Source organism: Callospermophilus lateralis, chromosome 17 (assembly GCF_048772815.1).
Source record: "Callospermophilus lateralis isolate mCalLat2 chromosome 17, mCalLat2.hap1, whole genome shotgun sequence".
NCBI classification, from domain to species: Eukaryota; Metazoa; Chordata; class Mammalia; order Rodentia; family Sciuridae; genus Callospermophilus; species Callospermophilus lateralis.
The window spans coordinates 19,855,507-19,989,953 of NC_135321.1; the positions used below are offsets into that span (position 1 = coordinate 19,855,507).

Genomic DNA, 134,447 nt, shown 5'->3' on the forward strand with positions numbered 1-134,447 from the left:
ATAATAACCATTAAGTCAAAAGCATTTATTGGTACTGTGAGCAACAATTCAGAGAGAGTTGTGCCATTAAAGAGCTAGAGAATATGTGAGTCAAGTTTATGAGAGAGAAGGTAGAGCAGGAAATATTCAGAGCAGATGTTTCGCCTTCAAGAGGGTCTCTTAGAAGACCTGGGTAAAGCTCTTTCCTGAGCTCTGCGTAAGGGTCTGGGGGGAACCTAACCTCAGGATATAAATCTCCATCTTACCATTCTGGAGATGGTATTGATCTTCCCCATAGACAAGTCATTCTGTGCTCCTTCTTCATGCACTTCAAATGCTGGGTTGTCCATTAGTAAAAAGTATAAAGAAGTTCACTGGAAAAAAAAAAAAAGATAAAGGGAGGAGAGGATAGCTTTAGCAAACTAGGAAATTCCAGGAGAAGAATGAGCATTCCCACGTATGGGACTACATATATATAGCTGACAGTTAAGGAAATGAAATAAGGAAACAATCTCTCAAATTATAATCGGTTAGGAAAAAAACCCTAGAAAGAATTGCCAAACAAGAGACCAATAAAATACTTCTCAATCCTTTGCCCACTGATGACACATACACAGGTATCATACATGTATGATAATAACATCAGCCTAGGCTTCAACAAGGCTTCAGGTAAATCTACACTTAAGTGATGGAGAAGTAATCTCAGGGCTTCCTACTAAATTTAAAATGCACAATTTCCCAATTTTGACATCTGAAAATGAGATGGGTTTCAAAATGAATGGTCTTTTAAAGTCACTGAAACATAGTGTGACCTCTTTTGTTTGTTTTATCAGACAACAGTACTATAGCAATCTTCGAAGCAAATTTTAAACAATATTTTTTGTTTTACTATGTTTTTAAAATATTTTTAGTTGTAAATGGACACAATACCTCTATTTTACTTATTTATATGTGGTACTGAGGGTCGAACCCAGTGCTCACGTGTGCTGGGCAAGCGTTCTACCACTGAGTTACAGCCCCAGCCCTTGTACTCTTTCTTGGAAATGTGAAAATACCACCAGTATTATTTGGAGATTATACTTAGTGTTTATTTAAACGACAGGACCAGCTAATCATCAACCAAACTACATTAAAACTCCCAGATGGACTAAATCAAACACTGCAGCTGGATAAGTTCCCTTTTGATCTTCACAGATAAGAAAAGAAAGCCCAAAGAGGCTCAGTATTTTTCCCAAGGTAGCAGAATAAGTCACTGACAGAACCAAAACAAAGGCCAGCTCTCCCACTGTCAGCCAGAGGTTTCCCTACAACTTCTATTTGCAGCAGGAGGACTTCATGCCTTTGTTACACATGTAAATAGTTCAAGGTGAATTCAAGCAGGACCGGGAATGCAGGAATATTATAAAAATGACATTAGGGTAAATGAATGTCATTCCATGGTGTAGCTCAGAGACCCCCAACTCCAATAGTGGATATGTCAGCCATTCACATCACCCAGAAATGGGTTTGGCCCTGCTAAACCAGAAATGCATAAAAGACTGGGAAGAAAAGAGATAGAATTTTAAACTAAACCAGATTATACAAACAGAAGTCAAGCAAGTGCCAGACATACAGAAAGAGTAGAAAACTGGTGACTCCATTTAGATTTCTTTGTATAATACCTAGACACAAATCTAATAATCACTTTTTTTTTGGCATCTAGGGATTAAATCTAGGGGCATTAACCACTGGGCTACATCCCTTTTTTATTTTTTTTAACCACATGAATAATATTTCCTGATTTTCTAACATTGAACTTAATCTGCCACTGTATACATGTTTTACCTGGAAAACTCCAGGCTCCCCAACTAGACTGTAGATTTGACAATGGTTTCTGCTTTCTTCATTTACTCCAAAGCCATTTGTACAGAGTAGACCATCCACACACAGCATGGACAGACGAGAAGAGGGGTGCATAGTCCTCCCCCTGACAAGCATGCCCTGGGAGCTTAGGCTCTCTGTGTTTAATCCTTATCCAGTTCCTCATTCTCCAAGATCCAGAGAGGGGCTCATATCCCATTAGTACAGAATCCATAACCGGTTCTCAGTCTTGGCTTTCTGTGGTGGTCTATCTCTGTTGGCAATGTCGTCATCTTCCTGGATGTGGTCACACCTCTCAAAGTTGCTTCACGTAGCCATGAAAAATTGATCACTTCAAGTGTTCAGGGGACCCCTCGGTTCAGATCCACTGTGCCTTTGCAGTTATCTGGAAAGCCTATTTCATACTTTTACCTGCACAACACACACAGCTAAGCCCAGGCTGCCCTAGGGATATTATGGGGTATCACTTTCTTTGGGGTTCCCCCATATCCACAAAGATTGGATACGGGCAAAGTTTCAGGTACAACAGAGACTGCAGGGAAAGGCCAGGTAAATCTAATAATCCCGGCAGCTTCTCTGTGACCAATTTTATTTATAATTGTCTTCTAGAAATAATACCTCCATTCCACTTGGCTCTTAAGTCCTTAATTCCATAAATGATCAGCCAGTGGGATGGAGCACACATTAGAGGATGTTTGTGGTCCTTTTTGCTGGCTTGCACATAGCCTCATCACCCTAAAAAGGGCATACCAGAGGCTACACCATCCCTCTTTCCCTCTGTAGTGACCACAGGGGCACATCCTAACCCTTTTTTATATTTTATTTAGAGATAGGTTCTGAGTTGCCTAGGACCTCTGCAAGTTGCCGAGGCTGGCTTTGAATTTGTGATTCTCCTGACTCAGCCTCCCAAGTCACTGGGATTATAGGTGTGAGCCACTGCACCCAGCTCTAAGAATCACTTCTAAACAAGAATCATACTACTTTATACTGTGGCCAAAGATAGGCATGCACTAATATCTCGTAGCTGGAAAGAACAATTGCTAAATACATGTCCAATACTGCCGCAGTCTGGCTGGGCACAAGATCACGAGCCACTCAAACAGGAACAAACTTTATTTGAAATAACCGCCAATACCACGTTCGTGCCGGGGAAGATTCCCGATCCACCCACGCGGCGTTCCGCCGGTCCCTTCCCGGAACCCCAGCGCAAGCTCCTCCCCCGGAATTCCCTCCTACTGCACTTTCCCAACCAATGGGAACTCTCCAGGAGTCCCGCAGCAGGCCGAGGTAAACAGCAGGAGTCCGGTATCCATATGAATGTAATTTTTAACATAATCATATCATCTCAATGGCTAGCTGGCATCACCTTTCAATCAAAAATGCCATGCATCATATTAATTGGCTGTGGCTCCCAGCACAATACTTCTATTTTCACTTTACTGTACACCACCATCAAATATTTCTTGAAGTTTATTTATGCTGTCAAGTTAAGCATAATTAGGAAATACAAACATTTTTAGTTACCAGAGGCCAAGCTTACCCCCTAAATATTTAACAACCTATGGAGCACAGGCACTGATGAATCAGAACAGAAGTAGTTGGTTGGTGTGGTCACATCAGTGGGGATTAGATAGATATGAGTTCTGCCAATAGCTACCAAGCTGCATAGGTTTATAGTGAAGTGGCTAAGAGCCAGACCACCATGGTTCAAATCTTGATTCCACTACTTACCTGCTAAATGAGCTGGGGCAAGTTGTTTAACCTTCCTGTGCCTCAAATTCTTCATTTATACAATGGTACAATAATACTGGTTTGAGAGGAATGAATTCATTAGTATTTGTAACTCTTAATGCAAGGCCTGTACAATAGTAGATGTCCAATAAATACCAGCCTTGCTCTACAAGCCGACTTGATATTTTAATAATACATCTATTTTAATATGGCATAAGAACACCTTAAATTCATAAAATGAATAACTCCTAATAATTCAAAGTACTACAACCTCACTTATTATACTGAAGGATTGATAGTATTATCCTTACACTACAAATCAGAAAATTAGAGCAAAAATATCTCTTTATGTTAATCCAAAAGTGAATTATACCTAAATCTCAGCTTTTCTCACTGTAATCTCAGGGTACTTCTTATCACTACAAAGCTGTGGTGGGATACCCTTTATCATTTAACTCATTCACCTTTTCTAAACCATTCAGCATCATTGAAATCCATGGCCACTTTAATTTCTAAAATGGAAGGTGTAGGGAAGAGAAAAAGAATTATTGATAGTCATGTATTATCCAATATATACAAAAATATATATATATTTTTAATGAAAGAAATAAAATTATCATTAGAACATCACAGTAACAATTGCTGCAGGCAAAATTCCCTGATGGGTGCTAAGAACATTGGTTGAAAACTTAAGCTGAAAGCAGAATATCTGCTTATCCTTAAAGTATCTCTCTCAAATGTTTATAATTACAAAGGGAAAATAATAATTGTATAACAGAGTCTTGGAAGACGTCAGCTTTCCAAGTGATCTATATTAATATTAACCTTATTGTACCTAGATATTACACATCCTTGATAACATGCACCGAGAAGGGTAGATCACCTCCAGTCTGCGGTAGCATTCCCAGTGAGGCATAACTTCAACCTAACCTTGAAAAAAAAACAGTAAAACATACAAATCAAGAAACAGTTTACAAAATTAATGATTCTTCAAAGTAGCAGCAGCAAAAGAAGCAATCAACAGAGTGAATAAACAACCTACAGAAAGGGAGAAAATATTTGTAGACTATTCATCCAATAAGAAATTAAAGGCTGGGGTTGTGGCTCAGCGGTAAAGCACTTGCCTAGCACGTGAGGGGCCCTGGGTTCAATCCTCAGCCCCACATAAAAATAAATAAATAAAATAAAGGTGTTGTGTACAACTACAACTAAAAAGTAAATATTAAAAAAAGGAAATTAATAACCAGAATACATAAGGAACTCAAAAGAACCTGGCAGCCAAAAATAAATTAATAACCTAGTGAAAGAATGGGGAAATAACCTAAATAAATATTTCTCAAAAGGTTATGCATAAAGGGACAACAAATAAATGAAAAAAAAATGTTCAGCATCATTTATCATCAGAGGAATGCAAAACAAAACCACACAATGACATATCATTTTAGCTCAGTTACAATGGCTGTTATCAAAAAGAAAATAATAATCATACATGCTGGCAATGATGAAGAGCAAGAGGAATTCTTACCTACTCTTGTTGGGAATGTAAATTAGCACAGTCATTATGGAAAATAGCATGGTACTTCCTTGAAAAACTAAAATAAAACTGTTTTATAATCCATCAATCTCACTTCTGGTTACATAGTCAAAGGAAATGAAATCTGAAAAAATATCCACACTCCCATGTTTATTGAAACACTATTTACAATAGCCTAGATAAGGATCAACAGACCAATGGATAAATAAAAGGTAGTATATATATATATATAGATAGATAGATAGATAGATAGATACACACACACACACACACACACACACACACATACACACACAATGGATATTATTTGGCTATAAAAAAAGAATGAAAATATATAATTTGCAGCAACATGACCAGAACTAGAAGATATTATGTTAAATGAAGTTATAGGCATAGAAATACAATTTCGCATATGCTCACATAGGGAGGCTAAGAAATGGATCTCATAAAGCAGAGGACAGCATAGTAGTTACCAAAGCCTAATGTGAATTGGGACACAGCTATATAAGAAGAGCTTCTGGAGCTCCATAGCACAGTAGGATAACAATGGTTGACAGTAACAAATTGAATATTTTAAAATAACTAGTAGAGAGGATCTTGAAGGTTCCCAGCAAAGAAATGATTAATGTCTGAAGTGACAGTTAAAACAATTGCCCCAACCTAATCATTACACATTGCATAGATGTAGAGAAATATCACCCTGTAGCCCATAAATTTGTGACACAATTGTCATGTGTCAAATAAAAAATAAAAATATATTTAAAGAAAGGCAACTAGGTCATAAAGGCAGAAAAAGACATTGTTACAGATTGAGGTCACTAAATAAATGTGACAATTAAATGGATTGGATCCTACAACAGAAAAAAAATGACATGACAGGAAAAACTAGTGAAATCTGAGTAAAGTCAATAGTTAACAGTTTTTGTGCCAGGATAATTGCAAACCATACTGTAGTTATGTGGGAGCTAACATAAGGAAGAGCTGAGAGAAAAGCACTCAGGGAATATCTTTGCCACCCTAAAATCTAAAATTACCTCAAAAATGAAAAGTAAAATTGGGCGTGGTGGCCCGTGCCTGTAATCTCAGCAGCTCAGGAGGCTGAGGCAGGAGGATGGTTTAAAGACAGCCTCAGCAAAAGCAAGGCACTAAGCAATTCAGTGAGACCCTGTCTCCAAATAAAATACAAAATATGGCTGGGGATGTGGCTCAGCGGTTGAATGCCCCTGAGTTCAATCCCCAGGACCCAAAAAAATAAAAACTAGAAATAAAAAAGAAAAAAAAAAGTAAAGAAGCATTCAAGAGGAACACAAATTCAAGGCAAGCCTCAGCCACTTGGTGAAGCCCTGTCTCAAAGATAAAAAGATCTGGGGATGTAGCTCAGTGGTAGAGTGCTCCTGGGTTCACTTACAAGTATTGAAAAACAAAACAAAGTAAAAAGAAAGGGAGAGGGAAAGAAGGAAGAAAAATAATTTTTAAAAATCTATTCTTTTTTCCTAGGTACACAACTGATGAATATTTCCCAACATCCTTTAAAGTTACGTGTTGTCATGAAATTGAGCTTTATTCAATAGACTACGAGCAGAAGTTCCATGTGCCATTTTTAAGTTAAGATTTTGTTTAAAAGGGGGGTGGGGCAAGCCCCCTTACACTCTCACCATCTGGGTTCTGTGACACCCTGGGGAGGATGAGGGGAAAGTGGCAGAGCCACTGGTGAGAGAAGCCTGGGTCTCCCACTTGCTGTGCCAAGGAAACCCATCTGCCAATGAAGATCATCCATTTCAAACTCCTGTATATACAAGTGCTAAAGTTTTGACACACTGTACCAGTACCATTATACTTCTGGGCAACCTATTTTTTTTACCCTATCTAAAATCAAAACATATTTATAATATTTCTAGCCCTTATTTCACACTGGAATATGCTGTAAACTTTATTCCTTGAAATGTTTATCTCTATCATAAGGACTAAGAGCATACAGATAATAAATTTGGCAAATACAAGGGATGTTAACTACAGTATCTACCAAAGGGATAAACCAAATATATAACTCTTCACTTCATGACTTGAGTTTATTTTGCCAGAACACATACAATCACAAAAGGATAATGTTTTCCTCCAAAAAACTGAGCCAAGTAGATCCTTCCATACGTCATGCTGTTAGAGGAGAAAAAGCAGTGGTAGAAAATTACCTCTAGCTAGGGAATAGGGGGGGTAGGGAAAGGGAGGGAGAAGGGGGATAGCAAGGATAGTGGAAGGAGACGGTCATCATTATACAAAAATCATGTATGAAGATGTGAATTTGGTGTCAACATACCATATATACAAAGAGAGATTTGATAAATTGTGATATAAAGGTGTATTAAGAATTAAAATGCAAAAATAAATAAATAAATTTTAAAAAAGAATTGTAATGCAAAAAAAATATGAATGTAATGCACTCCACTATTGTCATGTATGTAAGAAATAATTAAAAAAAGAAAAAAAAAGAAAACTCCTCCCAAGGCTGGGGCTGGGGTTCAGCGGTAGTGTACTTGCCTGGCATGTGTGAGGCACTGGGTTTGATTCTCAGCACCACATATAAAGAAATAAATAAATGTCTCTCAACAACTTTTAAAAATGTGTATTAAAAAATAAAAAGAAAATTTCACCCAAAGGACTTAAAATCAGCATACTACAGTGATGCAGCCACATCAGTGTTTATAGGATCTCAATTCACAATAGCTAAACTATGGAAACAACCTGGATGCCCTTCAACAGAAGAAAGAATAAAGAAAATGTGGTACATATGCACAATGGAATATTACTAAGCCTTAAAGAAGAATGAAATTATGGCATTTGCAAGTAAATGGATGGAACCAGAGAATATCATGCTAAGTGAAATAAGCTAATCCCCAAAAAACAAAAGACAGAATGTTTTCCCTGATAAATGGATGCTGATCCACAGTGGGGGTGCTAGAAGAGTAGGGAAGAATGAAGGAACTCTGGATTATGCAGAGGGAGTAAGGGAAGGGGTGGGGCAGTAGGGATGGGAAGACAGAATGAGACAGACATTATTACCCTATATACATATATGATTACACTACTGATATGACTCAGTGGCATGTGCAGCCAGAGGAATGAGAAGTTATGCTCCATCTGTATACAATGTGTCAAAATGCATTCTACTGTCATGTATAACTAATTAGAACAAATTTTTAAAAAAGAAATAAATTGCTCCTGTCTCTCAATTATCTAACTGCTAAATTTAACATATTTAGGAAATACAAACATTTCATCTGCCAGTGGCCAGGCTTATACCCCAGATATTTAACAACTAATAGGACACAGGCACTGACCAATCAGAACAGAAGTAATTAGTTCAGTTGGCTACACCAGTGTGTACTAGATGAACATCAGATCTGTCTGTGGCTACAACCAGAGCACAAGTTTATAGTGAAGTGATTAGAGTACAAACTCTGGAACAACCTTTTAGGGAAACAGAACTGTTGGGCAATCATTCCGTGGAAAGGCTGATGAGACAATGTTGTGCTATTCTTTCTGCTTAATTCCTTTGAAGCCTCTACCAGTAACAGGACTTATCAATGTTCTCATTATGCAAATGTTTCTTATCTATTGCTCAACTTCCAGATGAGCACTAGCTATCAGGAACTGATGACAATGGTGAGTATTACTAAGTCCTAAGAGACATAGCCCCTTACCGCAAAGATTTTACAATGCAATGATTCATTTCAGCTCACACATACAAGGAAAATTGAACATAAAAAATTGTGTTTTATGGTACCCTGATAACAAATGGGGAAATCACCTCACTAACCCCCATCCATTTAATTTCTAGATCTTTGTGGGTAAAGGTCAACACATATCCCGAATACTCCCACACCCACCGTTACCCTAGTACCACCCTTGTTTTTAGGAAAAACTTGAACTGTACTGGCATTGGATGGAAATCAATCTCCAGGAAGTGTCAGAAAATTCTGCCAAGGTACCTTGACCTGTGAAAGTAGGGCAATGAAACTATTCTATTCATTCAGCTCTATGTCACGTAGCAATACAATTTTGGACAAATTTCTTAACCATGCTAAAGTGTTTCTTTATGTGTATGAAATGAAAGCGACAATCAATGACCCTTCTATGGTTTGGATATGGGTTGTTCCCTGAGGTTCATGTGCTGGAAGCTTGGTTCCCAGTGTGGCAGTGCTGAGATGGTACAGCCTTTATGAAGTATGGCCTGGGAGCTGGGAATACAGCTCAGAGGTACAGCACTTGCCTAGCATGTACAAGCCCTGGGTTCAATCCCTGGCATCACATACACACACACGCACACACACACACACACACACACACACAAGGAGCCTAATGGAAAGTAATTAGATCACTGGGGATCAATCCTCACAAATGGTTGAATGCTGTCTCAGGGAAGCTCAAGTCTGCTACGACTGGATTAGCCCCTTTGAGAATGGGATGTTGTAAAGCAAATTCAACTGTCTTGGCTTGCTTTCTTGAACGTGTGCCCCTTCTGTATATAGCCGGTTCCTTTCCAATTCTTTATCATGTTTTGAAAACCCAGAGGGGTTCTTGCCAGGACACTGGCACCATACTGTCTGAAACTTCCACTCGCCAAAATCATAACTTTCCATATAAAGTTCCCAGTCACCAGTATTCTGTTATGGCAAAACAAAATGAGACTAAGACAGACCCTTGACTGTCTAGCTCTATCACTTGAGTTGGTGATATAATTATTTTGAGAAATTGCATCAAACTCCTAGCTTCCCAACACTGCCATTCTTTTAAGATTCCATTAGATACAACAATAAAAACATAATAACAAATATATTTACCATTTCAACTATTTGCCCCCCCCCCACAAATAAACGCTTCATGTGTAATCTAAAATGCCAATCTAACAATATATTGGAAGTGAAGCAAGACATAAGGAACAACAAAATCCAGCTAAATCCAAAGTCAGGAAACTTTTATCATAACTTATGTGCATTTGCTCAACAAATACTGATTGAATGCCTACTATGTTGTAGGTGCTTGGGTTTTATTAGTAGACATAATAGACAAAAATTCTCTGCCCACATGAAGCTTAGAGTAGAAGAGTCGGATAGACGGATGGATGGGTAGCTAGATGAAATAAAGTGATAACCCTCACACTGTGTTTGAAATGGTAAGTGCTTTGAGAGAGAAAAAAATCAAGGTGAGGGCATTAGTGCATGATGTCACAGGAAGCTACTGTAATCAGGTGGTCAGATTTGTCTTGTCAGCGGTTTAGTAAAATTACAAAGAGAGTTCTGTGCTTGTCTCAGCTTTATTGGTGGTAAGCTGTGTGCCTTTAGGCAAAGAATACATACTCTGGTGTCTGTCTTTCTTACTCTTCAGGTAAACAGGTAAATTCATAAGCATGAGCCCTTGCCAACAACTTCTGAAAGCTGTGGTAAAAATTCAAAGAATACAAGAGACAGTGTTTTAGAAAAAACTTGAACTCATCATAAAATGGAAGGGAATAGTAGTTGTCTAGTCTTCTTCCCTTTGGAGGAAAAATAAATATCCACATCTAGATTTTTCACGCTCCTGACAATTTTTCATATTCAAAAGCAAAACCTCTGACTTGAGAATTAAATAACAAAGTAAATACTACACACAGTTCTAAGAAAGAAGCAACCAAATAAATCACTAAATACAAGGATAGGTCCATGGAAATCTTTCACTGAATACCATTATAGCAAACAAATTGATCAACTGATATATATAAAGTTCTTGTTCAGTCAAACAGTGTGTTAAGAGGTGGAGAAGAAAATCAGAAAACAAAACATGATCTCTTCCTCAAGAACAAAATTTTCCTTTCATAGCAGCTGACCAAGGGAATAAATATGCCCCCCAAAACCTCTATACCTTTCCAAGGCCTTGCTCACTAATGACCCAAGCACATAATGTAAGCCTGTGGGTAAGGAATGCAGCATCCCTGATGCAGTCATACAAGTTTGAGGGAACTTGTTTTGAACAATGTCAGTGCACATTTGCTGGCAAACCCTGACGTTATGTTGCCAGTCACCACAGAAATAGATTCTCACCTCGATGAATACAGTCTATCAATGTTTTTTTTATTTTCGTTTTGGTTTTGCTTTTTGTAAATTAACGAATCTTTGGAAGAAAAAGAAATTATTCTTAAAATTAATGGGTAAATGAACTGAATACTTTCCCAAAGAAAAAATGGTCAAAAGTTATATATAAAAAAAAAAAGTTAAACATCTTTAGCCACCAGAGAAATACAAATCAAATCTACACTGAGATTCCATCTCACACCAGTTAGAATGGTAATCATCAAGAATACAAATAACAGGGCTGGGATTGTAGCTCAGCGGTAGAGCACTTGCCTAGCATATGTGAAGCACTGAGTTAGATCCTCAGCACCACATAAAAATAAATAAATAAAATAAAGATATTGTGTCCATCTACAACTAAAAAACTTTAAAAAAAATACAAATAACAAAAATGCTAATGAAGTTGGATGAGGGCTTTTATACCCTGATGGTGGTAATGTAAATTAGTATTGCCACTGTGGAAATCAGGATGGAGGTTCATCAAAAAGCTAAAAATAGAACTACCATATGACCCAGATATACCACTCCTTGGTATTTATCCAGAAGAATTAAAGTCAGAATATATTAAAGATACACATATACCCATATTTATCATAGCACAATTCACAATAGCTAAGTTATGGAATCAGACTAGGTGTCCATCTACAGATGGATAACGAAAATGTGGAATACACACAATAGACTTTTATTCAGTCACAAAGAATGACATCGTCATTTTCAGGAAAATAAGACAACTAGAAACATAATTATAAGCAAAATAAATCAGACTCAGAGAAAAGTATCGTGTGTTTTCTCTCATATGTTAAAGCTATATGGAAAAAATGGGGAAATAAAAAAAGAACTCTATGAAATTAGAAGGGAGACCAGTAGGATACAGGAAGGGGAAAGAAGAAGAGAGGGCAGGTATTGGGGAATTGATCAAATTATATTTTTATTTATGCAAAAGTATGCCACAATTAAACATACCATTTTGTATCATCCATATGTACCAATTTTTTAAAAAACCTAACTATAAGATAGTTGGTGAACAATGTCTTTGGAGAAGAATCTTGATCCAAATAGGAATATGAAAGTTGTCAGAAGGAAAATGGAGACACTGAATCAAACCTCAACAAAATAAAGTCAGGAGGTTATGAAGGAGAGAATCTCATGCACATATGGCTGATACAAAGACTACCACAAAAGATCCTACCAGGACCGGGACCTTGCACAAAGATTACCAAAACCTTACACACACACACACACACACACACACACACACACACAAATACTTCTGCAAGGTAGTTGCTCCAGATTAAGTTCTCAGAACACCCTATTATCTTACTTTTGAAGTGCTTAACTATTTGTAAAATTATCTATTGTTAATGCTGCCGATTCCCAATTACAGACTGCACAGAATGGAGACATCATCATTAAAGCTTAGTATCAGGCCTGGCACTTAGTAGGTTTAAATGAATGATTCATTCTTACATGATTTTTACAATACAGTACATCTGCATATCTTCCCCCAAGCTACTACCAACTAGTGAACAATGCAGTCAGCACTCGTTAGTCTCCCCTTATCCTACACTTCTAGAGCACTGTTAACAAAGGAGAAAATTTTAAAAATTTTTTAAATGTATATGTTATAGGAATATAAGATGTGCTATATAAAAATATCAACATGAATTCATTTCAACATTTTCCAGTGGTTACCACTCAACAATCCAACTGTAGTAGCTATACTTCTACCTTCCTAGAAGATGGTGTCTATGTCATAGACCAATAAAATATCAGGAGAGTCTACAGCATCTTATTATTCCTCCTGTTGCCAGAGAGCAATGATGTTTTTAAGAATATCAACACAGGATCAGGAGGGTGGCTTGATGGTAGAGTAATTGCCTGGCATGCATGAAGCCCTGGGTTCAATTCCCAGAATTAAGGGAAAAAGGAAAAAGAATGTCAACCAAAGGAGAATTTCAAGAGCTCCCACAAACCAGACTGTGATAATTTGAGCTTCAAATAATAGTTATGTTGTGGTTAATTGGGATATATTGAATCTATAAAAGGTCTTAAGTTCATAGTGATACTCTAAGGATAAAAAGTATTATAGAATGTTGATAAAGGCATTTTATTGTACTATGAAAATGTACATAGAATACATGCTATAATTCAATAAGCAGAACATTAATATGTAATAAAATTTTCTATTCATGATAAATGATTAATAAATTATACTTAATTTTGTGTAGGCACAACACTAAATATGGGGAAGGGAATGGGGAGTGTTCTGAGTAATCCTGGGAAAAGCAGATACTGAACCCAAACAGGAAGGACTGAGGATCACCAATGGCCATTTATAACTGGAGGAAAAAAAGGGATCCAACAGTTTATCAGCATCCAAGCACACAGTGTCAATTTGTAAGCATAGCACTGCAATCTGTAGTATGCCGAGCAGCAATGCAAAGTCAAGAAAGCACCAAAAATGGTCTCTGCTGAAACTACTCAGGGCTGCCAATGTAGTATAGATTCATCCATAGAAAATCTATAATTACTTTAAGTTCCAATAAAATTTGTGGACACTGAAGCTTGAATTTCATATAATTTTGGTGTCACAAAGTATTCTTAATTTTATTCAACCATTTAAAAATCACTTATTTGATAGGCTGTACAAAAAATATCAGTGGGCTGGATTTAGCCTTTGAGCTATAGTTTGCCTACACCTGCTATACAGTACCTATCTGTCTTCTCCCTGTTCCTCAAATCAGGAACTTGTCATTTAGAAAGGTGTGTGATCAGAATTCATTAATCATCATTTATTGGCTTCTCTTTCAAGCAGGTTGCTAATGATCTAGTTCCAGAATAACCAGTAGTTGTCTACTTCTAAGTCAATAACTTTTGGAAAATCTCTTATTATTGACGTTTAATTTGACCTTTACTTCAATATTGTCAACAACAAATGCCCGGTTTCTGTTCTCGCAACTTGAAGGCTCAGGGGTCACTCCAGGTAAACTGGGCTAAGTGAGCTGCGCAAAATAACCACACAAGAGACACAAATACCTTTTTCTTTGGGGTCACTGTGACGGCTCCTCTGACCTTAAGTGTCCCCAGGAAGAGAGAGCCAGAGCATGCGCTGACCCCTTTTATTGAGAAGCTATTCAAATGAGGCAAGGGGCCAGGTTTCAGGGGGCTGAGTCCATCTTCATGATGTCCACTGTCAGCAGGTTGACTGACACCTGGTAGTCCACACCCAAGGACACAGTAGGAGAAGGGGACATACACAAGGCACCTCCATGGAAAATTCTATCCTAAATAGGGCAAGGGGTTATATTACAAAGGAACAGGTGAGCATAGTTTCACCCGTGGGGCTGTAGCAAGACACAGTCACTCGAACCCTAGAAGAGCGGAGCAGTCTAGCAGCAGCATGGGTGCCTGAGGCCACATTGCCCAGCAGGGGAGGGAATTAACTCAATTTACATGCGAGGTTGGTCTCCCACAATCAAAAGTATTCCTACTTTGTCCCCTTTCTATGTACCTCCCAGATACAGAAAACTGTAGAAAGTATTAGCTCACTCTTTTTTAAAAATTTTTATTGTTGGTTGTTCAAAACATTACATAGTTCTTGAAATATCATATTTCACACTTTGATTCAAGTGGGTTATGAACTCCCATTTTTACCCCATATACAGATTGCAGAATCACATCGGTTACACATCCATTGATTTACATATTGCCATACTAGTGTCTGTTGTATTCTGCTGCCTTTCCTATCCTCTACTATCCCCCCTCCCCCCTCTACTGTAATTCATTTCTCCCCCTTGTATTTTTTTCCCTTTCCCCTCAATTCCTCTTGTATGTAATTTTGTATAACAATGAGGGTCTCCTTCCATTTCCATGCAATTTCCCTTCTCTCTCCCTTTCCCTCCCACCTCTCATCCCTGTTTAATGTTATTCTTCTTCTCATGCTCTTCGTCCCTACTCTGTTCATAGTTACTCTCCTTATGTCAAAGAAGACATTTGGCATTTGTTTTTAAGGCATTGGCTAGCTTCACTTAGCATAATCTGCTCCAATGCAAATTCTATGATTTTGTCATTTTTTAATGCAGAGTAATACTCCATTGTGTATAAATGCCACATTTTTTTATCCATTCGTCTATTGAAGGGCATCTAGGTTGGTTCCACAGTCTTGCTATTGTGAATTGTGCTGCTATGAACATCGATGTAGCAGTGTCCCTGTAGCATGCTCTTTTTAGGTCTTTAGGGAATAGACCGAGAAGGGGAATAGCTGGGTCAAATGGTGGTTCCATTCCCAGCTTTCCGAGAAATCTCCATACTGTTTTCCAAATTGGCCGTACCAATTTGCAGTCCCACCATCAATGTACAAATGTACCCTTATCACCACATCCTCGCCAGCACTTGTTGTTGACTTCCTAGTGGCTGCCAATCTTACTGGAGTGAGATGGTATCTTAGGGTGGTTTTGATTTGCATTTCTCTGACTGCTAGAGATGGTGAACATTTTTTCATGTACTTGTAGATTGATTGTATGTCCTCCTCTGAGAAGTGTCTGTTCAGGTCCTTGGCCCATTTGTTGATTGGGTTATTTGTTATCTTATTGTCTAATTTTTTGAGTTCTTTGTATACTCTGGATATTAGGGCTCTGTCTGAAGTGTGAGGAGTAAAGATTTGTTCCCAGGATGTAGGCTCCCTATTTACCTCTCTTATTGTTTCTTTTGCTGAGAAAAAAACTTTTTAGTTTGAGTAAGTCCCATTTGTTGATTCTAGTTATTAACTCTTGTGCTATGGGTGTCCTATTGAGGAATTTGGAGCCCGACCCCACAGTATGTAGATCGTAGCCAACTTTTTCTTCTATCAGACACCGTGTCTCTGATTTGATATCAAGCTCCTTGATCCATTTTGAGTTAACTTTTGTGCATGGCGAGAGAAAGGGATTCAGTTTCATTTTGTTGCATATGGATTTCCAGTTCTCCCAGCACCATTTGTTGAAGATGCTATCCTTCCTCCATTGCATGCTTTTAGCCCCTTTATCAAATATAAGATAGTTGTAAACTGCTTTGTGGATTGGTTTCTGTGTCCTCTATTCTGTACCATTGGTCCACCCGCCTGTTTTGGTACCAGTACCATGCTGTTTTTGTTACTATTGCTCTGTAGTATAGTTTGAAGTCTGGTATCGCTATACCGCTTGATTCACACTTCCTGCTTAGCATTGTTTTTGCTATTCTGGGTCTTTTATTTTTCCATATGAATTTCATGATTGCTTTCTCTATTTCTACAAGAAATGCCGTTGGAATTTTGATTGGCATTGCATTAAACCTATAGAGAACTTTTAGTAATATCGCCATTTTGATGATGTTAGTTCTGCCTATCCATGAACAGGGTATATTTTTCCATCTTTTAAGATCTTCTTCTATTTCTCTCTTTAGGGTTCTGTAGTTTTCATTGTATAAGTCTTTCACCTCTTTTGTTAGGTTGATTCCCAAGTATTTTTTTTTTTTTTGAGGATATTGTGAATGGAGTGGTTGTCCTCATTTCCATTTCAGAGGATTTGTCGCTGATATACAGGAATGCCTTTGATTTATGCATGTTGATTTTATATCCTGCCACTTTGCTGAATTCATTTATTAGCTCTAATAGTTTCTTTGTAGACCCTTTTGGATCTGCTAGGTATAGAATCATGTCATCTGCAAATAGTGATAATTTAAGTTCTTCTTTTCCTATTTTTATGCCTTTAATTTCTTTCATCTAATTGCTCTGGCCAGTGTTTCGAGAACTATATTGAACAGAAGTGGTGAGAGAGGGCATCCCTGTCTTGTTCCAGATTTTAGAGGGAATGCCTTCAATTTTTCCCCGTTCAGAATGATGCTAGCCTGAGGCTTAGCATAGATTGCTTTTACAATATTGAGGTATGTTCCTGTTATCCCTAGTTTTTCTAGAGTTTTGAACATAAAGGGATGCTGTACTTTGTTGAATGCTTTTTCTGCATCTATCGAAATGATCATATGGTTCTTATTTTTAAGCTTATTGATGTGGTTAATAACATTTATTGATTTCCGTATATTGAACCAGCCTTGATTCCCAGGGATGAATCCTACCTGATCAGGGTGCACAATTTTTTTGATACGCTTTTGTATCCAATTCGCCAGAATTTTATTGAGGATTTTTGCATCTGGGTTCATTAGAGATATTGGTCTGTAGTTTTCTTTCTCTGAAGTGTCTTTGTCTGGTTTAGGAATCAGGGTGATGTTGGCCTCGTAGAATGAATTTGGAAGTTCTCCCTCTTTTTCTATTTCCTGAAATAGCTTGAAAGGTATTGGTATTAGTTCCTCTTTAAAGGTTTTGTAAAACTCTGCTGTATACCCATCCGGTCCTGGGCTTTTCTTAATTGGTAGTCTTTTGATGGTTTCTTCTATTTCCTCAATTGATATTGGTCTGTTTAGGTTGTCTATATCCTCCCGACTCAATCTGGGCAGATCATATGACTTAAGGAATTTACCGATGCCTTCACTATCTTCTATTTTATTGGAGTATAAGGATTCAAAATAATTTCTGATTATCTTCTGTATTTCTGAAGTGTCTGTTGTGATATTGCCTTTTTCATCCTGTATGCTAGTAATTTGAGTTCTCTCTCTTCTCTTCGTTAGCATGGCTAAGGGTCTGTCGATTTTGTTTATTTTTTCAAAGAACCAACTTTTAGTTTTGTCAATTTTTTCAATTGTTCTTTTGTTTCAATTTCATTAATTTCAGCTCTGATTTTAATTATTTCTTGCCTTCTACTTCTTTTGCTGTTGTTTTGCTCTTCTTTTTCTAGGATTTTGAGTTGAAGTATTAGATCATTTATTTGTTGGTTTTTTCTTTAAGGAATGAACTCCAAGCAATAAATTTTCCTCTTAGAACTGCTTTCAATGTGTCCCATAGATTCCGATATGTTGTGTCTGTGTTTTCATTTATCTCTAAGAATTTTTTAATTTCCTCCTTGATGTCTTCTATAACCCATTGATCATTCAGTAACCTATTGTTCATTCTCCAAGTGATGCATGATTTTTCCTTACTTCTTTTATCGTTGATTTTCAGTTTCATTCCATTATGATCAGATAAGATGCATGGTATTATCTCTACTCCTTTATATTGTCTCAAGAGTTGCCCTGTGACATAATATATGATCTATCTTTGAGAAGGATCCATGTGCTGCTGAGAAAAAAGTGTAACTGCTTGATGTTGGGTGGTATATTCTATATATGTCAATTAAGTCTAGGTTATTAATTGTGTTATTGAGTTCTATAGTTTCCTTATTCAACTTTTGTTTGGAAGATCTGTCCAGTGGTGAGAGAGGTGTGTTGAAGTCCTCCATGATTATTGTATGGTGGTCTATTAGACTCTTTTACTTGAGAAGAGTTTGTTTGATGAATATAGCTGCACCATTGTTTGGGGCATATATATTTATGATTGTTATGTCTTGTTGGTGTATGGTTCCCTTGAGCAGTATGTAGTGTCCCTCTTTATCCCTTTTGATTAACTTTGGCTTGAAATCTATTTTATTTGATATGAGTATGGACACTCCTGCTTGTTTGCAAAGTCCATATGAGTGATATGATTTTTCCCAACCTTTCACCTTCAGTCTATGTATGTCTTTTCCTATCAAATGCATCTCCTGAAGGCAGCATATTGTTGGGTCTTGTTTTGTGATCCATTCTACTAGCCTGTGTCTCTTAATTGGTGAGTTTAAACCATTAACATTTAGGGTTATTATTGAGATATGGGTTGTTCTTCCAGCCATATTTGTTTATTTATGTTACTAAACATGCTTTGTTTTCCTCTTTGATTATTTTCCCCCCTTTACTGTACTACCTCCCGCTGTTGGTTTTCATTGATATTTTCCATTTCCTCTTCCTGTAATATTTTGCCAAGGATGTTTTGAAGAGATGGTTTTCTAGCTGCAAATTCTTTTAACTTTTGTTTATCATGGAAGGTTTTAATTTCATCTTCCATCCTGAAGCTTAATTTCGCTGGATACACAATTCTTGGTTGGAACCCATTTTCTTTCAGTGTTTGAAATGTTATTCCAGGATCTTCTAGCTTTCAGAGTCTGTGTTGAAAGATCAGCTGTTATCCTGATTGGTTTACCCCTAAATGTAATCTGCTTCCTTTCTCTTGTAGCTTTTAAAATTCTCTCCTTATTCTGTATATAGGGCATCTTCATTATAATGTGTCTAGGTGTGGGTCTCATGATTTTGCACATTCGGTGTCCTGTAGGCTTCTAGGATTTGGGATTCTGTCTCATTCTTCAAGTCTGGGAAGTTTTCTCTTATTATTTCATTGAATAGATTGCTCATTCCTTTAGTTTGGACCTCTATACCTTCCTGTATCCCAATGACTCTTAAGTTTGGTCTCTTTATGTTATCCCATATTTCTTGGATGTTCTGCTCATGGTTTCTTAACAGTCTTGCTGAGCTGTCTATGTTCTTTTCAAGTTGAAATACTTTGTCTTCATTGTCCGATGTTCTATCTTCTAAGTGTTCTACTCTGCTGGTAGTATTCTCAATTGAGTTTTTAAGTTGGTTTATTGCTTCCTGCATTTCTAGGATTTCTGTTTGTTTTTTATAACCTCTATCTCCCTGTATAGTTGATCTTTTGCTTCTTGGATTTGTTTATGTAATTCATTGTCGAAGTGATCTTTCATTGTCTGATTTTGCTGTCTAATGTCTTCCTTGAGACTCCAGATCATCTGAAGCATGTATATCCTGGATTCTTTATCTGACATTCCATCTGCTGCAGCTATTACTTCTAAAGTTGAGTTGACCTGCATTGCTTGTGGCCATTTCTTTCCTTGACTTTTCATATTGCTCGCATTTCTTTCTGCTTGGTGAAACTGTTGTGTTATTGAATTTTCCCCCTATATATTTATATTGCTCTTGTATAGTTGAAAGGTCTCCCTTGCAGGGGCGGGCGGCGGCTGTGCTCCTCCTCCAATTGGGGTGATCTGTCTACCACGCTGACGGGCCTCTGGGCCTGTTCTGCCGGTCGGTCGCAGGTCTGCCTACCTTGTAGGCGTGGGCGGCAGCTCTGCTCTGCCCTTACTCCAATTGGGGTGACGTGTCTACCACGCCAGCGGGTCGCTGGGCCTGTTCCAGTGCGGGAGCCGGCTCTGCTCTGCCCCTACTCCAATTGGGGTGACGTGTCTACCATGCTGGCAGGCCGCTGGGCCTGTTCCGCTGGTCGTCGCAGGTCTGCCTACCTTGCGGGCGTGGGTGGCGGCTCTGCTCTGCCCCTACTCCAATTGGGGTGACATGATTACATTAGCTCACTCTTGACAAGCAAGATACTCTTAATATTCAGGAAAGTCCCAAGAACACAGTCAGAACTGAGTTTGAACTTTCTCATTCAAACCTGAAATAACAGATCCTAGGGAATGCTACTTTCCACAAATATAAATGAGTTACAGGGCTCTGGCTCCCAGCTTTACAATTCAGTTTATGTTAGTTCAAAATAGTGATATAGTCAAACTTCATATTCTACCTATTTTATGTTGACTCTGTCATTGCCTTTGCCTACCCCACAGCTTCTATAGATGGCTTAGAAATGGTGTTGGAAAGACTGTCATTAGTTCAGTCTTCCAACTAAACTTGTTTTAATCATATGGATGGGGCTGTTGGCTGTCTAGGACAAGCCAATGTCTGATACACACTTATTCTTTTCTACTTTCTCCAAGGCCACCCCTTTACACTGGCAAAAGCATATGCCAAGGCACAAACAAAACCTTGAGCATGTGATGATATTTGGGTAGAGACTGGCACAACGTAAGTTCATGGTGGTCTAGTAGGTATCCAGGGGCTGATGCATACTAGAGGGAAGGGAAGGAAACTGGAGCCCAAGAGTCATAGTGCCTTAAGTCTAAAAATAAATCTGGCTTACAGAATGGTGAAATGCACTCTGGGGGAGTGGGAGTAACAGCTCTAACAGGCCTATGCCTTATTCCTACAAAACAGACTGAGTAGTAACAAGAAATTATAATCAGCTGAAATTCTGACACAAGATGACATGACTCTAATTACAGACAACAGCTACTGAAGAACACTTACCATATGCCAGGAACTGTACTAAGCAAGCCCTTTACAGGCATCTCCTCCTTTAGTTTACAACTGAGTTAGGAACCATACTAGAAATTTAGGGTCAAAGCTTCAATTTGCCCTAAGTATCCCACCAAATAAGAGAAACAGAGATAACAGTTAAATTTTAAGTCTTCCTAAAAAAAATCTCATAAAACTATACATGTGCATGCATGTGCACGTGTGTACACACACAAGAGAAATAACTACAGAAACTTGGAGAACATTTGTTATACTTCGCTCATGTTTTTCTTCCAACAGCTTTTTTTTTTTTTTAACCTAAGAGTAGCTCTACATCTGAACAAAAATAATAGGTCTACATTCTAATTTCCAGTACTATCTAAAGAAATTAACAGAGTATTGATGCCATGGTATTCAGGCTTTAAAGAACTGGTTACTGGAAAGAAGTTAAATGGTTGGTTTTAGATTTTGAGGAAAAGTTCTACTTACTGCAAACAAATCAATGATGGGACTATGAAAAATTCATACTAGGCTGCATAAAAAATGGTCTCCTTCCTTTTAGCCTACATAGAGGATAAAATCCAAGATTCTTATGTGATTATACCAAGTGCTTCAGATGGGCCCAAGCCACCATCTCAGATTCATTTACTCAGCAAACATTTGTGAAGCACCATTACTGCTAGGCACTATTCTATTGGGAACATAGCACTGAATGAAACCCAGTCCCTACCTTCAATATTGTGAAGAAAAGGAGAAATGGGGCAAAAAACAATAGCATCAAGGGAGTTGGTGATCAGGGCTGGCCTCTGCTAAAACTATCCTTGGGTTGACACCTGAAGGCAGTGAACACACAAGTCATGGAGTATTAGAGGATAGACTGTCCAGGTGGAGGACAGTGCAAAGTTCTGGAGGCCAAGGCATGTTTGTACATACTTGAGAAACAGACCATGTGGCAGAATCACAGAGCAAACGAAATGGCAGGAAAAGTTTGGGTTTGGGAGACAAAGGGAGGAGGTGGCATGCCACATAGGCCTTTTTAGATCTGGTAGGAATTTCAAATTTTACTCTGCGATAGGAAGGCACCAAAAACTTAGAAGAGCTGCATTACATCTGATGTGTCTGCGAAGGCAATATTCTTGCTGGTATACAGATCAAGGAAACAGCCTCCTATCTTATTCCTAGTGCCTCCCTCAACTAAATGTATGACTGCATTAGCAACTAGTGAGATATGGGCCACACACACCTTTTCTCAACTAATCCTAAAAATGAATCTTAAAGATACAAAAATGAAAGTGGGGTGGGAGTACAGCTCAGTAGTAGGATAATTTCCTAGCATGTGTGAGTCCCTAAATTGGATCCCCATTGGAAGAAAAAAAAGTGGGGAGGTGAACAGGCCCAGGCAAGGTCACATCACTTGTCCACAATATTAAAGAGCAGAATAATAAAGATCAGGATGATAAAAACAAATCTGATTCCAAAGTCCATACTTCTTCCACAACACACAACATATTCTTCTGATTCAATACATTCTGCATCAGAATGTTTTAGCACTCAGGTCTTTGTATTACCTTCTGGATGTTATAAATATACCTTGACCCAATTCCTCTGATGAAAACTTGTTCATTTATCTTGATCGACTTAAGTATCCTATACAGAGTGAAATCTTTCCTGATTCTTCTCAGGCCACTGAGTAGTTCCGTCTTCGGTGCTTCATTATCAGTTGTTCCATCCTCATTTCTCTGAAGCAGTACTTACCTGGTTGTAATGTATCTTTACCTACTTAAATATTTCCACCATTAGTTCATGACAATCATGCCTTCCTGCTCATCTTCATCCATCCCACCCATTACCTTCCCCTCCCCCAACACCATCCAGCACAGTAATAAGGAAATCCGAGTTCTCCCAATCAATCCTATGCATCTTAGATAAGGGTGCCACATTTAAAATAAAAAACACTGAAAGGTAGAAAATATCCAGAAACATGAAAATGAAGAAACAAAATTTTGTCCAAAGAAATATTTTAGAAACTGGAAACACTCAGCCTGAGGATAAAACATTGCTTTTGTTGTTTTTAATATTAGGAAGACTGAAATATGTATATGAGATGGTTTTGAAAGACAAAATGAAGAGCAGTATATGAAAAACAGAAAGGCACATCATGACTTAATTGAAACAAGAAAATAACAAAGCATTCCAATTGCAGGGGATTTTCCACTTCCAGATACATTTATATAAAAGCTTATAGCCACCTTGAGGAAAAGCAATGAATGCTCTATAGCCCTAATATTTTGAGGGTAACATTCATAAAACTCCAGAATACTTATAATAGTGCCTGATTTTTTAGTTCATGAACTGTTTTTAGAAAGTTATATTCATTGGGTTTTGGAAATAATGGCTGAAACCTTTTCACTGTTCTTCAGTTTTTTTAAAGTTTACATTTCCTATATGTCTGAATTTCTTGGACAGGCTCTGCAGTATGTTGCAAAACACAGGACAGAGGTGGTCAGCTGAGACATCTTTTTTGATGTGCCCTCCCACCAAAACCTTTCTAAAACCTGATTAACTTGAGTTGCCAATTTATAGACCCTCAGCTCCAAAGTCACCCTGAAGGGGCTTTCCTGTTGCTCTCTGGCCGCTGCAGCATCACTAAGAGGAATGTGAAAACATCTGATAGCACTCTCTTCGGCCACAGTCCAAGATCCTGCCATTCTCCCTAGTGACTCCACAGCCTGGCCCAGGCTGATCACGGTCCACACCCTCCCAACACAGACATCTACCCCTCCAAGGTTCCTGACAACTCCAGCACCCCTTCAGCTGTGGTGTGGGCAAACCAGTAACCTCTACCATCCCACAGGCTAAGCTATTCTTCCTACAGTAAACTCTAAACCCAGAAGCTGGCCATTCTCTTCCAAGTTTGTCCTTCCTTGGGTTCTCTTCCTGAGTTCTAGAGTATCACAAAGTTCCCTTAGTTTAAAATATTTTAATATTAAATCTCCCTTGTGGACTAAGAATGCAGCTCCGTGGTAACACTTGTCTACCATGTGGGAAGTTCTGGGTCCAATCCCAGTACCACTAAACAAACTTCCCTCATTTAAAACCACAGTGTAGCTGGTGTCTAGATTGGACTTAAACTGGCAGTTACCACCAAGCCAGGGTCAGAGAAGCAACACAATGCAAAGCCAGTGCTAGGGTCTGAACGTGTACTCCCAAATCCAGGTTTTTGAAAACTCAATCCCCAATGCAACAGTTTTGGACGGGTGTTTAGTATTAATGTCCTTATATAAGGGCTTGACTTAAGGAATTTGGTTCCTTTCAACTTACATCCCTTCTACCACCAAGACAGAAATCCTCCCCAGCTTCCCAGGATGCATCATCAAGGCACCAACTTGGAAGCACAAAGCAGCCCTCAACAGAGAGACAGCAGAACCTGCCAGCATCTTGATATTGAACTTCCAAGTCCACCTGAACTGTAAGAAATTTCTGTTCTTCATGATTTACCCAGTTTTGAGTACTTTATTACAGCAACAAAGATGGACTAAAAGAGTCACTAAAATTTTTCTAGATTTAGCTCTGGGCATATAAAATGGATGGATGGCAGATTTCATAAAATGTGACTTACTGAACACTTTTAAAATCTTAAAGTTTGAGGGCTCAAGAAGTCAGAAACTTATAACATTCATAATACTTACACAACTGCTGATCCTATTTAATGATCCTCTTCAATGAATAGCAGCAGCAACATCAAAAAAGGAAATAATTTACTTCATTTTAAAATGTGTTTGCATAGCATCGATAGAGGGAGGGATGATTAATCAGAGTATGATGATTTTTAGGGCAATGAAATACTACTCTGTATGTCATTTGTATCTTTGCCAAATCCACAGAATGTGCACCAAGAGTGAACCCTAATGTAGAGTAACTTTGGGTGAGGATATGACAAGCCAGTAACAATGGCAACAACTCTATGACTCTGGCAGTAAATGATGAAAAGAGGGAAAGCTATGAGTGTGTGAGAGCAGGGAGCTGGTGGAAAATCTGTTACTCTTAACTTGCTAAAATTGTTTTTAATAATAATAAGAGAAATATTGTCAAAATTTGTTTTGTTTTGTTTGTTTTGGCATCAGGGATTGAACTCAAGGGCACTCAAGCACTGAGCCACATCCCCAGCCCTTTTTTGTATTTTATTTAGAGACAGGGTCTCACTAAGTTGCTTAGCGCCTTGCCATTGCTGAGGGTAGCTTTGAAATCGCAATCTACCTGTTCAGCCCTCTGAGCCGCTGGGATTACAGGCATGTGCCACCACGCCTGACAAAATGTTTTCAAATAAAAGGATTTGCAGAATATCATATAAGTAAAGGATGTGATCTCTTTTATCTTAAATTCATAATTTATACGGAAAGCTACATTTAGAATCATCAATGAATACCTAAGACTACTGTATACACAACAGAGTTTACTTTTTACTGATTATATAAAGAAATAGAAGCTGTACTAACATCAAAGAAATAAAACACAATCAATCAGCTAACATTTTTGGAGATTTATCCTCTCCTGAAGAAGTATAAGGAGAACTATCCAAACATCAAAGCAAGGAAAAAAGCTAAATGAGAGGCAACCTACCCAAGTTTGGAAGATGGTTAGAATGTCTAAAAAAGGAAAGGTAAACCTCGGTGACAGCTTTAAAAAACAAATGTAAAAGTAAGCTCCAGATAAACAAAAAAAGAATGAAAACTGGATGAATACCTTTAATCTGAAAATCCTAACACTGACATAATGCTCAAAATTTTTTAGATTTGGTAGCATTTCATATTTTGGAATTTTGGATTAGGAATGCTCCAACCTAAAGTCTATGCAAACATTCTGAAAATCTGAAAAATGCCAAATCTGAAACACTCCTGGCCCCACACATTTTGGAAAAGGGATATCCATCCTGTATTTCAAGTATGAGAAATAATATGCACAAAGACGGGGAGACATGTAGAAAGTTTGCAAGATTCTGAGTAAAGCAACAGTGTTAAGGCAAATTGTTGAAATAAATCAGCAAAATTAGAGTAGTGGTATACAATGTTACACAAAGTCCACTCAGTCTAGTTTCCCTATAAAAGTCAGCAGGGAGAAATGTTTAAGGTAGGAATAGGCATTAGAAAACAAATGAGGGCTGGGGATGTGGCTCAAGTGGTAGCGCGCTCGCCTGGCATGCGTGCGGCCCGGGTTCGATCCTCAGCACCACGTACAAATAAAGATGTTGTGTCCGCCAAGTACTAAAAAAAATAAATGTTAAAAAATTCTCTCTCTCTCACTCTTTCTTTAAAAAAAAAAAAAAAAGAAAAGAAAACAAATGAAGGGCTGGGGATGTGGCTCAAGTGGTAGCGCGCTCGCCTGGCATGCGTGAGGCCCGGGTTCGATCCTCAGCACCACATACAAAGCAAAGATGTTGTGTCCGCCAATAACTAAAAAATAAATATTAAAATTCTCTCTCTCTCCCTCTCTCTCTCTTTAAAAAAAAAAAAAAAGAAGAAGAAAACAAATGAACCAGTCCCAATGAATGTAATAAATGACTGATAAAGTTGTTTCAATCTGAGAAAAAGTGTTACTGTCTGTCTAGAATAAGGGCAATGTAGAATAAACAGGAAGAATAAAAAGCCAAGATTTTTTGCCCACAAGAGACATGGGATTATGAAAAAAAACAAAAATGAAAGGAATAATATGAAATAACACAGGAAAAAATATCTAACAATATAACTTGTACAACTAGTCAAGGTTGAGGCCTAGATTTACCCAGTCTTACATAACAGACAATGCAATCCAACACATCATATAACCAAGTATAAAACATCTATACATGGAATAGCATATACAGTTTTGCACATTTCAAGAACTCTCACTTGCTCAAAAACTATCAACTTTATTGGCCTTTGCTTCTTTTTTCTCTTTTCATGCTACTTTCCTTTTGACAAGTTCACTTCCTGACAGTACTTCAACTAAACAGGTTTTCAAATACAGGAGTAAAGAGTGAAACAGAAACAAAACAAAACAAATAAAAATTCACATCTGTAAGAGCAATCCCGTGTATTCAAACTACAGGAAAAAACAAGGAATCTTGTCATGATTTATCTTTGGGTGACATTCTTTTGTAACTACATATAATTTAACAAGGCATTATAAACCATTAAATACAAAATTCCAAAACATTGCACATTTATAAATTTCAAAAAGAAATAACATAATTATAGTGATATATGACCAAAAAATAAACCTTATTTTTGTCAGAAATCTCTAGGAAGGAGAAAAGAATTGTCACAGAAAAGACTGAAAGTAGAATTCACACTGATAATAAAGACAACATATGTTTCAGTCTTAACTCTTCCTATATTGATTATATCTTTATCCCTTGATCTCAAAAATTTTGGGGGATTAGGCTTTTCTAAAATACATTTTTCATATTCAATTAAAATTTTTGAAATATCTTACTAAATTTGTTAATTTTTTTCTATTTAACAATTTCTCAATATACCTAAAACAGTGAAAGGATTGATAAAATTTTATATTCACAATATAATTTTTTAAATATAATTGTTCTCATCTGTCTTAATTCTCTACTTAGCAGTCTCCATACTACTGGTCCCTCTTTCCTCCCAAAATTTCAAAAACAAACAAAAAACCTTGAAATATTAACTAAGCATGTTACTAAATCATTTCTGTACAGAATTTCCTGAACATTTATTAGATTTTTTTTTTTTTAGTTGAGTCACTTACATGTTTCTTTTGAGAAGAATGGATTTTGATAAATTCCTTTTTTTGGGGGTGTGGCGGTGGTACCAGGGATTGAACCCAGGGGTTCTTTTAACCACTGAGCCACTTCCGCAGCCTATTAATTTTTTGTTTTGAGACAGGATAGCAATAAGTTGCTCAGGGCCTCGCTAAATTGCTGAGGCTGGCTTTGAACTTGCAATCCTCTTGCTTCAGCCTCCCAAAGCCACTGGGATTATAGACATGTGGCACCATGCCTAGCCTATAAATTCCTTTTTGTAGGTAAAAGAATAAAACTTTTCCATATTTAACACAAAAGTGAAAATACTGCTCCACTGCTATTATAAAGTTTCTTAAAATATTAGTTATAACATACAATTTTAGAATAGGCTTATCTTGTTCATTATTGGAACTACATTCTTGCAAATAGGAGCACAATCCAAACTGGCACTATTCGAAGTTATTATAGCACAATCTCCAAAGAGATTATGGGTATGGTATATATTATGTTGGTCTACATATAGCTAACATGCAATTGGAAATCATTGCCTGATGTCTTTATCATCTCTATCTTCTTTAGAATTTGTCTAAAGGTGGGTATCACAAGGCCTGGAACTTGATCCACTCAGATCCACCAGAAGTTTACCCACTGAAAATCTGCGTTTTTAATAGCCAAATATAGGGCTGGGGATGTGGCTCAAGCGGTAGACCAAAAAGACAATAAAGGATTAGATGGTAAGTGGTTATCAAATGAAACATTAGATTTGCACATGATTATTGCCCAAGTATTTAACTCATTAGCTAACTCATCAATTTGATTCATAGTATATGGAGTAATAATTTTATTGGGAGAAATTCCAAACACTCCAATTCAAACACTCCCTTTGCTGCTTTTATTCCTTTGAGTATTAATTGTCCTACAGCCTCAGGATACCTAGTAAGAATAGTGTTAGGAGAATAAGATAAATGTAAACAAAATAACTTTATTGGTAAGTGCCTCTTGAACCAGTCAAAGCAATAAAGTTAAAAAAAAAAAAAAATAGCTGAGCACAGGGGCACAAGCCTATAATCCCAGCAGCTCCGGAGGCTGAGGCAGGAAGATTGTGAGTTCAAAGCCAGCCTCAGCAATTTAGCAAAGTGCTAAGCAACTCAGTGAGACCCTGTCTCTAAATAAAATACAAAAAAAAAAAAAAAAAAATGGCTGGGGATGTGACTCAGTGGTTGAGTGCCCCTCAAAATTTATGAACATTTTCAAGGTTAGTTTTTTTAAAAAATATACTTGAATCAATCATACAATAGTACACGGCTTGTATTTACTTTGTCAGCTTAAGCAACAGGAAAAAAAATACATATTTGTGCTGTGGTGACTATTTATTGTGGTGACAGTTTTATTTTCCTCTTCACATTTTTCGGTGACTGTTTCAATCCCCAGTACCAAAATTAAACAAAACAAAAAACCCTCAAGGGCAGAGAGGAACTCACAGGATTCGGTCTTTAGTGTTTGACACTTCAGTTCTGTAACAAAGGTACTAAAAACAATATTTTGGGGAAAAAATTCTTTGATACTATGTGCTTAGAAATACCTGACAGTAAATCTACTTAGCAAAAATGCTGCCATTTGGGTAAAGTGTTAGTTTGTAGTACTTGAAAATATATACAGATATTCTTTAATTTCATTAGGCTGTTCAATATGTTATAATAGTCATGCTTTATGACAATTTTTTAATTGTTGATAAAAATGCTTCCTGTTTATTATAGTTATAACACCTGCTTGTAAGAAATTACAAAAATCAAAGAGCTATGTTCAGTTCTAGCTAGAGTCAAACTCTGAAGACTATAAAGGCTTTAAAGAAAACCCAACTCTTAAAAAATATCTTTAAAATACACAAGTTGATTTCCACACTTTTAAAGTTTAGTTTCAAATTTCATAAAACAACTGGAAACTAAGTCAAGTTTTTAATACCTAACCTCAAGACTAAAATCTGGAAAATAATCTAATAATAAAGTTCAAATGTCTCCAGCAAAGTGATTTGTAAACTGTCAAGTATTATAAAGATTATCTCACATAGAATCAAAGCATTAACTGAATGAGTTGTTAGATGTCACAATAAAAAATTCCTTTTAGCTCTATATAACCCACTGTTAAACTGATACCATAAAGAAATACAACATATCTTAGAGAGATTTGATTTCTGAAATTTTAAAAGTAACAGACTTTCAAATAAACTATAACAATTTTGGTATTCCTTTAAGCTGCTTAAAAGTGAATGCTATATTTAAAAAAAAAAAATAGGGAATACTGAAGAAGGTTAAGCATAGATAAAAACATCAAGAATTAAAATCATCCATGTTTAAATATTACACATTTCCTGGTCTAAAGACCAAGTAACACTTTAACATAAATTGTGGGTCCTTCAGTTCACATTCTACTATTTAGGCACAAAATGAAGATAGGTCACAAATTTATGAACATTTTCAAGGTCAGCCTTCAAGAAATATACTTGAATCAATGACAGAATACTGCATGGCTTGTATTTACTTTGTCAGCTTAAGTAATAGGAAAAAAAATACATATTTGTTCTGTGGTGACTATTTATTGTGGTGACAATTTTATTTTCTTCTTCACATTTTCGGTGACTGTTTCCCACTGGTATCATCAACCAGGTCTCTCAGGCGAGATAAGTGGTGCAAGGCCCTTCATTAAAAAGTATAGAATAGGTTATAAACCAACATTAAGGACTGAATAGCCAATGAAGACAGCAAGAAAGGGTGATTTACATTGTTTATTAACTTCAAAATTAGTAGAAAAAATGAACTCAAGAGAATATAAATATCAAACTACTGAAAACTATTCCTTATAAAACTTTTGAGATCTGAATATTTGAGGGTTAAAATAATTTCCTAATCTTCAATAAACATTTATTTAGAAATTGTATTTTTGACATTCAATTTTTAAGTTAATCTGCCAAGTAACCTAAGAAGAAAGAATAACATATCATTTGTATCATACTTAACAAGTGACAGAACTTCTAAGGTCAGTTTCAGTTGTGAATAAAACACATTTTTATTGAGTAGGAGGAAAATCAATGACTTCTCCAATATGAGTAAATAGTGTAGTATTATCCTAACCATAAAACATGGAAAAGATGACCATATACCTAAACCAGAATACTTTGCAACCTAGAAAGAATAATTCTGGAATTGAATTAATTTTTAATTACCCTTAAAAAGTCAATTTATAGACTAAAAACAATAAAAAATATACTGACACACTTTTGAACATCTGAATTTACTTCCTAACAGTTCAAATTCTTTACTGACAAAACTTTTCAAATTTAAGATTGCTCCTGTTAACCCAACAAAATCAACCATTAAATGCAATCTAACAAAACATGAATTTTGGTCTCCTTAAAAGTAGAATTTTGTAGGTAGCACACTATAAAAGCACAGATGGATCAGTATCAGTTTTTATGGTGACTTACAGCCCAGTGTTTATTTTTAACCAAGAAAAAGATCTCTTAAGATAGGTACTTTATCTCAGAAAACACACTTGGGTCTGCAACACAAGTACAATATCAATGTTTTTAACAGCAATGAAAAGCTCGAAATCATTCACTTCAAAATTTAAAGCAGAATGATGTCTTCATCCTAGATGATCAGCTAAGGTCCTATTCTCCATGAACAATTTACGCTATCATTAGTGTTATAAATAGGTTTTCAATCCAGACTGCCTACTCTGAGTCCCAATGCTACTTCTTACTAGCTTTGCAACCTTGAGCAAGTTTGTTTATTAATACTCTATAACAATTACGTGATCTATATTATGAAGACAAAAATAGTACTTTCCTCATAGGGTCTTAAGGACTGAATGAATTATACTCAATAGCACTTAGAACATTCAAATATTCAATAAATGTAACCTATCATTATACACTGATTTCTACTAAGTATAAAACACCATATTCAAGTACAATGACAAGCTACAAAGAAAGAAGCATTATTTCTACCAAACATGTATATAATTAAATTAGAGTCCTAAGTTCACATCTTATGTTTATACTTTTCCACTACTTATTTACTTAACAGAATCCTAAGCAAATTTTGAAAATAAAAAAGGTAGGAAACATTTAGTTAGCTTCACTTATAGTCAAGTTTTGAAATAAGTTACAAGAGAAAAATTTTTAATCTTATTATTTCTTAAACTTAAACTCAGTAATTCTATCTTCTGAGGACACTTCATGGTCACACAACCAAATTTATAAAGAACTTTCTCTTTTGTCAATATCATAACCATAGAAAAGATTTATATTCTTCACTTTTATATTAGAGAATTTAACTAAGAAATTTAGATGTATCTTTATATTCAAATATTATACTTTATATATACTTTATTTTAGATGTCAAATAATGATACATTTGTTGCTATTACATGTATTCTAAACAAACTATATAAAAATTCATTTCACAAGTTATTATTATAGGATATCCATACATACTATCTCAAATTATTGCTATTACTCAGAAATTAAAAGAGAAAGTGAGCTGTTCATCTGTTATATTTTAAGTGTCTAAGATATCTCATTAGGTCCTTAGAACATTTTAAACAGGAAATAACAGATTTAACAGAAAATGTTTTTCTAAGAAGCTTAAATATGCCTACTATGCATCTATTTTTGAAACTACTTAATTCCATCCTAATTTTGGTCAAAGGACTGTTGATTAAGTTGAATTTGTATCCATATTAGTAAAGAATACTTACTTTTGAAGAGACCTAGTAATAGGAATCATACTTTCCTTCAATTGTAATTTAGAGAAATCATCCTCTGAAATCTATTATTAAACACCAAAAAGCAAAAAAAAAAAAATATTTTTTTTAAATTTCAAAATTAAATGCTATTAAAATGATTAAAAACATTATAAATGTATTTTCTCCATTTTCAAGAATTAATTTTACCATCAAGTTAAGAGAGCATTAAATGTTTTATTTTTCCTTTGTTTTAAAAATACAACTACCACTTAGATTCAGCTTTCAATTATACATTAAAAATTATACATCTAGGAGCTAGGGTTGTTGTTCAGTGGTAAAGCACTTACCTAGCATGTGTGAGGCACTGGGTTCAATTCTCAGTATTGCATACAAATAAATGAACAAAATAAAGGCCCACCAATATCTAAGCAAATATTAAAGAAGAAAAAATTCTACATCCATTAAAAATTAAATCTTTGCCTCAAATTACAACTTCACTGAATAAGGTGGTATCTCAATGATGCTTAAAAGGGGAAGGGAAAGAAGCATGGTTACATTCTGTATGTTAATATTATGATTTTAGAATGCTGGGAGAAAATTTTTAAAACATAATTCAAATGAATAGGCTGTAGTAGTTCTCAAGAGCTGATCACTCATTAAAAACTGAATTTTAGGGCTGGGGTTGTAACGCAGTGGTAAAGACATGGGATTTGATCCTCTGCACCACACAAAAATAAACAAATAAAATAAAGGTATTGGGGTTGGGGTTGTGGCTCAATGGTAGTGAGTCTGCCCAGCATGTGTGACACCCTGGGTTAGATTCTCAGCGCCACATACAAATAAATAAAATAAAGATCTATCAACAACTAAAAAATAAATATTAAAAAAATAAAATAAAGGTATTGTGTCCATCTACAATTAAAAAAATTAAAAACTGAATTTCATAAAACTCTATTGTCTAATAACAACAAAACAATGACAATTAAAACAAAGCTAACGTTTATTGAGTATTTACCAGTTGCAAAGCACTATATTAAGTACTTTATATCATTTGTTTCAACTTATCTTCTCAACAACCTCAGATCCAAAAGGATAAATGCTACATGATCTCACTTATATGTGGAATCCAAAAAGTCCAACTAACAGAAGTAGTGTAAAATGGTGGTTACCAATGGCTGGTAGTTGGTAGATAGGAAGATGTTGGTCAAAGAATACAAAATTTAATTAGGAGAAATACATTCAAGGGAGCTGCTGTACAACATGGTGACTATAGTTAATAATAATGCACTGCACACTTAAAATTATTGGCAGTATATGTTAAGTGTTGGTAATATATGTCAATTAACTCAATTTAACCATTCCACAGTGTATACATATTTTAAAGCATCATGTTGTACACCAAAAATATACACAATGTTTATTTGTCAATTAAAAAAAATAAATTAAAACTGAAACTAAGGAGGTGAAATGATATGTACAAATGTTCTACTTGCTAGTAAGTGGCAGAATTAGAATTCAGACTTTAAAAACTATACCTTTATGAAGAAAATTCATCCCCTATAGAATAGCAGCCCAGATCTCAATTTATAAGCCAAGTTTTTGCTTACTTTTACCTCTTCTTTTGGATCTGTAGTTCTATTCTGATTAAAACTTTCTTGTACTGCTTGAAGATTAAATAACATTTGTTTCAAAGCTTCAACAGGACCATGATGTTTGCCTCCAGAAAGGGTAGAGCTCTACAGTTAAAACAGATAATAGTAGACCATTCAAATGTGAGAGAATAATAAGAGTTTTATTTTGTGTTATTTTCCCCTAAAATAAAGTTAATACAAAAATCTAAATAATGTACATTAAAGTGTTTTAAAAAATCAAAATTGTAACTTACCACTTCCTCATACCCAGTCCCCAGATGAAGCTATTTAGAGACAATATGATTAAGTTTGGCATATCCTTTCTAATCTCTACTCTTTCAAATTTTAATAGTAAATGTTTACATTTAAACAAATTAATTTCATAGGCTTAAAATTACAGTTTTTTTATGATGGAAAAGATCTTCAGAGAGCAGGGAAACCAGCATGCTCTTTTCAGATATGTAAATGATACTAGTAATCAGCTGAGTTAGGACTAAAATTTCAAATATAGCTTTCTCTGCAAACTTACATGTATGTTTTCATAAAGAGAATATCACATCTCATTTATCATTGACCTTAACTGTGTCCAAAAAAGGCAACAGCACTTAGCTAAATAAGGTGGACAGGATTCTCTTAAGATAATTTGTAAGGGATATTTTAAAACTTCTTTTAAAAAGCCTTAACAGTCTATGTTTTTTCATACTTTAAATGAGTTGCTATGTCCTAAAGGCTATACCCAAAGTAGCAAATAAACTTCTGAAGATGTCTGTAATTTAACATATTTCAGCATTGGCTATGCAAGTATACATAATATTTAAACTTCACTTAAATAGGAAGTGTTTGACTTATATAAGACATTCAAGGAAAGCAGAATGACTAAAAAGATTTTAAAGATCCTCCCACAGGATATAAAAAACAGAATATGGGAATATAAATGGTACATCCACCATGAAAAACAGCATAATAATTCCTCAAAATACTAAACACAGAATTACCCTATGATCCTGCAATTTGCCTTCTAGGTATATATCCAAAAGAAAGCAAAGGCAAAAACTTAAGCAAATATCTGCATACTCATATTCATAGCAGCATCCCTAATAGCAAAAAGCTGAAGAACCCCAGTGTCCATATGTGGATGAATAGATAAATGTGGCACATGCACAGAATGGAATATTATTCAGTCTAAGGCACAAAGGAAATTTTTGTCATATGCTCCAACATGAATGAATCTTAAAGGCATTAAGTCAAATGAAATAAGCCAGTCATGATAGGAAAAATATTATATGATACTTCATATATGTGGTTCTGAGGGTAATATTCAGTGACAGAAAGTAGAATGTTGCTTTTACCAGAGGGTGGGGGGAGAGAAAATTAAGAGTTAGTGTTTAATGGGTGCAGAGTTCCCATGTGGGACGATGAAAAAAGTTCTGGAATTGAATGATGGTGATGGCTATACTATGTACAAATACTAAATGCCTTAGTAGTACACTTAAAAAGGGCTAAACTAGGTTAGCACAGTGGTACAGCTGTGCCTATAATCCTTGATACTAGTAAGGCTGAGGCAGGAGAATCACAAATTCAAGGACAGGCCCGGCAATTTAACAAGATTCTGTCTCCAAATGAAATTTAAAAAGCAGGTGGGGATTTGGCTCAGGGGCAGAGTATTTGCCAAACATGTGCAAGGATCTGGCACCAGACACACAAAAAAAATTTTGGTTAAACTGGCAAATTTATATATATTTTTTGCTATAAATATAAATAAATTTAAAATTTTAAGAAGAAAAAGAAGCAGAATATAATGATTCAGTTGGGCTTAATAAATGTTGGTATTGTGAGATATATATATATATATATATACACACACATACACACACACACACACACACACACACACATACATATATGAGATTTGTCATTAAAACCTGGTAGTGGTGAATGCTGGTAATTACAGAGGCTCAAGAGGTCGAGGCAGGTGGATCACAAACCAGCCTTAGCAACTTAGAGAGGCCCTAAGCAACTCAGCAAGACCCTGCCTCTAAATCAAATATAAAAAAGGACTAAGGATGTGGCTCAGTGGTCAAGCACCTCTGAGATCAATCCCCAGTAACAAAAAAAACAAACAAGACTCTAGTAATCAATGTCTCTGGCACATTTTTTGTTTCTCTCTCTCAGAACCATAGTATGTTTCACACATTCAAAAAACAGACAATTTAAATTAAACGGAACATGAGAGCAGCCCAATATGTAATAGTAAACTACCAACAGTATAATAAATAAATACAACCACACTAAAGGGAGTTAGTTGGGAAGAAAATAATTAGAAATAAGAAAAAAGGCATGGGTGATGTATACCCATAATCCCGTGACTTAGGAAGTATAGGCAAGAGGATTGTAGGTTCAAAACTAGCCTCAGCAACTTAGTAAGTAACCTAGTGAGACTCTATCTCAAAATAAAAAATTAAAAAAGGGCTGGGGATATGGCTCGGTAGCTGAGTGCCCTTGAGTCCAATCCCTGGTACCAAAAATAAATAAATAAATAAATGATAAAAATAAGGAAAAGCTAAACCAAACCTTGTAGAATTAAACTGAAAATCTTAAGTATCAGTATGAACTCCTGGTTTTTTATATATATATATATATATATATATATACACACATACACACACACACACACACACACACATACACATACATATACATACACATACATACATACATATACAGGTATAGAAACATAGATGTGTAATAACATATGGTTTGGTATAAACATGCTTCCTACCTAAATCAGCCTGCTGAGTCTAGAATGAATAACAACCCAACAGCAATAAGCACATCCAGTGCCTAGCTCTTTGTTTCTAAATACCATTTTCTAATAAAAAGAACCACAGCTCCTCAGAGAAGAGCTCGAAAAAGAATGGGGGCATGTCAAAAGGACACAGGAACTAACCGCAAGGAACTCTTATGGTCCTAAACTGTAACAATTTGAACAATATAAATAATTTTGTATTATAAAACTAGAATAAAAAAAAATCTATGAGTCCCTACTGATGTCAACAATTTCATAAACAAATAGGGGAGAAGGCATAATATTATTACACAAGAATTTCAATTAATACACGTTGAAGACAAGATTCACCAATGATGTTAAAATTAGTCGATATAACTTTGCAATCTCCAAGTACCTTCCCTAAGATACTTACTAATTATAATGGGAAATGGTAGCTTTACTAAAGCTAATAAATACCACCTTAATCAAGCACTCAAGTTTAACACCATCAATATGAACAGAATATTATACTGTTATATTACTATTATTTTACTGCATTAACATGTCAATATTATTATCAATGGCATACATACTATCAACCATCTAAAATAATGCACTGAGAACGCACAACATTAATTCATTGGTATTCTTGCCAAAAATGCACAACCCCATCCTTATCATGAGAAAACTTCTACAAACTCAAACTATCTACAAAAACACTGAAAAGACTAAAGAGCTGCAACAGAATAAAGTCAATTGAGGAAACACTACAACTAAATGTAATGTTGGATCCCAAAGTGGAACCTGGAATAGGTCATTGAGTAAAACTTGTGAAAGCTACACACTGAAGTTCTGTAACTAAGACAATGACCTGCTAATTATTGTACTATGGTTATATGAGATGTTAATATTATGGGACTCTGAAAAAAGAAAACACAGAAATTTTTATATTATTTTTGCAACTTTCTATACATTAAAAATTTCAAACAAAGCAAACCTCAAAAAACAAAAATGATCCTGGTAGTGAGGTTGTGTATGTGTGGGCAAGGGGGCTAGGGTATCATTGATTAGTATTAATGCTCATCTATCTTAATCTGAAAAAAAAAAAACAAAACAAAAAAAACCTCCCAAACTTATTCTTCTACCAGTACTCCTTTAAATAAACGCCACCACCAATCCCCTAAATTGCTTGGCTCAATCATATTGTATTCATCCTATCAGGACTATCTTCAAAATATATCTCAAGTCTAACAATTTGTGACCACCTCCAACCAGCCCACTCTAATCAAAGTCATTACTCTTCCAATTCCAAAAGACTGCAATAGCCTCCCAATTAGGTTCCCGGCTCCTTCTCTAGATAGTTTCAAGATATGCTTCACACAACAGCTAGTTTATACTTCAAAATTTAGATCTGTCATTTTCTATTTTAAAATATTTATAAATGTATATTAGAAACAGAAACCTCAATATTCTACTGTCCTGAGAAAATAAAATTTCCTGTATAATGGTCTATTTACATGTTTTCCAGAAACAAACAAACATTATAATAATAATTTAGCCTATCTGTAGAATTCAACCCCAGGTCCTTCTACTTTAGAATATTAAAATAAAATTACTAATAATTCTGAAAGGAGTTATGGTTTTATGGATGTGTGTTGAGAATCTGGGCTATTCTTGTTGTAAAACACCTAAGAACTTAGAAATTAATAACTATATAATATTCATAACCCTTCTTTTAATAAGTTAACAAGACTTAATTTCATTCACCTGATTATCATTATTTAAAAAGTCTTCAAGAACCTCTTTAGCATACTTTTCACTTGAAGTTTGTCGAGGACTATCATTAGAATTAACAGGAACAGGAGATTTGCTAAACAGGATTGAAAAAGATATAAAACAGCAATTAAGTTCCCAAATTCCAAAAATTATACAATATATTATTTTAAGGATTTTCATTTAAATGCAAGTGGTCACCAAGAAATAACCATCATGAATATGACACTCACATCAATGTTGGATGGTAATTCCTCTATCTTCTCCCTAAATTGATACTAGAATCCAATCCAGTCCCCCCCTGTCCTCCTGATTCACCTTTCAAGCTTTGAAGAAAAACTTTAAAAAGAAATTGAAGATACAATTCCTCGACTAAATGAATAAGCCCTTAACCACAGAACAGTTATAAAAATTCACTGTTTAAAATGAGCAGTACAGCCGGGTGCTAATGGTGCACACCTGTAATCCTAGCGGCTTGGGAGGCTGAGACAGGAAGATCATAAATTCAAAGCCAGCCTCAGCAACTGCAAGGTGCTAAACAACTCAGTGAGACCCTGTCTCTAAATAAAAAATACACAATAGGGCTGGGGATGTGACTCAGGAGTGCCCCTGAATTCAATCCCTGGTTCCCCCACCCTTGCCAAAAAAATTGAGCAGTACATTTTTCCAATTAAACATTGTTAGGACTGAGGGTCAGTGTACTCAGTAGGAGAGCACTATCAAGGCCCTGAGTTCAATCCACAGCACCACAAACAAATAAAAAGATTTTTAAAGCTATTTACCCAATGATAATAAAAAATCCTACAACTCCATAAATTTCTACTGAAATGGCAGTTAGATGTTCTCGCACTTCAAGGTGATAGACCACCCCTCCAGAACTGGTTTTTACATATGGATAGATTATAATTATACTGGGAAAAGGATTACTTCCAAAATTAAATTTCCTGAGCACAATCCCAATTCCCATTTCATAATATGATCTTAGGTAATTTGTCTGAACTTCAATTTCTACATTTGTTGCTACTTAAAGGTAATGCAAAAATCACTGTGTTAACTCTCTATGAAGCTGGTACATTTACTATAAATACTCATTTCTTTCTTAATGATTAAGTAATAGAGGAAAGAGCACTCTCAGCGCTCTATTCATTCCATTTGTTACTCATATCCACTAAAAAGGATGTAACTCTCAAGAACTCAGAGATCTAAGAATCTTTTTATATAATTTAAATGTCACGTGCTAATATTATTTCTTTATAAAAAGCACTTCTTTATTGGCATATTCAATTGCTAATTTACCATGAGCTTTTTCTCACTTTAAGTAGTCTTTTCCCTTATTGTTTACCAATAAAGTTTATATATCCATCACCCAACTGTTGTAAAAAGACATTTTCACACCCAATCACTGAAGATGATGTGATTATTAATGCAGAATTAATTATGCTATTCCTCTACCTTTGTATTTGTTTGAAATTTTTCATTATAAAAAGTTGTTTAAAAAACAATTAACTGTTATGATTATATTCTTCCTTTTAGAATGCTACCTTTAGTTGCTTCATGTTCTATTTCGTTTCAGCCTAATTTTCAAGTTGATAATAATTTGTCAATCTGAAACAGATTTTTTTATCTACAAATATAAGCATCAAAATGTTAACTGATCCTTCAAAACTGAACTACTGTGTATGCAAGTTGGTAAGCCAAATCAAATTCAAGAAATTAAGCTAAAAGAAGAAAATGAAATATTCTGGATGATCACCATCACTACTACGATTTATAAAAATGTTCATCCTTAGTCACAAATTGTACTAAAAGTAATTTAACACTCAAACCAATTTACTCTTCATAACAATTTCAGAGCAGTTATTTTTTCTCCAACTCTAAAAGGCAAAGATGGGAATCCAAATTGGAATTACAATCAGTGTCAACATTCAAAAAATAGGTATTTAATTTAGAAGTAATCAAAAATAAACCCAGGAATTAATAGACTCTAACAAAATGAAAGCCCAGACAACTAAAGAGGCTGAGCACAGGGGCACACGCCTGTAATCCCAGCAGCTCAGGAGGCTGAGGCAGGAGGATTGCCATTTCAAAGCCAGCCTCAGCAACTTATCGAGGTCATAAGCAACTTATCAAGACTCTGTTCTCTAAATAAAATACAAAAAGAGCAAGGGATAAAACTCAGTGATTAAGTGCCACTGGCTTCAATTCCTGATACAGAAACTAATAATAACAACAACAATAATAATAATTTATAAGAGCCTAAGGCATGATATGTCACCAATAATGCATTTCTGGTAAGTCCAAATGTAATACCATCACTAACAATAAAAACTTTCCTACTTTCCAAATTCTAACTCCACATTCACACTCTCAGGTGGCTAGGTAAACATTTTTAGAATTATTCTGAGAAATTATATGATAGAAAATTTAAAAACAACAAATGAAAACAATTTTAGAAACTACAAAAACCTAAACGATAGACCATATCGTTTATGCTCATCATTTAAGGAAAATGGTAATTAAGAGAGAATGTAAAATATAAATGAAAAGGAATGAATAACTAAATATAAGGATACATATTTAGTGAACATGGGGGAGGGGTGGAGCTTAAAATTGAAAAAAGGAACAAGAATTGCCTAAGAATTCTCCATTTGCAAATTAACCGTTTTTGGTTCTAATCCCTCATATTGACATATACCAATATTTAACAGTGAAACAAAATGAATATGTAACAAAGATAGAAATTACATAATGTACCTATGGGCATGAAACATTACACCATCTTGTGGTAACAATGAACACTGCAATTTAAAGTAACCAACACTGAAGGATGCATTCTACAGAATTACAATGTTATTATTAATTACCATTAAGTTATTTAAAAAATAAATCTGATGTTCACACAGCATTTTTCATTTGGGAAACTCAACAGCTTTTCCACTGTCACTTACAAAGTAACAGGAATATTTTCCCATGATCTTTCAGCTTCAAGTTTATCTAATGAACAAGGACTGTCATCCTTTTCCACAGACTTTGGTAATTCTTCAGTACACTGATCCAGATTTTTCTTGGCCTTCAGGATAAGCAGTTCAATTTTGTCACCTAATTTAAAAATATTATATTAATTCTTCAAAAACAAATGGAAAGCACTCAAAATCTCACAAAGGCAACAAGATTGAAGATAATTAAGACATTAACAGCAAATTATACCAAATGTAACACTTCAAGCAAAGAAAAAAGGGGAGAAAAAAATAAACCTAAAGAATCTACATTAAATTAAGGTTATAAGCATTCTAAAAACATATATCATTACAGCAAAAATAAAACATAAAAGATCCTAGATATTAGTCCAAATTTTCAGTACTTCCTTTTGTTTAAAAAATCAAAAACAAAAAACTAAAAACAAAATATTACCACTGAATGGCTTTTTGGATTGTCCTGAGAGAAGTGGATTCTCATACTGACATTGGCTATGTTCAGAATCACATCTGTATTCATTAACTAATCCTTTATCATCACTCAAGTAATTTGAAATATTTGAGGGCTCAAAAGAATATTCACAACAATCTAACTTATTCGTAAGCCGAGAAGTTCTTTGTGCCTGATAACTATGTCTAGGGGAAGAATGGTCTTCTTTAAATACTTTATAAACCTTTTGACTACTTGCATCAGGTAGCAAGTCTTGATTGTGGAGCCAGACTGGGTATTTGAAATCAGGTAAACTACTTATCCCTGAAACATTGAGGTCAGATTTCTGGCTAGTGAGCCATCTTGGATAATTCTTTTCAAGATTGTGTTGTGAACTCTCTTTCAATGATGATTTCTTGGGAAAAGATAAAGATGATTCAAAAATACATTTATTGTTCCTATTCATAAGTTTTGGGCTTTTTAGTTTACTACATTGCTTTCCATTTATATTTGTGTCTACAACACATGTAACTAAGTTATCCTTGCCCATGGAAGTGCAGGAATCTTGAAAATTCAGATGCTTTTTAATGGCCGAGGAACCCAGTCTTCCAGTGCATTTCTTGTTTTTCTTGCATAGTTTTACTGGTCCAACATCAGTGAAAGAAAATAATCCATCTGCTGGAAGTCTTAACAGATCATCAGTTGTTAGGCTAATGGAATCTATGTCATTAACAATCTCTCTTCTATATGATAAGGAGTTTGAGTGCTTTTTGTGATCAAGATTTTCAAAAGCTGAAAAATAAAACATAGTTCAATTTATCTTCCTTTATCATCTATACTTAGTAACATTCAACAGTAAACGAGAATTAAGGAACTGAGAATTGTTTTTGTCACCTCATTATCCTCACTAAAGTTTTAATTGAATGTATAAAAGATACAGGTTAAAAAAATAGAACATGCTTGCTTTCTCACATCTCTTCAATGTTTAATTTCTACACATTTCTCTCCAATCACCTAAATTTCCCCATGTTTTTTACTTTAGGATTTTTTCAATTTTTTTCATCTAGACATACCCAATGAATTAATACAATCAAATCAACATGGTTCATTCAATATTGGCTGTTACATAGAAAAATATGCGGTTCAACTAGGTGGAAAAATTAATTTTTGTTCTCTCTTACCCTGCAAAGGTTACAACCTTTGTGGTTACAACACAGAAGACAGGTGTTCTAATTCTATTCTTCTGAAAAATATTGTTCATAACTAAGAATTTAATGCAACCTTTTTCTATTCTAGGCCTATTCTGTAAGCGCTCAATAAGGTGCTAACTGGTTTATCAGCAACTGCATTATCTGAACTGGTCTTAGTGGAAGTTTTATCAAGAAAACTCTTTTATCTTTTGAACATTATTGTTCCACAAGATATAGATCAGAAAGACTAATACAGATCTATCTTATCAATTGAAATTGAGCAAGTATAAACTTAGAAAGGGTGCACTTTAAGGTCATTAAGCTAGTTAATGAAAGCCAAAAAGCACATTAGTACTCTACCCATTACATGATAGTAAAATGACTTAAGTTAGGAGCTACCTGCTCTTCTTAGACTCATTAACTTCCCTTGCAAGGTCAAAGAGGAATTTTTAAGCTGAAAATTTCTGAGAACCAGAGAATTATGCAAGCATTTCACGAAAATATTCAGATTTTTTTTACTATAGGTTATTTTTACTCTGACATAACAAAAAAAAAGTTTAACTTTATAAAACTACAGTCAATCTCTGAAATGCTTCAAATTATTAGACAAAGAAAACAAATAAAAGCATACCATTGTTTGGTTTATAAATATATTTGGAGAATTGAGGCACATTCGCAGAACTCTTATCACTGCTAATTTTTCCAGTGCTTGTATCAGAGTATATTTGGCTTAAATCAAAATCATCAATGTAGGCCTGCAGAGCCTGAGAAGCAGAACTGTACAGTTTATCCTTATAGTGAAAAGGGCCATCAGAGTTGGAAGAATTACCACCGTTCAGATTGCAGCTTGCCAGAAGGGAAGAGACTGAAGATTCCTGAGAACAAACTCTGTGCTTTGTGTTTGATTTTGCCATGGCTTCCTCAACATGGGTTACTTTTATCCATTTTCCTTAAAGATAACTGTAACATGAAAACAAACAGTTAAGGCACCAATTAAAAGGAATGATGATGATATACAGAGAAAATTACTAAATACACTAACTTAAAATTTTTCTTTAAGAAATAAAATCAGTTATTTATAATAGAAACTCCTTTTCAGGCATTGTGGGTTTCCCAGTATTTTACAAATTCTTTCATCAATGACATAGAAAACACTTATTAAGCAGCTACTATGTGCCTGGAAGTATGTACAAAAAAGTTGTCTGAGAATATACATGAGAAGTATCAATGAAAGAATACTCACATTTAAAGTCCTAAAAACCACTGATGAAAGTCTGTTTGCTAATGGTGACATATTCTATGACATCACAAACCTAACATTCCCTTATATACAATAAATCATAAGCTTACAACCATTAACTGCAAATAGTAGGTGCTCAATGAAAAGGAAAAAAGAAATTTGTTGCCCAGACTGGCCTTGAATTCTTGAGCCCAAGAGGTTTTCCTGTCTCGGTCTTCTGAATAGAGGAGACTACAGACACATACAACTGTACCTACCAACTTCCAATACATTTTTAAAGTCATTAACCATTGGAAGCAAAAAGAAAAACATCCACTTTCAATATTGTAAATGCCAAGATGAAACTTTAGTCATTCTCCCAAAAAAAGACTAACGAACACAAAATATAAACTATAAGTCTCACTTCAGAATGAGCTAACAATCAACTTTTCCTAAAATAATCTTTTTTTTGACAGAACTGGGGATCAAACTCATGCACACTTGCACACTAGACAAGCACACTACCATTGAACCACACCATTCAGCCTTTTTTTGGGGGGGGGTTCTCCCTAATTTACCCAGGATGCCTTCAAGCTTGCAATACTGTCTTACCTCAGCTTCCACAGTAGCTGGGATTAGAGGTGTGCACCACCACGCCCAGCTAAAATAACATTATTTTTTTAATACCATCCTATTTTCAATTTTTATGTTGACCAGATTCAGCTCATCTTTCAAAATAAGTTTAGATCATGAGAAATTAATGTATTCATCTTGATGGTTTTTTTTTATTACTAAAACTAAAACAACTTATTACAGGAATAATAGGAACTATATTTAAAAACACAAGAAAAAAAACAGAATGAACAGGCACTAACTCAGAACATGATATGACATTTGTTGAGAAGTAAAGAATTTTCTATAATAAAAAAGAAGAATTAATGTCTAACACTTAACATGCTATGATGTTGTAGTCAGTATGTTTGATTTTTGGCTATAATTTTGGAAATATTTAAGTCACAATAGCTTTTTAATGTAACCTTAGCAACTGTCAAATTTGCCTTTAAATTATAGGAAGTTTTAATTAAAGAGATGATGATAACACCTCCTGTCACAGCCTCAGAGCATGCCTTTTCAGAATTCTGACAGTGTTCGGACAACAGAACATAGGAAAACGACTATTTAGCCTCTTCCATATCCTTGAAATGTCATGATATAGGGAGACCTCCACAGAATGGCTTAAATGCACTCAAGAAAATTTACTTCCCTAAGTTTAACTGACAGTCCCCCCGCCTTATCTGAACATGTAACAGGTTACGATTTTATTTTACAAAACCTTAACTAATTGGGTTACGGTTCTTCATAAGTGGGTGATGACATTCACCATGTCATTTTAATTCACAAGCGTGACGACAAGAGAATCCACAATTTAATTTCTATTTTATGGAAAGTTTTCAGACCTATGCAAAAGTAGGGTCTTTGAATAAATTCCTCTGCCTCCGCCAGCCACGCTGCTTCCACCAACGAGCGACAAACCTCAACTATCCAGATCCCCACCCGCTTCTCCCCACGTCAACCGCGGGATCATTTGGAATCTCACGCACTTTGAGCAAAGCCCGAGCGTCTTACCATTTCTTCCATCATCACTTCAGTTCGAATATCCCAAAGCAAATCCATCATGCTCGAGGGAACGTCAAGACTTAAGAGCTTAAGAGCAAAAAAAAAAAAAAAAAAAAAAAAAAAAAACCTGATGCAAAACAGAAGCGGCTCCCAGTTCCTAAGCTACGGGGGCGAACGCTGCTCCACTCTGCAGCAGGAAGACGGGACGGGCAAAGCCCAGGCAGCCGGCGCCACCTCGGGGGCCCGCATCCGCGCATTCGGCGCGCGACGGGTCTCAACTCTCCGCCCGATTTCTCCAACACCCTCGCTCCGGGGGTCCTCGGCCCCGGGCTTCAGTGGCTTTTCACTCGGAAACCATTAAGGCAGGGCGCCGCGGCGGACATTCCGGGGCGACCACCCAGAAAGCGCAAGCCCCGGCCCCGCGCCCACTCCGCGGCGCCCGGGACCCTCTCCCGCCGGCCACGCCCGCTAGCGTTCTCCAAGTCCCCACGCGCGCCCGCCCTCCCGGGGCCTCTTCCCCTTCCCTGCGGGCGCCCGTCCGTTGGCCTTTCCCTCGGGCTGTCCGGGGATGGGGCGCCGCTCGAAAAGACGCCCTTCTTTCCCGCCTAACTCACCCACGGAGGACCCAAATGAGGTTCAAAAAACGCACGTTTCCACCAGTCTCCGCGGAAAGCCCAGACCTGCTACGGAATGCAGGAGACGCGACAAAGCCCCACCTCGGGCGCCCCGGCCCGCAGCCTCCGCCGCCGTCACAGCGCCGGCCACGCCCGCGCTCGCCTTCAAACCGACCCAACATGGCGCGGGCCTGCGGTGCGCGTGCGCGGCGCTCGGGCGCGGGCGGGAGCCCTGGGCGGGGGTGCTCGGGGCGTTAGGTCGCGGAACGCGGAGTTCTGCCGGGTCTGCTCCCTGGGTTGGGAGGGGGCGGTTCTGGACTCGGTCCCCGTCGCAGTGCCCCACGCCCCCGTCCTCGCCTCAGTCGCCGCCGTTTTTCAGCCACCCAGCGCAGCCCCTAGGCCGACCCGGGCGCGGGGCTGTAGGAGGAGAACGGAGGGGAGGGGACTGGGGGGCGTTAGCAGCCTGGGTTCCTGTCGCTGAGAGGCAGGCCCCTTCGTCCTGGTCCTGGCACGTGAGCTCGGCCTCCCGGCTTCCCGAGAAGGCCCTCCCAGGCTGAGGCGTCCCGAGCCGGCAGCTTCCCCGCCCCCTGTTTCCCGCCCTCCTTAGTCGCCGGTCCCACGGCGCAGCCGGCCCTCCTGGGCTCGCAGCCAGCCCCCGGTACCCAGAGCAGATGCAGGATTGCAGAAGGCAGCGGGGCCTGGGATGGGATTTAACAAACCCCTTGGGGACCTTGATTCCCAGGGAAGGATGGCAGTGACCACCACGGATTGGGGGCCCAGTCAGGCAGCCCAGAAACAGGGAGCTCATACAAACAGATGTAAAGACCCCAAACCAGCATGTGTGAACCTACCTCCACGGCTGGGACAGGATGTGAGGCGCCAGGAATCCAGTTCATCCAACTGGTGTGTCAGAAAAAGATGCCATCTCAATGTTGGTTTATGTTTGTTTTCCACTGGCCCTCTGGGTGAAGACATCCTTGTCTAATACTCCATCTGAACGCTTTCCAGCTCATCCAGTATGTCACCAGGTAACACCACTGAAGTCCTGTTGGCTGTTTCTGCTTTCCCCAGGCTAAGGCGTCCCGAGGCCTTCGCCCCTCTCCCCTGCTAATCTTTGCCTTCCCATTTCTTTTAGCAAATAAAAGTCCAGAAGCTATAAAATTCAGTTTAGTGGTTCAATTAAACTGAATTTAATTGAAATTAAATTGTTATTGATAAGAAAACAATAAGACAGTCTCTGCAGGAGTTTATAGCTAGTGATAATCTGAAATTTTTAGATCAATCAATGTCAAGTAAGTCGCTGTTAGAAAATAATTATATGTTAGGAAAAGCCCAGGTCAGGGATCAGCCAAGGACAATTAATGGCATGAGCTTAAAAAATTAGGACTTTTTAAAATTAGAACAAATGACCAAACTGGGCTTAAAGAGGAGATTTCATTGGTGATGAGTTAGGGGAGAAAAAAAGTTTATGCCACAGTTACTTTCATAATTTTAATTAAAATCTATTCAGAAAAAAAATCTACATTCTACTAAATATTTTATAATCTGTTTTTTTTGTTTTGTTTTGTTTTGTTTTTTAGTTTCTAAAGGCTCTTCATAAACACTATCTTTAAAGTGTCTTGTACTAACTTTTTCTACTATCTTGGGTCATATAGAGCAAAATTTCCTAACAAACACACAAAGTATAAATTAAGGACACTGAGAATATTTAAAGGAAATTATCAAATATATTGAACTAATTCATGGATGAAAGTAATTCTCTTTCACTTTGTTTTCTTCCAGGTTAACAGATATGGAGGTTTCTATGAGGATTTGGAGAAGAGTCCCAATGACTGCTAAAATTCTGGACTAGATTTGTTAGGAAAGGTAAAGAAACAAGGATCTACTAGAAGTAAAGAGGAGCTTATAATGATTTAGTAAAGCTTTTCTAATATAAAAAAAAAAAAGGTATCTACCTGTTGTGCCTTGCTGGAGAACTAAACAAGAAAAGAAATTTATGATCCAACATAAGGAGTTTTAGAAGAGGTTTAACATGATAATTAAACTCTTAAGATGGTTTATTAATGTGCTCAAGGAGGCAGCGTTTTGGAAAAAAATTAATGATGATGTTAAGTGTGTCCATTTTAAGAAAAGACACTAACCTTTTTGGTCAATTATCACAAGGCCCTCATTGTTTCAGGCACTTCTACGTACGTTAATGCACTTTAATCCTTGTAGACTCCATGGGATAAGTATTATTATCCCAACTTATAAATGTGGAAATTTAAGTTAAAATTAAGCAACTTATTCAAAAATACAGCTGCTGATAAGTTAGCATTTGAGTCCAGCTGTTTTTGATTCTTTGCACCATACCTGTCAGCTTTCCCTAACTGAAAACTGGTTTGATGGGCGGAAGGGCCAGTGAGTCTACAGCTTCCTGAACACAATTCACAGGAACAACATTATGTTACTCAACTTCTTGGCTATTCCTACCGCTGTCCCTTTAAGTTGCCTCAAGATTACTATAAACTGAGTGGCTCATAAACAGTAAATGAATTTGTTCCTCACAGTTTTGGAAGCTGGAAGCCTGAGATCAGGCTGCCATCATGATTGGTTTCTTGTGAAAGCCCTCTTCCATGTTGCATATTGCCACCTTTCGGCTGTCACTTTCTGTCTTTGTCCTCACATGGCAGAAAAGGCAAATGAACTCTTCGATTTCTTATTTGGACACTATAGTCTCATTCATGAGGTCTCTGTCCTCATGACTAATAATTACCTTCCAAAAGTCCCATCTCCTAATAACATCATATTGGAGGTTGGGATTTTGACATGTGAATTTCTAGGGAGACAAAAGCATTCAGTCCATTGCCGTACCTAAGTTCAAGTAGCAGTTCAGTAAATGTGTTTAAAGTGAGTAGATTTAAATCTGATCCTTTCTGAGGAAGTGGCATTTAAAGAAAGACACCAATCAAACCACATCAGTCATGTAAACACATTGGAGAAGAGTTTTCCAAGCAGAGGGAATAGCAAGTACAAAGACCCTGAGGTACAAAGTTGCTTGGTTATATTTAAGGAACAGCCAGGAGGTCAGTATGTTTGTCACTAAGTGAACAGGAAACAAAGGATCAGATCATGTAGTGTCACTGCCACTCATTTTTAAAAAGTCAATTCCCAAGAGCACATGAACAACAGTGTTAGAAATAATAATGATTTATTGAGTGACTCTTATATAACAGACACTGAAATACAATCTCATCTAATCCTTATGCTAATTCTACAGAATAGGTATTATCTCAGTTTTACACCAAGAGGAAAATTTAAAAAAACAAATATTAAGTAACATGCTTTACAAAATAAGTGACAGAAACAAGATTTAATTCAGGTGTGTGTGTTTGCAAAAGTTTGGCTTTTCCTACTATTACCACAGTTTCTCATTTGAAAGATTATAAAAGAGAAAGGGATTCATCAACAAGTAATTATGTTGCATTGCTAGGTGACAGGTATTATAGAAATTATATTAAAATGGAATGTAGCATTTTAAATATTTTTTTTATTTAGGCAGAAGTGGACACATATCTTTATTTTTATGTGGTACTGAGGATTGAACCTAGTTCCTCACGCCTGCTAGGCAAGCGCTCTACCTCTGAGCCACAACCCCAGCCCCCAGAATGTAGCATTTTAAAAGTTTGTATGTGAGCTAGGTATACACACCTGTAGTTCCGCTACTTGGGAGGTAAGGAAGGAGGATCTCTTGAGCCCATGAGTTGAAGACCAATCTGAGCAACTTGGTGAGATCCTGTCTTAACAAGAGAAAACAAAGTTTTCATATGATTATATTCTTATCAATCATTTGTTTCTAAAACTTTACAGATAGATGGACTATAAGGCAATTGCCCAACAAACTGCTCAAGAAGTTTTAAGTTACAATCAAGATACATCCGGCTGGAAAGTGGTTAAAATTTCAGTAAGAAAAGTTAAATATATTTCAAGAATTTGTTTTTTGAGAATTTACTATAAAAATATTTTTTATATATTTTTCTTTTATGAAGCAGAAAAATATATTTTTTCTATAATTGACAATTTATTTCTGGATTTTTATTCCCCTTTGAGAAAAAGATAACTGTTTCCAGTAAGGCATCTAGAAAATTCCTCGGAAATCTGTGAGTACATGTTCCTATTTGCATTCATTTTTTTAAATTCAATGGCATTATTTTATCTGGACTTAATTCTGCTTCATTAACTACAACATTATATGATAATAATCAAGAAACATTATTTAGTCTATAGGCTGAAATGTAGTATTAATATAATAAACCAATTACATACCATCTCATCCTTTATCTTTACACCTGAAGATAATCACACAAAAACATAAATAAATACTTTTGAACTGGGTGTGTAGCTCAGCAGTCAAACACTTGCCTGGCGTGTACAAGACCTTGTGTTCAGTTCCTAGTACCACCAAAAAAAAAAATCCCTTCTAGTGAATAATTGATGAATATAGGAAATTTGCACTTCAAGAAATAATTACTATAAAAGCACATTGGTATTTTTTAGCTTGCAGCAGTATTTTATGGTCTTCTAAACTCTTCACCTTTCCTTTTAAATGAACCATAAAAAGTAGTTTTCTTCCTCATTTTATTTCTCTTGCCGATACATGCAATTTTTTCTAGAGGTTGCTTTTAAGGAAATAATTGAGGATCCTACTACTTCATATGCAAGCACATTAAGGGAAATTGTGCTGACATTTTCTAACTTCTTTAGAGTTATTCACTTATTGCTTATGATATCACATCAGTTTCTTCAGATCATCATGTATTGTTGAGAAGACCAAATTTTATTCAATTCCTTTTCATTTAGAATCCACTCCTTTGAACTGCTTATTAAAATGTATCTTGTACATCTAATTTCCTACTATTGGACAAAGCTGGTATGATTTTTCCCATTCATTTTTAACAGTTATGAGAAAAATACTGCCTTCCTGTTATCTAAATAATTAGTGACTAAAGTGGCACTTTTAGAAACAATGATGCAAGGAATGAGTACAGTCAAGTCTAGGCCCTCAAAGGAAATAAATTTTTGGATCATGTGACTTTTTATTACCTTTCAGACAAAACCAATGTAGGCAGAAACCTATGCATCAAAGAAACCTTGAAAATTGTTCATTTAGTGCACAAATATGTCTGGAGTATTTATTTAAGCAAGGTCCTATATATAATGCCTAGATCCTGTCAAATAACCTCCCTTAGACTGTTTCAAAGCTTTATTGAAACTTTTTATCAGAGATATTTTACTGTTGCAAAACTAACAATTAGAACTTTTTGTACTCACATTTTGAATGGAATTTATGTGCATTGTGTACCAGTTATATATTGATGCACAAATTACACTATAATTTAGTATCTTAGATATTTTTCCAGGCACAGCTTAGCCTGATTCCTCTATATCAGAGAGTTTCTCAAAAGTGTCCCTAAGATGTCAGCTGGGGCCTAGGGCTCACTTGAAGGTTCAGTTAAGGGAAGCTCTATTTTCAAGCTCATTCACATAGTATCACAAATTCAATTCCTTATGGGCTTGTTAGACTGAGGGCCTCAGTTCCTTGATGGTTCTTGGCTAGAACCTTCTTTGTTATTTGATCTCTGGGCCTCTCCATAGAACTATTAAGACATGACAGGTTGGGCAGTGGCTGAGGCTCAGTGGTAGAGCACTTGCCTAGCATGTGTGAGACACTGGGTTTGATTCTCAGTACCACATATAAATAAATAAATATCCATCAACAACTTAAAAAAAAAAAAGACATGACAGGTTACTTACCTCAGAGTGAGGGATCTAGGAGAGAGCAAGAAATAGAAAGAGCAAACAAGATAAAAGCCAACTTAATCCACAACCTAATCTTAGAAGTTACATCCCATCACATTTGCAATATTAAGTGAATTACCACATACAGTCCTGACTCAAAATGGAGGGGATTACTCAGGGTGTCAATATCAGGAGGGGGTTTATTGGGGGGGGGCGGTTAGAGGCTGCTTACTGCACAGTAGATTTGTCAAACTCTTCTTTAATTATATTTCAAAACTAAAATTAATGAAAAGTACATGAAACTTAATTTTGCATGCATGTTTTTCCATCACAGCCCACTGATTCTTCTAAATTTTCTATGGTTGTGTCCAGAAAGAGTATGATTGGTGCAGTTTATACTTGTCATATATATATATATATATATATATATATATATATATATATATATATATTTATTTATTTATTTATTTATTAGTTATGGCATATATTTAGGTGCTAACTAAGAAAATCAAGTTGGGCATGTGGGCCAGGTTGTATGCCTCATTTGAAAGTTTACATTACCCAGAGGAGAGCAAGAAAGTGAGACTACCACCAATCAAGGGGAGCTTACATTTTTCCATTGCTTCACATCTTCACAGTTTAAAAGAACTGCAAATAATCAAAGTAAGAAACATGTACATTTGAATTTAGAATGAGTAACCAGACATAAACATTATATACCTATGAGATATATACTGTTGTCCAATATGGTTTGCCAAACTAGAGTCTGGGAGAAATGTAAACTGTCAAAATGCACTGCAGGGGAAAAATTATTTGCAGGGTCAAATAAATTTTCAAAACACTCCATACAGTCTCTTCTTGGAGATTCACTCTTAAGATTTAAAGAAGTCCTAAAGTAAGACACTACTTAACATTAATTCATACTTTTTCAAAAATAAAAAAAAAACTTTGTTGACCTGAAGGAAGGAACATTTACATGAAGGAATTTGAGAATAGCTCAAAGAAAAAATTTGAAACCAACAATTTTAAATTAAAATTTTATTTATTTTATTTTATGGGGATTGAACCTAGGGGAACTCTACCAGTGAACTTCATCCCCAGCCTTTTTATTTATTTTTTTATTTTTTGGTACCAGGGATTAAACCCAGGGGCACTTAACCACTGTGTTGTCCCATCCCCAGCACTTTTTTTATTTTTATTTTAAGACATGGTCTTATTAAATTGCTTACACTCTTGCCAAATTGCTGAGGATGGCTTTGAACTTGTGGTCTTCCTGCCTTACCATCCCCAACCACTGGGATTACAGGCATATGCTACCATGCCTGGCTTGTTTCTTTTCTTTTTCTTTTTCTTTTTTTTTTTTAAGACACTAAATTGCCCAGGCTGGCCTCAAACTTGCAATCCTTCTGCCTCAGCATCTAATTCTCTGGGATTTCAGGCCTATGCCACCAAGCCTGGCTTCAACTAAAATTTTAGAGAAAAATTCACATACAGAGAAGTAGTCTAATGAATTCCTTGCTTACTAAAGTATAAAAGCAAAGGCTCAGAGTAATAATGTTTTACAAATATAGCAACTATTTTCTATAGTAATAGTATTAGTTTTTACCTCACTTCCTGAAGAAATTTAAATTTTTAAAAGTTTAGAAGTTTGATTTTTCTTAAACTTATTCCCTTGCTTTGAAAAGAAAGACAAAGGGAGAAAGAGTGACCCTCACTGTTCTGACTTTATTTTCATCTGTCAATCTTCTGTTAATATTGAGCTTGAATTCAGTTTTCTCACACTGTCTTAATTTCATTGGTATACAGCCAAACATGCATGAAGGTTTATTTTCCCATGCTGTTGATGGTAAGCTGGAATTTACTCTCAGAACAGTATTAGTTCCTTTAGGCCAGTGGTTGACAAACAACTGCAAGTAGAATACATCTGGACTGCTGCCTATTTCTGCACAGCCTTAAAACTAAGAATGGCTTTTATATTTTTCACATGGATGAAACAAAATCAAAACAAGAATATTTCCTTACATGTGAAAATTAATGAAATTCAAAACTCAAAATCTATGAAGCTTAATTAGAGCACAGCCAAATCCATTCATTATGTTATCTATGGATGCTTTACCTCTACACTAGCAGAGTTGAATGTGACCTGCAAAGCTCATTATTTACCATCCAGACCTCTACTGAAGAGCCTACTGACCCTGCTCTAGACCATATTACATTCTTAAATGTCAGCACTCCAGATGCAGTGGCGCCTGCCTGTGATCCCAGTGGCTTGTGACGCAGAAGCAGGAGGATCCTGAGTTCAAAGCCAGCTTCAGCAACTCACCAAGGCCCTGTCTCTAAATAAAATATTTAAAAAGGGCTGGGGATGTGTGGCTCAGTGATTCAGTGGGCCCCTGGGTTCAATCCCCAGTAACAAAATTAATAAATAAATAATAAAAATCAGAGCCATGAGTTACAAACCACACAAATTTCTCATCAATGATCATTGGCTTATGATAAAAACAGCAGGTAAATGTTAGTGGAAAGACTTCAGAAAACCATAAATAAAAGCAACCCTTTAAAAAAGATAATCATTAAAATATTGCAAACAAAATTAGTAGAAAAATTAAGTTGGAAATACAATTATTGCAGTACACATTTAAATAAGCATTGCTACTTCCAGTTGGATATTAGTGTACTAAATTGCTGACACAAGTTGAAAATTTGTAATTCAAGGCTGAAACCTGAAATACTCCAAATGTAAAACTTCATGAGCACAAAACATGATACCATGAGTGGGTAACTTCATACCATGAAGCTTTGTTCATTCACAAAATTATTTAAAATATTGTGTTACATTATATTCAGCACCTGTGATCCTGGTGACTTGGAAGACTGAGGCAGGAGGCTCTAAGTTCAAAGCCAGCCTAGGCAACTTAGTGAGGCCTTATGTCAAAATAAAATAAAAAGGGCGGGGGATGCAGCTTTGTGGTGGGGCACTTACCAGCATGTGTGAGGCCTTAGGTTTAATCCCCAGTAACATAGACACACATACAAATCACCTTCAGGAGTATGTGTATAAGGTATATATGAAATGTAAATGAATTCTGTGTTTCAACTAGGTTTCCCCCAAGATATCTTATTATGTATATGCAGGTACTCCAAAATCTGAAAAAAATCCAAAATCTTAGTTGAAAGTATTTCAGATAAGGTAATACTCAATGTGTATTACCTTCAGGTTTTTTATTCGTTAAATTTGCCTGTCTTCAAATTTGATAGCAGCTTATTTTCAGCTTAAACTTAAGTATTGAATTTTCTTTATCTTGTTAACTATAGATATCGTGTTGAAGGGATAATTCCAGAATCAACATTTAAACTATCTGATTTCCTCTACCAACCTGGAAACAGGGTTGCATGGGATAAAGCATTGAAAGTATACAATATGATACACAGGATTGATTCGGTAATTTATTTTTTTAATACTAGACTTTTCTGTGTCAATGCATCTTTAATTTTATATCTTACTCATTTGTTTATTGAAACAATGTATGTAGACATTTAGTATTTATAGATTCAAATGAGTGAATTTTTTTATAAAATTCTTAAAACTTTTCTCCTTATTAATCAAGAGTTTAATTACAATTAACATCATTCTGTTTGTAAATACATATCACATTTTGAATCTGGCAAAGTCTCTTGTACCTTTTCTTATTAGGTATCTGAACTCTCAGGGATTTACCTCCATGACATAGAAAACAAAAATTAAGCATTCCTGCATGGAAATCAAGACATATTTTAGTAATATTGCATTACAAAACAGGAACAATGCAGATACCTGCTATTAGGACTTCCAAACAAACAGCATGTGGCACTGAGGACTAAAGATAAAATATAAAGCAAAGAAGTATCATTACATAAAAGGCTGTAGTTTAGAAATACTTTCAAATACATTATCTTAGTTAAATAGATATGAAGAGGGATAATAAAAAGAACAGAAAAACATAGGTGATCAAAGTAGAAAGTTGACAGGTGAGAGGAAGAGTGATCGTGAGAGGTGAGTAGTTTAAAAGGGGATGGAAGAAAAGATCAGGAAGGTGAAAATAGAGTGAAAAAGATCAGGAGGGGATGACATAGAGAAAGAATGATACATGGTAAACAGGTAGAAACAAGGGGAGACAAGCAACGCATTCATGCAGCACACGACAGATCTCTCACTCATTAAAACTGCTATAAAAGTAAGCACCCAAAATGAAAAACAATTCTCTCTTACTGTGATATATTAAAATTTATTCTCCATTTATGTTACTGTTTGTTTTTTTCCCTCTTAAGAATCTGTTTGGGGGCTTAGGATATACTCAGTTGGTAGAGTGCTTGCCTCAAATGCACAAGGCCCTGGTTCAATCCCCAGCAACGTAAAATAATAATAATAATAATAATAATAGAAGAGAAAAGGGCTGAGGATGTGACTCAATGGCTTAGTGACCCTGGGTTCAATCCCTGGTACCAAAAAAAAAAAAAAAGCTTGAAAACATTCATATTATTATTTAATAATAATATTTAATAATAGTAATAGTAATAATAATGAAAAAAGAATATTTTGTAAAAGGATCCTGATTTATTCCAGTCCCTTCCTCCCCAGACAGATTTTTATGTTCTTTTAACAAATGAATTAATTCCACAAATACACTGGAGCACCCACTATTCAGGCATTGGGAATACAAGACAGAAAGTGTCCCTGCTTTCACAGAGCTTACATTACCTCAGAAGAGACATAATAAGCAAGTAAGCAATTAAAAAGATAATATCAGATGATATTAAGCATTATGATGGCTAGGACTTGACAAGAATAGTATGACGATTAATAGTTCTGGCAATGAATAGGAGAATGGGTTATAAAGGGCAAGAATAAAATTGGTAAGAACCGCTAGTTACATCTCATAGTAATCCAGATGAGATGTCCTGGTGGCTTGTGCCAAGGTGGTAGCAGTGAAAAGGGAAATAAATCAGAGGGTCCAAGATATGATAGAGGTAGTCAGTAGAACTTGCTGATGGAGGAAAGGAAGAATCAAAAATGAGTTTTAAAAGAATTGTGATGAAGGTTGCATAGCTAAACAAGTTTAATTTACAAACTTTGTTAGTTGTACACTTAAAATGGGTGAATTTATGATATGTAAATTATACTTTGGTAATTTCTTTTTAAAAATGAGTCCCAGGCCTGGGCACCTTGTTGCATGTATGTAATCCCAGCAATTTGGGAGGCTGAGGCAAGAGCATTGCCCATTCAAGACCAGACTCAGCAACTTAGCAAGGCCCTAAACAACTTAGCAAGACCCTGTCTCAATATAAAAAAGGCTAGGGATGTGGTTCAGTGGTTAAGCACCTCTGGGTTCAACCCCCAGTCCCAAAAAAGAAAAAAAAAAGGGATTGGGGATGACGCACAGTGGTTAAGTGTCTCTGGGTTCGATTCCCTGTGCAAAAAAACAAAGTCCTAGGGCTGGTGGGTGCCCAGTGGTACAGTGGATGCCCACCTTGCACAAGGCTCTGGGTTCAATGCCCATTAGACAAACAAACATAGTCCAAGGGTTTTAGCTAATAATAATTTTATTAGAAAGAGGTAGTAAATGAGAATGAGGAAATAAAAGCAAAAGTTTTTATAATTTTTATAAATAATCATATTTGTAAAATTTTAGACTGCTGTGTCTTTGGTCTTTAGTCATCAACCCACATTCTACTCATCAAAACAAGCAAAAATAAGTACCCCACATATCTGCCCATCACCTTATTATTTATTTAGAACTCTGTAAGTCTACCCACTTTCATTAAACTGATCTTAAAGTCTAGAAGGAGAGAGAGATTGTAAGAAGGTCCAGGAAGATAAATCAATTTCATCTTGTAGAGAGGTCCTGAAGTTCCTATTCAAAAAAAAAAAGAAAAGAAAAGAAATCCATGTCCTTTTTGATATTTGAATATTTATTTGAGAAACTTATCCATCACAAAAGAAAATCTGGGCATTGGACTGTTTCACATTCATCACCTCATGAAATTAACAATACAGTTTCATTAACTCTTCAGACATTTCTGCTATTGCTGCAGATCAGCTGTTATAATGGAAAGAATACTATACTTGGCATCAAAAAGCTTGAAACCAGCCAGGTGCAGTGGCACACACCTGTAATCCTAGCGACTTGGGAGGCTGAGGCAGGAGGATCATAAATTTGAGGCCAGCCTTGGTAATTTAGAAAGGCCCTGAAAAACTTAGTGATACCCCATCTCAAAATAAAATATAAAAAATGGCTGAGGATGTGACTCAGTGGCTTAGTGACCATGGGTTCAATCCCTGGTACAAAAAAAAAAAAAGCTTGAAAACAGAAAGATTGATTATGTGATTTGCCCAAGGCTACTGGATTTGCAACTGGTTTCCTAATTCCAAATTCCATGCCCACTCTGGTCAGTATTCCATAGTGTCATAAATAATATCACACCACAAACAAAATTAATTTACCTTCCTATAAGTAATTCTAGTTATCCTTTCCACGAGTGTTTTAATAGTCTGCTAGTCACTTCCTGGGTAAGGGAGGAATTCTACCTCTAGGGCTATGGGGATGGCCATACATATATATTTCCTGACACTGAACAAATGATATAGATAGTGGTTTATTAATCATTAATCACAGACCAAGAAGAGGACACACAATGCCACTCAGAGCAACATGGGAACAGATTTAAATAGAGGCTGTGAGAGGCAGGCTTTGTAGTGTGAGGAGGATGAGATGAAGTTCCTGCAGGTAGCTATGATTGAATAATTGAATAATTCTGTGGGCCAGCAGGGAAGTTAAATGCTCTAAACAGGAATAAGTGGTAACTGCTGGTCCTTTAAGGAGGGGCATTTGGCTGGGGTGCTTACCTGCAGGAACAGAGTAAGGGAGGAACTTGCAGTGATGCCATTCAGGACCTTCCCAGTTTCCCCAGGTGTCAAGGTAGTTCATGATATTGGTCTCTAATTTTAGACTTTATAGCATGGGTTGCTAAATATAAATTGCTATATTACCTATCCAATATAGAGTAGTAAAAATAATACCAAACTAGGAATCAGAAAACCTAGATTCTAATTCTACAATTGTCTCTTATCCTGTATATGGTTTAATCTGCTAGGCTACAATTTCTGCATCTAAAAATTGAAAGAGCAGACAATCTTAAGTACTCCCTGAATCTTCTACCTCATAATTGTAGATCTCATGCCCCTTCAACACTGAAAATGCAAGCTGATTTGATGATAATGATCTGAAAACTGCAAATCCTTTCTTTTTCCAAATAGAGATGCAATGTGTGCAATACAGTTCCTTGGGGAACAATACAAATGGTAAATATTAAATAATGTTTGCAATCTTTGTGATTTGATTTGTTGCAGGACACATTTATATGTCATACCATAACACAAAGTTTTGCCATGGGCTCCATTTCCCCCCGAGACTTTATCGACTTAGTATACATCAAGCGCTGCGAAGGGAACATGAACATTATCAGTTGTAAGTTGAAATGTTTTGCTCACATCTTGGAATTACAATGAGTCATTAATAAAACTTTTCCCTTTAATTTGCAGTTAGGAAGAAACTCTTATTTTCAGCTATTTCCTTTAACTTTTTATTTACTCAGTAGGACAAATACATACATGTATCAAGTAGATAAATCATATATTTCACCCAGCTTAGGAGGTGTCATGTATATAATAGTCAATGATTATGTCATCTCCTGGACTTTTACAGCATAAACCCTGTAGGATTCATAGATAGAGGTGCCTATAGACTAAAACTTCAATCATAGAAGCAAAATTAATTTTTGGATATATAATTTTATACTTCAATTTCTTAGAATGGCCATATATAGTAACTGATTGAAATAACTATTGAAGAAATTTCCACTAGGTGGATCATTATATAAATGTGCTTTAATTTCTTTTAAAAACTGAAGACCTTGATATATGCTTAGCATCTCCTTTGCAAATATGTCATTCTGTAAAATGTGAATGTGTAACCATTTCTTTGCTTGCATTATTGACTCAAAACATACCAAGTTGTGGTAGACATTAATAACTTATGGTGGAGAGACTTTGGGAGAATAGTGGCAACCCTGGTTTTCTTTGTAATTGATTTAATTTTACCATTTTTTTCTGAATAGTTTCCTCTACTGTGGGGATAGAGACAATTACGTTTAATTAGCATTTCCCAACAAAGTTTCAGTTACTCTGCCCAGTCTGATTGCTGTCACTCAAACCCATTTTGTTCTGTTTTGCAGCAGGCCACTAAGAGCTGATGTTCATCATCTTTACATATTTTTGTCTCATTTTTTAAATGACAGAACATAAAATGTATCAATTACCTACAATACAAAATGCTGTCTTGTCTGAATCTGTTATTTTCTATATTTAGATATCAGACCATTTCTATCTGTTAGTGATCAGATAGAAATTTTTAAAAGCACAGAGGGTAAAATCAACAACTAAAGGTAATCAGTCATTTAGTGCAGAAATCACTTCTGAATTTACTATAAGAAGTTTCTATTGAATGAATTTTTGATGAATACTTGTGGGTTATTTTCTTAGTGTTTATTTATCATACTCTGAACCTTGCTGTGAGCTAAATATTTTGCATGCATTTTCATTATTGACAAAACTGAAGTTCACAGAAGTTAAGCAGTTAGGAAATTAAGTTGCATACTAAAAAGCAGCTGAACCAGAAATAAAAACCTCTGGTCTGATTTTCCAAAATAAGTGCTGAATTCCATACTGTGTACCTCATAAAAAACACATACATGCCTGTTTGTAGACTTATTTCTTTGAAAACAAAATACAAGTATAATCTTCATATTTTAAATAGAGAAAAATATTTTACTGTTACTTCTGTAAGTACCATTAGGCCAATGTAATAGTCTCTGTTAAGATAATTATACAAAAATGGAAAATTCATTCAACCATATAGGCTTTTAAACCTGTTTCAGATTATATTCCCATATAACAGATTGCTTATGTTCAAATCACATAATAAAATTAACCACCTCTGACAAGAACAGGATTTAGTTATGTAGAATAAACATATATTTTAAAATTTTTTTTTAGTTGTAGTTGGACACAATGCCTTTATTTTATTTATTTTTATGTGGTGCTGAAGATCGAACCCAGCATCTGACACGTGCTAGACAAGCGCTCTACCGCTGACCCAAAACCCCAGCCCCCAAATAAACATATTTTTTAAAAAAGATTTTAGAAAGAGTATATATAGCCATAAATTAAATCATAATTAAATCACCTCTGTCTGCATTTACATACAATTTAGATACTTTTCTGTATAATTACTAAAACAAATTCTACTGATCTTTATACTCTGCAGTTAGCTATAGGGAATTAGAAAAAGAGAGCATTTTTAAACTAGTCACTTTAAACATTTTATTTTTTTTTTAATTAGCAAAAAATAATTCAAACCATGACATTAATGGTCTTTTTGCTATTTCTTCTTTTGCTTCAAATCTCAGAAAGTAATTTTTATACAAGAAAAACTGTTAAAAGTAATAAAGATAATAGCAGGGATCTGGGGTTGTGGCTCAGTGGGGAGAGCACTTTCCTCCCACATGTAAGGCGCTGGGTTCAATCCTTAGCACCACATAAAAATAAAAACAAAATAAAGATATTTTGTTCATCTATAATTTAAAAAATTAAAAATTAAAAACAAAAAGATAACAGCATGTTTAGAAATACTATTGCAAATGTATATACCTATAAAATTAATGCTAATGTTGATAATTGATAACTAAATTAAAATAAGTGTTATATATTTCTAAAATATGCTTCTGGCAATAGTTTTTATCTTTGTGAATTAGGTTTCATTTTAATATTTTTTTAATCTCTCAGCTAAAAGTGTGGATTTCCCAGAATATCCTCCATCTTCAAATTATGTCCGAGGTTATAACCATCCTTGTGGCTATGTATGTTCACCTCTGAAAGAGTAAGTGTTACTTGCATTTACGTATTTTAGCAGTTTTTTTTTTAGTTCAACTTGTGATTTAGTTCAGTATTCCTGTTCATCAGTAGAAACGTGTGCCAGCATATTCTGTTGGGGGTGGGGGATTGTTGGGGCTGGGGTTGTAGCTCAGTGGTAGAGCGCTCACCTAGCTAGTGTGAGGTACTGGGTTTGATCCTCAGCACCGCATAAAAATAATAAAATGAAGGTATTGTGTTCACCTACAACTAAAAAAAAAATATTTGTTTAAAAAAACTATCCCTAAGTGCCATTTTTAAAATAACTTTTTTTCTACAATTTACAATTTTAATGACAATTATAATGGTTCTGAAATTGCTTACTTCTGGGTGGGAACCTGGATCTAACATCAGTGAGGATTAATCTGAAGTCTAAGTATCTGCTTCCTCTACAGTCCTATGCTCCTATTGCAGTCACATACACAAATTTGAAAAAAAAAAAAATTCCAACAGCCTAAAACAACTTTTCTAAACCTTATTTTCATCTGAAGTATGATCAGAATGGGCAATTTCCTGTAAAATATAAGTTGAGGTTTCTGGGATTAGTCAAATACATACAAACATTCCCCTGTGGTTAAACTTTCCCTGATGTTCTCCATTACTCACTTCTATAAATTATTAGGGAGTCTTGTGAATTAGAAATAAATTCCCCTGAAATTTACCAGCAATGATTGCTTTATCTTAAAGGAATTTTTTCAAATGGACTGTCTTGCTCCTCCAGTAGACAACCTTTACAATGAGACATCCAAATAGGTACCTTCAGATAAGGGAAAAGCTGGAGAAATCAGAGATAGGTTACTGCTGACCGATGGCCAGCCTAGGGATAAAGAGGTAATATAAAACATGAACTCTATTTCAACATATATCATTTAACAAATTCCTTAAGCTTTAATTTATGCCTAGTGATTTCTTATTAAGTAGAATGTATTGCCACATAAAAATAAGTGTAAAACTTTGTATTCATACAATAAAAGCTAAAATAAAACGAATTGTTAGACCTATGATCCTCAGTGTTTCCTGTACTGAATTGGAGAACTAAAAAACTATTTTTTAACAATAATTGACAAGATCATTGGTATAAATGACAATAAAAATCATGTGTGCTCTTTCCACTCATTTGTTTTAAATGTATGGCCCATATTTTATTCACCATAGCAGGAGAGAACAAAACAAAGAAGTATTACTATAAATCAGTGAGTTAATCTGTTATCAGCAGGGATTTCATTTGGGAAATTATGCATTCTAAAGTGTGCTTCACAGGCAAGCACCCTTCTTGCACCTTGTCACTCTTAACTTTCCGCTGCAGAAACCATGGGCCCAAAGCTCTGGGTGGGAACTTTGCCTCCCATCCAGCTGGAGTAGGATATATACAGTTTCATTCACAGATTCAGGGAAAGATACTGATTTTTAAAAAAAAATTAAGATTTTTTTAAAAGATTCTTTTTTTACTTTCTCTTTCTATGAAGCCCAGTATTTTGGTCAGCCTACATTTGTGAACAAGGCATGCAGGTCACTTGTAAAACATCTCATCAGCAGTAAATTACTTGCTAGTAAATACTGGAAATGCTTCCTTATGCGTATCAATCCATAGTAAATTCAGATAGAGATTTGAGCGCCATACAAACTGCTAGTAAGTACTTGGCAATCGAGCCATTTCAGGCATTGTAAAAAATAGTCTAAGCTCTGAATAGAGAAGAGTTTGAGAAAATGGACACTCACACATTGGTTAGCGCAGCAGTCTTCATATTGCCCAAAAGAATTTTATAAAACTGTATTCCCCCTTGCATGTTTTAAAGTTCACATTCAATTTCTTCATAGGACTAAATTTATGAAAAGGGTATAACTCCCTTAAAAATGTATCTTATAGATTCTAAATACCATAACAACTTGAAACCTACCATTCCCTTATCTATCATAAATGCAACCTATAGCAGTCAGAAATTTTATGTCCTCCTTAACCTCAATTTAAATTAAATTCTTCCCCTCACATAATCACATCTTAATGGAATAGATTTTAGGCTTTGAATTCTTTTTTAATCACCCTATCATAATTTTCTACAAAAATACATGGATTTAAGTTTTTTAATTTGTTTTTATTTCTGTGAACATAGTATACGTAAGTTTTTTTAAAAATGCCTTCTTTTTAAGTTGTTATTATTACACATTAATCAAAATTCTAAATTATAACTTTTGTCATACACTTACTAAGCATAAAGTAAACTTCTGTGGAAATAGTTTTTTTATTAGAAAAACTTTGCACTATTTCCAGGCATTGTTATAAACAATTTGCATACATTGACACTTTTTTTTATATTTGTCTTTTAGTTGTAGGTGAACACAATACTTTTATTTTATTTTTATGTGGTGCTGAGGATTGAACCCAGTGTTTTACACATGCTAGGTGAACGCTGTACCTCTGAGCCACAAACCCAGCCCCACATTGACTCTTTTCTATCCTCAAAGTGTCCACAGAAATAGGTCATATTCCTATGCCCAGTTCATAGAAAATAAAGTGGAAACCCAGAGATTAACTTTCTCAAGGTTACACATGGATAATAGTAAAGCTCAGTTTCAAACTAAGACAGACTTCTGCTACCTCATTTTGTTTAACTGTGAATGGATATTACTAATAAGTGAGGCAACTTTCAATACCAAGTCTATTCTTACTTTCATTTTATAAATAAAAAACTGAGAATTAAGAAACTCCTTTCCCCTACCCCTTGCCCTGTACTGGAGATTGATGCCAGGGGCACTTTACCACAGAGCTACTTTCCCAGTCCTTTTTTTATTTTTTTGAGACAGGGCTTTGCAGGTCCAGGATGGTCTCCAACTTGTGATTCTTCTGTCTGAGCCTCCCAGGTAACTGGAATTACAGTCTGCCCCACTGTGCCTGGTTTAGAAATGAGAAACTTTATTTACATAAATAAATAGGTTAAGATGAAAAGAATATAAATGACATTCTATGTCTTGGAATCCTTCTGGATCCTATATCATGAATCATATACCTATCAAAAATATTTTTAATGAGGATATTAGAAAAAGATTTATTATCCAATCATTAGTCATTCACTTTCTCAACTCACTTCCAATAAATTAATTTTTCATTAGCACCTTGAAGACGTTCACATGCCACAATAAAGTACTAGAGGACTATCCAGGACTTTTCAATGTGGATGACAAACAAGCCTTTGTTCTGTAAAGCAAGGAAAGAGCTATTTTAAACAGGTCATGGGAAACAACAAGCCCACATCTCCATCAAAGACATATTCTGAGATCAAATTAAGTTAAAAATTTGAAATTTTATTCCCTTAAACGTATTCAAGCTGGATGTGGTGGCACATGCCTATAATCACAGCAACTCAGGAGACTGAAGCAGGAGGATCACAAGTTTGAGTCCAGCCTCAGCAATTTAGTGAGGCCTTAAACAACTTAGCAAGACCCTGTCTTAAACTAAAAACTAAAAATCAAAATTCTAAATTTGATGTGACTCAGGAGTTAAGCACCCTTCGGTTCAATCTCAAGTGCAAAAAAAAAAAAAAAAGTATTCAAATTTTCCTACCCCAGTTTGAAGATCTCAGGGTTGAATATAAAATACTAGTGCTCTGCCTAACATGGTGACTCATGCCTGTAACCCATGCTCCTCAGGACCCTGAGAATGGGAGGTTGCAAGTTCAAGGTCAACTTGAGCAATTTAGGGAGACCTTATCTCAAAATAAAAATGAAAAAGGCTGGGGTGTAAACTCAGTGATCATTCACTTGCTTGATATGTATAAGGCCCTGGGTTCAACGTCCAGCACCACAAACAAAACAAACAATTATAAATACTAGTCTTCTTAGAGGGCAATTTGAAAATAGCACATCCAAATGTTAAATGGTCAACCCAGATATTCTAAGTACTAATAAAATTGTGACTGGATACATCACAAAGATGTTTTGTAACACTTTTATTTATAGTAGAAAAAGTAAGAAAAAACCTAAATGTTAGTCTATAAAAGGAGTACTGAGTATAAAATATTATAGATGGCCATAGGAAAAAATTAAACAGATCTATAAGTAAAAATGCAGATGAAAATGCTCTATATTCTTTTAAGAAGAAAATAAAACTAGTTGCAGAAAAATAAATATGTCTCATTTTTTAAAAAAAACTGTAGATATATATATATGTGGGTACATTTGACAAATGCATATAATTTTTAAATTATATGCATATTATTTTTAAAAGTCAATAAAATGAAAAAAGGAAAAGATGCCTAAAGCTAAAGATTTTAATATATATTCTGTTGAAGATTTTAATATATTTTCTAAGTACTTAATATTTTTAAGTAAAATTTTTATTTATAAGAATGTAACTATAGGGGCTGGGGTTATGGCTCAGTGGTAGAGTGCACGCCTTGCACGTGTAAGGCACTGGGTTTGATTCTCAGCACCACATAAAATAAAGGTATTGTGTCCATCTACAACTAAAATAATATTTAAAAAAAAAGAATGTGACTACAAATCACTCTATCATCCCCCTCCACCCCACCCCCCACTCCCGCCACTTCCTTCAGTAACTAGCCTATCATAAGCTCTATGAAAGGAATCCATGGTGAATAAGACAAGAATCCTACTTTCCATAAACTGGCAGATTCAATAGATAAATCTATAAATTATTTATGTTAACTTTTCCTTTGCTTACAGAAACCCAGCATATTCCAAACTAGTGATGTTTGTCCAAACCGAAATGAGAGGAAAACTGTCCCCATCAATAATTGAAAAGACCATGCCTTCTAACTTGGTAAGCTTCGTCCTCAATGCAAAAGATGGAATAAAGTCGCACAAAGCCCCATCAGGACGTGGACATCATAATGGTCATGCATCATTCCAAAAGAAGAAATAAGGCCTTTCTGCTATTAAATCAGAGATTTAAGACCATACAAACTGTTAGTAAGTATGGTGAAGGAAAGAACATTGGAATAGGTAAAAATACACTATCCTCCTAAGTGTATTAAATCGTATTTGATGTTGACAAAAGATCAAAGGCAATTCAATGGAGTACAGGTAGCCTTTCAGCAAATGGCATTAGAGCACCTCATATCCTTCGGCTTTGACATGTCCTTACACCATACATAATAATTAACTCAAAACAGAATGTAAATGCAAAGCATAACACCATAAAACCTTTAGGAAAAAATCTTCATAACCTACATCTAAGCAGAGTTCTTTAACATGAACCAAAAAAAGCAGGATTCATAAAAGGAAAATTTTATCATAAAATTTAAAATGTATACTATGTGAAAGATGCTGTAAACAGAGGATGAAAAGACAAGTGTAGACTGAAAGTATCTGCAAGGATGTGTATCCAAAACATGATGTATTTAGATAACGAGAGAGAGCTTTAAAACTCAACATTTTAATTAACAATCCAACTAGAAAACAGACCCAACGCTATGGACATTTCACTGAGCAGGATATGTAGATGGAAAATGAGCTCATGAAAAGATGTTCAACATCATTGACCACTGGTTAATACAAATAACAGTCAAAACGAGATGTCAAAACAATTATCAGAATGGCTAAGACTTTCAAAAATAGTGATAACAAGTGTTGACAAGGATGTGAAAAACTGGATCAGTCATATATTGCAGGTAGGAATGAGAAAAGACACTGCCACTCTGGAAAAGTTTAGCAGTGTCTCATGTAACTAAACATGTGCCTACTTATTGCACTCTTTCCCACAGAAGTGAAAATGTTCACACAAAAACCTGAGCACAGATGTTCATGGTAGCTTTATTCTAAACAACCCTAATCTGGAACCAACCCACAATTCGTTTAATAGGTGAATAAACTATAGTAATCTATACATGAAATACTAATGAACAAAAAGAACAAACTATTGATACAACTCTAATGGTCTCAAGGGAATTATACTGAATAAAAAAATGCCAATCTCAGAAGGTTAAATAATATATTCTTCCATGAATACAACATTCCCAAAATGACAAAATGATAACTAAAATGAAGAACCAAATTAGTAGTCATTAGGGGTTGGAAGGGGACCAGAAAGAAAGTAGTTATGGCTTTGAAAGGGCAGCAGGAAGGATCTTTGTGATAAACCTGGTCCGTGCCTTGACTGTGGTGGTGATCACATGAATCTCCACATGCAATAAAATTATACACACAGAGATTCATGCATGTAAAACTGACGCAATCTGAATAAAAGTGGTATCGTTATCAGTTTCCTAGTTGTGATGTTATACTATAGTTATCCAAAATTTTATCATTGGAGGAAACTGGGCAAAGGTAATATTATTTTTTCAACTTCATATAAATCTATAATTATCTCAAAATAATTTTTTTTAAAAAATAGCAGCCAGGCATGATGGTTCACACCTGTAGTCCCAGCTCCTTGGGAGGCTGAAGCAAGAAAATCACTCAAGCCCACAAATTCAAAACCAGCCGTAGAGAACCTAATGAGACCCCATCTCAAAAATGTAAGTAAATAAAAAGAAAAACCTATCTAAGCTAAAAAGTAATGTGAGTCATACAACTGTAAAGACATATCATAGTTGATAGCACTGGTTTTTAAATTTTCTATTTTAATTATCTGATATAACTCTTCTTATTTACATAGTTGATATGTTTGCGTCATTACTACTTTTTTGATTTTACAAGCAATTTCTCTAGGGAAGATTTTTTTTTATCTTATTCTGTGGATTGCAGTGATTGTTAAGGAAATACTTAGTTTCAGGATAAAGTCTGCATTATTTGTAAATATTAAATTTCAAATCATAAATCTAAAGAAGCACACATATTTTTGGAATTATGGCTTGAATAGGTTTGATGTTTCACAGAAAATAATTTCAAAATTCAAGTGTAGGAAGATAACATCATTCCCATGAAGAATAATTAGATCTGTCCATGGTAAAGTCACATCTAACACGCCAATAATTGCCTTTTAGGCTCAGATGTGTGTCTCTTCCTGCCAACTTTATGTGAGAAGGATGCACAGAAACCTGGGAAGGGAGAGAAGACATAGTTGGGGAGATGCCTGGAGCTGGGAAATATAAAGAAAGCTCCTATGGTTTAGAACTAAAGGAAATCTCTACTTTCTGTTCCCAACTCTGAATGTTCTTCTCTCTTCCCTGAGTATTATTTTCCTTTTCTAATAAATTTTTAGAAGACATAATTAAAGGTATAATTATATTGATTTAGAATATGTCTTATTTTGTTGAGATGCCACTTTAACTATCTTCCAATTTATACTCTTAGAAGAAAGTGAGCCTTTTTAACCACTAACTCCATAAACACACACATCACTGAACTACACATTTTAATATAATATATAGTCATCCCTTGGTATCCTCTGTAGTTTCAGGATAACCTCCCTCTAATCCATAGATGTATTCAAGTTCCTTATATGAAATGGCATAGTATTTGCATATAGCTTATACACATCCTCCAATATACTTTAAATCATCTCTAGTTTGTGATAACTAATACAATATAAAACTAAGTAAATAGTTGTTATACTGCATTACTTAGGGGATAATGGCAAGAAAAGAATCCTGTTCTGTCTAGTACTAACACTTTTTTTCCAGTATTCTTAATCCAAGTTTGGTTTAATCTTTGGATACATGTGGTTATGAACTGCCAGCTGCATATTCCTTTGAAATAAGAAATTACATCTATTATCAATGAAAATGAAGTTCACCTGAAACGTCTTTCACATTTTGACAAATGTTCCAATTACAGTGGTACAAATTTATAATTTTAAAGTAGTAAAAGCAATCACATTGAATCAAATGCACATTTTTGCCAAAAAACTAAGTATTTAAAATCAGTATTTGACCTGGCTAAAGCCAGCTCCTATTATCATCATCATAGAATTAACTACAATACAAGGGTAAATCTAGGGTTTCATCCAAAACTATTTATTATTTTTTTTAATGTAATAGCCAAGCATGGTGGAGCATGCCTGTTATCCCAGTGACTCAGGAGGCTGAGGTAGGAGGACCACAAATTCAAAGCCAGTCTCAGCAACTTAGTGAGACCCTGTCTCCAAAAATAAATAAATAAATAAAAGGAGTGGGGGGCTGGGATGTGCCCCTGGTTTAATCCCCAGTGCAAAAACAAAAAAATGAAAAAAGTAATAGGCAACATTTTAATTTGTTGTTGTTTTAGATTTGGGTTTTTTTGTTTGTTTGTTTGTTTGTTTTTTGGTACCAGGGGTTGAACTCATCCACTGAGCCTATTTTGCATTTTATTTATAGACAGGGTTTCACTGAGTTGCTTAGTTCCTCCTTTGCTGAGGCTTGCTTTGAACTCTTGATCCTCTTGCCTCAACCTCCTGAGTAGCTGGGATTACAGGCATGTGCCACTGCGCCCAGCTACATTTTAAATTTTGACATTAAGGCTGGGGTGGTGGCTCAGTGGTAGAGTGCTTTCCTAGCATGTGTGAGGCACTGAGTTCCATTCTCAGCACTACATATAAATAAATAAATAATTGTGCATATCAAATTTTTTTTTAATTTTGACATTAAAATGAAAAGGAAAATAATTTCTCAGAACTTTCAGATACTAGACTATATCTGTAGATGCTATATTGTACATCTTCAGTACTACAAAATACTTAGGTTCAAGAGATGCAATTATCTTATTTGTACAAATAAAATCTTAAGTTTTTTTCAGTCATATGATTTTTTTAGAAATAGCTTTGATTTAAGATTCATAGATTTGCCAAATCAGAAACTTCTTGATCTGCAACATCTGAAACTGGCAGTTTGCAATAAATCATTATGATAATATAATAAATTAAATTCTTAAAATTTTATCCTTGCTTTGAAAGAGGTGCTTTGGGATTTAACTGGTCAGAACAAAACAATGTTTTTCACTAACACTTTCTTCATATGCTCTTTTCCATATGATGAAGATAATTTATGATTATATGACTACCAATGGCCATAATAATGATGTATAACAATCACAAAATATTAGGCTCAGAATAATAACCTTATTTACCTCTTAAATCTTTGGGTCAGTGATTTATGTGGGACCAGCTGAGCTCCCTCACATGCCTGGCAACTGCTCCTGGATTGCCTGAGAAAGGGTGGTGTGTACTACAACCATTGGGGTGACTTATCTCTGCTTCAAGATTCTCATTCCACAGTAGCATAGCCTGGTGTGTTCTCACGAAGTAGCTAGGGAGGAAAGGATGAGTGCTGTTTCAAGTCTGAAGTCCTATGGCAAAGTCATTCCAATAAGCAAAGAAATAGAATTTACTCTTTTAGTAAAATTATAAAGTCATATGTTTGTAAAAGGGTACAAATACAAAGAAAAGTGAAGAATTGAGAGCATCAATGCAATTCATCTACCATATTTCACTCTCTGGCCAATTCCTTCAACATATAAAACACACTCAATCCTAAGACCCTAGAATATCAATCTTCAAGTCTAGGCTTTCACAGTCCATGTCAGGTTCAGATGCAGTTCCTCTTGATCTATAGACAGTGAAGCCCCCGCCCCCTCCCCTGCCTCAGTGCGCTCGCACGCGCGCGCGCGCACACACACACACACACACACACACAATCTACAATGATAAGGAACCAGTATACTTTGGAAATGGGGAAGAATGGGAACCTTATAGTCACTGGTTCCTAACAGTTCTGATAACCCAGCACTGAGAGCTGCTTTGATTCAATTCTTCATAGCTTTTGGTTATACTGAAATGGTCTCCTTTTCCCATCACCCTCATCTGTTTTTTATGAAGAAGTGATTGTTATCTTAGTAACTTTCTCATGCTGCTTCTTAAGCCAAAGAAAACCTGGGCCCAGAGACATTTTTATAGCTTGAACTATCTTTTAGTACAGGCACATGGTGTTTTGAACTATGCTGCTGCCTTTAAAACTGTTGAGCTTTCTCCACCACACAGCAAAGCCACATCTGCAGTGGGTATCAACATGCTTTCCTGGACTTTTGCTGTTACCTTTGGTTAAGGCTTCTGTAGGACCACACCCTTAAGCTTTGTCCACCTCAGACCTATGCAGAACTGTAACTCCTGAAAGCTTAACAAAATATCTGATAATCACAGTCTTGATTTGATGTTTGACTTGTCATGTCTCTAAGACTTTTGCTAATTTGAGAATGTGGAGAAAAGATGACAATTTTACTTTCCTGGCTATTTAATTTGAACTGGTATGCTTAAAAAAAATAAAATAAATAAATTCTCCAATTCTATGCAGCTAAATTCCACCAGGTGGCACTCTGTACATTTTGCCTGGAGAGAGCCTAGGCCTAAGTCAAATGTTATTAGGTACGTTTTGTTTTCCAGGGAACCACAAGGCAGCTGTTCTGCCAAATGTTTCATAACTTCTTAGAGAAGTTTCCTCATCACTATTCCAACCTTTATTGACAGTATTCTCAACTCCCTGGTGCCCTAAAGCCTAAATACCACATATTTTCTGTCCTTGTTGTGCAGCCCCGCACTTCCATGTGCCAAACTTTGTAGCAGTAAATCTATTACTGAAATAATGCTACAAAATCATACTTTTTTTGGTTACTCATAGATATTTGCTTCATTACAACTGATCTAGTACACTTTATTGGTATTTATATTAACTGTTAATCTTTCCCTGTTCAATAATTTGAAAACTGTTAATAAATGTAAATAAAATTAAGATTTTACAATTGTTAGTTCAACATTTTTTCTTTGGAAAAATAATCACAACTTTATACTTTTAATTTCATTTTTTTTTTTGGTACTGGAGATTGAACCCAGGGGTGCTTAACCATTAAACCCCATCCCCAGTCCTTTTTATTTTTTGAGACAGAGTCCCACTAAGTTGCTTAGGGCCTCATTAAATTATTGAGGCTGCTCTCCAACTTTTGATCCTCCTATCTCAGCCTCCCAATCGCTGGGATTATGTGTGTACCATTGCACCTGATTCATATGAGATTTTTATAAGATAATATCTAGAATGCTTAGCTATCATTTGGAAATGGATATTCAGATATTAATAAATCTAAACGTGAAGTTTGTTAATACTGAAATCATTAACAGCAGTTATGATGGCAACTTACATGATCACATAATTTCATGTACAGTTTCATGGAATATCACACATGATGCTAAAATACGTACTTGATTATTTGGCCATCTAAAACCAAACAACTGAATTTGGTTGAACACCAAGATTAGAGCTGAACACCTCAGTAAACACGTACAGATCCCAGGAGTACATGCTTCCTTTTCACTGCCAGGGTATTACATCAAAAAACAGCTATAGTATGGCTATTTGATATGTATCCAAATAAGTGGTTTAGATAAATCAACTGCAAAATCAATTTTATTACGAATTTGTGATTTCAAACAAAAATTACTATTATGAAACAACCACTTTTAAAAATGCAGTAACTTCATATTGGGGTTGTACTCAGTGCTAGCACATGCAAGGCCCTAGGTTTGAACCTCAGCACCACATAAAAATAAAGGTATTGTGTCCACCTACAACTAAAAAAATACTTTTTAAATGCAGTAATTTCTTTATACATATACACACATACTATAAATATACACAAACACATGCTTGATAGATTCTGTGTACCGGTTACTCACCTCCATTCTATGCTGCTTCTAATTGAAAGGTTCAAAAAATGCTGGACTTTCTTACTACTTGATTGTGGAAGGCCAACCTTGCACAAGACTGAGTCACTCCCCAGCTGGGTGATTGAGGCCTCAGGCAGCAGCCATGCAGCTAGATGCCCCACTCTTCTTGGGTTTGAGGGATGGTGTCTTCCTGCCAGGCATGTCTTCCTACAAGGGGTAATAGTGCCCATGGGTGGAGCTATGCTTGCCTGTTTCTTTGTACTATTACCCCTTGCCCTGTTTGTGATAGAATGTTCCATGGAAACACCTTTTGTGTGTCCCTTTATCTTACTGTGCCCTTGGGTGTGGCCTAACTAGATGTCAATCTGCTGAGAGTGAACAAGTGAAGCTAGATTCAGCCCCCTGAAACCTGACCCCTTGCCTCATTTGAATAGCTTCTCCTCAATAAAAGGAGTCAGCACCTGAGGGCTCTCTTTCTCTTCCCCTGACCCTTAAGGTCAGAGAAGCCATCACAGCAACCAAAAAGAAAAAGGTATTTCCCTCTTGTGTAGTTATTTCGCTCAGCCCAGTTAGCCCAGTTCACCTGGAGTGACCCCTGAGTGTTTTAGTCGCAAACAAAACCCGGCACTTGATGTTTTATGTCTTGGCTTGGGTAGTTACATAGTTGTTGCTTAACTTATTAACACATCCATTTATGTTTATGCACTTTTCGTTATACAGATTTTATAAGCTTTTTAACACTAAAAAAATCTACATTTGATGAAAGACCAAGACCTAATTCTAATCATGATAAAAAATCTAAACCAAGACATATAAATATATATAATATTATACACACACATACACAGAGCTCCAAAGATAAAAGAGAATATGTTAGATCAGTTCTAAATTCATGATTATAAAGACTATTTTAGAAAGTGAAAAGAACTGTACTTAGTATGTCTGAGATGTCACCAAAAAAAAAGATAAGCCCTCTCAAGATAAATATTTGAGCAAACATTGATTATATAAAACACTAACAATATTCTAATCTGGAGATTAAAGAACTAGAGGAATTTGATTAAAGTACTTCAACATCTTTATATCGTTTGAAATCACCACAGAAACTTACGATTTGTTATATGTTCAAGCAAGGTATATTTTTAAGGGTGATCAAAAAGGACTTGTAATAGAATGTTCACATTTCAAATAAATAGAAAATATATAGTAAATGGAAAACTCAACCAATCAAAAATGAAGACAAGAGGTGGGGAAAAGCATAGCACAGAAAAAGATTGTGTGGATCCATCATAGGTGGTGTAGGGCATGAGTAGAATGGAGGAACTCTGGATAGGGAGTGTGGGGAGGGGAGAGGGCATGGAGGTAGGAAAGCTGGTGGAATGAGATGAGCATCATTACCCTAGACACAGGCATGACTGCATGAATGGTGTGACTCTACATCACATACAACCAGAGAAATAAAAAGGTGTGCTCCATCTGTGTAAAATGAATCAAAATACATTCTACTGTTACGTGTAATTAGAACAAATTTTAAAAAAGAAAAAGCATGAAATAAGACAGCAAAAGTAAATCCAAACTTTGTCACTCTGGTGGAACAGACACTATGAAGAGCTCTCAATACAAAACACTAGATTCTGGGGAAAGCTTAAACTTAAGCTTAAGCTTAAGCTTAAACTCATTGCTTGTTTGTCTTATATAGGAAATTCTCCAGGCCTAACCCCTCTTCAGTCAACACAGGAAAACAAAACAAAAATGGAGCTGAAACAAAAGCAGGAAAGGAGCAGGAAGCACCAAGCACCAGGCAAGGAGGAGGTTTCAAAGGTAGAATTTGCCCTGAAGATAAATGCTGATGGCAGCCTGGCCTTAACTTCTAGAGAACAGTAGCTAAGTCTAGGGAGCTGACAAGAGACAGCAGCATTCTGACAGGACCCCTGAGGGGGCTGAAGTGGTGCCAAGGGGCCGAGGTTCTTACCACATGACAACAAATGGAAATCACTAGCTGAAAGAAAGCATCCACCATGTAGGTTTTCTGACTTTCCATAGATTAAACTAAGCCACATACTCAAGCTTTATAAAGCCTTCAAATAATCAGAAATGGAACACAACATATTTGAGTTTTTATAAACATCAGAAAAGAATTTGTTACTGAATTCATAGACCTGAATCTGGGGTACCAACTAATTGGATTGGGTTGCCCACCTGCATCAAGATAAAGAAAACAATAACAAAAAGGAAAAAATAAATTGCAGTTTAGCCCAAACTGGGAAGACGGCTAATCTGTCTTCATTGTTCCTCCAACCCACAAAAACATCACATTTTAAAGGAGGTACCATGTGTGGAGAACAAATGCCAAGAAAAAGATTTATGTAGATTCAGCCAGGCTCTGCTAGCAGACAGGATGCGCTGCTTTAAGGGCCAGGACTTTGGGGAGGCTTTGGGCAGTTTCAGTTTCCATTCTCAGCATGAAATGATTGCCCATAGGAAGCTGGGATGGAGAAAATAAAAGAACAGATTAGCAAGACAATGGATGGGCTGAGGAAAACAAAACATAAAAACCAATCTGAGGCTTATTTTAAATTTGCTAATTTTAAATGGTCCCCATTAACAGATTTACAAGAAACTATAAATGAATAAACAAGATTAAAAAAGAAAAGAAAAATATTAATGAAATTAAAGTCGTCACTAATGTTTTAAATAGTGAGATGCTACTGAAAACCAAATTAGTGAAGAGGAAGACAACTGATGAAATCATTCAAAATGCAGCAAAGAGGAACAAGAAAATGAAAAATAGGAGAAATTATGTAACATGAAGGACTGTAAGAAAATCCATAGTTTTTGCAATCAGAGTCCTAGAATAGAGGAGAATCAGTATTTGAAGAGCTAGTGGCTGAGAATACTACAGAATATGAATTGAAAAATACAGGAAGCCAGAATTTACCAAAAATAAAAAGAAATTAAAGTTCCAAACCTAGTAAGTCTATAACGTAGGGGTGGGGGTGGGGGATAATTTTAAAAGCAGAGAGAGAAAAGGTAACCCAACAACCTGATTTTGAGACCCAAAGACATTGAAAGACTAAGTTAAGGCTATAAAATAAGTAGCAGAACTGATTACAACTCCTTAAAATTTTACTCCAGAAATTGTACTTTCGATACTTGATTTGATTTACCTATCTATACTGCCTGCCTAATTCTGGCTTCACTTTTAACAACTATTTCATCTTCAGTTTTAAACTGGCCCAAGGACATCATTATCCAAAGTACATGTATGAAGACTCAAATTGGGTGTCAACATACTTTATATATAAACAGATATGAAAAATTGTGGTATATATGTGTAATAAGAAGTGTAATGCAAAAAAAAAACAAAGTACATGTATAAAGGCATGAACTGGCGTGAACATACTCTATATAAAGATATGAAAAATTGTACTCTATATGTATAATAAGAACTGTAAAGCATTATTCTGCTGTCGTGTATTTAAAAAAAAAATAAAGTCAATCAAAAAAAAAAAAAAAAAACCTGGTAAAAGGTTAGTGAATTTTTCAAATCATAAGAAATCTGAAACTTACCTAAAATTTCCGATCTGGAGAAAAGTATCTTTCAGGCATTCCTCATTCATTTTTGTGCTTTACTTTAATATCTTTTTAAAATATTTTTTTAGTTGTTGGTAGACGTTTATTTTATTTATTTATAATTCAGTGTTGAGAATTGAACCCAGTGCCTCACACATGCTAGGCAAGCGTTCTACCACTGAGCCACAACCCCAGACCTTAATATCTTCTATTTAGATTATATCTGTAAAAATTATGAACTTGAGACCAGGACTCCTCAACTCAGTGCTGAGAGTTCCTCTTATATATTTTAGAAACATCCTCTATTCTTCTGAATTATAAAATGTCCTCAGTTTTATATGCAATTTTTAATCTGGCAAGCAAAGGGAGGCAATAATAATGCGTGAAAGAGGGCCCCCACCAAATTAGTAAAGGTCTATTTGTTTTTGCTAAGATATTCATACAATCATGTCCCAATGCAGAAAAGATTTTAAAAAATAAAATCCATTGCTCTTAGACCCTACAAACTAACTAGAAAGAAATGGATTCCTTCCATTACTCGTTTTCCACCACCTTGCCTTTTTTTTCTTTTTTTTTTTTTTAAAGTCAGGGTGTTGCTTAATTGCCCAGGCTGTACTTGAATTCAAGATCTAGAGATCCTGCCTCAGCGGAATTACAGGTGTATGCCATACATCTGGCTACTACCTTGCATTTCTGATATCCATCTTTCCCTTAATACACTTGCATGGAGAATTCCTCTACCACTGTCCTCTAAAATAAATGCATACTCCTCCCACACCCAAAACCCACCCTGGTGTTGGCCACACAATTTATTTATTCAAAATTTAATGAATGCCCTGTATGTACTGGGTATTGGGGTAGGTTCTAAGTATATAAAAAAGTATTGAGTATATATTGCTATGCTATTTTACAAGTAAACTTATTAAATAGTACACAATACTTTAAACAAAGATATTTACATTTTTCAATAGGTTAGTTGGCAGGAGTTCTTATTTGACTATTTCTTAATAGGTTAAATTTCTAGACATTCCATTTTTCACAGGGACAAAAATAAATAAAAACCCTGTTCTTTATTCTAGCATGACAATGATCTGATGAGCCTATATTTTATATGCAAGCACATATGTCTTCTCCCGAATTTATGGAAAATGTACTAGTGCTGACCATGATATTCCTTTTATTGAAAAGCAACATAAAATAGCTGTGGAAATAAGAGAAAGATAATATTTTTACATTATTGCTTCTGTTAAGAGGATTTTTATGTTTTGTGCTGGAATTTACTTCCAGTAACCACTCTTGCTTTACCTGAACATTTTACATTGGACTTCTACATTATTATTAGTGTTTAATTTAGAAGAGCTTAATAAACTGCTAATCTGAGGACAATGATACTTTCTTTGCTTTTGTAGTCCTTTCTCTGAACATGCTTACTTATGTACAACGTGGAAATCTGATCCAGGTCTCCTCCACTCAGCCAACAGTTCTTTTTGTACCTCTTCTGGAAGTTCATAGAATACTTGAGGATCAATGACAGATGGAAAAATAATCTTCTCATCAGCAGAATCTTGCTCTCTATTTTCTGTGGATCCTTGACAAGAGGCTGTTGCTGTTGTTTGCTTATCACTACCAGTAGCACAGCGTTTGGGAAAAAGTTGATCACTCTGCAAATTTGGAAATGAATGGAAAGCAGAAACAGCAGGCTTTGTATTTGAGAAGTGGAATCCTTCAGATTCTTTAGGTCCTTGACTCATTTGTTCATCTTTTAATTGATTATCTATATAATATGAATAATCCTTTGGGCTAGACAGGTAAGAGGAACGACTGCTACTTAAGCCTGATGTTCCTGGTTCACAAGGAGACACAGACTGTACCTGATTGTTACTGGATAGATTATCTCTAGAATTTAAGGATCTATCTTGCATTTGTTTTGTAGAAAAGAAAGATAATACTCCTCTGGAGGCATGTAATGGACAACTTAAACTTCCTTTCCCTTGAAATTTTTCTCTAAATTTTCCAGAAAGGATTTCTTCCTGAATATCTACTGGAAGCTGCTTGAAGACTTCTTGGTCAACACCCTCAGGAAGTGAAAAGAGTGGGAATTCATTCATATCTTTTTCTTTAGAAAAATCTGTAGTATCTATTGGAGACTCGCCAGTTCTTATACTTTCAATTCTTCCACTTGGTAGAAAATCCCAGTTTGTTTCTTTGTCTTTGGAAATATCTTCCATATGACTGTCTTTTATTTTCTAGAACACAAAAATAATAAAATAATTTGGATACCTGATACCTTTTTAAATAACCCTGCTGCTAGAAAATTCAATAAAAATTAAGTGTTCCATGAAGTTCTGGTATAGGCCTGAACAACAAAGGTGAGCAGTCAAACCATTATGGAGTGGAAGAAGCCAGACACAAAAGAACACATTGTACTATTCACTTGGAATCATCCCTACATATCTGGGGGACTGGTTCAAGGTCTTTACCAGATGGTTCACAAGGAGACACAGACTGTACCTGCTGCAAAATAAACTAAAATAGTTGAACTGTGTATTTAAATTAAGTGAGTTTCATGGTTTGTAAATAAAGTTGTTGATTTAATAAATAAATAAATAAACATCCCTGCTGCTGAAGTATGCCTGTAGTATTATCTACAGCAACCATTATGTTTCAAACCCATTCAGTACTTTGAATCCTTCGTGGCCAGTTTCAACAACTAGAATGTTTAATCTATCACAATTAGTCACACTATTGTGTAGATCTTTACTCATTATTCCAGAAAGAGGTCTCCTTCCTACATAGCACTGAGCCAGGTATATATGCCTTTAAAGATCTGGAAAGGACCTCATGGGTTTAAAGGTCCAATTCTGTAAATAAAAGAATGGTGGACTAGAAAGAGTGACTCACTTAAAGGTATTTAAAAGAAAAAAAATACAGGCATGGAGATTCAACTACTGGTTTTGCAAAAATTATTGTTCTGAAAGATAATATTTAGCAGAGTGTGGTGGTGCACACCTGTAATCTCAGTGACTCCTGGGAGCTGGGACAAGAGGATCCTTAGTTCAAGGCCAGTCTTTGCAACTTAGTGAGTCACTGTCTCAAAATAAAAAGGGTTGGGGATAGGGCTCAGTGGTAAAATGCCCCTCAGTTTAATCCCCACTACCAAAACCCAAACAACAATAACAACATTTAACAGAAAGAAAAAGATGCTTTTATGGTAAAAATCCAATATTATTTTTAAGATAAACGTTTTATATAAAATTTAAAAATACTTTCAATTCTAATATGTATAATTTTTCTATAAAGTTTTTCACTTGAGTTTCCCTTCTAGTTTTAAGTAAAATAAAAATATATACAGTCAGGGGGTAGAAAAGATGGTGGAATGAGATGAACATCATTATCCTAGGTACATGTATGACTGCACATGTGGAGTGACTCTACATCATGTATAACCATGTGTTGTGCTCCATTTGTGCACAATGAATTGAAATGCTCTGCTATCATTATAACTAATTAGAATAAAAAACAAAAATTAGGGGCTGGGGTTGTGGCTCAGTGGTAGAGCACCATGTGTGAGGGACTGGGTTTGATCCTCAGCACCACATATAATTAAAAAAAATAAAGGTGTATCAACAACTAAAAAATATTTAAAAAATTTTTTTTTTTAAAATAAATTAAAATTTTTAAAAAATGTATACAAATATAATAGCTTAGTAAACTTCAAGAATGTAAAGGGAGAAGAAGAAATTCAGACCAGTATGTTTATTGAGTATCTAGTGTATGCCAGATATATACAAGCTACTTTCACTTCTATTGACTTCACTAATGCCACTATAAATTAGAGACCTTTAATTTCCATCCTACAGATTAATTAAAATGTAATAATTAAGTACCTTTTTAATTTCTAGTTAATAATAGAATGGAAAAATGATCACAGAATAAAGTAATCTAAAGAAGGCATTAGGTTCACTATTTTCACAATACTATTCTATTCTCATTTAAAACTAAAAGTGGAAATAAAAATATTACTAAAATTATACTGATTAAAAATTTTAAAATAATATTTTAAATTAAGAGTTAATTATAGAGATTAACCACTTAGAAAAAGGTTATTTAAATTTTAAAGCATCCCATATTTATTAAAATAGAGGTTTGCTTCTTTGGGACTGTGTTCTAGTCATTTGAAAATGTGACTGACTTCTGCCTCTGCTACCACACTATTAACTTTTAACAAATGTAAAATTAGTACCAAATTCTTTCTTTTTTTAATATTTACTTATTTATTTTAGTTGTAGATGGACACAATGCCTTTATTTTATTTATTCATTCATTTTTATGTGGTGCTAAGAATTGAACCAGGGGCCTCGCACGTGCTAGGCAAGTGCTCTACCATTGAGCCACAACCCCTACCCCCAAATCAGTAGCAAATTCTAATGTTGCTATCAGAATTCAATTTAATTTCAAAACTAAGAAAATTTAAATACTTATAATAGTGTGCAAAACAAAGCTTGTAGCATATGTAAAAACTGACCACAAAAAGATCTGATTTCTAATTTCTGGAAATGTACTTCACATTTAGGAGCTAATCCATCACATTCCTGAATGCTATTAGAAAATGCATCCACACTTCCAAAGCAGAGAAGTTCCATAGTTTCTTCTCTAATCCAGTATATTTCTACTTAGATCACAATATATTTAAAGCCGGCAACCATTATATGATAGGCACCATTAACAACTAAATCATCTAAGCAATATCAGCCAAAAGGAATCTAACACAAACTTAGATTTTTCATTTATCCACACAAGTCCAGTAAGAGTATACTTACAGTATACTGTAAGAGTGTACTCACAGAACTGCGCTTGCCAGAACATGACGTGGTTGACAATGAGGATGTTAAATAATAATCCATGGGCCCTTTCTTCGTGGTATTTAGTGCTTTAAGGTTGCAGAGGCACACACTTAAAAGGGTAAGGTGAAAGGGCATTTTCACATTCACCATATTTCTAAAAAGTTTCATAAGTATATCCACCATTGGTGTCATCACATCATAATTTCCTGAAAAAGAATGTTTAAGACAGTACCTAAATAGTTTATATCATAATTAATTAATTAATACTAAGAGATTAATGTAACTTATATTGCTTAGATTAAAAAATAAAAATCCTAATTGGCATTTTGACATTATATAATTATCACTTATTCCCTTTGAATTTAAGGGACTCTTTTTTTTTTTTTTGGTGGTGGTACTGAGGATTGAACCCAGGGCTACCACTGAGCTACATCCCCAACTCTTTTTCTTTTAAATCTGAGAGAGTGTCAGACTGACAACAAAATTGCAATCCTCCTGCCTCAGCCTCCCTGGTGGCAGGGAGTACAGGTTTTGGGAAAAATTACTATTTTTATCTATCTATTTAAAAACATTTTCTAGTAAGAATTCCTGATAGAATTAAAGCATATAATTGCATGCTACACTGCACAAAGACCCACTCTCCTTTTGGGGAGCATATTTCTAATTCAAAAAGTTTATTTTTAAAAGTCCAATGTTGGACTGGGGTTGTGGTTCAGTGATAGAGCGCTTGCCTCACACGCATGAGGCACTGGGTTCAATCCTCAGCACCACATAAAAATAAATAAATAAAATAAATAAAAATATTGTGTCCATCTATAGCTAAAAAAAATTTTTTTTTTAAAGTTTAATGTCAATTAAATTCTTAGAAAATAAGTCCATACCTGCCCCTAACTTCTGAATTACATGGGATGGAATAGGGCACTGACGACTCTCACGACAACAGTACTTCTCTGATGAATACCGACGGATTACTAATCTTATTGTATGGGGTTTCCTTCCATCTCGGGATACTCTAAAATGCAAATAAAGAAGAAAAAGTACTGAATAATACTTCATTTATTGAAAGGTATAATACTGAGTAACTATCAAATTATACATTCAGTAGGTAAATAGTAAACAATAAATCTTCCAGAATACCCAAATAAATATCTCAGTTTATGCACTAAAACTATGAAATTGTAAATGACAGACTCATAGGCCTTACTCAGAATTGAGTACTGTCAGAAATAGGACAGAAATACTATATAATCATAACAAGCTGTTTTATAATCCAAATCAAAGCAGAATATTAACAGCTGCAGGAAATCTGACACAAGCAAATAACTGGAAAATTAAAAGAGGAAAAAAAATGTTACAAAAAACAAGATTACTTCTGTTAAAGTAAAGGGCTTTCTGCAAATAGATCCAAGAGAGCCAGTAATATCGCCATAATATGATGAAATTTTAAAGCAATAATTTGAAAGATCAGTTACATATTATATTTAGGAAGATTAATCATGTGCAAACGGTCTTGGTTTTGGTGTTAAAACAAAAATTTTATTGGTAAGGAAAATTCACTTAAAAAGTAAAAAATTTAATTATTGAAAATAGATGTCACTCAAGGATAACATTTTCCTTTTTATTTGCATAGCAACATACAAAGATAATGGAATCACAAACATTAAATGCAAATATTACACCTTGTTAAACATGCTCAAAATGACAATTCTAAAGTGGAAAAATTAGTTTTGTAGCAAATAACTTTTTTCTTTCTCTTACTGCTTTTCAGAAAATTTTTTGATGGATGCATAACTAGAATAATAAAATGTCATAAGTGATGTTACTCCTTAAATATCTTTTAGTTAAATTTTTTCTTTTAAGTAATTACACAATTCAAAGAGTGTGATATGCTAATTAGAGGAAGGTTAAATACTATTTTATTTTAAGCTAGTGCCTAGAGGATGAATTAAAGATTATATGATTTTATATTTCTTTCGTATCTGTAGAATTAATCATCATATACTCCAAAAGGAAAAAAAAATAAGTAATTACTCATACAAACACACACATAGTTATATTTTTTTACCAGTCACTTAAATGCTATTGTAACTCAGTCATTGAACTAAGGAGCCCTGGTGTAGAATAAGAGAACTGTCAAGAAGAGACATGGGTAGATGTTTAATATCTGCTATCTCACAGGTTTAGAGCACTTGGTCTCACATTTGGGTTAATGCTTCAAATAAGAGAACCTGTAAAACTTAACACTTTTTGGGATTTCTCTATGTGTAGAACTGTTTGCAATGGGCAGGCATTTCAGAATAGTCTTACACCTAGCTGAAGCTGAGCAGATGACCCAATTTCACTAGCACACTTCCTCCAAAGCCTGAGTCATACTGCTGGAGCTGGGTCACAGAGGCAGCCTCGATTGCATGCAGCAAACAATGAACTATATAGTTCTGCTGCACACATAAGCGGCACACTGCACATGACAGCAAAGTTGTAGGAAATATCACTTTATCAGTTTTCTGAAACTTAGAATCATCCCAGAACTGTTTACGTTAGACAGTTAGCCCTCCTATAATCATTACAGAAGCATGCCTACTCTAAACTGTTAGACCTCTGACACCCAATTTAGAAATTTCTAACAACAAAAAGAGAATCAAGAAGTGAAAGAAAAAAAGATTAATAATCTTCTGTGAAGTAAAGAGAAATACATCAAGAAATACATGATGCCTACTAAGGAGCAACAGAAAACTAAATTTCCTTGCTCAGTTTATGTTATGCTGTTTGTATATTCATAATCCCAGTAAACATATTATTTCAACTTGCAGATCAGAATCCCTGAACACACTTGCAATCACTCAGACATGGCCCCATAAATATTCCTTCCTTTAACTCCATTTTCTTTTACATAGTCTGAGACAAAGAAATACAAGGCTTCTCCTGCTTGGTCCATTATTATTGTTCTAATAACTTCCCGTGTTCAATGATCACGATCTATTCCTATGTAAGAAGTTTTAGAATTGTGAAAGAATTATTATTCCTCTCTGCATTTTTCCTTTTGTGGAAAATCAAGTAATATTAAATTAAGAGCAAAGGCTCAAAATTGTCATTAGGAAAAATTAAAACTTATTCCTTTTCACCTAAGGACTGGAATAGGTATAGGAATATTAAGAGATATCCACAAAACCCCTTTTAGTAATAATCTATAGCTTAAAGAATCCACAGAATAACTGTTGTAACTGTGTATTAAGACTAAAGGAAGAAGATGTATTAAACTGGTTAACAGCACATAATAATGTCTTTGCAATAGTTTATAATACATAGAGATCAGTGGGTAAAGATCTATTAAGTCTAAACATTGAAAGAAAAAGAGATTAATACTATTCTGTGAAGTAAAGAGAAATACATGTGTTAAATTAATATGAAACATCCAAGACACATCAAGAATTTTTTGCATATATGTACTTCATAAAAATTATGTAGCATGTTTTGGCAAAAGTGGATTAATAATACCTGTTCAAAAGGTTAGCAAGTAGTTCTTCAATCTTTTTTTTAGCTTCGACTTCTGATGAACATTTTTTAAATGAATCTTCTTCACTAAAGGACTACCAAAGAAGCGTAAGCGAGGATTAATGTAAACTCAAATAAATATACCCAATTATCAATGAATATGTCAAATATATATTTAATACATTCTTTACTAACTTTACCTCTTGTGCTTAATTTGAATCATTTAGTTCACTTTTATATTAACTCATCTTATTTGCAAGTAATTTGTACTCCACTAGAAAATATACTGAAAGTCAAGAAATCGACAAAGTTCTAGTACCAATTCCAAGTTTTACTTTATGACCAATGTGAGGCTCTTAATGCCCTAGGAATAGAATCTGAGTTCATACTTGAATAAATTATTTAGCCTATCTAAAATACAGCATCCTCATCTTAACAAAAAAGGAGAAAGAAAGGAAGGAACAAAGGGAGGGAGGAAAACATAAACAATAGTACTGCCCACCTCCAGGGTTTGTTATGAAGATTAAATGGACTAATAAATATAAAGCACTTAGTAAAGTACTCTTTACATAGGCAGAAAAAGCCAATCAATTTTAACAGGGCGATGACATCTTTCTCCACTTATTAAATCACTGGACTATTCTGAAAATAAGATTTTTAAAGAATTAAAATATTTTGCTTTATGACCTATTAACAATAAGCTGTATTCAATCAAAGTAGCTAAGTTGAGATTATCAAGTATTAATGCTCTCAGGGTATGGTGGTGCCTGCTATAATTCCAATTACTAAGGAGGCTGAGGCACGAGGATCACAAATTTGATGCCAGCCTGGGCAACTCAGCATAGTGGTTTGGATCTGGAATGTTCCCCCAAAAGTTCATGTGCTAGTCAATGCAAAAATGTTTAGAGATGAAAAGATTAAATTATGAGAGCTATAATCCCAAAAGGGGATAAATCCATTTGGTGGATTAATGATTTGAATGGAATACTGGGTGGTAATTATAGGCAGGTGGATCTTGCTGAAGGAAGACATCATTGGGGGTATGCCCTTGGGGACTATGTCTTGTCCCTGGTTCTTCCCCCTCTCCTTCCCAGCTGCCATGAGTTGAGCAGCTCTCCTCGGCCACACCCTCCACCACAATGTTTTGCCTCCCCACAGGCCCAGAGCAAAAGGCCAACCACGGACTGAGACCTCTGAAACTGTGAGCCCAAAGTGAACTTTTCCTGCTCTAAGCAGTCCTTGTCCATCATTCTGCTGCAGCAACAAAAAGCTGAGTAACTTAGCAAGACCTGTCTCAAAAGAAAAGTTTAAAAAAGGGAGCTGGAGGTGTAGCTCTCTGTCAGAGAGCTTGCGTAGCATGAGCATGGCTTTGGTTCACTCCTCACTACCACAAAAAATGAACAAACAATAAATACATTAATGTTCAAGTTTCAACTTAAGAATATTTATTAATCTAATATAATAAAACAACAGCCTTCTCTTAGGAAAGGGAACATGAAAAGCAAACTACAATATTCTGAATATGCAAAACTGGAAATTTTTATCCAGATAATGTGACAACTAGTACACTAAACATAAATAGTACACTACATATAACTAGAACATTAAATATAAATATCATTGCCATATACCTGAGGTGGTCCTGAAGGTGTCACAGGAGAGTTATCCTCTCCAAAACTGAGCTTCTGAATACGCTGAGCAACTGAAATTCCTAATTCCTTTTCTAATATTTTAGATGAAAAGGTTTGGAGATCATGCACACTATTGATTCCCAGTGCTTCAAGGCGTTTGGCAGTTTTATAGCCAATACCTAAACAAAAAGAAATGCATATGGTGCTACAATAGCTTTCTTCCTTAAAATAAAGATAATTAAAATCTTAAAAATACATCAACCATATCTTAAGTTTCATAATTAATACTTTGCTAAGATCAAACTCAATTGCAAAGTAGATTATTATTCTTTCCTTCAGGGTCTCTGAGTAATATGTAGCTCCTTGAAGCACTCATAACATGTACTATTTACAGTCAATACACTCTTTTGATAAAATGAAAATTTTACCACCTGTTCTACAATACTGTGGAATAACTCAGGAATCATGTGTATTATTACTGTAAAAAGAAGAACCAAAATTGATTAATGTATGCTTATTGGTTAACCTGATTTCTGTACACAACATTACACTCATCCATAAATCACATATCTAGCAATATTTATCACCCAGAACACAACTAAGTGTGAAAAAATATAAAAACTAACAAAACCCCTATCACAAAGATTTTGCACTAAAACTTATATTTTCTTCATTAGAGAAATAGGTCATTTAAAGCTCGTTCTTTCATTTTTTAAAAATATATTTATTCTTAAGTTTGAGGTGGACACAATGTCTTTATTTTACATTTACGTAGTGCTGAGGATTGAACCCAGTACCTTGTGCATGCTAGGCGAGCACTCTAACACTGAGCCACAATCCCAGCTCCTCTTACTGTCATTTAAAAAATAATAATTCTACAGTTATCTGGTTTCCTTGCAAAGTTAAAGCAATAAATCAGTGAAGACAGGCATGTAAGGGGAATTATTAAAATGTAGTGACAGATGTTTTTACAGCAGGAAAAAAAAGGAGGCTTGGCAATTGGCAATGAGGGACAAAGTAGAAAGCCTGTAAAAACAGATGCAATAATTCAAAAGGTAAAGTAAGAAAGAATGTCCTGCTTCAGTATGTAGTCAGTTTACTATGATCTGATATTGTTCTTTAGAACACAGATCCAAAATCTCAAATTATAATTAGACTACGCTAAGGAAGGCAAGGCAGTATACAATTTATTTTGGAATCATACAGGCATAAGTTAAAAATGGGAAGCTATAACATCTAAACAGTTAAGTTTCCATTGTCTTAGAAATTCACTTCCACAGAAGTCCTTTATTACATCCTATTCCCCAACAAAGCAAAAGAAAAAAGTTCAACATATTATTGATGGTCTATAAAAATGCAGGTTATTTGATTTTCAAAGATTCAAATTTGCCCTATGAACTGAATAGATCAGTGAATTTCTCGAGGAAATCCATTCCCTGATCTTTAGAATGAAGTATTTGGTTTAGAAGCTTTGGAAGGTCCATTGTAGCCATAATATTTTATATACAAAAACTAAAGAGTATCAATAAACGTTAAGCTCCCTTCTAGATGCAATGTACAGTGCAAGAATATGAACCCAGGACTGCAAATCAAGGACCTTATGTTTCCAGGTTATCACTTTCATGATAAGAAACATAAAAGTACTTTTGTGTATTTCCTCATACAGATTTGCTCCAGAAAACACTATAGTTTTTCTCCAACAGCTAAAGATATACCTCTAGAAATTGTTATTTACATCTATAATTTTTTATGATTAAAGAAATACAATAAAACATAATACATATTCTTCAATTATATTTGTCTTACCAGGCATTTTCTTTATATGGTTCAAACTATAAATGAGATCTTGACAACTTTCAGGTAACAAGACTGTTTGTTGATTTGGTTTAAAAACACCAGAAACCAATTTTGCTAATAGTTTATTACAAGCCACTCCAGCACATCCAGTGAGCCCCAACTGATTACACATGGCTTCCCGCATTTCTGCTGCAATCTGAGATCCAACTAGTAGTCTGATGTGCATGATGTCATGCAGGTTTATAGCTTAAAAAAAGAAAAAAAAAAAAAAAGATGCTGTTAAAAACATTTTCTGTTTTCTTTTTTAAAAAAGGATTTTTAAAAGATGCAGGGTTTAATTTATATCCAAACCCTCCTACCACTACTACTACCACCCTGCCATCCATTTGACTTATTTCTTTAGTTCTTCATAGGAACATTGTAAAGTAAACAAATAGTACAAGTGAATTCCAAGGGTCTGTGACATGAGTATACTGGGAGTGCTTAATGATTTAACAGATTATAATATGAAAACTGATATCTTAAAAATTTTCTAGGGATATTAATAAAACTTAAATCCACACTCACCTATAAATATGCATAAAAGTTGTCATAAGAATGCTACCATTACAGCTTTAAAGACCTAAATCCACACTTACATATTAGCTATATGTGATGCCAAAAATAATTTCTGGCCTATACATAGTTTAAGAGGTCTTTTATGAAAAAAGGTAGGGAAATTACATAGAAACAAACTTTCTTAGGTGTAAAAGATTTATATCGGACCATCCTTATCTCCAGGACTCAGCCTAGAAGAATTCAGGGATGAAGTGTCACGGTATCTGCAATTTATTTCCAAATGGCTCATCAATCTATCAACTTTTCCACAAAAAGAGCAAAATAAAATAAAATAAAAATGGCAAAATGAAAACTGGTTTATCTATAAGAGTGTACTTAAAAGGTGTTTATTATATTATTCTATCAACTTTTCTATAAGTTTGAAAACTTTTTAATAAAAGCTTATGTTGAAGAGGAAGAACTAATAAATAATTAGACATTTTCTATCTAAGATAATAAAGTCTAGCTCTCTGTCCATGGTATGTTCTAACGAATAAAGTCTGAATTTGCTTCAAAAATTATATAGAAGTTATGTCTAGAATCATCTTGCTAGTACTTAGCCCTTATTAAAAACAAAACAAAACACAACAAAAACAGCATAGGTACAAAAGACGCACAACAAGCTTCTAGAAACTCATCTCTACCCCTTTTCTTCTGTGGAGAACTATACTAGAGAAGGATGACCAGACCTCACAACAGGTGGGGTTCGAGAAACACAAGTTAAGAACTATAACCAAAGGATCAGGCAACTCTTGCACAAAAGAAAAGCAGCTTGTCTTCTATTTGGTGTAATATAAAAGTTACCAGCAGAGTCACAAAATGTATGAAAGCCCAATTAAATATTCACCAGCACCTACTAAAGCTATCTTCAAATGCAAAGGGAAATATCACCAGTGATTCAGGACTTACTATGTGAAGGAAGGAGACAGTTGGTAATGATTATTAGAGCTAATTAAATAGGAGCTTGAAGAAGATACAAGCACGTGGCAGATGATGGGGAACAGACATGATAGGGAACAAACAGATATGAGGGGTGGGAACATGAGGTTAAGGAAAAATTCCATATACTGGGCCCACTATGCTGACCACCATAAGCTTCCCTTAAAAAAGCAATTTACCTGCAGCCCTGCTTGTTTTAAGTAAATAGGCTATATTACATCCATCAGCAAACAACTGGTTGTCTGCAAGAGACATGCAGGCCTGAAATGCTGAACACATTTATTCTGAAGGGGCAGGGGGGCAGATTGTGAACCACACACAGACCAGATCCCAGAAATCAGGGAGATAAAGATAATTCTACCGAACCAGAAAATCTGTTAGAACAGGTTCCAATTAGACCTGGTCAGCATGAGCCAAAGTGACCTAGAATTATCATGCTCTGTGGGGACTTGAAAGTCTGATGACATCCTCTGCGGTCAGTCAAAAGTCAAGTCAAAAGGAAGACCTGAACAGGACTCTAAGGACACTTTAGACCTGGGACACCACCCGCTCCCCAGCCCCACACTCCAATAAAACTAGAGAGTATGAGGGACATGCCATCTGCTCCTCTCTAAGGGAACCAACTCTCTTTCTGGAGAGTGTTTCCTTTTCTATTTTCCTACCCCTTTAATAAACCCATACCTGCTACTCTGAGTGACATGTCTGAAATCCTTCTGGCATGATTTTAAGAACCAGTGAGAAAAGACCTCCATGGCTGCCTTAGCTCCACAGTAGACCCTTGCCCTGTAACAGCTGACAGGCCAGTGACAGGTAGGCCTGGAAAAGATTCCATGGGTGGTAGTTTGAAAAGTCAGAAGAGCACCATGACATGAGAGTCTTACAGCCCCAGAGGAACAGAGGGAAGTTCAGCCTACCTCAAAATTTTGCTTAGAGATAGTTTCAGGAGAATCAAAAATTATTCTAAAAAACAGTAACAAGTTGACTGCTATAACTTAAGGGTGACCTAAAGAGGGACTCTTAAAATGTGAACAGATATACTATGTCAAAGAGATGAAAACTGCACAGAGCTACATGTCATCAAAATCTTATTTTCTTCATATTTGATATGGAATAGCAATTTCTAATTTTAGATATCTTAGATTACTGACTAAATATAACTATACCTCCAAAAAAGTCATAAATCTAACAGAATGTCACAATAAACTCAATGAACATTAAAAAATGTATATACTTAGGCTGGGGCTGGGGCTCAGTGGTAGTGCACTTGCCTGGCATATGTGAGACACTGGGTTTAATTTTTAGCACCAAATAAATAAATAAATGATAAAGATTTAAAAAAAAATGTATATATTTTTAGTTAGTAAGTGGAAGGAATAACACTCACGCTGATTATTATATACATGACCTGACACAGTCAATGCAGAAAGTTCATCACTTTGAAGTTGCTGGAGTTTCTTTTCAACTATTTCTGTTAGATCCACAAAATTTTCATCAAATCCAAGTCTCTCAACAACTGGACTAAATTCTTCCAACAATTCTAAATCAAAATAATATTGGTGCAGAGGTGTAATTAAAGTTACAACTAGTAAAGATTTAATGCTTAAAAATATACCAAATACATAATTAAAGGTTTTATATATATTTGCAATTCCATAATATCTTTAATGAAAAGTCTCAGTTAACTGTTATCTTTGTTTTTCTGTACCATATTTTGAGTAGAGACAATATTTCCCAACAAAACAAGTCCAAAAATGACATTCTCAGAGCAGTTCCTCATAGAAATACATTTTTAGCTCAATCTTCTGTATGTAAACTTTCTATATCTGTAGTACATTAAATGCCAATGATTACAGTTAATTATAATCTTGAAGCACTATGTGAAAGAATAAATTATAGACTGCTTAGGAAAGTAAAAACAAGTAATAATATATTTTACCTATCTATATTCTCCACAACAGTTTCGGCAAAACAAAATTTAAAACTTCCACTTATTAGACAGCCGTGGTGGCACATGCCTGTAATCCCAGCAGCTTGGGAGGCTGAGGCAGGAGGATTGAGAGTTCAAAGCTAGCCTCAGCAAAAAGATAGATGCTAAGCAACTCAGTGAGACCGTGTCTCTTAAATAAAATACAAAATAGGGCTGGGGATGTGGTTAAATAGTTGAGTGCCCCTGAGTTCAATCCCTGGTACCAAACAAAACAAAATAAAAAAACTTTATTTTGACTTATTACTGAGTCAAACAGAAAAGTCACTTAACAATATATAACAGTATTTTGATTGGCCATTCCCAAGCATTCGCCTTAAGAGTAAAATGGCAGATATGGACCACAACTTGCAGCTATTCACATGTGCAGCATCTGCACACTACCTAGTCCATAAGTCAAATTTTACTAAATTGAATTTAACTAACATGTAGAATAAATTCAAAAGGACTATCAATTCTCATATGCAAGAATTAAGTCATAATAACTTTAAAATCATTTAGAAGAACTATTTTCTTCCCCCTGAATCACCTTCTATTGAGACCTGTTGGATGTCAGAAAACAGTAGTTCTTCAATATTCAGAGGACTGGTTCCAGAACCACTCCCAAGGGTGCCAAAATCTGAAGATGCTCAAGACCCATATATAAAACGGCATGATATTTGCATATATCCTACACATATTCTCCTGTATGTTTCAAATCATCTATACTTACAGTATCTTATATAATGTAAATAGTCTTATGCTGTATTGTTTAGGAAATAATCACATGATAAAAAAGTCTGTTATGATTTCAGTACTGAAGCCTTTTTTTTTTTTTTTTTTCAAATCCACAGGTTCAATCTACAGATGCAGAACCCATGGAGGGCCAACAGTATGGCTCTTAGCATACAAAAATGCATATATTCTTAAGGTGCCATAATCTGAAGACTCAGAATAAAAGGACTAAATAATTCCTCACTGATCACTTTTTTTACAAAAATACTAAAAGTTATTTTATTTTACTAATACTAACATAGATATTAAAGGGAAAACAATAAAGGTAATAACGTGGGGCTTGGGTATAGCTCAGTGGTAAAGCCCTTACCTACCATGTACAAGGCCCTGGGTTCAGACCCCAGCACAGAAAAATGAAAAACAATGTGACTTGTGAACACCAAAAATAACTCCAGCCTACACAGAGAAAGCTATTATCTCCTTTGAGGAGAGACTGACAGTGTGTCTGATTATATAAGATTGTTTTGTACTCCGTTCATCAATTTCTGTAATTTTTTTTTCAAAAGTATCTACCTGACATCCAAAAGTCATGTAGGAAATAAAACCTTTTATCAAAAGAATGTAGAAAAAAAGAAAGTTTTAAGCAGAAAAATAAGTCAAATACAGAGTAATGCACAAAGCTGGTCAATCACTAAATATTTTTTAACACATTGTTCTATCACTGGGTCACAGGGACAAATCATTTAACTATCCCATTCCTGAAATTAATCTCTTTTCTATCAATTATGAACCAGGCTAAAATAAATCTTTTTCTACACATGTATTTATGTACTTATAATTTTATTTCTATTTGATGAATATTCAGCAATGATATCACTGGTTTGAAGAATATTAATCTTTAGTTTCTCGTGTGTGTATGTATGTGTGTGTGTGTGTGTGTGTGTGTGTGTTAAGGATTAAATGCAAGGCCTTGCACATGCTAGGCAAACTATCATTGGACTACATCCCCACCCTTTATCTTTAATAAATGTTTCTTGATTGCTTTTTTTAAAAAGGCTACAATACTTTATATTTCTACTTTTTGTCACATTTTTTGACAAGTATCACCAACATAAAATAATGTCTTACTAATTCAAGTTTCCTTAGCCAGTAGTAAATTTGAGCTTTTTTCCCATATGATTGTTAGATACTGAATTTGCTCTTCTTTGTCAACTGCTTACTCACACTCTTTGTTCACTTTTATTGTTTCTTTTTCTTAAGTTGTAGGAGCTCTCTATATATTATAGATATTAACCCTTTACATATAAAAACTGCTACAATTAACAAAAGAAAAACTAGCAAAAACAATTGAAAAGACAGTATAAGCTAGTCACAGTGGGGCATATCTATAATCCCACCAACTCAGAAGGCTGAAGCAGGAGGATCACCAGTTTCAGCAATTTAACAAGATCCCGTCTAAAAATTTTAAAAGGAATGGGGATATAGCTCAGTGGTAGAGTGTCCTGGGTTAATGATGATGATAATAATAAAAATACAAAGTTGATTCTTACACATTTTTAAAAAATATGTATTTGTAATATAACAATGTACAAGCATTTTCCTTTTATTTTCCTCTAATTTACTAGAACACTAAGGTTCACACTCAAGCCTCAGCATAAGGGAGTTCAGTAGCTACAGTGTAATATTTAGTGTATGTGTATATGTGTGTGTGTATGTGTGTGTGTGTGTGTGTACACAAAAAGACTAATATAGCCATTATTTTTGCTAATATTTCTTAGAAAATCAGTTTTTAATTATGCTAACCAAAAATTACAATTATCATCAGTACATTAGAAAACAATGTATTTCTTCATAATTCATGTAAGCTTAAAATTTAAAATTTACCAAGGGGGAGACATGAACTGCAGTAGAGGGGGTAGAGAGAGAAGAGGGGAGGGGAGGGGAGGGGGATAGTAAACGATAGGAAAGGCAGCAGAATACAACAGACACTAGTATGGCAATATATAAATCAATGGAAGTGTAAATGATGTGATTCTGCAATTTGTATATGGGGTAAAAATGGGAGGTCATAACCCACTTGAATCAAAGTGTGAAATATGATATATCAAGAACTATGTAATGTTTTGAACAACCAACAATAAAAAAAAAAAAATTAAATTTACAGTATGTCTTTACAGTATATCTTCTGATTTTATCACTTATAAACTTATATTTCCTATTATTTATATAAACACTAGTCACAACAGAATTCAAATTACTTACCAACATTATTCATAATATAGAAAGCCACTCTTTTATATAATTTTTAAAGTGGAAAAGACCCATAAAAAAAAGCTATTAGGAAAAAGGAACCTGATTTATGGCACTTTATTAAGATTTATAAAATTATTTAAGTGAATAGGCATCCTACATAAAAATTAATACTAAAAATAGATTGCCTACACTTTGTACCTGTAACCTTATAAGACATCTCCCTATAACGGGTCAAGTCTTCTCCATTAACCAATACAAGTTGTGGACATTTCTCTTTTGCATCTCTGACATTCATAAGTTTTGTAACTCCAAGTTTCCTGGCTTCATAGTTGCAAGTAACCACCAAATATTTCTGCTGAACACCTATAAAAAATAAAAATTTTGTGAGAAAAATCAAGCAGGATTGTACAAACATTTTAAAACATAATTTACTAATTCCATGTTATAATTGTCTGAGCTATAAGAATAGCATGTGCTTTGTTAAAGATAAAAAGGTGTCTCAGTTTTAAAAAGTAGATTCTGTTCATTAAAATTCTACAAAGAATCAGGTTTTTGAGCTATCTCCTACTTATGAAAAGTATTTTCCCATATTATTTTCAAGCTTTGGTTATTTGTCTACTTGGAGAAAAAGTTATTATTAAACAGAAAAACATTACATAAAAGTAGTATAAATCACCAGTTAGAATGTGAACCGATTATTTATACAAAAGCAAAATATGTTTAGTCCTCAAATTTAGCAAAAATTACCATAAATCAATAAATATAGTCTAAAAACTCTCAGTGATAAGACAGAAATCAAATCTTTCTTAAAATGTTTTCAGACAGTACAAAATCTGCTTGGTTTATACTGCTATATCTATAGCTCCAGGTATGTTGCACCAAAAAATAAGCCAGCTGAAAATAATTGAGTACAATTAAATACTGGTTGCTACTAGAAAAACTCATTTGTCTGCCAAAGAACAAAAAAAATGTTCTGTTACAATTGGCAAGCTACAGCAACTGTTAGAGGTATCTCCCCAGTAATTATCCTAGTACTGAACTTTTCTTTATAGTTATCTGATGATGATTCAGTAGGGCATTATGAGCTCCCTATCAAAATGAATACAATATGATCATCTACAGACTGAATAAAAATTCTAGTTTACTGGTGACTTAAGATTGTTAAAATTGTTTTTCTCTTTTTAAACAAGTTGACTCCTTCATGCCACTGTAAAAGTAATGTTTATCAAAAATATGTAAAATGCATCTCCAGTACACACACAAAAAAGTAAAACATAAACATGTAGAAGAAAAACAATAGTATATCCATTTCCATTACACATCTGTTTTTAAATTTGGGGTATTATAAAGAAGACAAAAAAAAACATTACTTGCACATAAAGTTTTCTTATATATCAGATCATATCCCAAAATATAATCATCATGTCAAATAAAACATTCATCAGTGAACTAATATGAAAAAATCAGACGGGTAAATTCCTTAATTAAAAAGTCTTTTTTTTAAAAAAAAAAAAAAAAAAAAAAAAACTTTTTTTATTTGAGACAGGATCTTGCTAAGGATCTTATGGCCTCGATAAATTGCTGAGGCTGGCTTTGAACTTGGAATCCTCCTGCCTCAGCCTCCCAAGTCACTGGGATTACAGGCACGCATGACCATATCTGGTCTTTTAATGCAGAATACACTATATGAACTCCACATGGTATGTCACAACAATATTTGTTTAGAATAAAAAAAAAAAATTACTGGGGCTAGGGTTGTGGTTCAGCAGTAGAGTGCTCGCCTAGCTCGGACCAGGTCCTGGGTTCAATCCTCAGCCCCACATAAAAATTTAATTAAAGATATTATATCCAACTATAACTAAAAAGTAAATATTTAAAAAAAAAAACATTACTTTTGTTTTCTCCAGGAAACTTTCAGCAGTCACAGCTTTTACTTCATGTCCATGATTTGTACATCTTAATCACACAATACTTTTTATTAAACATAATCTACACAGCATTTTGTTATAACACTACTAATTAGACATGCCTTTACAAGAAATCATTTAGGTCCTCTGACCCTAAAAACTTAAAGATATTCTAGGAAACTTTAAAGATCCTGGCCTCTCTGCCTAGCACAGTGGCAGGCCCGTAATCCCAGCTACTCAGGAGCCCAAGGAAGGAGGATCCAAATTCCACTCCAGGCAATGCAGCTAAATAGTAAAGTCTCTCCCAGGGTCAGTGGGTTCAATCTCCAGTGTCACACACACTAAAACACACAAAAATGCCAGTTTCACTTTGGCATACCAAAAACTAGCTATTCCTTTGTTTTTTAGTAAAATCAATAAAACTAGATTTGTATTTATTAAGCCAATCTAGGCACAAGAAGACAGCAGCCAAGAGAACCAAAATAATTTTCTAAGTTTATATTAAAATATCCTTCCCGCACACATGAAGGAAAAAATCTCTGCTCTCCCAATTTAAGGTACAATAAAAATGTTAATAAAACATGCCAGAATATCAGTAAGTTAATCCTCAATGCAAAACTTCTCCTTGCCTTTAATTTTAAAAGATGCTTGTTATTATGAAATGCTTGCTCTATCTAAATATTTAAGGTTCTGCTTAAAATTCAACTGTTTGTTAGACATTAATATTCAACTCATACATTTAATTTTCAAAGGAGGAAGATGAAAACTTCCATTAAAATGTAACAAAAATAACAAGATTGTTTTTGAGCTCCAAGACCTATAAAGTTTGAAATACTGAGTAAAAGCAATCTGACAGACATGGTGTTGCACACCTGTAATTCCAGTTACTTGGGAAGCTGACATAAGAGGATCACAAGGTTAAGGACAGCCTGGACAATTTAGCCAGACTCTGTCTCAAAATAAAAAATTAAAAAGGCTAGGAACGTAGCTCAGCAGTAAAGCACCACAGAGTTTGATTCCCAGTATTGCAAAAAAGAAAAATAAGAAATCTGCCTAGAGAACTAAATTATAACATAGAATATTAACATAGAAGACCAAAACTTTATGCTGCTTTCTGTCAATTTGTTCAGTTATACTAGTCTCAGATTCACCATTTCTTATATAAGGTTAATGAGGTTTACACTTAGTAGAGAAGCCAAGGTAACTGTAAGAATGGCTTCCAGGTAGGCATGGTGGCACACACCTATAATCCCAGCAACTCCAGAAGCTGAGGCAGGAGGATTCCAATTTCCAGGCCAGTTTTTGCAACTTAGCAACTTAGGGAGACCCTGTCTCAAATTTAAAATTTTTTAAAAAAAGGATTGGGATATACTTCAGTGAAAAAGCACCCTTGGGTTCAATACCTAGTGTGGAGGGCAAAAAAGGCTTCCAAAAAAATCTTTCTAAATATAATTAATAAATCAGAATACAGTGACATAAAGAGTAGCCCATTTTATCATTATACAACAAAAATACTATCAATCTGAATAATTACCTAAAGGTTTGTCCTTTAATTCTGGGTTTGAGATCATTTCTACTTGTGCATAAAAACAATCCAGATCCACATGTATTATGACTCTGGATGAAGAATTTTGTGTTGGCACCACTTGATCATGAACTGCTACACAATATGCAAAAAAAGAAATACATATATTCAGGCTGTAAATCATTTTTGAGCAACTGACACTTTCTAAAAACATTTTATCTGGGAAGAATCCACAAAGTAGTTTTAAGTTATTTTCTTGGATTTATTATTTGTCAAAGCAGTTACAAATCACATGAAACTCTACAGCAGAATCTTCAGTCCTGTTTACTGAATTAGCATATCTTTGTGCACTACATTTTTCTCAGTATAGTAATTTGAGAGGGAAAAATCTGATCAATGAATGATGCAAAAGGCAATGCTATCACTTAGAAGTATAGAGTAACTAAACCAGAAAAGGCAGAAAAGCTGAAACAATGTTAATTGTCCACCAACTTAAAGATGATTCCAAGTGACCTGTCCCTAAGTTTCAAAAAAGAAAGAAAATTTGAAATACAAAATAACAATCTAGGAGCTGGAGTTGTGGCTCAGTGGTAGAGCACGGGTGAGGCACTGCCTTTGATCTTCAGCACCACATTAAAAAATAACTAAATAAAGTTATTGTGTCCATCTACAACTAAAAATATTTTTTAAAAAAAATAATAACAACAATCTGTGGGTTCCAGAGAACTCTATTTAGCTTTCACAGGAGAGCCAGATTGCCTGTTTGAATGCTAAAACCCCACTGTCTAGAACTGCACCTTGGGTAAACAGATTACCAATAAATATTCACAAAGTTGAAACAATGATGATTTTCTAGATTTTAAAAACTAGAGGCTGAACCAGGAGCTGTGGTGCATATCAATAATCCCAGCAACTGAGGAGGTTGTGGCAGGAGGATTGCCAAATTCAAAATAAAACAGATGGGGAGGGGTACAGCCCAATGGTAGAGTGTTCCTGGGTTATATCTCCAGACTTCAATCAATCAATCAATGTAATGTGGTATTACACTGTGGGTCCTGGAACAGAAAAAGAGTATCAGTGGGAAAACTGGCAAAATATGAATATAGTGTGACCTTCAGTGAGGAGTTATCAATTTTAATGAATGCATCACGGTCATGTGAGATATTAACATTTGGGAAAATCTCTCACACTCTTCTGTAAATCTACTCTCCTGCCCTCAGACAAAAACAAAAACAGGGGATGAGAACCAGGGCCTTTGCCTTCAGACCCTGGAGTCCTATGCTCCAAGATAGGGGCGAGAGCCTGGAGGTGGGTCCCCAGAGAGCAGATCACAGCTCCTACCTGGGCTGAGCCCAGAACTCGACCTCTGCTAAGCAGGCGAACTGTGGGCAACTGCTCCAACATGACACCTCCAGGGAACACCTGCAGTTTTCACCAGGCTGGCTGTGCGATTCCGGCCCGCCCCCGCCCCCCACTCCAGGGGTGGACAGAAGGTACAGATGCACCCTGGACGCGCACGGGTAGGCCCCAGGCGCCCTCCCCTACTCCTACTGGGGGAAGCCATCCCTCTCGAGGTTCTGGCCACGAAACACGAGGCAAAGAAGGGCAGTATTCTAGGTGGGGAAAACGAACGGGACCAAGCGGGGCAGGGCCCGTCGCGTCCCAACGGCCACCGCCCGGAGCAGCCTCCGCCCGCCCCGCCCCAACCTTCTCATTTACACCCGGAGGGGCCACCGGGCAGCTCAGGCCCCGGCGCACCCTGCGAAGAGCCAGCCGCCCCCGCGTCCGCCAGCTCCATGGCCGGGGCCAGTCCTCTTCCTCGCCGCCGCCACTTTCCTCCTCCGGCTCCGCCCCCAGCTCCTCCGGGCCGCTGGGGCCAACCGCAGCGCAGCTTCCGGCTTCCGCCCGGTCGCCAAGGAAACCGCGGGCCGACTGCGGCCAGCCGCTGGGGTCCTAGTGCCGGCTGGGTGGTGGCCGACCAGCGTGCTGCCCGGAGTGAGCGCGGCCCACGTGCTGGACTTTGCCGCAGCCCAGTCAAGGCCGGAAGTGAGGGCGTGACATTCCGAAAGGCCCTTTTTTTTTTTCCCCCTTGAGGACTTTGGTGTTAGACATACTGCACAAATTTTAATTTTTTATCTTTGCTCTGTTCACCTGATCACTTGTTCACAAAATGGCCAATCCCTGAGCCTGAGGGATTCGTGATGATGGGGATGAGGAAAGGATGCCAATTATAGTAAAAACAAGGAGGTTATGTAAGTTTAGCAAGTATTGTAATTGACATTGGTTTTATTTTACTTAGAGACCCGAATATAGTGGATTCCTGAATTTTTGACATCAAAACTGAATAGGACTTTGATACATGGATTTTGGAGTCAGATAAAAATCTCTCATCTGCTTCTTGCTCACTGTGGGACTTTGGGCAGGTTAAGCAACAGCTCTGAGTCTCAGTTGCTCCCCAATTAAAAAAGAAAATGGTTGAATAACAAATAAAATACTTTAGTATTCCAGTGTATCTAAAGCACCTGAAACAGGAGGCAGGTTCAAGATTAGTTCTTTGCCTCCTATTGGAATGTCATGTGTGCCTCTGTGTTGGTAATTTTTTTCCATGTATTTCTTACAAAAGAGGAAAATCTAAACCAATCTCTTTCTTTCCCGCCCTCCCTCCCCCTCCACCCCCCCCCTTGCTTTCTCGACCTTGACTAAAAACAGGATGATTGTGGAGAGATGGAATGTTGCAGGTCAAGAGCCAAAACTCTCTTGGACTACTGTAGGCCCTGTAACCATTTACTTTTAACCTTTGTATCTGACCTAACATTCTCATCAAAATTAATTGTTAATTTTCACAGACCACCAACCTCCACTGAATGCTACAATATCTGCAGACTATAGGAGAGATTTTTCAAGCTTTGCTGTTGTCCATTTCACGAATGTATTTATCAATTGTATTGATTTATGACTTTATTTATGTAACTTCTTTCATTTCATGTCGTTAAGGGTAACTTGGATCCATGTTCCCAGGCTTTGGTTACTCATATTTGATTAAGAAGCTATTTTCTTATTTCCTTTAAAGCTGAAGATTTCTGTTTTGGTTTTGCTTTCCTCTCCATATTGGGAATTAAACCTAGGATCTCATGCATACTAAGAAAGAAGAATTCTTATTTTATGTCAACAATTTTAATATATACATATAAATTTATGTGTGTATATGATACCCACATGTATATATTTGTGTTAATATAGGTATGTACATATTTTAACATTCTGTTTTTCATATGATTCTGTTTCTTATTAAACAAGATGCAAGAACCTTGAGAAGTCTTACAGAGGCCATGTTTGATGCATCCATAAAGAAGGAATAGAAAGAGAGCTGGAGCTCAGTGGTTTGGAGACCCAGTCTTTCTCTTTCTTAGACATCTGTAGCAGTTCCCTAAAAGTCTGCATAGGATCTAAATCACCTGTTAAGAGAGAGCCTGCATTCTTTGTGAATACTGTTTGATAAGTCCAAATAAAGCGCTTTAGAATCAAGTGCCTTTTTGGGCTATAAATCAAGAGTCCTGTTACTTCTAAAAAAAGGGCTTTTATTTATTTATTTATTTATTTATTTATTTATTTATTTATTTATAATTCTCCCAGATTGAGGATGATGCAAACCGCTACAGTATCCTGGCAGATGAAAACAGTCCCTTTAGAAGAGACCCAGGCCAACACTGAAAAACCACACAGGTATTCAGTTGCCCTTATTTCCTGATCAGTTTTGAAGATTGGAATTTCATATAGTGGAAGGTAGACAGGTGGACCCTGGGAAACTCCAGGAGAATAAGCAGTGCTAGCTATATGAATAAATAACCTAGGCAGTCACATGGGGCCCCACTTAGAAGAGTCCCAGACTTGGTTTAAGGTTCTGCTGTTGTCTTGAAATGTTTAAGCAAGAGACCCTTCATTTTTAATCTGCATGGAGCCCCATGAATTATTCAGCTAGTTCTAGGAACAAGGAAGGGAAGCTGCATAGACAATGTTACTTAAAAAATATCTGTATATCAGGCATGGAGCTTAGAGCTTGAACAGGTCATTTCTTTCAATATAAGAGCTCTGGAGGGTAGATATCATTGTTCTCATTTTACTAAAGATGAAACAGATTAGGAGAAATGAAGGTGCTTGCTTGAGTTTATGAATTCAGTAATGGGTCCACTTTTCAGAGTTCTCCACAAGGAAGAATTACTTAATGATATTTCTCCATAGAAGAAATCAGCTCCCTCTGGCTGTTTTCTTTGGTGCTTCAAATAGCAGATGACTTGTAGTGGGGAGAATAAACATCCCTCAAGTATATTCGGATGCATAAAAATAAAAGTTATGTGAGCCATCATATGTTGCTTTATTGAGTATTTTAGGAAAAGAATTGTTTTCTTAATTCTGTAAATCTCTCCCCATGGTTTTAACTAATAGGCTAAAATTCAGGATGGTTTCAGGAAATAAATATCTTGAACTTGGATCATAATTGTGTATTTAAGAGCCAAATGAGAAAAACACTTGTGAGGCAGAATAAATATTGTTAATTAAATAAAATCACGGTTGAAACAATATTCATGGGGAACCTAGGGCTGCAGAGCATGGCTAGTGGACGAAGACACTGAGGACATCCAAGTGTGGTCACATACACCTATAGTCCTGGCTACATGGGAAGCTGAGACAGGAGGATCCCTTGAACCCAGAAATTTGAGACCAACCTGGGCAACATAGCAAGACCTTCTTCTCTTAAAAAGAGAAGAAGCCTCTAGGGATAGTTCAGAGCATTAGAAGTCAAGACATTATGAACATTAAGGACATTAAAAGCAATAAGAATGACCACTTGGGGCCGTGGTTGTAGCTCAAGCAGTAGCACGTTCGCCTGGCATGCGTGGGGCACTGAGTTTGATCCTCAGCACCACATTAAAAAAAAATAAAATAAAAAATAAAGATATTGTGTCCACCAAAAGCTAAAAAAATATATATATATTAAAAAAAAATTTTAAATGACCACTCATTTCAGTAAAGAATGTGAACAATGACTGCTTCTCTCCTCCCTAGCCAAATTGGCCACATATAATTTCGAGGAAGAATCCTAGACAATATTCAAAGGCTTTAACATGAAGAAGATGAGGGGAACAGGGCTGGGGTTATAGTTCATTTGTAGTGCTTGCCTAGCATGCAAGAGGACCTGGATTCTATCCTAGTACCACCAGGAAAAAAAAAAAAAAGAAGGGAACTTGAGTGAGTGTCTATATTCATTCACATAGAAAGGGATTGGTTTTGTAGGGTCTTTGGCTTATTGCGGTGGCTCTCAACAGAGAATGATTTTTTTTTTACCTTAAAGAATGTTTAGCAGTGTCTGGAGACATTTTTGGTGGTCACATTTGGTGTTTGGAGCTCTGCGCTACTATCATCTAATGGAAGAGGCCAGGATGTTGCTGAACATCCTGCAGGGGATTGGATATACCCCCACAACAAAGAATTATTCAGCCCAAAATGTTAGTTGGTCCAAGGTTAGGATCCTAGTAGTGTCTATACCACCTTGCTTCCAACTACCCTCTTCACATCAGACTTTCCAGTTGTAATGAATAATTGGTCTTCAGTTAGCTTTTAATTATAAATTGGAGTTTCTTTTACGTTTTGTTGTGTTATAAATAAGACATTTTAGAAAATGAAGGACAAAAAGGGAAAAAACAAGTATTTAGTTTCTTTAACCATGGGAATTTACATTCTTTGTCTAAAAAACAGGTATTTTGACTTGCAAAGATATTTAAGAAAAATACTTGTTCTTTTATGGAGCTTGTGAGTTGCCCCTAGGGTGAAAGCCTAATGACTCAGAACTAATTTAAAAGGCTAAGAATCCCAAACCAGAAAACACAGAAAGGCTTTGGATGATTGGAAGCAAACTATAATTACCCCACACGCGCTGATATACAAGGTTGATGTCCTGGAGCATTTACTTAATAACTTTCATCCAAAGGTTTCAAATCCTTAGCATAAGCACTTCAATTGTCATAAAGAAAATCTATCTTTTTTGCTACCACATTGCAACTTCAAGCTTTTTCTGTGTAACCTGAAAGCATTTGTTATGAACCATTTTAGGGCTAAGTTTTTCTAACAGTCAGCTTCTCCTTGCTTTGACCTTTCATTGTGGTTCTGTTAAGTCTGATGAAAACCTGCATAGTCATTTTGGTAATGACATTTTTAATGTTGCTTGCCAAAATATGCTCCACTGGCCCAGTCTTGTCATTTTGGATGGAGAGAGGTGAGGACCAATGTGATCACAATGTAAATCAATTGGTTCTAGTGTATAAATAAAAATCTGCAAGGCTTAGTCATTGGAAGAGAACTACTTGATATCATATAGAAATCATAAGCAGATTGACATAGAACAGGTATACTGTGTTAAATTAGAGACATTTAATTTAATGTAACAATTTTTTTAAAAGAATCTCTTTTCTGATAACAAAAGTAACACGATTATTATGACGCATTTGGAAAATGTAGAAAGGAGCTAAGAAGAAAATGAACATAGACTGTAATAACCCATAATCTTGGTGCTCAAAGATAACCATACTTTATAGTTCTTCCATAAAACACAACTTAAAATGAAACTTTTGTTTTATTTCACCAGTGAGTTTGTGTATCTATTTCTTCACCAAACCGTGAAAACCATTGTAGATGTGTTGCTTAAATAAATAACACAGAAAGAAGTTTATCCACTTACTTATTTTTTAATATTAGATTAAATAAAATAAATAAAGATATTCTCACTACCATCTTGGAAGTATTAATTATTTCAATTTAATCAATAATCTTTTTCATTTTCCTGGTTTGAGACGAATATAAAATCTTTATAAAGGAAAATAATCTATATGTATAGGACTTATTTCCTAACATTGATTCAAAAGTTTCAATCCTCAAAGTGTTTCTTGTGCCTCTGCTTAAAAAAAAAAAAAAAAAAAAAAAAAAAGTCTTTTTTCTGATCTATTGTTTAAGAAATTAAGACAAACAAAGTATAACTATCCTAGTGACTCATGATGCTAAGGCAGGAGGCTCACAAGTACCAGGCCAGCCTCAGCAAGTTTAAGACCAGCCTGGACAACTTAATGAAAGCCTGTCTCAAAATTAAAAATTAAAAAGGGCTCAGATATGATTCAGTGGTAAAGCACCCACACCCCATGTTCAATCCCCAATACCCCCCCAAAAAAAGTATAAGTATAAAGTCAAAATCCTCATAATTCCCACTGTACCCTGTAGTGACCACAGTTAACAAAATTTGATAAATTTGTATTTTAAATATTATTTATAATACTTAAAATAGGTAGATTCAATGATAACCATTTATAATCTGCACAAATAATACCATGTATATTATTCATATTAGGCTTTTCCACTTACAACGTCTTGAACATCACCTTTTTTCAGTGCAAACAACAACAAAAAAAATTAACTGCATAGCCAATGATCTTCTTTCTCTGCATTTGGACCACACCAACCCTATACTTAATCCATTGTTCATTACTTTAATGAAATACCTGAGACAGCCTACTTACGAAGAAAAAATTTATTTAGCTCACAGGTTTGTTTAGTTCACAAGTTCAAACAGCATAGCACCAGCTTTGGCAAGGGTACTCCCTTCTTGACTGTGTCGCCTCATGGCAGATGACAATGCTGAGAAAGCATGTGACAGCCAACAACCACACAGCCAGACAAGAAGTAAGAGAAGCTTAAGGGTCTGGCTTAGATTTTTACAAAAACTCTCTTGAGAACTAACTGTGGCCCTATGAGAAATATCTCAGTTTCTTCTAAGGCACACTCCCACTGACTTAGCAGCCTTTTATAAGGTCCCACCTCCTAAATGTCCATACCTTTGTCCAATACCACCTCCCCAGGGACAAAGCTTCCAGCAAATGAAACTTGGAGGGATTTTGTCACACTTAAACTATACCCAAATCTTTCTGTTCTGGGGACATGCATTAGTCTGTAGTCAGCAAGCTGAAGACCCAGGAGAGTTGATGGTAATTCTAGTCTAAACTGATGGTAATTCTAGGCCTGAGAAACAGGATAGCTAATGTGTAGGTTTCAGTTCAAGTCAAAAAACACAGGAGAACAAAGACAATCACGAAGAGAGCACAGAGTCCCTCTTAACTCCCATCCTCAGCCCTTTTGTTGTATTTAGATCTTCAGTGGATTGGATCATGCTGACCCATTCTGGGGAAAGCAGTCTGCTTTATCAATCTACTGATGGAGAGGTTAACCTCATCTAGAAACACCCTCAAACATATAACCAGAATAAAGCTCATCCAGATATATGGGTTTCCCATGACCTTGTCCAGCTGACAAATGAATAACCATCACAAGACCATTTCCTGTCTCTAGACCATTCTATAATTTCACACAATTGGCCTGTTCTCTTTTTTAAATTCTCTATTAAAGGTCAACACCTCCAGCTGACCTTTCCAAATAGTAATCTCTCAGATACCTCCCCCAGAGTTAAACACATTTTCTCACGTCTTACTGAGTTTCATTTATGACACTTATCCTAATGTGTACTTACATTGTTTACTGTTTATTTGAGTTGGGGTTTTTTGGTTTTGTTTGTTTGTTTTGGAGCAGGGGATACTGGGAATTGAACTCAGGGATACTCAATCAGTGAGCCATATCCCCAGTCCTATGTTGTCTTTTATTTAGAGACAAGAGCTCATGGAGTTGCTTAGCATCTCGCCATTGCTGAGGCTGGCTTTGAACTCCCAATCCTCCTGTCTCAGCCTCCCAAGCTGCAGCTCTGATTACAAATGTGTGCCACCATGCCTGGCTTGTTTATTTGTTTTTATTTTGCTTTTCCCTCTCTTTCTGTTTTTCTCCCTCTCTCTCTCTCTCTCTCTTTTTTTTTTTTTTTTTTAGTTTTTAGTTTTTGGCAGACACAACATCTTTGTTTGTATGTGGTGCTGAGGATCGAACTCGGGCTGCACGCATGCAGGCGAGCGCGCTACCGCTTGAGCCACATCCCCAGCCCTTTCTCCCTCTCTTTGAGCGCTTTGCAGTTTATTAGAATCCACCAAAAACATGTAGAGTAAGTAAACTATTATTTCAACATCAGTGGAAGGGTTGGACACCTGCATAATGTTAGATTTTTAAAAGGCCTATTGTCAGGGCTGGGGCTGGGGCTGAGCGGCAGAGTGCTTGCTTAACATATGTGAGACACTGAGTTCAATCCTCAGCACCACGTAAAAATAAACAAATAAAAGAAAGAAAAAAAAAAAGGCCAATAGACAAATCTTCCGTGCTGAAGAATTCCAGAAAACATGTGTAACTAAGTCCTGCTCCAGAGAGTGGAGCTTAATCTAATGCTTTTACTGGTGAGCTAGACATTGACTTGCTACCAAAGTATAAGGTGCAGAAAGAGAGGAATAACAAAACCTGCAGAGACCATCTTTACTTAATGATCAAATGGATATCACCTACCCTATGCTCAGAAGAGCTCAGCATCACTTCTGTGGAATCCTTGCTAAAAATGTATAACTTCAATCAAATCATAATAAAACTTCTGACAAATCCAAACTGAAATAATTCACCAATATTCATCAAAACAGTCAAAATCCTTTAAAAAAAAAAAAGGCTGAGGAACTACATAGGTTGATGGAGGAAAAGGAGACATAACTAAATGCAACACAGCGCTCTAGACTGGGTCTGGAACAGAAAGAGGACATTAATGAAAAAACTGGTGAAATGTGAATAAAATCTGAAAAGAACATCAATGTTAGTTTCTTAGTTTTGAACTATGTATTATGGACATGCAAGATGTTAGCCAAAAGGGAATCTGGTGAGAAGTTTGTGTGAACTCAATTATCTTTGTAATTTTTCTATAAATGTTATTTTTTTCCAATATAAAAGTTTATGGAGCCAACTGTGGTGATGCATGCCTGTAATCCTAGTGGCTTGGGAGGTTGAGGGAGGAGGGTCCCAAGTTCAAGGCTAGCCTCAGCAACTTAGTGAGGCCCTAAGAAACTGAGTGAGACCATGTCTCAAAAAAAAAAAAAAAAAAAAAGGGTTGGGGATTCAGCCTGGGGAATATAATATAGCCCAGTCGTTAAGTGCCTCTGGGTTCAATCTCTGGTACCAAAAACAACAAAATAAGCTAATGGGCTGAGGGTGTAGCTCAGTAGTAGGGTGCTTGCTTACGTAGTATGCACAAGGCCCTGAGTTTAACCCTCCAGCACTGCAAAAAAGAAGAAAAGAAAAAAAAATCCAAAACCAAAGCTTACAAAAAGAAGGAGAAGAAGAAGAAGAAGAAGAAGAAGAAGAAGAAGAAGAAGAAGAAGAAGAAGAAGAAGAAGCCAATCACAAACCAAAATCTAAATGAGCTACAGTATATGTGTTTTTAATCTTTACAAATAAAAGAGGTAAAAGGTGAAATCACAAAGTCCTCTAGAGAATAACCACTCGTGTTGCTGCTGGCATTTTAAATTCTAAAATATTCTGCATCTCAACTATTCTTTTTCATTTGTTACCAAATTTTAAAAATCTTTAAAAGATGCTATCATTGCAGTTAGTGCCCACTGAATGTTTATAGTTAAAGGATTCTTTTTAATATACTGGGACTAAAACAGAACTATTGCTGTTGAAGTCAATCATTAAGAGTTTCTACATGAACTGATTCTCATTTGTCCATAAGCTTAACTTTTTTTTTTTCATTTACTTAAAACCCGAAAGATTATTAAGAAATGAATCATACTTAAAGTGAGAATTGCAGAATCTCCTGTCCACCCAAGGTGTTAGAAATCAAAAGATACAATAGATTTTTCTGCCAGTGTCTGAAATGGCTCCTTCTAGAAGGTAGTAACTACAGAAGATTAAGAGTAGTTTGTTCTTTTTGTTATCAGTCAGGCAGTTAAATGCAACTGGGATAATGTCCTTGACATTCTTTTGTGTAATGACAATAAATAATCCATTGTAGAGAATATCCTGGTTTGGGATTTATATAGAGTTATCTGGAAATCAATACTTAAGATATTAAAATGTATTGAATTATTTAGTTTATCTTCATACACTCACAAATTAAAAGTCATTGGAAGACTAAGAAAGACTGAAAAAACTGTTAAAAGTTGGAATAGATTAAGAAAATGTAACAAATAAATGAAAGGTGGGATCCTGGATCAGATCTTGGGACCGAGAAAGGACATTAGGAGAAAAACTAGTGAGATGTGAATAATGTCTGTAGTTTAGTTAATAGTTTTGTGCCAATGTTTACCTCCTGGTTTTGATAATTATACTATGGTTATTTAAATTGTTAACATTAGGGGAAAGTAAAGAGCCAATAACAACTTTCTGAACTACTTTGGCAATTTGTTTTTCACAACTTCTGTGGGTCAAAATTATTTCAAAATAAAAGAAAAAAATTGCATTGGAAAATTCCTCAGGAAGTTGCTACTTCAAAGTGATATATAATATTTCTCAATATTTTCAACAAAGCCAGTTTTTCCTCAAGCCTGGAAATGGAACATTGTTTCTTCAGTGAAGCAGCTGATAAAATGCAGTGGTTGGCATGTCCTTTAGGAGTATTTTATGCAAAAATACATATTTCAAAATACCAGAATTATACTCTGTACCCTGAGATGTTCACACGTTCGTTAAGAGGCCCACTAAATGATTTGTATTTCTCAGTAATGTTTATGCCAGAGTATTTGCTCACTAAGTACAATATTGAGCCAATTTGTCTAGGTAATTGAAAATTATTTCTATTTGTTCTTTTTTTGTCAAGTGCATATGATTGAATGTGAATAAGTCAATTGTATATATCATGTGACCACTGTAATCCAATGAAGGAAAAAAATACATAGGAAATTTACTAAATAGACAATTAGAGATTGAGTTCTTGAAATTACTTTGTAAGTGACAATCATTAAAAGAGGTCCTTTTGACAGTTCAACAGTTTTACCCTGTTTTAACTCTCAACAAAATCCAGATAGTAAATGTCCCATTTCCTTACAGATGAGAAATGGAGACTCAGAAAAGTTAAATACCTGTCCCAATCTAGGCTTCAAATTCAGATTGGAATACCTCCAAATACCTAACTATATGTAGTAGTTGATCTAAACGGTAGAAATTCTACCCTTGGTGAGTTGTGTCATAGTGAGATTTCAGTAAATCTTTTTTTTTTTTTTTTTTTTTTGGTGCCAGGGATTGAACCCAGGGGCACTCAACCACTGAACTACATTTCCAGGCCTATTTTGTATTTGATTTAGAGACAGGCTCTCACTGTGTTGTTTAGGGCCTCTCTAAGTTTCTGAGCCTGCTTTGAACTCACTATCCTCCTGCCTCAGCCTCGTGAGCCGCGGAGATTTACAGGGGTGCCCCACCACACCCAGCTCAGTATGTGAGTCTTTTTATGTACTTGAAAATCTTAATTTTAACTATGATATTTCATTAGAAAATCATATATAATCATATTTTCTTCAAAATATAGAAATGTATAAGAAAATCCAAGATATTAAAAACATTCACTAAATTATTAGGTTCTATGAATAAGTAACCATATATATTAACCTAATAAATTATGTATTTTATTAGTATATTAACTATATCAAGATTCTAGGGTCTTTAAATTGCCTTTAAATGGCTAAATTCAAACTTTCTATTCTCCTGTCCAGAGGGCCTTTTAAAGAGTTATACTATTATAGTACACTAAGTGTGTTTTTGCAAAGCTTGAAAAATTTTCAGTGATCTAAAAGAAGTAACTCTCAATGTTTGTTTTGAAAAATAGTAGACCTTTGGCCCTTTATTTACCATTCAAAACTATAGTGAAAAATGTACGGGTAATCTCCTTGGCTGAAAGTTATCCCTTTCAAAGTAGAAATAAATAATTATCCTTACTCTGATCTCATTGAGAATTCTGAATAAAAAATTTAATTATGGACTTTGGATATGGGAAATATTTTCCAGCTAAGATTTTTACTCTACAATACAGATACTGTATAATTGGATCAGTAGACAAAGATCATTTTCCTGATAAAGAGGGAAAGAAAATTTTGTGGCTATTGTTGCTTTCACCTTACAATTAAAAGTGACATAATTACTGCACTTTGGCACCCACCCTGTTATAAGATACAGGTTGAAACCTCTCCCTGACATCATGAAACCAACAAGTTTCATCCTGTGTGCCCCAGTATCCCTCTCCAAGAAGTTGAAGTGTGTTAAGGGCTCTCAGATCCTCTTGCTAGAGTAGACAGTATTGTCTCAAATCTCTCTAAAAAAAAAAAAAAAAGAAAAAAAAAACACAAAACACAAAACACCATCAAGTACTTAGCTGACTTTCAAAACTACAGCGTAACCGGGATGATTGTTTCCTGGACATTTCTGATCACACTCTTGGTACAGGTTAAAAATACCTTTTCCTAGGCACCTCATCCAGAAATTCTGATTTAATAGATAGAGGTGAGTCCTGGGGATCTGAATTTTGTGTTTGTTATTGAAGTGCAAGGATTGAAACCAGGGCCTCACACTTGCTGGGCAGGCAATCTATCACTGAGCTACATCCCCAACCCAAGAATTTGAATTTTAGATGAATGCCACATGGGCATAGTTGAGACACATTGGTCTCAAATTTAAAAAAATAAAATAAAATAAAACAAAGCAGCTGTTACTCTTGTGGGGTATTCTTAGGGTACTAGGAAGAGTATGAACTTTGCTAAGTGGATAAACTTCAGGTTTCCCCATTGACAAATTATTAAACCTCTTTTTCAGTGTATGTTTTATTTTTTATTTTTTAATTTTTGGTACAGGGAATTAAATACAGGGGCACTTACCCACTGAGTCACATTCCCACCTTTTTTGTTGTTGTTGTTTTTCATTGTGAAACAGGGTCTCACTAAGTTGCATAGCTAAATTGCTGAGGCAGGCAATTGTCCTATCTCAGCCTCCTGATTCACTGAGATTACATGCCTGAGCCACCTTGCCAGGTGGTGCCTGTTTTAAAAGATGATAATAAAGTCTGCCTCTAAAATTTATTACAAAGATGTAAAGGGTTCAGGCTCTTGCCTTCACTAAGTGTGATTGGTGAATGAGCAGCCAACAGTCCCCCAAAAAACGTGTTGAATATTGAATATGGGAAATCTTGGGTCTTGCTCTAAACCTGGTGAATCAGAATATGTCTGCTATTTTGATTCTTTGGATGACTCACAGGGATATTAGAGTTGGAGAGGCGCTGCCCTAGTCACGGAGCAAGTGTTCAGGAAATGCTAGATTCTTTCCTGTCATCATGATCCTTGTACCAATATTTCAGTTCAGCTGGAGCTTGTCTGGCATCAACACTTACTGTTGGTTGAAGTCCATGGGGTGCATTTTGAGCTCTTATACTGGGAACAGCATTCATAAGCAAACAAATGCATGCCCAGGAAATCAGGCTACTGCAAAAGGTAATTCTGAGGATTTCACTCCCAGACCTTTGCTCCCACATGCGGCTGCAGGCCAGAGGCTCCTGAGCATTTTTCAGTTTTTTCTAAGGATGACTGTGGAGTTTCTCACATGTGCCTCACTGACAGTTTCCCACAAAGCTTTCTTTACCATTTAGGAATTGTTGCCAGCATGGCCAGCCCATAGCTAATAATTAATGTGGCCATTGCTTGAATAATTTAGGGAAAGCCTCTTCAGAAGGCCTTGGGTTTTCCTATTATTTATTTACTTTTTAATCTTTAAAGTTTATCGTTGAACCCCGAGGAGTCAGAAGAGGAGAATTAGGTAGAACCTGTCTTACTGCAACAAAGACCTTTTCAGTAATTACCTGCATTAATATGTACAGCACATGTTAATACATGACAAAGAAAAATGAAGGTTATATTTGAAAATTTAAGGGGTACACTCAGGGAACAATGGAAAAGACTTGCTGTTGCAATTAATATTTTAGCTGGAATGTCATTATTAAAACAGCAAGTAGATTTAATTTTATATTTTAAAATAAATAAATGGCTAATTCTTGGATTTATCTATATTTTAGCCATAGAAAGGAAGTCTTCTTCCATATCTCATATTACGTAAAGCGTGCGCCCCAACAGAATTCATTGAGATCTGTATTTGTTCTGCCACTGGTATGTTCCTTATAAGATTTTCCCCTTACCAGTCATGAACCCCCATTCTCAGAGGCTTCTGTTTATTTTGAATTTTGTCTATAAGGCAGCATGCCTTCATCGCAACCACACGGCTTCCATGTATTTTATCGGTCTTGCAGAAAGTGAAAAGGTGCATTTTAACCGATTGTTCATAAGTCCTTGGGGAAAGATGTGCATAATGAAAGACAGGCCTTCCAAGTTGAGTCTGTCTAGAATTTCACATAAATCTTGACATTCACTGCCTACCTTTTATAATAATGTGAAGGATATTTATCTATTTTTCTTCTCCATTTCAATGAGATAGATTAAGCAGCAGAAATTTAAAAATAAATTTCTTTCACTTAAAATAATGGGTCATTTAAGAATTAGGTCTTCCAGAAACAGGCTCTGTATATAAATTAACAGAACAAACCATTGTTTCTATCATGGGTTGAATTGTACCCCACGCTCAAAATTGATATGTTGAAGTCCTAATCCCTAGACTCAGAATGTGGGTGAAACATGTTGTGAAGTCTCTCAGCTCTTTTAAGAAACTTATTAAATTGTTCAATGGCTCTTTAACTGTGATCCTATCATCTTTTTCTTTTACATGTAATTTTGGAATAATTCAGACCTCTAGAAAATTTTAAGAATAGTAGAAAGTACTGTCATATATCCTTTGCCCAGGTTTATTTGTTTTATTCCCACACACACACACACACACACACACAAATTATTTTTTTTGAAACTATTTAGGAATAGCATTTGTACATCATGCCTTTTACCCATTAATATTTCTACACATATTTTCTCTGTCCTATCACTATTTTTGGCATGTAATTCTGTATACAAGAACTTAAAAAAAAATGCAATCTAAACATCAAGTTGATATCTTTTCCTAGTCATATTTTCTTCCAAAACAGTTTACAGTAATATGGTTTTCATATATTTCAAATAGTTTTTATCTATAAGTGTTCCCTTTAATTTTTCCCACCTCCTCATTCCTCACAATTTTGTTCCTTTAACCTCTCCCCTGTATTTTATCACTGATTTCTGTAGAGGAGCCATAGCCAGGCGCAGAGGTGCACCATAGTAATCCCAGAAGCTCTTGAGGCTGAGACAGGAGGATGGTGAGTTCAAAGCCAGCCTCAGCAAAAGCGTGGCGCTAAGCAACTCAGTGAGACTCTGACTCTAAATAAAATACAAAATAAGTCTGGGATGTGGCTCAGTGGTCAAGTGTCCCTGAGTTCAATCTCCAGTACCAAAAAAAAAGGAGAGAACATAACTGAGTCATAGCTTTGCTCCACATAGTGCCCTCATATTACCACCCACGGGAGCTTAGCTGCTATTTTCAATTCTTTGTAATTCTTCCCTTACTCATATTACAATATAGCAAGGTTCATTCTATTATTTTTTATTCTGTTAGTTCTTTGAGTTTGAGTTTAGAGTGGTTTGAGTAACTAAGGAACAAATCACTAGCAGAAGTAACTCTTGCCTAGAACCAATTTTTCCAAACAGTTCTGCTTGGTGTTTCTCCGTGGCCTACATAGAAATTTGCTCTGGTTGAAAGACCATGTTCATGTTCCACTTCTGCTATGTATCAGATAATCTTCACCAATCATTTAATCTCCCCTAACCTTAGTAACCATGTCTAAAATGATACTTATCTGTCTGTACACTAAAGTGCCTTGTTATTTCAGGGTTTCTTGTGAGGATAAAAATCATAAGACCTTAGTAAAGGGCTTTATAAAAAATGCCAAAGTATTTAGAAACAAAAGATATCCAAGTATCCACAGTGTGTGTTGGGGGGGGATCATAGAGATTACTCAAGCCAAGGTGGGTTATTTTACAGATGGGGAAACTAAAAACCAGAAAGATTGAATAACTTATTCACGGTAACTGAACTATTTGGCAAAGACAAGTTTCCTGGTTCCGAGACCAGAGCATTTTTAACCTCAGAGAACTGTCTTCCTAGAGAGAGTCTACTTCTCAGATTGCCCAAGTTTGCCTCCCCATGTCATCAGTTAATGTAAAAGACACAACCACAGGAGCAAATGTACAAAGTTTAAATCAATATGCAAGTTTAGAAAGAGGTAAACAATTTAAAGAAAATACACAAGGAATATGGAAGGGTTAGGATTGTGTCTGACATTATTTGAACAGTGTCAGGAAATCATTCTTGCCCACCAAGGTGCAGATTTTGTAAAGGTTCAACAACCAGAACATATATAAAGCTTCTGCAGATTAGCCCCTAGTTCAAGGTCAATAAATGAGCAATAAAAACTGCAATAATCTTTATCATTTTTCAACGGATTTAATTACAAGATGGAAAAAGAGTGTCACAGACTAATAGCAGAATAGTCCTGCCTGAAGCCCAATTCAATATTGATCTGAAAATTAAGACTTATAAGTCTTAATTAAGACTTGAAGATACTTTCAGAAGAAACAGGCAACAAATTAATTTGTCTGTCTTGTGGGGTGTTGAAGGAGTGCCCTCTCTGACACTGGGTTAAAGCTACTCATTGGAACAGATCTCACTGATGGAACATGAAAAGGCAAAACAGTCGGCAAGGCTTGGAACACACATGTCTCAAAGGCTATCGAGGGGCTGGGATTGTGGCTCAGCAGTAGAGTGCTCGCCTAGCAGGGCGGGACCCGGGTTCAATCCTCATCACCACATAAAAAAATAAAGGCATTGTGTTGTGTCCATTTACACCTAAAAAGATAAAAATAAATAAAGGTTATCAGAACTGTTCTGATACCAAAACCTTCACTGTGTACCTTTTATAATTCGAGTGAATTATATGAGGGAGTACTACTGGGTTTGAGAGAGAGGAAAGATTGCAACCTGCCAAGGTCAGTACAATTGCCCCAGGAAAATACAGCTGCACAAGCCTCCACGATTTCTGCCAGTTCTGGGCTCTGATAACTCTGATCTACACCAGAGTTATCCTATTGTCCTCAGTGACGGGTTCAATGGCCAGATCCAGGATTTGACATTAAATAGCTAATTCACTTATAATTAAACTAAAAAAATCAAGTTCTTAGATAGTCTTATCTAGTTTGTACCTCTAGCTAACTAATCAATCATGGACTTTTAAACCTGAGCATAAAGTCAGTTTTAAGATTATAATGGAGGCCTGGGGTTGTGGTTCAGTGGTAGAGGGCTTACCTAGCCCAGGCAAGGCCCTGGGTTCAATCCTCAGCACCACATAAAAATAAATAAACATATTGTGTCCAACTACAACTAAAAACCAAATATATAAAAAAAGATTGTAATGGAGATCTGTTTATAAATATTTGAGAAAAATTTTATGAATAATCCATGTAATTTGAAAGATTACAATATTTTATCAGAACATTTATTTATTAATTTTCTCTCTCACAACCTTTTCCCAAATGTAAAAGCAACATGCATGAACTATGGTGTTATATTCCTGAACGGTACTTTAGTAAGCAGAACTAGTATTGTTAAGATCTTAAAAAAAAAAAAAAAAAAAAAAAAAACACAACCCAGACTTGAGGGGAAATGAATGCTATAAAAGTATTCCGTGTTGGGCTGGGGATATAGCTCAGTTGAGAGTGTTTGCCTTCCATGTACAAGGCCCTGGGTTCAATCCCCAGTATCCCCCCAACCCCGCCCCCCCCCAAAAAAAAGTATTCTGTGTTTTTAACTCAGTAAATAAAAGTAAAAGGCATCTGCTCTTAAAACAAATCAGTTTTTTTGGCATTCAATACTAGTTTCAGTAGGTCACCCTTTTCCTGATTACCTTAATCAATTATTCAGGGAAAATTGCTGAGGTGGTCTCTCATGTTAGCATCATGCGATCAGACAATAATTCAACTGCTTTTGAATCAGTTCTTTCTGCCCTGAAATTCACTAATGCTGCCCTCTGTTTCTTGCAAGTGTCAGCAAATGCTTTTGTAACACCCAACCTTTTTTTTTTTTTTTTTTAACAAGGTATCTCAATATTTAAGAATTACTGAAGTATTGGAAGGGAGAAGAGGAAGTACTGGTCTGGAAGACATATACAGAGAGGGTGGAGCAAAAACCCAGGCTCTCCACCAACCACACCTCTGAACTGAACAATGCTTCCATGAGGGAACGAACAAAGGAACAAAGTCACGCACACGCATAACTCAACCACAGTTGTGCTTTGCCTTTTTAAATACCAAAGCCCATAGTGGTCAAAGTCATTTGGAAAGAAAAAGAAGCCTCCTAGGGCTCTTCCCTACCAGCTCCACAGCCCTACCCACTGCATATAAATAGCCCCATGTGACAGCCAACCGCCTCTTCCACCCAGCAGTGGGGTGAGAAGTTGGTTCTGGGAGAACAGAGGCCTGTTGGGGCCTGTGGGAGGCTGAACACACCTGCCAGTTCTCTGATTAGAACCTGAAAGCTGGTGAGCCCCACAGTGCCCCGGGGGAGGCCAGCAGAAGGGTTCTGAAGGCTGGGCTACCTTGCCATTAACCCCACGGAGCCTTTTGATGGTTGGGCTCTCCTCTTCCCAGCGTTTCAACAAATACCTGCTCTTGCCTTGGGGAAGAACAAAGAGGAGATGGAGAGACAAGAAAGTAAGGCAGCGCCTCTGGGAGAATGCAGCAGAACTTCTCTTCATTATTAGAAAGTTACAGACCAACAGTCTAAAACTCCTGCATCTGCTATACCCACAGTAGCTGGAAAAAGAAATAACCACTAGCGTTTTGGATGTGATTCCATCTTTTTCATTTTGTTTCACCAAAAAGTATTGATTTCAACATCCAATTACGCTTACAGTTCAGCTTGGAGACAACTATTCAAGATTCAGAGCAAGGGGCTATTAGTTACTGTCTATCGGGTCCAAAGTATGTACCCTAAAGGTGGGAGCAAATAATGTTCAATCATCTTTAAAGTAACCTTTCTTGTATTGAAGAGATAATGCTGTGTCTAAAGGTAAATAGGTTTCCCTTAGATTTCTACCAGCAATATTTTTCTTGTTATATTTATTGATACATTTAGAGAAAAGTATTCCATTTAAGTTGACATATTTCCCATAAAAGGATCACCCATAAAAACAACACACACACACACACACACACACACACACACACACACATCTTCCATTCTTTGATTCTAATCAGGCTTTTGGTAGTCCCTGCACCGGTTCTGATGCTCATGTCTTTCACAATAGTATCTGCCACAGATATCAGATATAGTCACAACCAACAATAAAGAGGGCATTGAATGGTTACAGAATAGATTGAGCAATATATCAGGTATTTTTTTGTATAGTCACCTTGATTTGGTAGAGATCAAAGTGGTTGGGTTTTCCACCCCGGAGCGAAAACTTTCAACATGAGGATATGGGTTTTCTGAAGACCAAGTCTTTCTCAGACATTCATTCAAAATAAGAATATAGGGGGCTGGGGTTGAGACTCAGCGGTAGAGCGCTCGCCTCACATGTGCGAGACCCTGGGTTCGATCCTCAGCACCACATAAAAATAAATAAGTGAAATAAAGGTGTTGTGTTCAACCACAACTAAAAAATAAATATTTAAAAAAATAAGAATATAGGCAAGATTTGACACTTCACAAAAGAATATATAAAAATGGCCAATAAACACATAAAAAGATTTTTTTAAGATGCAAGCAATTTATTGCCAGCATTACGAGGGAGAGGAGAGGACCATGTAAGTCTTTATCCTCCTTCTCCTGAGTCTGTCAAGTTTGCAATCAGCTTTGGTTGAAGTAGTGCAGAAAAGGGGCTCTGTGTTCCTGACACAAACATGTGGACTTCCAGTGCCTAGATATCACATTTTCCACACTGTCATCTCCAGAATCTCTGTCCTTCTAGGTCAATTAGCTTGTCTACATCACTTTGTGTACCTAGAACTTGAATATCTACTACATTCGTCCATGTTTATTTTCAGAGCCCAGAAAACTGTGGGAGATTGGGAGTCAGAATGCCTTTGGGTATCACCTAAATTCCATGCCAAGTTAATCTTTCTTTCTTTTTTCTTTTCTTTCTTTCTTTTTATGGGACTTTGAACTGAACCTGGGGTGCTTAAACACTGAGCCATATCCCCAGCTCTTTTTATTGTTAATTTTGAGACAGACTCTTACTAAATTGCTTAGGGCCTCACTAAATTGCTGAGGCTGACTTGAAAATTGTGATCCTCCCACCTCAGTCTCCTGAACTGCTGGGATTACAGGTATGCAACACCATACCTGGCAACTTAACCTTTTTTATTTTTTTCCACATCCATGAATGAAGATAGTGATGGTCTCTGGAGCAGTACAAGGTTAAGGGATGCAAGGTATGTGAAAGTCTTATTTCTAGTACTTAAAAAGATGCATGAAAGCATTGCTCATCAGAGAAATGTAACTTAAAATCACAATGAGATATTACTACATTACTAGCATTCTACTACACATATAAGAAAGGCTTATGATTTAAAAAAAAAACTGACCATGCCAAGTGAAAGTAAGAATGTGGAGCAGTTGGAATACTCATAACTCTTGATGGGAATGCAATATGGTACAGTAACTCTGGGAAGCAGTTTGGCAGTTTCTTAAAATGTTCAACATACACCTATTATATATCATTCCCCTCTTGGGTACGTACCCAAGAGAAACAAACACACATCTGCTTAAAGCCTTGTATATAATTTTCATGAGAGATAATTTGTAATAGTGAGAAAACAATCCCAATGTTAATCAATATGTGAATAAATAAATAAATTGTGGTACATCTATGTAGTGGAATACTATTTAGCAACAAAAAGGAACAGACTATTGATTTTCACTGTTCACCAATATGAATGAATATTAACTGAGTAAAAGAAGTCAACCAAAGGAGTCAGGTACATACTGTATAATTCTATTAATTCAGAAGTTCAGAAAGTTCATTAGCATTTGGTGCCTGAAAGCAGATCATTGGTTCTCTGGGGAAGAGGCTGGAGGCAGGGAGGAATTACCAAGGAGCAAAGGAAACCTTTGAGACTGGTGAAAATGTTTGTTATCTTGTCTGTGGTATGTACATATGTTAAGACGGATCAAATTGTACTCTTCAAAGGTGTGTGGTTTGATATACTCAGATTATACTTCAATACAATTGTGGGGAGGAGCATATTGAAAAATCTATCCCTAAAGTTTCTTTAAATTTGGGTTATTTTCTGGTCCCATCCCAAGAGAGCAATCTCTATATCTATATCTATATATCTATATATCTATATCTATCTATATCTATATCTATCTATATCTATCTATATATATATATATATATATATATATATATATATATATATATATATATATAAAACTTATGAAGCACATGGATACTAAGGAATCTGTGTTTAGACAACTGTATAATGGACCTTATGCAGCCTAGGCTAACTACAATTGAAACTGTCAGATAAAATAAAGTCAGATCTTAGTGGTAGGAAAGTTATTTATTCAGATGCATGGCTTGACCTAGCATAAAATGGGTGATCGTATAGAATTGTAGGAGAGCACAGAAGCCAAGAGGATGCAATGAACTCAGCTCAAAGAAGTGAAGTCCATAGTCTTGTTATCAGGGCTAGGCTATAGTTGGGGGACAAAACACTTGCCTAGCATTTGCCTGGGGTATTGGGTTCCATCCCCAGTACAGGAAAAAAGAAAAATACTGTTATCAGACTTGGTGGATCTGATCAAATTATAAGATAGCTCTATAAGTTCCATTAACGGAAGAATGAGTTTACGTATTGCCAGATGAGGCTCCTGAATTTCCTAGACTTATTAGCTGCAGACCCAGGCTTCTCAATGTTATTGTTCACATTGTTTTGTGGCTTTCAAATTTTTAAAGCAATAGACTGTTTAATTAAGCAGAAGCTCATTTAAAACACCTGCCTCAATTACCACCTTAGCTGTAGATAAAAGTAGAATCTTATGATTACAGGTGTGTGCCACTGTTCCCTGCTTAAGTTTACTTTTTAAATTATAATAAATAGGAACATGCATGTCAAGCAGGATTTGTGAATGGTGGTTGGTGATGTCAACGTCAGCACCCTTTTCTTTGGTACCAGGGATTAACCCCCAGGGGTGCTTAACCACTGAGCAACATCCATAGTCCTTTTATATACTTTATTTAGAGACAGGGTCTCACCAAGTAGCTAAGGGCCTCACTAAATTGCTGAGGCTGGCTTTGAACTTGTGATCCTCCTGCTTCAGCCTCCTGAACCTCTAGGATCACAGGCATATGCCACTGCGCCTGTCTAGGACCCTTTTCTATATCCTGCTTGGATTGTGGTCTTCAGAAATTTTAGATCACACAGACAAGCTCTTTCAAATATTTTGATGTTATCATTTTGTTTTTGCAGTGCTGAAGATTGACCCCAGGATCTGGTGCATGCTAGCCAAGTGCTCTATCCCTAAGCTATACCTCCAGCCCCCCAAGTGTTTTTTTTGTTGTCGTTGTTTTGTTTTTTAATCACAGCCCTTTGGAAAGTGAGTGTGCTCGTCAATTAAACTGACCCAGAAGCTTGAGAGGATTCTAACAAATGTGCACTTCTAAGTTAAATTACTAATGAAATCAAAGCTGATTTCATTCCTTATGAAATTTTTACTCCATGACAGGCACGTAAAGCAGACATACCTGTGCTTTGCCTGACATTTCACAACAAAGCAATTTATGTCGTAATGGTATTTTACTTGACAATTCTATGTGTCCAGACATGCAAAAATCTAAATTACTACTGAGAGAAGGAAAAAAAAAATCTTTGTCAGAACAGAGTCAATAACCAATGAAGTAATACAAGAAGTTTAAGTGTATTAATCCAGATGGCAGAAAAGTTGTGGTGGTCAGGATCTTTGAAATGGCCCCTAAAATATCTATGACTTTGTATAATCCCCTCCTTTTTGAGTGTGGGAAGAACTTTTAAATTACTTTTAGCTAATAGAATATGGCAAAGGTGATGAGCTGTCACTTTGATAATTATGATGTATCAGATGGTAAAGGTACAGGTGTAATTAAGGTCCCTGATTAGTTGGCTTTAAATTAATCAAAAGGCAGATTATTATTGGTGAGCCAACTTTAACCAAATAAACTCTTTAAAAAAGGATCTCAAGAAATATGAGAGCTGGGGATATAGCTCAGTTGGTAGAGTGCTTGCCTCACATGCACAAGGCCTTGGGTTCAATCCCCAGCACCACTACCAAAAAAAAAAAAAAAAAAAAAAAAATTGGGCTGGGGTTGTGGTTCTGGGGTGGAGTGCTTTCCTACCACTGGGTTCAATCCTCAGCACCACATAAAAACAAAATAAAGATATTGTGTCCATCTATAACTAAAAAATAAACAAGTAAAAAGAAATCCGAGACTCTTTGTATACATGTATGAATATGTAACAACAAATCTCACCATTATGGATAACCATAACACATCAATAAAAATATAGAAGAAAAGAAATCTGAGACTCTCTTGCCCTTCTTGAAGACACACACCACAAAGAGTTGTACAGATGCAAGCAATGAACACTGCAAACAACTATGTGAGCTTGGGAGAGGGCACTGGGCCTCTGTTAACACCTGGTATATACCAAAAACAGAGGATCCAGAGCTCAGACCATTAGTGAAGGACTCAACTAAGCCATGCTCACTTTCTTGACCTACCAAAATTGTGTGATAATAAATGTATGTTGCTTTCAGCTGCTAACTTTGTGACAGTTTGTTATTCAGCAACAAAAAACTAAACAGATGCTTTATTCCCAGGCAAATGAACACTGTGAGTGGTTCAGTGCTATCAATCAGTGTTAAAATTTCTTTAAGCTCATAATTATAGCCAAAAGCCATCTCTGAAATTTGGGTCAACTAGAGGAAAGAACAATATTATGAACTATTCAACATTATCCTCTAAGAACTTGAGCTTGTAAACTATTTGCTGAAACTCTCTGCAGATATTAGTTGAAGTGGCAATATAAAATGATTAAAAAGTTGATTTATACTATATTAGCATGTATTTTTTTTTATCATTTTAACTTTTAAAACTATAAGCTTAAATACTAATAAATTTCAAAGGTAATAAATATAACTTTACAGTGTGTGTGTGTGGGGGAGAGGGTCAGGCAGACATCACCTTGATCAGTTGATCAAAATTAACATCCCCAGTAGTGGAAAAAAATTGAAATCCTTTGTCAATGAAAAAGATGGAATGAGAGGAACACATTACCACCTCTGCTTTGTTCCTGCCAAAGATGTAAAACTGAATACAATCATGAAAAACATCTGACAATTTCAAATCAAAGAACATTCTGCAAAATAACTCACCTGTAATTTCTTGAACACTTCTAGGTTATCCAAGGCAAGGAAAAGTTTAAAAACTGTTCCATAATTGAAGGGAAACTGAAAAGACATAGCCAGATCCTTTTGCAGTAAAAGACAATGCTGGGAGGTTGGCAGAACTTGAGTGGGGGCTGAGGCTTGTAGCAATACATCAATGTTACTTTTTGGATTCTGATGGCTATGTTGAGCTGTTGAGGAGAAGAATGTCCTTGTTTGGAAGAATTACACACTGAAGATAGAATATCATACTGGGAATTATTAGTTTAATATGATGCGGGAAAAGATGCTATTGCAATCTTTCTGGAAGTTTGAGGTTGTTTTAAAATAAGAAGTAAACTGGGCAAGCATGGGGTGCATATCTATGATCCCAGGAATTCTGGAGACCAAGGCAGGAGTATTGCAAGTTTGAGGCCATCCTCAGCAATTTAACAACTTAGACCCTGTCTCAAAATAAAAACAAAAAGGTCTTGGAATGTGGGTCAGTAAGTGCCTCTGGGTTCAGTCCCCAGTAAGAAAGAAAAAAGAAATCAAATAAAAACTAATATTTGGACTTTTAAAAAATTTTGTATTTGGGTAAACCCAGAAGTAATTCCCATGAAGCACTGTTATAAAAATATATTTTTCTTTTTCTCATAATATATGGCAGTGCTAGGAAAATTATTTATATGGCAACTGCACAATTTTTCTATTCATTTTAAAAACTAAAATTTATCATTTTTTAAATTTGTGGTTTTATTAATCTTTTTTTTGTAATTAATTGTGATTTGCACAGACTCTGAAAAGTACATAGAAGATATTGACTAGAATAAGTACAAGTGTCTCTTTATTTTTTTTTTTACAAATGTCTCTTTTTATACATTCATCTGTTCATTAATTCTACATCTCTCTCTAAAAATTAGTTTGAATTTTTCCTCATGCATCATTGAGTGCTATTGATTATTCAGGAAAAACTAATTACTGTATCTACAAGTCATAATGGCTAACAGCAAATCCATCTTAGATGTACAAATGTTATTTAATATTTACTAGATATACAAATATCATTTATTTTCATTGTTACTAGATTCCAAAAAGTATTTTCTTCATACATATATCAATAACTCTAGACAAATTACATATTTGTAAATATTTATGTCTTTTGAAGAAAAGATATTTCCCATTAAACTTTTGGACATGAATCTTTTCATTACTTGCTATTCTCATGAAACTTCTACATTAGAATAATTAGCCCCTGATTAACAGATGAAGGGAAAGGACTAAGGGCATAACTGTCACTCAAGGAGCAGGCTTTGTTCTCTCTCCTGGGACAGCAGCTGTAATCTTTGACACTTTGATCACTGACCCTACAGAAACTCTGATCTTTGTCAGTGCAAGTCACCTTTTTGTACTAGCACTTCTCCTTGCATAGTAGACTCATGCAAGATTACCGGCTATCAGGGCTATCATTCAGGGTTTAAGTTTTTTTTTTTTTCCCCTGTAAGTTAAGAGTGACAGCTAAAAACAATCTCTCATAGTCCAGCTAAGAAAAAAAAAAAAAAGAAAAAAAAAAAAAATATATATATATATATATATATATATATGAAGAGCCCTTTCAGATTGTATTCTAGGAACCTTAGGAAAACAGCAAGCTAAATGCTGAAAATATCGATTTAAGGAACAACTGCCTAATAGACAAAACTGACCCAAACACACACACAATGCCCACACAGGGAATAATTAGTTAATATATGTCAACATTAAAATTACATATTAACAAAGGTAAAGCGCTATTTAACTTGAATGTGTAATCAAAAGAGTTCAGGTTTTAAAACCAGGTTTTAAAATCAGGTGGACATGGGGTACAATGGTGCAGACCTATAATCCCAGAAAATTGGAGGCTGAGGCAGGATGATTCCAAGTTCAAATCCGGCTTCAGCGACTTCGTGAGGGTCTAACCAACTAAGTGAGACCCTGTCTCAAAATAAAGAGGGCTGAGGATGTGGCTCTGTGGGTACCCACCCCTTAGCCCCAGGTTCAAAAACCAGTACAAAAGAAACAAACAAACAAAAAAAACAAAACCACAAATAAAATGAGATGGACCTAGGCTCAACTCCAGCTTTGTGTACCAGTTGTGTAAATTGATGGGTAAGTCAACCTCTGAATGCCTTACTATCCTTGTCTGTAAACTGACAATAATAATATTTAGTTTGCAGAGTGTTATGACGATTAAATAGAATGCAGGGAAAGTGTCCAACACAAGAGATGGCATGTAGTAGTAGTCACTTAGGGACAAAATAGTAACAATCCTTAACATCATGAGACTTTTGAGTGACAGTACCAAAAGGAAAGCCACATTATAATTTTTAAAAATTGAGATATTTTATTAAAATAATAAATGTACATGATTTAAAAAGTTAAATAATACTAAAAACTTTAAAGAAATTTTGTAACAGTTGGCCCATCTCTATTTCTCTGTCTCACTTCCTGGAGGCAATAAATTTCTGCTTCTTTAGCAACTTCCTCTAGTATAGATTCATCTTCCCAATTTTGAGTTAGATCACTCAATTATTAGTATATATTACAGAATATCACAATATTGTGACCATGATTATAGTTTCTTTCTTTTTGCCTCCTGAAGTAAATGATGATTTCTTTAAAAAAACTTTTTTTTTAATTTATTGTTCTATACAATTATCACTGATTTTTCCCAATACCCTCAAAGAGCTTTTAAGTCTAATTTTCTGCATAACCATCAGAATGGATACTTAATCATTTTTTTCCCTAGAGATGTGCCTCTTATGTAGAATATTGCTCCTGGGCCTGTTGTCCAGGTAAGAGCTCCTTTTAGGTAGATCTGAAAAGATTAAATCACATATATTCTAAAATGATATATCATTAGTGAAGAAAATTTCCACTTTCTCAAGATGTTCCTAAGAGGTTCCCCCTTTGAAAGCATATTCAGAAATTATTCTCTTATTTCAATTGCTTTATGGTAAAGCAGAGTTGGGCAAAAACTAGGCTCAAATAAAATTATGTTTCTTTTAAATCACATCACTGACTTTCCTTATGTTCCCCTAGACATTGAAATAGACATTGATATCCACTTCTTTACTGAAATGTTATGGCAGTATCTTGTCCCTCTCTTTTTTGGGACCATTTAGACATTATTATCTGTTTTTTTTTTTCTTCTAGTTTAGTATTAACTTCTCTGTTTTCCAACCCTCCCTCCTCCCTCCCTCTCTCTCTCTCTCTCTCTCTCTCTCTCTCTCTCTCTCTCTCTCTCACATACACACACACACACACAGCCCTTTAACAGATGATTTTGAAACATGACATTTAAAGGGATAATCTTCAACACTCATAGTTTTGGTACTTATAGAGGGGAATGTCTCTTTTCTTTTGTTTTCAAACATTGAATTCTTTTTCCTTCTTTGTATTCCCAGTTAACTACTCCAACTCTGAAGCGTGCTGAATTTGGGAAAGAAAGAATCTTTGTAGCTCAGTCCCTTCTCTTCTTTTCCTGTCTGGAATTTTCCTGCTTGCCCAGCTATTTGTTTATTATTATTCTGACTATGTTTCAAAGAGTAAAGGTTGCCCTCCCCATCACCCTGGAGGTGAATGGAGAGATCATAGACAGTCTAGTCCAAACCATTAAATATTGCAATTCAATTACAAGCCTATTTAGCGCTCGCTGTGTGATAGCCCCTAACCTAGTCTTTCTCAATGATGGAGTTATTTTTTTTTTTTAAAGAAAGAGTGAGAGAGAGAGGGAGAGAGAGAGAGAATTTTTTTTAAATATTTATTTTTTAGTACTTGACGGACACAGCATCTTTGTCTGTATGTGGTGCTGAGGATCGAACCTGGGCCGCATGAATGCCAGGCGAGCGCGCTACCACTTGAGCCACATCCCCAGCCCCAATAATGGAGTTATTTGAATGTCATTTTTCTTATTCCTTTCTTTACTTAGATTCACTGCTCAGGAGGGAGAGAAGGGTACTAAGCTTTGGATTCCCTCAAGACTTCAACAGTAGCCAATGAATGTGATTCTCTTTTTCATCTGGGACATCAATATGAGGTGCCTACAGAAGGATGATCTCACCAATGCTACCTAAGCCATGTTGTCACCAGAAGGCAGGAGTCAGTTCCTGTGGCTGGATCTGGTGAGAAGGTGGCATTGCCAAGAGAGATCATGTGGAATGAGAAGACCAGGCCCCTAAAGATACAGCTTGGAGGAGCATCATCATTTGGGGAAACACGCCAGAAAGAAAGTATAACAAAGACAACTGAAAAATAATGAAGAGAGAGATGGGGGGGAGGGAATATGAATCAGAAGAGAAGGAAAACATTTTGAGATGTAAGGACCACAGTGTTAATTTCTCAAAGTTCTCATTTCATACAAAGAAAGGATTTGACTACAAGAGTACAAATTAGGACACCGTGCCTTAAATTTGAGAAAGATACATTCTCCTTTTATAAGAAAAATAGTTATCCAAGACCCCTCTCCCCCAGTGTTGAGTAAAATTATTATTATGATGTTTCTTAAGTATGTGAAAGCATAAAACTAGTTTTGACCTCCTAATGTTGATGGTTGTTACATAATTACAAATACTAAACAAATTTAGAAGGTAAGTACAAGTGAAATTATCAAATATTAGTCACATTAAATAACTTTCTGTTATGGATGTTTTCTCCTCAAGAAATCAAATTATTGATCCCAAAATGAATATGGTAGAAATTGCCAGTAGTCAATTGGGTTTTAACCTAAAGGTTCCATTGTTTTCTATGGGTGACTAAGTTTTCCTGCCATTCTTCTCTATTTAAATACTTGTAAAACTTTTGTTCAACGTGCCCTAAATATATTTGATATTTACACCGCACAACTTTATTATTTACATATTATATTGGTATCTGTTCTTTTACCATTTATTAGTCAATATCATTGAAAATAGCATGGCTTGTTACTAACTAGATCAAGCTTGGGCAGTATAATAATGTGGCATGATTCAGATAGCAGATGGTTATGCAGACAGTTCATTATGTTAGGCTTGTGAACCAAATAGCATTATTATTGTAATGAAAATTTCAGGTTAAAATTTTGGGTAGTGAATTGGCAAACTGAGTCCATATATCTCAACTGCAGAAACAATTACCAAGGCTCTCCTTCCACATATCTGTTATTCAGAGAATAGAACAGCTGCTGTGAAATGATCAAGTACAAAGATAATTTATTGGACCATACTCTTTGGAACTGGAATTTTCAAGGCAAGCAGAGGTGGTCTCTTGGAATGCTTTTTCTTCCATGAGGGTGTGAAAGGGAGACTCTCCTGGTTGGCAACCACCAGGGAAAAGCCTCCCCAACCACTCTACTTTGCTCTCTTTTAATTCCTCTTTGACTTGCTCTCAGGTCTTTTAAACAGGGGTCTCAAGCTAGAAAGCTGCCTGAATTCTAGCAAAATTTATACAGTTCAATGGGGTAAGGAATTGTATCTCAGCTAAGAATGCTTTCCGCTGCAAGTGTCCAAAAGACCAACGGTGATTTAATCCAAAATGTCTGGTTTCCCATATAAGAAGTTTGGAGATGCATAGTTTTAAGACTGTTTAGCTGCTCAGTAATGTTAGGCTCTTCATCTGGTGGTTCTGCTCTTCTTAGAATGTTGGTCTTTTATCTTTGCTTCATAGTTGCAAGATGATTATCACATCAAGGACAAAGGAAAGAGAGTAGTGCCAATCATGTCTTTTTTTTAATAAAAAGTAAATGCTTTCTTGGATCCATTCCCTCCTCTCCTCTGTCCTCACCTAAGCGCTCTTTCTCTCTATATATCTATATCTATTTGATAATTAAATAACTAACTACAATAAAGTACAATAAATGGATGGAGGAAATACTTAACCGTAATGTGGCACAATACTTGGGCTGTTGGTGGGAGAGTGGAGGGGGGGGGGATGTTAGGAAAGATTCCTTGGATTAAGTAATGTTTAAGGTGAGATGAAAGAGATAAGTAAGAATTAGCCAAACTGAGGGCACTGGGATAAGGGTGGGGGTGAAAACAGACAAGTATTTTTTTTTTTTTTTAATTTTTCATCGTAGGTAGCAGAAAGTGTGAGGGTGAAGAAACCAAAGAAAGAAAGTAGGGCAGTTTCAAGCAGCCTAGTAGATAAAGTTCTGAACATGGGGTTAGGAGTTGTGCTCTGGACTTAGTTCTGCCTCTTGTGAGACACTGAGATGATGGGAACTTCACTTAGAGGCACAAGGACTCTGCTGAGATGTGTTACCTGATTTAATGTGTTACTAAGCCTCCCAGTTTGTGCACAAGAGCCATAGTCAGCCCATATTCTCCTGTATCATGTGTCCTAGCATTTTGGTGTTTTGCAGTTAGGATTATGGTTTAAAACCATTGTTTAGCATATGAAGAGGTACCTCAGGGTTCTGAAACCTAAAGACCTTTTTTTTCCCTTCTGGTAGAACTGTATTCTAAATAAAATATTAAAATAAAGAATGTGTCTTTTTAACCTAAACATTTATTTATGACTAAACTAATACTACAACTAGCAGGAATTTGAAAAGTCCAACACTTCTTAAAAGATTCCCATTGGTTCAGAACTCACCTCTTCTTGTATTTGCTTGCTTTTCAGATAATTAACTCTTCTCTTTGGTTGGAGCTATTTAGCACAAGATTCCTCTGTAGTTATTCCAAGTAGAAGGTTATAAATTTTTTTTAAAATTTATACTGCATATACTTGAAAGTGTCATTTGGCCCATTGACAGGCTGTGCCAGCATAATTTTGTTTTAGTTGGGAATTAGGTGAACAGTAGCTGGGCCAACAGTGAATCATAAAACCTGCTAATTAGAGCTGGAAAATGTTTTTTTGGTGGTGTCCTCACTCCTATGTCATGTCTTGATAAATTCTGATCTGATTATTTGGACTCTGTAATAGAGGGATAGTGTTGCCCTTGTTATCACTTGATGCAAATATACTCATTGGAAAAAGTAAGAATTCCCACTGTTTAAATTCGTCTCCTGGTGGGTGTTTTATCACACTCAAAGATTCAAAGAAAGCTTATGTATTTGTCAATAAAATGTGCACATCTCAAAAGCAGCCATTGCTTCCTAACAGTTCTTCCTAGTTTTATTTTCTGAATCTTTTCTATAGACCAAAATAAAAATCCAAACTAACACCTATTTTTCTTGAAAAAAACTTTTATGGGGATGTGGCTCAAGCGGTAGCACGCTCGCCTGGCATTCGTGCGGCCCAGGTTCGATCCTCAGCACCACATACAGACAAAAATGTTGTGTCCGCCAAATACTAAAAAAATAAATATTGAAATTCTCTCTCTCTCTCCCTCTTTCTCACTCTGTCTCACTCTTTCTTTAAAAAAAAAAAAAAAAAAAGAAAAAAACTTTTATTTAATGGTTTAAGCTTAGCTTTATGTGGTAAGCAATAAAGGGAAAAATATTTGAAAGAATGGATCATCTTTCAGGGGTGACAGTTGGTGTTTCAGCACCTGCCTTTACACCTGGGAGGCAGCCATCAGGTTAAATCTCCATTGTTTTGTTTAATGGGCAAGATTTCATACATAATCGGGTCTTGTTTTTGTCTTTCACTTCATCTATACAATAAGCCAGCAAGACCTTTTCCATTGGAAGTGAGATAAGTTGAAAATTTGGTCACAATTTTATAATGTTGGTATGCTTTGAGAAGTGATGAAAAATGCATTCACCTAGACTTAGGAAAGATTTATTATTTGTCCATTGTTTTAAGAAAAATAAAGGGGCCTGTCTCTTAGGCATTTAGAATCTGTTCTCAATGCTTTTAGATAATCACTCTAGTTCCTAACTGGGATATCTTCTTCTTTTACGGGTGAACAAATTGTACCCCCCACCACCTTTTTGTACTTTGCTCTGTGATATTGCAGCAGAAAAATAGCTTTGAAATGCCTAAAATGAAATTTTTCATAATAGAAGTAACATTAAACTTTACTGGATTTATTAAATGGAGTCTAGTTGTAGAAGTCAAAGTAATGACCTTAAATTCATGTGATTTATTCCTCCAAATATGCTCTTATGTTGACTATATATTTGATACATAGCCTTGTCAGGTGCAACATAGATTGGTAAAATTCTCTGAAAGTGTCTTTTCCCATCTGTTGTCTCAATTATTGTTTCCACAAAGATTTTGCTCATGTTTAGTCTACAACATTCACTAGGTATGAAATCAGGGTGCTCTGCTTACAGTTTCATCCAAACTCATTTCATTTTTCTCCAACTTTTATCCCTTCACTGAGCCTTAAATGTTGCCATTCCTTAAGATTCAGTTTTTTATCTTCTATTATTATTATTACAATCTAACAGAACAGTTCACCCTCTTTCATTTTTTTTTTTTCCCTAACTTTATCTTATTTATTTGAATGTGGTGCTGAGGATCTAACCTAGGGCGAGTGCTCTACTGCTGAGCCACAACCCCAGCCCCAGGCAAGCTTTTTTACTTGCATATTACTTGCAGGGTCTCCTTCAATTGTCACTTTCACAAATAACTCCTAAATGCACACATTTTCACTTCTAACCTCTGTCCTGATAACTTGCCTTTAGTATCAAATTTCTTTTTTGGCCACATTTTGAGACAGATTGCCTGTAGGAAGCTCTTACTACATTTCTAATAAATGTACTTTTTTGCTGTATGCAGGTGTTGCTGGGTCTCAAACCTTTGTCTTTGTGCACATCACTGAGCTATATCCTCAACCCAATTTCTCTCTAATCAAGGCCACTGAAAGAATGTCACTGTAAGAGATGTTTGCGCATTGAGGCAAATCAAATTTCCATTTTCCATTACATGAGCTAATTATTTCTATACATTAAACTTGGTCTTCAACTTTTAGTGCCTAGCTTTAAAGAAACCCTTATCTGATTGTGCTTTACGCTTTTCAGTCTTCCAAATATTTCATAACATCTTGAATTTCAATAGGGTATTTCTACAGACATTAAATTTATAAAATTCTAACAACTGCTCGGGAATGATGAGTTAGCAAACCGTGATGAGTTCCACACAGGTTCCTGGTGATAAAGTTGGACTTTCAACACAAGGGAGTATTTACCAAGTCAAACGCCATTGATTTTTGTGTTAAGACAAAGAAGTTTAAATTAAGATCCCAGAATATTTGGTAAATTCTAGTTGGATTTGGAGATTCTGGTTATTCTAAGAAACTAGAATTAAACCGCTCAGAACTGAAGGGAATAGTCCAAATTATCTTTTTCCTTTCCGTAAACTCATAAAATCCTAGGCGAACTGGTCGATGGCCCTGAAGCCAGCTCCGGAGGACACTTCCTCATTCCTTTACCCTGAGCTCCCTGGGAAGCCGGGGCTTTCGGGGTGAAAGGGGTACCCAAGTACCCCGCTAAGCGAACAGCGGGGCTAGTAAATATAAAACGTGGTCTGGCTGGCTTTTTAATTGGGAAGCAGACACGGGTAATATCCA

The 134,447-nt window shown here is 35.7% G+C and overlaps 3 protein-coding genes across 20 annotated transcripts; 1 reads left to right on the forward strand and 2 right to left on the reverse strand.

Moving 5' to 3' along the window:
* Positions 1-27,159: 27,159 nt before the first annotated feature.
* C17H18orf54 (chromosome 17 C18orf54 homolog) lies at positions 27,160-47,172 on the reverse strand. Of its 9 annotated transcripts, none has more exons than XM_076836690.2 (9): positions 47,019-47,172; positions 46,379-46,456; positions 44,165-44,493; positions 42,350-43,135; positions 41,887-42,037; positions 38,933-39,035; positions 34,375-34,503; positions 32,780-32,850; positions 27,160-30,715 (listed from the first exon to the last, which is right to left on the reverse strand). In XM_076836690.2, exons 3-9 carry the CDS (start codon positions 44,445-44,447, stop codon positions 30,643-30,645), a joined length of 1,596 nt encoding a protein of 531 aa, XP_076692805.2. In that variant the 5' UTR covers positions 44,448-44,493; positions 46,379-46,456; positions 47,019-47,172; the 3' UTR covers positions 27,160-30,642. The 9 variants fall into 9 exon arrangements, with proteins under 9 accessions (XP_076692805.2, XP_076692809.2, XP_076692803.2 ...); XM_076836694.2 differs by having other exon boundaries at positions 34,381-34,503; positions 46,984-47,172; XM_076836688.2 differs by having other exon boundaries at positions 46,984-47,172.
* On the forward strand, positions 47,158-69,187 carry Stard6 (StAR related lipid transfer domain containing 6). 4 transcript variants are annotated; one of them, XM_076836701.2, is made up of 10 exons: positions 47,211-47,266; positions 47,955-48,011; positions 48,766-48,849; positions 50,833-50,926; positions 51,073-51,122; positions 56,077-56,203; positions 60,149-60,266; positions 62,642-62,735; positions 67,448-67,544; positions 69,117-69,187. In XM_076836701.2, the coding sequence occupies exons 4-10, from the start codon at positions 50,837-50,839 to the stop codon at positions 69,165-69,167; spliced, it is 627 nt and encodes a 208-aa protein (XP_076692816.1). In that variant the 5' UTR covers positions 47,211-47,266; positions 47,955-48,011; positions 48,766-48,849; positions 50,833-50,836; the 3' UTR covers positions 69,168-69,187. The 4 variants fall into 4 exon arrangements, with proteins under 4 accessions (XP_076692814.1, XP_076692815.1, XP_076692816.1 ...); XM_076836699.2 differs by lacking the exons at positions 47,211-47,266; positions 69,117-69,187 and adding an exon at positions 47,158-47,179 and having other exon boundaries at positions 47,992-48,011; positions 67,448-67,646; XM_076836698.2 differs by lacking the exon at positions 69,117-69,187 and having other exon boundaries at positions 67,448-67,646.
* A 9,897-nt stretch (positions 69,188-79,084) lies between these two features.
* On the reverse strand, positions 79,085-101,476 carry Poli (DNA polymerase iota). Of its 7 annotated transcripts, none has more exons than XM_077105636.1 (10): positions 101,327-101,476; positions 99,617-99,739; positions 96,374-96,538; positions 92,609-92,761; positions 89,698-89,934; positions 87,892-88,070; positions 86,264-86,355; positions 83,650-83,780; positions 82,769-82,974; positions 79,085-80,170 (listed from the first exon to the last, which is right to left on the reverse strand). In XM_077105636.1, the coding sequence occupies exons 1-10, from the start codon at positions 101,403-101,405 to the stop codon at positions 79,352-79,354; spliced, it is 2,184 nt and encodes a 727-aa protein (XP_076961751.1). In that variant the 5' UTR covers positions 101,406-101,476; the 3' UTR covers positions 79,085-79,351. The 7 variants fall into 7 exon arrangements, with proteins under 7 accessions (XP_076961751.1, XP_076693110.2, XP_076693112.2 ...); XM_076836995.2 differs by having other exon boundaries at positions 99,617-99,742; XM_076836997.2 differs by having other exon boundaries at positions 101,366-101,475.
* Between the last annotated feature and the right edge of the window lie 32,971 nt (positions 101,477-134,447).

What these genes read in the sequence shown, in the direction of transcription:
- Stard6 (XM_076836699.2), top strand. Translation starts at nt 50,837, where the DNA reads ATGGACTATAAGGCAATTGCCCAACAAACTGCTCAAGAAGTTTTAAGT. An exon ending in GGAAAGTGGTTAAAATTTCA is followed by an intron (nt 50,927 to 51,072) that starts GTAAGAAAAGTT and finishes TTCCCCTTTGAG; the next exon opens with AAAAAGATAACTGTTTCCAG. An exon ending in GTATGTTCACCTCTGAAAGA is followed by an intron (nt 62,736 to 67,447) that starts GTAAGTGTTACT and finishes CTTTGCTTACAG; the next exon opens with AAACCCAGCATATTCCAAAC.
- C17H18orf54 (XM_076836692.2), bottom strand. Translation starts at nt 44,447, where the DNA reads ATGGCAAAATCAAACACAAAGCACAGAGTTTGTTCTCAGGAATCTTCA. An exon ending in TATTTATAAACCAAACAATG is followed by an intron (nt 43,136 to 44,164) that starts GTATGCTTTTAT and finishes TTTATTTTTCAG; the next exon opens with CTTTTGAAAATCTTGATCAC. An exon ending in ATCCAAAAAGCCATTCAGTG is followed by an intron (nt 42,038 to 42,349) that starts GTAATATTTTGT and finishes TTTTTAAATTAG; the next exon opens with GTGACAAAATTGAACTGCTT.
- Poli (XM_076836995.2), bottom strand. Translation starts at nt 101,405, where the DNA reads ATGGAGCTGGCGGACGCGGGGGCGGCTGGCTCTTCGCAGGGTGCGCCG. An exon ending in ATTAAAGGACAAACCTTTAG is followed by an intron (nt 96,539 to 99,616) that starts GTAATTATTCAG and finishes TATTTTTTATAG; the next exon opens with GTGTTCAGCAGAAATATTTG. An exon ending in CACCTTCAGGACCACCTCAG is followed by an intron (nt 86,356 to 87,891) that starts GTATATGGCAAT and finishes CTTCTTTGGTAG; the next exon opens with TCCTTTAGTGAAGAAGATTC.